Raw genomic sequence first — 140,698 nt, forward strand, 5'->3', positions numbered from 1 at the left:
AGAGGTTGGGAGTGTTCACTCCATAGGGGTTTTGTGAAAATTCAGTTCTTGTTGGTATGAGCTTGGTGCCCATCATGTTAAGGCCAACCTCATATTTCCTTGGCAATTCAATTCCCTTGGAAACTCAAGCCTTTTTATCTATATGCTTCCGGTGACATATGCCAGGAGAAAAGAGCTTGGTTGTGACTCCTGGCAGATGCAACTGGAAGCACTAAGCTCTTTTCTAGACCAAGTTCTCAGTATGTTTGCTTTCTTTCCTCAGACGATCCTGCCTCTCTTTAATGGAGGCTATCTTGAGACCAAACGAAAATAGATTGCACTGGGAATGCTAATCCAGGTCATTGCTACAAAGCTGGGTCCCTTCGTTTGGCTTAACAATTGGCAGAGAAGTCTTAGCGGGCATCTCCTCTACTTCCACACCTCAAAAATAATTTTGAACTCTTTCTATTCAATTGGCTTTTTTAATTTTGTGAAGTTCCTAGTATCTGAACTTTCTCTATTCCCTTCCATCTCTGCTTGGAAACTGGTAAATTCTTTTTTGATACCTTGCTAAAAGTATGTGAAACAGCCAACTCATTTAACATTCTGGCTTTGTCCAACTGCTACCCCTAAAGCTATCAGCTTAGTGTGTGACAGAATGTAGCCTGAAATATATTCCCTACCTACTTGTCATGTTAATGGTAAACCGGTGCTATATATATTTTTAGTTTTTATGGCAATGCCTCACTTCAGGATATCAATTTCTGTATCAGAACTATAAGTGGTAAACAGTGCACAAGGATTGTGTCCAACTCCTGACAAAGACTCTCAACCAAATTTTAGACTCCCCTGAGCCCTCTTTTTGACTAGGCCTTATTTTTGAGTCCTGCCTTTGGCCTGCCTAATCCAGTTTTAGCAAGAATCCTACTCAGTTTCAGAGGCGATCCCTACCCTTGATCACCCTTCTTCTCTAAAACTACCCTTACTCTTCCATGCATTTGGATGCCTAGACATAAAAGCTCCAAATGTATTTTCAAATGCATTTTCTCCCCCATCAACCTGCCTCAATTGGCCTGTCAGATTAGGGATAATTTTTATTTCCTAAATTCCTCCCAGCTGGCACACTATGGAGATACATACGAACAATATACTTTATGTAGAAATGCCATTATGTTTTAATAAATCATTGATATAAAAAGATTTAAGTAGTTATCTTACTTTAGCCTTTGATATTTCATCTCTAAATCCTGCTAAAGTTAAAATATATGGCCATAATTGAAAACCAAAAACTGTTCACAGTACCTAGAGTGTAATATATTTATGTTTTAACTATTCTGCATAGTTTTCACTGAATATAAAACCACTTTTGAACTACAATTCTAAATTATTAAAGTACATTAAATTCATCACTAGTGTGGTTCATTTTAACATGTAAGCAGTTCCATCATGTGCCTTATCCAAATATGGACTGACACTTCAAAAAGACTACTAACTCTAGTAACACGATGCTTTCCTAGAGAAATGATCAACGAATCAAGGCTATCTGGAAAACAGTTAAGAAAAAGGAAGTTACTTTAGCCTAGTCAAGTTAAAAAGCTTCTAGAAAGGCCAACTAAAGTAAAGCAAAATACACTTGTTTTTCTCTTTTATTAGAGAAAAGGATAAAATTTAAGTCATTTTAAACAATAAAGTCAGAGTAAGGAGTAAAAGGAAAAAGCTTTTTGATTATTAAGAAAGATTCTATGCCTTTTCTACTGCATGGATCCAGCACAGGTTATTCATTAGAGTTTAAGTTTTGGTTAAACCTATCAGCCATGGTACATCCACAGAGTCATGTGTGCACAAGAATTAGCAATGACTTGGCAAAACTGGTTGCTCAAATTTTACCACTGCAAGCTCATGGAGTTTAACCAAATGTTAAAGTTAAAATGAATGTGCAACCAAGAAAAAGAAAAGCAGCTTTAATTAGTTTTCAGAAAAAGTGTTCACATACAAGACACTTGTCAGGCAAGAAGGTTTTCATTAAATTAAGAAAGAATTTTATCTCCTGAAGTAGTGGTTTACTTTCAGAAATATTCTCATCCAGAATTATACCATATGTCTAGTACATTTGGACATCTCAAACGCAAAGCAAGAGAGAGTCCTTGCAAGATGTGTTCAGTCAGTTAGTATTAGAGAAATACAAAGTATGGTTAACTACCACCAATTTATGAAAGTTCAGAACATAGCAATGGAGTAAAGCACTTATTTGCATTTTCAATTCACTCTTTGAAATAGGGAGTGAATAGTATTACTATGTTTCACTTCCTTTAGTAAAAGCAGAAGCTGGAAACCTTTTTTCCTCATAGGTAAGTTCTAAATGTACCTACTGGGGAGGATGTTGCCTGGGAACTTAATTTGAGGCTTGCCCAAGGATGGAGTGTGTATGTCTGTAAAGGGATCCAAAATCCTACCCAACTAAAGTTCTTTAGATACTTAGTATTCAAGTAGTTCTGTGGTCTCAAAGATTTATGTCACTTTCCAAAGGGTCTAAACTTTTGTTACCCAAACATAAAAAGTTCATAAATAAAATATTATAAATGGAACAACATAGCTCCATTACAATGTAGTCCAGTGACTTTTGGTAACTGCTTTAAAAAGAGGAGAAACTATTAGGAGAAATTATAATAATTTCTCCTATCTACTTTAGAGGTAGCTTTGAAGCCAGATAAGAAAGCAGACTTAAAATAGATTTGAATTTGTCAGGAAAAAGCAAGATAAAAATACAAAAAAGCATGATGAATTGACATCAGGCATTAGAATCTATTAATGATAAAATAATTTAAAGCCTCCTCAATAATAATCTATCTGTTAAGCAGGGTATAATTTAAAGAAGAAAAAATATTTAAATTTCATTTTCAAGAGCAACGACATGTAAGCAAATTTTGTGAATGGAGTAAACCACTCTGGCATAAAACAACTATAAAGGCTTGAAAAAAATCTGTACACCATTTTGTTTTGATAAACCTATTATTATGTCTTTGTATTCAAACGTAAGATATCCAGTGATTCTATGAATGATACTTGGACATTTCTGTTTTGTTGACCTGTCAACAAAACACCTCTTTAAAGGAATCTATAATTGAAGTGAAAAACTGACCATAACCATAATTTGACATCAACTAGGTAAATGTGGGTCACATACAACACTTTCAATTGTTGATAGAATCAAACAACCATACAGAAACTTTATTGTATTTAGCTCTGTAAAACAGAACACACTCTCATTTTTATTATAGAACTACCAGTTATATTGTAATAGAGCCATTTAAGTGGAAATTCCAATAACTGATTTTTCCAATAGCAGTGAAGCTGCTACATATTATTTTGCTCTGTACAAACCAAAACTATCTCCGAACTACTAAAACTGTAACTTCTAATGATATTAATCTCTTAAATCTGATATGTAACATGCCACTTTTATTTTAAATTCAAAGACCAGGTAACTTCAAAGTTACTTTTTTTTTTCCCTGAAAAGAAAGACTAAAATAAACATCTGAAAGAATAACGTTGCTAGATATTAGAAACAGATGCAAGTTGATTCAAGTTCAGTTCTGGCACGCTGACTTTAGAATGCCAAATATCTCTCTCAGGAATTAAAAATACTTGACTACAGGTTAGTCCTTTCGTACCCTCCTTTTGCGTACTGACTTTACGGGCCCATCTCCAGATCCTGTGCTCTCATCTGCTTCTTTCATCTAGGAAGAAGAATCATGAAGATGTTTATTTTAGGATAACATGTAACTAGGAGATAGTAGTAAATAATATATTTCTTTTTTTTTTTTTTTGAGACAGAGTCTCACTCTGTTGCCCAGGCTAGAGTGAGTGCCGTGGCGTCAGCCTAGCTCACAGCAACCTCAAACTCCTGAGCTCAAGCGATCCTCCTGTCTCAGCCTCCCGAGTAGCTGGGACTACAGGCATGCGCCACCATGCCCGGCTAATTTTTTCTATATATATTTTTAGCTGTCCATATAATTTCTTTCTATTTTTAGTAGAGATGGGGTCTCGCTCTTGTTCAGGCTGGTCTCGAACTCCTGAGCTCAAACGATCCGCCCACCTCGGCCTCCCAGAGTGCTAGGATTACAGGCGTGAGCCACCGCGCCCGGCCAATAATATATTTCTTATTCTCTAAAATACATGTTCTATCAATCGTTATGATGAAGGTATTATATGGTATAAAAAATAAAAGTTATTATTTCTCAAGGTTGTAATATACAAAAATTGACTTACTTTAGCTCACTGACGAATATACATAAGACTAAAAGACTGGAAGATGGAATTGGATATTTTTAAAGGTACACAAAATGTTTTGTGAAGCAAAATATATGTAAACAGAATACATATATTCAAGTAAATGACTACAAGTAATTAAGTCACAGGTGAAACAATGACTATTTAAAAGTGTGCTCTGTCAGAAATTATCTTCACTCAGCTCTTCCTAAATATGGATATTCACACTAGATAATGATCCCCCAAAGGCTCTTTAAAAACTCATGGGCGTTAAGACCAGTAACCAGGTATGTGTACTGAATAAACTTTAGGAAACATTTTAAATAATAGCAAATTTATTTGGAAGATTTCTTCAAATAGATAAAATAGAAAATTTATTTCATCACCTGCAATAGGCCAGGCAGAACTCTACTTTTATACCCTAAGCAGTTAGAATGTGACGTGTTAGGACGGTGATTCTATGGGGTAAGATGATAGAGCTCGTAAAGGGCTAGAGAAACAGAGAACACAGATTTTTGATTTATGCTGAGAAAGAAAAAAAAAAAAAGTAAGGCTCTGGCTCTAAATTATACTCTCGATTATTTATGATTCCATAAAATTGACTAGTAAAAGGCATTGTGGAAAGTTCTATTTTTATATCAGGATTCATAGAGTGGCAGACATACTCAGTTAATAAGTAGGGGGAAAAACCTAATTCAGTAAAGATTTGAAAAAAACACCAGATTAGGCAGATAGTACTCAACTACCCAATGAATGAAATATTTCAAAATGTGACAGTATAATATTGAGACAATAAGAATGTTTTTACATCAGCTATTAAAAAAACTGCAATAATGACTACTACCTTTTAAATATTGATATATCCATCTATTTTACTTTTCAATAGAATATTTTAATGATAAAGTCATAATTTTTTATGGATGCAGTTCTATCTTTATGTTTTGTAAATGACAGGCTTACTCTATACTATTTTATTAGGCATTAAGACAATATAAATTATAGTATTTTCTTGCCTTCTTTATGGATACATTTTAAAAACAATACAGAAGCTCTTATGAAAGCTGAGAGACATATGGCTAAAATTCCTTTACAACCAGATTGCTTTTATTGAAATGACTTTTTATGGATAACAATTATACATAGAAATTAGTTTAATTTTCTGTTAAAGTGTGGCTTACCTCATCCTCTGATCCTGACTTATTTGATTTATTACCTTCTTCTTGCCCTTCTATAATTTCGATTTCTTCTTCACTCTTTTCCTCAGGTTCACCTTCCTCTTCTAAAATACAGATTTTATTAAAGGCAAATCCTCAATGAATTAAATTTTGCTACTGAAATCTATTAAATATAATAAGGGGATTTATTTAAATTCTAATATTTAAAAGAAATTTCTTCCATTCAAAATTAAAAAAAAATTAATTATAAATGCTCATTTCCTCATGTTTTATAATAAATCATATTTGAGTTAAAGGACAAATTTAAATTCTTAAGTATTCAGTCTGTATGTAATACGAAAAAACGAAAAATTATTATATCATCTTTCCTATGTTCATGTTTTGGGAATACTTCCCTTAATTTTTGGTGATCTTTTATTTTCAATATGCTATTTATTTGTGCTTGTTCTCTGTGGCCACCGTCATGCGTTTTTTTCAGTTACTGACTCTCCTTTGTATTCCACTTAGCCAAACCTCCAACTTTGTCACTCTCATTACCAAAAGAAACCGTGTCCTAGGAGCTATATAAATGCTCCTACCCCACCAAGTATGGGGGTTGGGGAGAGGGAAGTTAAAAAATCATCAACTCTACCTCTTCCTGCATATTTCCACATCCATAATGTGAGACGACATGGATATGTGAAAGTACCTTCTCTAAGAAGGCCCTTCCGATACTTAAATATTCCAATGAAAGCTATATATAAATACCCTCTAAATAAGGTTGATCAAGACATCAATATACTAAGCACTATGAAGTTACAAAAATAAGGCTCTGAGAACTTACAACCTAAATAATTTGTTTTAGATACCCTGATATACACATACATGTGTGTGTGCACACATACATATGTATATATGTAAATATACATGTGTGTACAGATACCCTCAAAAATATATATGTGCACGCACATGCATTAAGTCAAGTGTTTCATCAACTACTTTAAAAATAGTGCTTCGAGACACAGTTTAAGTTGTAAAGGGCTCAATCTGGAATTTGGCTTGGGATGCCTGGCAAATCAATAGTTTTATTTCTACCTCAGTGTGTGTAAGGAGGTCTCAGTGGAGAGCCACCAAAAAGTGGCTTTAGTTCTAACACCTTCAAGAGTTTAATATAGGTAGGAAAGGGATATAGGTGCAGCAATCCTTTCAGGAAATTAATCAGATTTGTTATTCTATATGATAACTATCTGCTAAACAACAGTCATTGGAAGACTTGGTGTTGATTTTGTTGCTGCCATCACCTGCCTTATATCTGGTACTCGTCTACACAGGCCATGATATGCACCTTCCATCTCATGCTCTACATTCTCAGAGGCAAGAAAAGTCTGCAAAAGGCTATCACAAATGGGCTTCAGAACTGTGAGGCTCTGAAGCAACTGAACACTATTTAAATCTCTTTTTTCCTAGAAAACAAAAACTATAAACAGGGTGGCTGCCCAGAGGCTGTGACTCCTCTTTGCCATAGTCCTATATTCCTGGGCATTCAGATGTACAAATTTGATAATAAGCAAGTACAATAGCTACTTATTTTGAGATAATATACTGTTTTATGAACTTTACCCAGGGTCCCCATTATAAATCACTGTCACCATTTTACCTTTTTCAAGAATTTCACCATCACTTTGTTTTTTTTCCTCTTCTGTGTCTATTGGTTTCTCCAGAGCTGCTTTCTCTTCCTTCACTTCTTGTTCTAGTGCTCCCTTTGTTTGTGGTTTACATATGTCAGTTTTTTTATACTCTGTGTCTTCATATTTTTTCTGTGACAGTTTAACATAAGCTATTTTTACTAAAAGAAAGGCACTATTTTTTTTAAAAAGTTTTTTTTTTTTTGAAATAATTGATAACAGTGAACTATCAGTAAAAAATTATAGGAAATTTAGATTGTTACTTTTAAGAATCACTTGCTCAATTCATAGGAAAAAAAGTTGAAGGAAATTGATTTTCTTTACCTTTACTTTTCTTGGCCAACAAAATGAAGTAATTAATGCTATTGGCAGCCCTGCTATCACAAGATAAGCCAACCAAAGCCATGGGCGTCCTTGAGCAGCTGCCATTAACTGTTTAAATACACCAGGCTACAGAAGAGATAAGCAGAGAAATGTAAATTTTATGAACCTTTATTGGGAAAGACAGTCTACAAAAAACATATTTTACCCAGGCATTTTATATTAAGATGTGATGAACTTATAAGCAAAAAAAATGTTTCATTTTCCCACCTATACTTTCTAAAGTTTAATTATTTGCATGCATCACTGAATGAGACTTTGTAGTAGAAGGTATGACATTACAAAAGTGGAAACTTCTAATCTACTAGCAAGAATGACAATTTTCTTTTTTGGCAAATCTCAGGCTAGAACTACTTTTCATGGATGTATTATCTGGTTCACTTAGAAGTATGCAACTCTCTGATAATTCATTCTGTACTTTTAAAAAAACTTATTAAAATCATACTTAAGAATTGTGTTTTTTCTTTTTTATATAAACAAATTTTACATTTTACCCTCAGTAAAGAAGTTGTTTCTATTAAAATAAAATTTAAAACCATCAAATGTTTTAGTTAAAAGAGGTTCAAAATGAGAATCGCTCTTTATCTACTCTTGATGGTTTTTGCTAGTATCCAAAGAAACCAAATGTAAAGTATGAATTTTTTTAAAACAACTGATTTTAAAGATATATTCTCTAAGATGCATTGTGTTGAAATATTTAGCTTAATTTTTTTCTAAGCAGTGTTAAGATTTGGGGGAAAAAACTGGAACATAATTTAATAATGTTAAATTTAAAAATTCTTTGCACTCCTCTAAGTGAAAAGTAGTTAAAATAAACAAAAAATAATATTTAGGTTAATGTTACCACTTAGGCCTTGAATTGGCAATGTGACAAAGATATTAAATAGTCTTATTTCTAGAAACAGAATATAAGCATTATATCCTATTAAAGTTGTTATAATTTAATGAATAAAATGAGAACTTAAATATACATATAGTTCATTACATATGTTATAATGAAGTTGTATCATAATGTAATATAGCTAAATATCCTGTCTACATAAACTTGTTTAAAGTACATTTCCCTGGTATTCAGTAATTACTATACACTTATTTACCTTTAAAGGGGCCATATGTATAACCTATAACCAAGACCAGGTCTCAATACTCCTATACATAGTTATATCACTACCACTGTTGGTCAATACCATACCTCATTAGCACTTGCTACCATTATTTTCCATCTCCAACCATCTGCAGCCCAGCGATCTGCTACTTCTTTTTCTGAACAGATAATAAAATTATCGAAGTAGATATCAGAGGTCATAGACCAAAGCTCTAAACCCAGAGCACGAAAAGAAGTCAGAAGAAATGGATGATCATCTTCAAAGTAATCTGGATTAGGAATTTTTCGAGGACTCCAGATTCCCTGGAAGAAAAAATAATTGAAGACATTTTCAAATAAAATAATTTCATTATAAATGCTGTTCAAGAAGTAGTTGCTGTTGAATGAAATTAGCAATATTAACTGGAGAAAAAGAAAACTTTAACTGATATTAATTCATTAGTAATACACTGGAAATAAAATCTTTCCTCTTATTCTATATATGATATTGCCCATAAGTAATACTGACGTTAAACTCTGCAAAAAAGGCAATGTGAAAATAGAAAACACACAGAAACCTGAGTAAATAAATTTCACAAGTGATACTATTTTAGACAAGTTTTTTAGATTTAATAAAAAGTTATTCAAAGCAAGATATTAAAGTTGCCCAAATCAGAAAGATCATTGTATAGTAAAAATGGGTCACTCCACTTAATATATACACATGATAGGCAGCTTTAATTAATCATAGTTAAACCTCAGAACAACTATTAAACATAAGGGTTCCATTAGATCTTAAATGATTAAACTGTCAATCAAATCAAATAAATTCAACAATATGATCACTCACTGACTCACTCCACTATCACATATATCTAATTCTGTGCCAGGCACTATGCCAGATGATGAAGACAGACATGGGTTCTGTATTACGGAGTTTAAAGTCGAATGAAGGGGAGAGATATTAAACAAAAAAATTTACCACAATAAACATTTTGTGTTAAATACTATGAATGAAAACTACAGTGAGTAATTACAATATGTAACTTCAGATAGAAGATCTTAGAAAATATCAGTGAATAATTACAAAGATAAAACTAGAGGGTTAAATAGATAACATAGGGACTTTTAATATAAAAAGCTAGGAACACTCAAAAGATTGATATTAGAATAAATTCTCTATTTTAGTAATACTAAAAAATGAGCACATTTACTGAGTACAGGCATAATTACTAAAATGTACAATGTAAGTCTGCGTGATCAGAATTCATTTCTTATATTTATTTCTAAAATAGAACTTTGTTCCACAGTGAGCATCAACTGATTACTAGGGAAGAATACAGTCTGAAGTGATTTATCTTCAGTTTTTAATTTCATTCCCCTGGAAAATTAAATAAAGAATGCATTACTTTTTAAATATAAATTAGTTGGGATCTATTTTCTTTGACTTCTTAAGATTATAAACTTCTAAAACTTAACACTTAAACTTCTAAAAGTTAACATTATTGATATTATAATATATACATAACAGACAATATCACATTCTTTAACTTTATACTAAGGAATTGGAACAAGCAGTTATTACCTGGTAGTTAGGATTATCAATCATTGGAGGTCTCCATACTCCTTTGTATTTTGGGTTGTCTATCATGGGAGGTTTCCACTCACCACACCCAATCTTACATGCTGGATTAGTAATACGAGGTGCCTCCCATTCTCCATCCATGTCCTCATTCCTTAGGATAGTAGAACAAAACAAATATAGTAACCTTAAGTCTTAGGTCAATCATATAAGCTGTAGCAAAAACACAAGTAAGAAACTCTGGAAATTGACATTTGAAGATGAACAATGCTTACCAGTCATCAGGTTTTACAGCGTTAGGATCTGGGATAAATTTTGGTTCATCATCAAGCCAGCCATCAGGTTTAACAACACTCAAATCTTCTATTTCGGCAGGTTCATTTTCATCCCTGCAAACACACCACTTTATGTTATCACTAATTACTAATTCAAAAAGTTTAAAAATGCATGTTACACAATTTAGAAGGGACCATAAAATTATTTCCTCCTTTTCTGTTTCTGTGCCTACTACCTCCCCACATTGCCCATCTACCTAAATCTTGTGCCAACTTGCCCATTTTTTGTATATATTCCCTGCTTGCTCTATGCAGACATGCATATGTGTGTGTGTGTGTGTGTGTGTGTGTATATATATATATATATATATACACACATATATATATATTTTTTTTTGAGACAGAGTCTCGCTCTGTTGCCTAGGCTAGAGTGAGTGCCGTGGCGTCAGCCTAGCTCACAGCAACCTCAAACCCCTGGGCTCAAGCGATCCTACTGCTTCAGCCTCCCGAGCAGCTGGGACTACAGGCATGTGCCACCATGCCCGGCTAATTTTTTCTATATATACATTTTAGTTGGCCAGATAATTTCTTTCTGTTTTTAGTAGACTCGCTCTTGCTCAGGCTGGTCTCGAACTCCTGACCTCGAGCGATCCACCCACCTCAGCCTCCCAGAGTGCTAGGATTACAGGCGTGAGCCACCGCGCCAGGCCTATATTCTTTTTTAACACAAATGATGTGTTCTATACATAGTATGTTAGACCTTGCCATTTAAAAACTCAGTCGACTCATCAATAATTATGTATTGGATGCCTACTATTTGTCAAGACTGTTCTAAGGACTCCATATACATGCGTATATATTTGCTTCATCCTTAATAGTTGCACAGTTTTCTACTTTTGAATCTACCATAATTTATTTAGCGTATCTCTTTCTGATGGACATGTAGTGTTCTAAAATTTTACTATTACAAAAAATGCTATAATAAATATCCTACAATATATGCCATTTTTTGCCAGTGAAGATATATTTGTGAGAGTATGTACATTTTAAATTTTGATCATATCTTCCAAATTATTCTATGTAAAGGCTATACTCCATTTCCCTTTCTGCAAGCACCATATAACAATACCTATTTTCTCCTATCCTTGCCAACAGTGTTACCAAGCTTTTAAATTTCTACCCATCTGATAGGTGAAAAATGGTATCTCACCATACTTTTAATGTATGTTCAACAGCGTAACTAATATATTAAAAACATTTTTCCTAGCTCATTATCTTATATTAAGAAATTGGCCCTCTATCAGTGATATGAACTGAAAATAATGTTTCCAATTTCTTGTGGGGTTTTGCCATATAAAACTCAATTATTTTCATACAGTTGAATTTATTGTTTTTAATGATTCTTGGATTTTACGTCATATTTGGAAAGATCTTCCCAATTCCAATATAATTTTTTTTAAAGCTTTCCTTTTTATTTTAAAAATTAACACTCAGAAAATAAATTCTAAACTTCAATAAACAGAATTACTAATATAATTTTCATCGTTATAGAAAAGTAGAAGTTTTAAATAAGAGGCTACTTCGTGATTTTCCAAACAAAACTTGAGTTACAAAATAAGCTGTAATAATCAACTCTATAAATGTACAGACTTGTACGTGGCTGATATTAATGTTACCTTGAGTCTCTAAGTGCTTAGAGTAACCAGAGGTTAGAATTTAGTGATGCATTTCTTTTAGCACCTTATAAAACAAATTCTAACACATTTCAACAATCAGAATGAGGCTCTTACATGCGGTCTCTCTCATTTAAGGGCAAACTACTTTACGGGTAAACAAACAGGATGCAATATTAGAAAGCCTACACAGAAGTATGTAGTCCTACCGTTTCTGATAGTAGGAACATATGCATGAAAGTGATACACTGATAGTGACTTTTTATTAATTTTTTTAAAACCCACATGCTCTTCCTACCTTGTACAGGTTACTTCCCTACTATACTATTTGCCTGAAGGCAAAGACATTTTCACTACTAGTACCTCTCTTGATCTATAAGAGAGTTAATACTTTTGGTTTTCCAGGAACAACATTCTATGTTCTGAATAGGTAGTAACCCCAATGTTTACAAACAAATAAGAACTTAAAGAAATAGACAACTTCCAAAATAAAGCACAGGGAGAAAACCCAGTTTAAAATTAATGAACAGATCCTTCAGTAATTTATGAGATAATCCAAAGCAGTCTAACACACAGTTAAGTGGAGTTCCCAAAAAAAGAGATAGCAAGGAACATATAAATATTTGAAGAAATAATGGCCAAATACTATCCAAATTTGATACAAACTAAAACTCCACATTCCAAGAATCTCAAAGAACCCAAAATAAGGTAAACATAAGAAAACCACATCAAGGCACAGCGAAATCAAACTGGCGAAAACTGGTCATGATGAAACAAATCTTAAAACCAAACCAAGTGACATATTAGTTAGAAGAGAACAAAGATGAGAATAACAACTGACTTCTCATTAGAAACAATGCAAGCCCCAACACAGGGAAACCACCAAAATTTTCATCAACATGTGAATGGTTAAACACATTAAGATACATCCCTATGAAGGAATACTACTCAGCAATAAAACAAAACTGACTACTGATATACATGAAACAACACAGATGAATCTCAAAAGCATTATTCTAATAATAATGAAAGGAACCAGATACAAAAGCTACATATACTATATAATTCCATTTTATATGACATTATGGAAAAGGAAAAACTATAAGGACAGAAATCAGATCAGTGGTTGCCAGGGGTTAAGGTTTGTAAAGAGGGAATTGATTGATTACAAAAGAATAGGAGACACCTTTTTGGGGTGATGGAAATATTTTATATCGTGAGTGTGGTGATGGTTGCATCATTGAATATGTTCATCAAAGCACACAGAACTGTATCTCTAAAATGAATTTAACTGTATGAAAATTATACCTCAATAAATATGACAGGAAAAATGCAATTAGAACTCAGCAAATATAAAAAGGATAATATTTGCTAACCAAGTGGACTGCAAGGTGAGTTCAACATTAGAAAATCACCCAGTAAAATTCAACATACTAAGAAAACAAAGGAGAAAACCCACAGGGCCACAGATGTGCAAAAATTATTTTACAAAATGCAATGCTCAATCATGGAAAAAAATTTCTTAGTAAACTAAGAGCAGAACTTTAAAATTATTCTTACTTACTTATATTCATACCCTTGTGTGTTCCCCTCCCAATTGTACCAGGATTGGTTTATGTAACAAGTACAATATAGCTCAAGTGATGGCGTGTTACCTCTAAGATTAGGTTATAAAAGACACTGCAATTTCTGCGATTGCTCTCTTTCTCCTCCTCTTGGGAGAAGCCATTTGTCATATCATGAGAAGACCTAAAGAAAGGCCCAGGTGGGAAGTAACTGAAACTTCTTGACAACAGCCACTTGAGGAGGTTTGGAAGTGGATCCTCTAGCCAGTATCAGATATTCAGATGACTGCGGCTCTGGCCACTGGCAGCTCGAATGCGACCTCATGAGAGGACCCGAGCCATAATCATTCAGCTAAGCTACTCCCAGGTTCCCAAATCTCAGAAACCAGGTGAGATAATAAATGTTTGCTGTCCTCAGCTGCTAAATTGTTGGGTAATTTGTAAATTAACAAAAACAATAATTAACATGGTGGGTTAAATACAAAAAGACAGACAACCATAATTAAGGGTTACCCAATTAGCTGGAAAAAAAAAAGTTCTTGGGACTAAAGGAAACAAGATCTTGATGGAGAACTTAGAAAATATATTTGAAGGACAAAGAATACCTTGGTAAATGGAGAGAGATACAGATGTCTCTCCCCTCTGAACTCAAGCTATGGAAACTCAGAACTAAATATATTTCTTTTAAGGAAAATATTCATAATTCTGTGGAGCGGAGACAATACAAATAGCTGGTGAAAACTTTGTGGTTAAGCACACTGGTTGGTATGAGTGAATCCTATATAGTTCTGTAAGATATTGAGAATATGGCTATTTTAAGGCTAAGTAATCATTAACTGAAAAAGACTGCAACTATATAAAATATTCACACACATACTATAAAGATCAAACTAGGAATTAAAATTAAAGTGTTGGTATTTTAGATTTATGAAATGTTCCCCATAGCATTGAAGGCATAAAAAGCAAACATACACTGAAAATGTAACAAAATTAAAATATTAATTAAAATAGAATGAAAAGGCAGGGAAGTACAAAATTCATTTTAGAAAGTATTTCACCCTGAATACTCAAAATAAGTAGTCCTGCTATTTAAAAGACTAAGCTTCATTGGTTATAAACTTCACTTATGTCTTGTTACTTAAATATGCCAAGTAATGCTTTGCTACTGAATTCTTTGCTTACCAATCCTCTGGTTTGACGGCAGAAGAATCAGGGATTTTTGCTCGTTCATCCCACTCATCAGGTTTTCTATCATCGGGATCATCAATTTCTTTGGGAGGATTGATAGGAGGAACCACATCATCTAGCAGGTTGCCTTTGTTTACAACTATTTGATCAATCAATACCTCAAATGTGTCATCTGGATTCATTACTAAAGACCAATTTAAATATATTATAGTTATTTTAATAGACATATTAAAAATAATCTTCTAAATAATGAAACCACCCTAAACTTCATGGGTAACATTTTCTCCCATTCTCCCGACCAGAAAGAGGAATAACCAATGCATGAAATCAAAACATGTTGAAATCACTAGATATATTTTCTAAAATGAAGATAAAATTTTGTTTTAAACTGTGTTTTTAATAATAAAATGCTCCATTACTTCTCAAATTAAAAATACCCAATAGCTAGCTCTATTTGGGACTCCTGACCAGTCAGCTTCACTCTTTTACAGTTACAGAATAGAACCCAATCTTCTTCAGCATTTTTAATTTTTTTTGAAACAATCTCAAACTTAAGGAGTTGCAAGTACACTACAAAAAACTTAAATTTTTTCGTGAACCAGTTAAGAGTAAGTTACTGACCTCATACACATCACCCCTCAATGTTTTAATGTCTATTTCCTACAAACAAGGACATTCTTCTACATAACCCTAATCCACCCACCAAAATCAGGAAATTAACACTGACACATTATCATTTCATAGAAATCTGTGAAGGTTCATTGGCATTTCAAATTCAGTGACTCATATACTGTTGTGTTAAATATCTTAAGGGTGGTTTTAAAATATTCAAGCTTATACTTACCTGCATGTTTATTTCAAGGTAAACTCTAGCATTCTAAAACTTGCCAAGCCAAAAATGTCACAAAGGGACTCCCTTATCCTTTGTAATGACAAAATAAAAGATATCTCCTCCTTCTGTCAATATTAAATCTTTGGGAAGAATGACAGATGAAAACAGCTGCCTAACATTTGCTTTCAATAAGTGAAAGAAGTTAAGAGCTGTCAACAAATGTCAGGATCATCTTGACTTCAGTAGTGAAGTGGGCTACCACTTTCTGAAGAAATAGCTCTGAAGTCATAACAATCTTCAGAAGTTTCAGTCACAACGATGTTAAATTATTCATACCAAAATCGAATAGTGCAATTTATACACAAACTCAAATAATGCAAACCCAGACTCAATATCTTTTCCCTTCTTTTTTCCTCACTATTTACTCTTCCCTTACAGCTGACGTTATAAATTACATTACTAAAATGAAGGGAAAAAGTGAAAATTGAAGTAAAGCTAAGAGTAATATCTTAAATGCGAAAAAGTACTAAATTCTTCCTAATTCAAAAACAGGGAAAAATCTTGAAAAGAATTCTAATTTTGCAACTGAAATAAACTTTTAAAAACTACCATTAAAACAAAAAAGCATATGAGAAAGAGGCATATGTGGAAAAAAAAATCTGTTCAAAATCTTTGGCCAAAAAAATTTTCATTTAAGAAAACTGTATTAAATATTTTAAATGAATCTACAATAAAAGGTATTGGATTATATACAGTTTGTAAAGGTACTCCTAAGGTTCTTAAAACAACTACAGAATAATATTATAAAATTGTAATAGTATTACAGAAAGATTTTTCTTTTAAGAAAAAATTCAATAATCCTAGCACAAGGATCAAAGTTTTTGTGTATAGTAGTAAGAAAAGAGTATTTAAAAGTCAGACTTGAATTTCAATTCCAGCCCTACCTGTTGCCTTTGTTTCCAAGGGCAGGTGACTTAACAAAGGCAAAATAGACAGACCACTGTGCATGTTGCACGATGGTTCCAAACATGGTGCCTACCACAGAGGATGGGAGATGTCAAGTGATTAATGAAAATTAATCCTTTTTCCCCAGTCTTTTCCTATCTGCCTGCATAATTTGCCTAGAGGCCATCTTCATGTGCCTACAATTTGAATCTTGCTTTCTTTTCCCATTTTAAAATTGTACACATTTTCCCCCTGTTGCTAAACATTTTCATTATTACCATCTTAGTATTATACAGAAAACTCCTATCTGTAACATTTAGGTTGCTTCAAATTTTCAGTATAGCTTCACACATAAGTCACTTTCTTTCTTCTGGATTATTTCTTTTGGATAAATTTCTGAAACTGGAATTGTGGTTTCAGAGGACATAAACCTCTTAATGGCTTTTGATATATCTTACCAAATGCCTTTTGACCAGGTCTGTACAAAGTCAAATTAAATTAATTTGTTCTGTTCTAGTTTTACTTTCTCATTATCTCTAGTTTACCTAGTGTTCCCCCAAATGTCCAGTATCATTTTCCAGTTATTTCAGAAAAAGATGTATGATACCATATCTGACATTCAAGATAAAATGGGCATTGCCTTAGCAGACAAAATGAATGTTTCTGTAGCTTCAGCCTTTGGTAAGGAAATCAAAATACCTTAATCTTGAATGGAGTTGAGACTTGAGAAAGGAAGCTGATAGAGCCATTTCAAAATGTCCTATTAGGTTCTGACGTGCTGTGATTTTAAGTGATGATGAGCAGACCAAAGCTCTATAACCACAGGTACTTGGGAATGCGAGAAACGACCCTTTATGATGTCCCTCAGTCTACCCCATATCTATTCAAATGCCCATTTACTTAAGTATATTAACATATGGTTGTTCAGTGCTTTTCCTTTCAAAGTATGTGCCAGAACCACCACCAGAATCATCACAACTGCCTACAGCAGAAAGTCTAAGCTTTTTAGCCTGGCATTAAGGACCTCTTCCTCTTTATTCTCTGGTTTTCTATTTTTATAGCACCGCTGTCACAGTGCCTTACATGTCCTTTCCCCCACTGTCTTCCACATTCTATCTGCAGTCAAGACAAGTTCAAATATAATTTTCACTAGATTTGCTCCAGGTCTCCAAGCTGGAAGTATTAATAATAATTAATAACATTGCTTTTGAACTCTTAACTGTACGCCACATCTCCATCTCTCATATGTCACCTTATTTTCCACCTGTGCTATAACTATGCACGTCCTATCTTCCTGAAAAGATAAGCTCCTTAAGGAGAGGATGTGTATTTGTTTTCTTCTAAAGCACTTGCCATGAATATATAGGTAGTCAGCAAACATTTTTGAATGAATGAATGAATGAATTAAAAGGATATACCAAGGGTGTAAAGATGAGTCTTCCTGTCTGTAAAGAACGTTTTAAGGTCTACATCTGGAGGTTTGGCATGTTTCTCTTCATAAACTCCAGTTATGGGATGTTTATGTCTGAAGATAAAATGAAGTTTATACTCTTCTCCACATTTATCTGGTCCAAACATAATGGTATAAGATGTTTTATCATAAAAGTTTTCCTTCAAAGAGAGATGAGTGTTGGGATTAGCCCAGAATTACAGTGTATTTAATGAATTTCTCTATTTTATCCAATGGGCAGAGTTTACAAAACTATATTAAATGCTAATTCAGAGAACTATTCAACACAAGTGACAATAAAGGATATGGGAAAATGACCAATTTTACCCCAAAACAGATTTTAAAAAACACATACTACTTCCTTCCAAAAGATGTAAGAGAGAAGCTAAAACCATCCTAGCAGCATCATAATAAGCTTTACTTACTTTATGTAATCTGTATTAATATTTTATTGAGAGAATTAAGCTCTAATTAAAGGAAAGTGTATTTATGACCTTAAGACTAAAATGATTATCCATTACTATTATTCAAGAAGACACCAGAAAATGACTTTTTGAGCATGAGATGAAAAGAAATTCAGACACAGAAACAGACACAAAGACAAGCTCCCTGTTTTACGACTAGTAACTTCTCCTTATTTGACATGGCACAGTGGTTAAGAGCATGAGGTCTACAGTCAGTTGCTGGGCGTCAAACCCTACCACTGCCACTTCAGCTAGCTGTATGGGAGTAATTTTTTAACCTCTCTGCCCTTCCACTTCATCACCTCAGAAGTATGGAGATGATAACAGTACCTACCTTATGAGGGTTGTCTGAAGATTAACTGAGTTAATCAGATAAAATTAAGTCATATTACTTACAGAAATACTTGGCATTAGATTTTTTGTTGTCCTACCTTCAAGTGACCTCTAAAACACAATATTTACTACAGTGGCCTCTCTTCGCATGATGCTAATAATGAGTAGTATGCGGAAAAAGCTTTAATCCACATTTCATAGCCTAGGCACAGCCATGCAGTCTGAGAAATACCTCACTGATGTCTCATTCATCTAATTTCTGTTATACACAGAGACTCTGAAACAGCCTCCTGTAGGAGAATGTTATAAGAAATGTCCCCAACCTTCAAGTTGTCCTAATACAACCTCTTAGAATTACAAAGCTGCTTCATCATAAAAAGTTTTTAAAATCAGTCATTTTCTGTGGGTTGCCAATACCTGAACTGGCCCATGTCTTTTATCTGGCTTTTTGGCCATTTCATTTTACTGCTTTGCTCTGTTATCTTACTCCTCTGAACAAATTTAAGATTCTTATTCTGTAAAGAAAATAACTCTAAGCTGATATTTCAAGGGCATTTCTAAGCACCATGTGATTTTTTTATTTAACATGGTAAACCTTTTATGTTACTAAAGATCACAAAAGTGAAGCTTTCAAGTAACACAGCTTTATATGAAACTTGAAGGCAAATTGTAAAAACTACATAAACTCATGTTGGAAAAAGACATTTAAAGTTCTTTTTCAATTTCAGTTGAAAATGAAATTTTCAGTTTTATCAATTATGTTTTAAGAACACTTATTCACTTTAATAAGGTTTTCTTAAATATTAAAATATCATACCAGAATCAAATCATCAGTGTCTGCTAGAAGCTTAATGTATGCACCTCCACAATCAATACCATCTTGAAAATTTACTTCATATCTAAATGAAGGGAAAAAGAACCATACTGCTGATAAATAAAAATTTCTAATTGCTCTTTAAAATCTAATGTATTATTCTCAATTCATTTAAACATAAATGCTTTACATTACCAGAAAGCTCATACAAAGCATATCTACAATCTATAAGAAATAAGCAGAAATGCTTTTCTATTGCTACAAGACACATCATTAAAACAGTAAAAGTAGAATGATTATAATTAACTATAGAAACACCAATTTGTTTAAATACTTTTTCCATCACAACTGATAAATTAAGAATAAGATACTTTTACTAAAACTGTAACAGCAAATTTCAAATTCTGATAAGGTAGGCACTATACATATTTATAAACTAAAAAAAAAAAAAAAAAAAAAAGCCAGAAGAACAGACTTCTAAGAAACTGCTAATGATCTTAAGTATCAAGAGTTCACCACTAATTTGTCTTTTAGTTCAACTATACCTCATTCATGTTAAATAAGTTGTACATTCAATTAAATAGCTGCAGCAAAGATTTCATAATCTCAATAAATAACCTCGAGTATTTCAGACCTAAACAGCCAGGAGATATTGGAAATTTTAGCTGTTTAGTGTAACAGCTAAAAGTGTGAACATGAAAGTCTTCTCATGGATTTACAACACAGTTTAATTCTCAGTGAAATTTTTTGGTTTTTGTTTTCTTAAAGGAAAAAAGGACAATGAGGTGCAGACCTATTATACAGCATTTAGTAGAGATTTTTAGTAAATTGATGAATTATATGTGACAAAAATCAATGAGGAAATGGCTGTCACAGTGAAAAACAGTAAAAACCAAAAAGGTTACAATCGCATTAAATAAATTAAAACCAAAAGAGATGAAAACTAGAGAAGTAACTGGAAATAGTGATCATTTTAATAAAGGACAATAGTTTTAAATGTTTCTGAAGAAACTTTAGTAACAAGAAGATCAAAAATAGTATCATACAAAATTTTAACAGTTTGAACCCAATTAGTATATATATTTTGTATTAAAAAAACCAAAGAAACAGTAAAATTACTTAATGATTATCTTTGACTTCCAAAACTGTGGGTGATTTTTCCCCTGTACTTTCTGCTATGCTTTATTTCTCAAGCTATCCACGATAGTGGTTACAAGCATGCATTTTTGAAGTCCAAAAGACCTAAGATTTACTCTTGATTTTGCCACTTACTCCAGTGACACCTTGGGTAAGGGCAAGTTATTTAAGCTCTAATTATCTATTTAGTCATCTGCAATATGGGGACATGGTCCATACCTACACCTCAAAGGATTGTTATGATGATTAAAAGATATCACACACAATATTGGGCAAATAAATGCTCAAAAATACTGGCTTCTGTTTTGGTCAGAGGAAAGGTATTCTTTTGTTCTTTTTCATTTTTTGAATAAAGGAAGGTTTGTTTTCCTCAAAGCTTTATCTTTATTTAAGTAAAAGCTGACAATTTTTTTTTCATGGAACTTATGTCTTTGAAGACTATGCAGTAGAAGACATGGTGTATGATGTGCCTTAAGGTCACTATTTTTAGGAAAAAATAAAACAAAAGAGATACTGCTTTATTATAGGTTATCTAAGGACAAAGGATTCTGTGATAGAGAATGAGGAAGAACAATTTTGCAAACTGGCTCTGTAACTGTGACCATAGCTTTGTTGTCCTGCTCTGTCTGGACTCAAATCACTTTGTCCATTTCTTATACTATAAATTTTCAGATTTTTCAAATCATTAACTTGTACCTAATATAAATAATTTACAATGAATGAGAGGATCATCCAAATGTTTATCTTATAGCTTGACTGCCGCTAACTTCGAATTTACAGGAAAACTGAGGACATATGCAGAGTATATGTTAACCTTAATTTCGTTAGAGTATCATTTCCCAAACTGTTCCAGAAATAGTAATTATTGTTGGGGGTGGGAATAAACTTATGTGGTCAAACATGTTTGGGAAATACAATATTAAAGCTGCACATAGGTGTTTATATGTAGAATCTCTCAAAGTCTTTGATGGGCTAATATGGTTTCCATCTCTTAAATCTTATCTATCCAATCTTCATTTCCAAACTGTATATGATCACATAATACATATTAACAATGTACACAATTTCTAAAAAGCAGTTTCAAAGTTATGTCATAAATCCATTTTATTAATATAAAACCTCTTCATTTTATTCAGCTCATTTCATTTTACCAATATTAAGAGAAGACAAACATTCACTCTCCTTCTTTGAATTGAAAGACTGCTATTCGATTCTTGGTTCTCCTTTTTATTTTTCAGGATAATCATTTCACAATTTATTTAGTAATTTTCTTAGACTTATTTTCTAATCTTTTAATCTTGCAAGCTATCATTTGCTTAGTTGCTCAGAAATGACTCATATTGAAAATACTAAATTTGATACATTTTACTCTGGAGAAGTTAAATTTTATATTATTTTCCTTTGCCCTTTCATTTAAGCCACAAAGGGTCAAAATAGACAGTGATACTATATTCACCTAAATTTCCAGATAAGATTACCTTCAAACTCTCAAGTAAAAACAAGTCCCAAATAATAATACCAAACTCAAATATTAATCCCAATAAATTCCTAAGAAATATTTTAAATTTGTTTAAATGGTCATATGCCCTTTAACATTATTTAGTATTTTAAATTCATTAAAACGACTTAATGTAGACCGAGCCAAAGCATTACAACTGAAATATTAAGCCAATTACATGAAATGCCATAGTTTCAAAAATCTCCAAAATACAAGATAATGTTTTAGTTACACCACAAAGGAATATGTTTAACATGTTAACAAAAACATGAAGGGATTCTCGAGTGATATAATTTACAGTAATATTTCTGTGTGCTGTACAGTAATGATGTTTCTGAGGACAGCCAAAGTTTCTGATATAAGGTGAAAAGTAACATTTACACATTTTCTTTTCTTTCTTTGTAATTGTAATTTTAAAGGTTTTGTAATTGTGTCCACATAGATTTATTCTGGTTTTATGGTAGTACAGGGAAAATAAACTTCAGTAATTGATCGCTGATTTTATGACTCTACATATGCAAGCAACACCACTAGTTTACGTCAGTGTTGGGGGAGGAAAGAATATCAGTGAAAACATGTGATCTTGAAAAGTGTTCCATGCTTGAAAGACACTGGTATATGTATACTAATACATTTCCTTTTAAAGTAAATGTGCTGCTTTCAAATGTTATTACTAGTTTAATGGCAGTATTTATGGTTCTATTCTGAATATACTGAGTTTGCTATCTTGAGAGCAAGTAATTTTAAGAATAAAATAAAAATGATTTTACTGTGCATTATATATACTATGGTGGCAGAATTGTATATGTTGCAGTGTATATTATGTTATATAATTTTTATCATCAACCTGTTTTTCACTGAAAATAAGGGTGTGTTTGTATGTATAAGTGCATTTGTATATTTAACTAAGTGAAGCTAAAAAGGAAAATCTGCATTTTTATACTCATTATCAAAATACAAGCCATATTCAAAAGCCAAAACTAATGCAAAATTCGGAAAAAGTATTTGAAAAAATAATAAAACTTACTGAACTATCAAAGGTTTATCAGCAAAAATAAAGGGTTTTGCTAATACAGCAGATATTGCATGATGCTTTGCTCTAGATTTTAATACCAGTCCTCTGTCCCCAGGTATCCGGTTTTCTTTCAACTCTTCTATTTCCCATCTTCCTAAAAAAATAAAGCAAAGCAAATTAAACTAAAACAGAAAACACTTGTTAAGAATTAGTTATCAGCAGTTGTGAACAATAATTTTTTTTCCATGAAGGCTGATTTGGGAAAAATTAAAATTTCAAATCAGGAAATATCTGCAACTATATGCATGCCTGCACTTTTTCTTTTATTTTCCTTTCAGAGAATGCCTTCATTTTCTTAACTAACATTATGAAAACTAATAAATAGCAAACACTATAGTTTCTGATTAAGGCACTGTTAAAGACAAATTTGGTTTTCTGTGAAAGACTTTTTAATCAACAGAATTATAAAGTGTGGTTTGTCTCATAGAATCTATCAACAGTTTTTAAAATGAGATATTTACCATTGCATGTGAGACAAAGAACATCCTTAACACAAAATGAGCAGTCTGTTTTAGTGTATTTATTTTGAAATGCATGGTATTCATCAGCTGCATTTCAATGCAGCATAAATACACTGCATAAATACACTATGCCCATGCATAACTGCTGCATTCTTACTTGTAGCAGTTATGGTAAGGATTTAAATTTTATTGTGAAAACTGTACTGGCAATTCACACACAGTCTTCCCAGGCTATGCCAATCAGCTCTCAGAAATTTTGGCCAGGAAAGACGCAAAGCATTGGATAAGCAGCAAGGTATAATGTGGCAAAGCCGAGTTAGGCCCTTTTTGGACAGCAATTTCCCATGTTTAATATCACGATGCTCCTGAAATTAGACAACGGGCCACATATAATGCAAAGCTATATAGGCCACCTGTAGCTCAAAAGTTGTGTGTTAGACTTTACTCTATTTAGAATAGAAAAATAAACTTATATTAATTTGTATAAAATATTCTACTTTTGAAAATTAAAGGTATTGCCTATTCCAAGAAATTTCCATTCAGCAAAAACTGGCTATTTTTTAGTATTAACTCAAAATATTTATTAATGGGTACTTTTGAATCACTAATGCTCTTTTATTACTTTTTTCTTTCTTAAAGAAAAAATGCAAGAACCAAAACAGTCTTATGAATCAAAGAGGGGTGATTTTTGGTCTATAATTATAAACACTTTATTATTAGACTTTAAAAAATGTGGGATTTTTCAAGTTTCCAGGTTTCATTCCTTTTTTCCCTCTAATTTGATCATACTCTACTTTTTTAAAAAGATGAATTTGTTTGGCTCTCACATTGATGATTAATTATATTACTACTACTAACCTGTGGTTTGCTCTCCTCCACAAAAGGTCTTATTTTAACAAATAACAACATTACCTTTTGGATTTTCAAGGTATTGATGAAACTATATTGCTTTCCTTGCAATCATGTACATACATTTATCAGCTATGAAAAAGGAATCATCTAGCACTTTAATTTTGGAAAACTTGTAACAAGGTAATTATCCCTCAATGACAAGAAGTTTTTTCCAACTTCAAACAAAAAATAACTTTCTATTATCCAGATCATTTACTCAAATTCTGGACAATACTAAGAGACATATATATATATATATATATTCTGCTATAAATAAAATTTCAAATAGAATTTACATGGTTTTGTAAGATACTCTAAAAGTTGGTCACTTAAAGAATTGGTATTTATAATGTACTATCTATACTTTTATTAATAACAATGTGAAAAATTTAAATAATTCTTCCCCAAATGCAAATCCATAAATAAATCTTTCCCAGCACATAATGTTTTATACAGATTTGCTGACTCCTGAAAAACCTGTATTGAGTTTTACTCAGGTGGTACTTAACAGAGGCTGGGAATAACTACGCTTGCAAATAAATATATATGCTTGCAAATAAATCTGACATTGGTCTCAACTTAACCACTATGGATACAACACTGCTAATATCAATACCCAAAACACCATTTTCAGAACCTAAATTTTTAAGAGTTCATATTTTTCAAAGTTGCTTTTAAGAAATAGCAAGAGTCAGCCAGAAACCACTAATCTAAATCTGCTAGAAATTTTATTTTGTAGCAGTCCTTAATTTTTTAATAAAGTAAAATGTCAAAATCACAAAAAGTTAAGAATACCTAGAAAATAATGTCACTCATAGTTCCAGTAGCTCATCTACATATTTCAGTGGTGTCGGGTGATCGTGTGGTATTTACAAGCACTCTGCACTTGCACACCCAGAACCTCTCTATATATTTGTTGAAATGAAGAAAATTACTTACTTGAATATCTGACATTTAATAAGACAACAGACCAAACTTGGGTGCTAAGATGTTTAATTTTGCTTGCTTATTTTTAAATTTAAGTTGGAGGGAAAAACTCATTTAAATCTAAAAGCCATTTTTGTCTAGTAAAAAATAGAGACTTAAAACCTACCCTTAAGATAGACTATATCTTAATTTTATAAGAATCAATGAATTCTTTTAAAGTACAATCGTCAGGCAGGTGGAAGGGGGCGGGGGATGGGTATATTCACACCTAATGGGTGCAATGTGCACCATCTGGGGGATGGACATGCTTGAAGCTCTGACTTGGGCGGGGCAAAGGCAATATATGTAACCTAAACATTTGAACCCCCATAATATGCTGAAATAAAAAATAAAAAACTTAAAAAAAGATAAAATACAAATATAAAGCAAATACTGTGTCTTCCCAATGTTCTTGGGAAAAAAAAAAAACTCTACCTAAACATAGATATTTGAAGGTAAGCATTCTGTTTGATAATGTATATTTATGTGGATACATTTTAGGCAGCATTATATATTTCTGAAGACTCACTGCTTCTTTGGGGGAAATTATTCTTTTCTCTAAATGAATTTAGATTTAGAATTGAATTTAGATTTAGTACTGCTGGTTCTGTGCATATAGTAGTGTTCTTTTTAAGCATATAGAAACACAACAGACTTGCTGGGATGGAGAACACCTTTTGCAAAGGAAGACATGCAGGTGTGATATTTATCTTATACTAAAGCAGAAATTATGACAAGGAAGTAGACAGCTGACATCCAACATGCTGTTATCTGTTTTATTGTGATATAACTGACTGTTGGAGTCGAGTGCAAGGTAACATGCTTGATGAATAAGAGGTCCTTCAAGAAAGAGGAAATTCCCACTACCAGTGACCTTGAGTCTTGCTTCAGGATATAACAATTGAGGCAGCTAGTTTAAGACTAGAAGAAGGAAATTCTTTGGTCACACTCCAGGGAAGACAAGACCTTTGCATATAGGACATTTTTTTCTATAGCTAAGCCTGAAGATAATCCTATCAGAGACCCTATGATAATGGATGTAGGCCTGGGGATGTGAGCTCCAGGAGCAGCCACATATCTTGTAGTTCTCATTAGTTATCCTCCGTTTTGTACTTGCTAAGGAGAATCTTGCCATAATTGCAATTTGATCTAGGTGTGCCCACAAAACCTTAGAGAACAGCAGTAGTCTGGGAAGTACTGCTTCAGGGAATACAAGAAACAAACTGCAGTGGAGTGAAAATTCAACTGTTTAGAGTTATAAAACTGGATGGCGGCTTACGAGTGGAATTTCCAGAAATATTGAAGGGGTTTTCCAGATAAGGAAGGGTAAGACAAGAGACAGAACACTTCACTGTGAAGCAGAATGGGGGGCCTCCAGCCAACACAATTTAACAGAAATATAATTTCAAAAGCTAGTAAACTCTCAGTCAAACTGGTTATATCTAATATTTAAATAAATATTTTACCATCATATATAGAAATTTCCACATCTATATCATCTTTCTTTGCTTTTGATAAGACCCACCTGTAAATAAAGTTGAAAACATACATGTCATTAACAATAAAACTAACAATTTATGGATACAATGCATATTAGAAACACAACAAAAGATTACCTAACACAGTCACTTTCATCCAAAAATAAATTAATACTTAGAGGCTAAATAAGGATGCTTATAAATAATACTGCAAGGCTAGAGTTAAACCAAATTTGGAATCTGTAATTTACTAGCTGTATGATCACACTTAAGGCATACTGAGCCTCAGTTTCTTCACCTGTGAAAGGGAGATAAATATAGTACTCACCTACCTACTCAGGACAATGTCTGACACATAATAATCATATTAAAATTAACTTTTATTGTTTTTACCATTATTTAGAATGGAACAGTAACTCAAATTTGTACATATGAGATTGTTAATATCTGTTCTAGAGAATGAAGAAATGTTCTACGTGTTCTCTTTAATTCAGAATTTGCACATTTTCTTTGTATAAATGAATAACTATTCAAATTAACATTTCTATCAATAGCAAAAATGGTTTATATCGTCAAATAAAGTACTTTAAAATTTTTTGTAGATCTCTAATAGAGGTAATTTTCATAGGCTAAAACCCATTGACTTCAAAAAAGCTAATCAAATCAAAGAAAACATGCTCATGAATGAATACTCACCCAGCCAACCTTCCACTATCAAAGGTTTCTGCAAAATATACCTCTCCTACTGGTTTTGGTGTCGTATATTTAATCTAGAAAATAGATTTTTAAAAATCTGAAGTTATTCATCTGAAATAATCTCCCCAGTGAAGAACCTAGTACACAATGCACATACAGGTAATATAGATATAAGGTGACAAATTCAAATAGGATATAAAACTTTGTATCCTAGTAACGATAAGACACAAGAAATACCATGATGACAAAAATACTGTAGGTGCAAACAGAGGGTACACAGACCCCTCCTAACATAGCAGTAATGGCAGGAAGTAACTAGAGATGATCTCATGACACATTTCTCTTGGTCTTAAAAGGACTCTGACAAGTGACAATATTTGGAGATAAAAATCATTAGAAGCAAAAGAAACAGCACAATGAAAAGCATGTAAGATGAAAAGCTTAATAAGCATACAGGTTAGTTTAAAATTAACTCTTAAATTTCACTGTTGGGTGACTAAGAGATAATGACATTTTCAGAGATTGGAAACCCAGGGAAGAAAAAGATTCAATGGAGACAGCACTGCAAGGCAATTGTCAGCAAAGCATTGTTTCACGTGCTTTTTAAGTGATAGCTGCTAGGGTGATGACAATGACGATGGTGGCAGTGGTGCCAGTATAATACAGTGGCTCTTGTAATTCTGTTAATACCTCTATGAGAGAAGTACCATTTTGGCACCCATTTTATGTATGATGAAACTGTGTGAGAGGAAAAGTAACCTTCCCCCTGCCACACAGTTAGATACCTGTAGGACTTACACCTGACCCCAGACTGTCTGACTCCAAAGCTCATGCACTCTGCAACACTACAGAACTTACCAACAAAATAATTTAAAAGACTAAAGATAAATTACTGATGATAAATGAATAAAATTTTGCCTAAAGTAATAGATCAATCTGGGTTCTTTGTGATGCAACCTTTTGTGATTTTATCTGCATGATGAGTTATGAGATTTCTTCTCTCAGCCTTTAGGGAAAAGGATGCTGAAACACCTTTTCTATTATCACCGTCCCTACTCTGTCCTGATAGTACAACATTTCCTAAGAGAAGAAAGTCAGCAATTAAACAAAATTCCACGTAATTACACACAGGGTCAAGATTCAGCTACCAAATTGCCAATCTTCTATGAAGTTTACCGAATTATAACTTTACTATTTTCTGTATCTGTGTAGATTGACAAAATGTGCAATGGTGTCACAAGAGGCTTCCCTCTGTTAGACCACCCTTAAAATCAGTTTATTTTGCCCTTTATTTATACTTTACCATATCTAGATTACTTAAGCTATAAAATTAGTCAATTAGTGGTAGGTGTCTGTCAATTTCTTTGAAATATTAGCCTCCAAAGACCCTTGTAGTAGCTGTATCTAAGTCAGTCATTAGTACTTGGAGTACTTACTTTCTGTAGACCATAGAAATAGGTTTTAAAAGAAATGTCCTTGCAGAGCTTAAAATTTAACAGGGAACCAGAATAATCACTTTAAACAGCGAAACAACACATATTTGCAAATAAAAAACTCTTAATAAAAGGAAATGAAGCAAAGAAGTCTGTAACAAACATATATTATTCCCTTGGCCCTTCAAACAGTAATTGGCACAATATAATTAATGCTTTAATGCTTTCTTACCATCGAAAATATTTCTGATTATCATAATATTAGATACGAATATTCCTCAATGCAAAAGCTCTTACGGATTATCAAGATGTCTAAAAATCTCTGTAAAGTTTCCTGGATTCCTGTTAGTCACTACCTCAAAACACACATCTTGACAATGCTGAGACAGAAATATGGGTCAGCTTTACTAAATGCCTACCTCATCATCACTTCTCTTTCTAATTCATCCTCCTTGTTAGCATTTTCTTTGCCAAGAAATAAAGACACATTCTTTACTTCTTAAAGAACTGCAAATTATACTACCTTTTATTTTAGTTGAAAAGGTCTGGCACTGTCAGAAATATGACTAAAAACCTTACTCTTAACTAAAGTACTTAGTCGTCTTTAACCAGTGATGAATTCCTCTTTTGATAGTAAAAACCATTCCCATATTTATTTGTTACTAAAACTGTGCTAAGAGCCATGCACAAATTTCTGTAGTACATGGACACTCTAAAAAAAAAAAAGCATTTTTTCTATCTATTTATAAAATTAAGACTATTAGAACTGAAAGCAATCTTAAGAGGTAAGTCACTCTATGTATTCTGGAAAGGAATAATTTGTAACTCATTTCTCAATAACCTTACCTCTGAGGAAAGTTCACCATTAACATCAATCTCTTCTGAATTTTCATCAAAGTCTTCCATCTCAACACCATCGTCCACAAATTCTGCATTAATTGAGATGAACAGAAGACCCAAACACAGCGAAAAGCCTTGGAAATGCATATTGATTATCTGTAAAATTAAAAGTAAAAATAAAACAAGGTTTTGAAAAATAAGTGTTAAGTACACATAGGAAGAAATAATTTGTCTTTAATACCTTCTTTATTCTAGGATGGCTTTTAAAACAAACCATTAATCAAATTACTTAAATTATACCTTAAACAAGTGAAAATACAAACTTAAATCTCTTAGGAAACATTTCTCTACAGCTGCAGGCCTTTCCTCAAAAACAAAGGGCCAATGGCACAAAATCTTAAAGATACAGACAAAAGTAATTATTAAATTCAAATAATATGTAGACATACCCCTTTAAAAGAAAGAGAAAATATCATGACTCTTAAATGTTCACTTAAATTATTTTTATCAAATGTACTTAAGGGGAAACATACAACTGGAAATTTTATAACCATAAAACCAAAATACATTTATATATAAACAAAAAAACTAAATTAAAAGAATTTTATCACAAATTTAATGTGATAGTGTTTTGCTAAAGTCAAACCACAGCCAAAAGAGCAAACAAATATAGGGCTTATTGCAATCAGGTTAACTGCTATGGAGAAAATACTTTTGCATTTATCATTCCTGTAATTCTGTGACTACAGAATTATCTAACCATTTCTCAAATGTTGCAAAACTTCTGTTCTTTATAGCATTAAGTGAGATGAATGTTAGAAGCCAAACACAATTCATATGCCTCTTAGCAGCATACGATTTACATAATTGTATCCTCGTGTACTCCATTAGCATATAAAAAACTCAGATTTTATTTGTTGGTGCCAATGGACCTTTAAACACCAACTAAATGTGGACACTGCAAAGGTGCGGCAGTCCTTGATTGTAAGGTGTTCAGTCATCCAGCTAATCCAGAATATAGTACCTTTAAAAAAATTACCATCAACATGAAATTTTTTTTTTAAAAAGTGAATTCTTAGAAAGAACTCTCAGACCATTCAAAACATATCTACATATCTATGTGAATCTGCTTAAGAAACATTAGATTCACAATAAGATAGCACTCTACTCTCTAATAATCAAAGAGAGACAATAACAAGTGTTGGGAGGATATGGGGAAACTGGCACCCTTACACATTGCTAGGAGTATGGGACTGTAAAATAACACAATAGCTTTGGAAAACATTGTGGCAGCTCTTCAAAATGTTAAAAAACAGAATCACCATATGACCCAGAAATTCCACTCTAGGTGTATGTTCAAGAGAAACTAAAACAGATGTCCACACAAAAATTCATACACAAATATTGAAATAAACATTTTTCCTAATAGCCCCAAAGGGGAAACAACTCAATTGACTTTCCACTGATGAATGGATAAACAGAATACAGAATATCCACACAATGAAATTTCAACAATAAAAAGGAATGGAGTTCTAAAATACATGCTACAAAATGTATGAACCTCAAAAACATTATGCTGAGTGAAAAGAAGCCAGTCACAAAAAAAATCCACATATTGTCTGATCCCACTTAAAAGAAACAGGCAAATCCACAGAATTGGAAAACAGATTAGAGATTGCCTAGGGAAGGGAGGGAGAAATAATTGGTACAAGGATTCTTTTTGGGGTGATAAAAATGTTCTAGTATTGGAATATGGTTAGTGGTTGAACAACGTGTAAATACACTAAAATCTAACGAATGAAACCGTACCTGAATGTGTGGGCCAGTTAACTTTGATTCTTTCTAAAAGTCACTGGCTGCAAACCTAAAGTTTACTCTGAAAATGAATTTTTTTAAAAAAACTCAACATCAAACTACCATAATATGAGCATCCTATGCTGAAGTGTGTTAATGCCACCATCTTCAGGGACAAAGACAACACAGAAAATGATGCACACTGTCATTTGTTAGGAGAATTTGATCTCTCCAAATCATAAGAGGTATAACTGGGATAGGAAGTAAATGTAAAGAGATCTATTTGATGCAGTAACAATAAACAGGTTTATTTTCTTAATTAACAGAAGTTAGTACACTTGCAAATTGCTTATTGTTAACCCTAAAGCCTCATTGTTCTAAAAGTCTAAGAGCCTTCCATGAGTTATATAATGTAGTATATGGTATTTTGCTTGACTTGCTATCAATAATCTTTGAGCAAAATAGAAATGCATAAAATAATAATGGCAGTAATAATGAGCATTAATATCACTTTAGGCCCATAACCTCTTTCAAAATGAATGCACACTTTAGGTTCCTAACAATTTGTTGAAATAGATAAATTCTAAGTGCTCTGTTTGAGCTCTGGTGTATTGGGCTGCCAACGAAACCAAGTAAACAGTGCTCTTTCTGGAACTCTGCTCTTAATTCAACCAGAGAAGCCCAATTTTATTTATTTTCTATATTATAGTTCTTCTTAACTTTTCTTTAGAAAGAGCTCCCAATGCTTCAGAAAAAAGTTCAGAAAATCCTTTATCTTGCAAATTTGTTTCTTCTATAAAGTTCTATAATTATAATCTTAAATTTACATAAAGGAATTAGCTAATTTAATCTTTGCAGACCAGACATGAATAGTACAGGTATCATAATTCCCAATATACAAAGGGGAAACAGAAAGATTTTAAACTTGGTCAAAGTGACATGATTGGAAATGTGAAAAACAAAATTAGAATGCTCAAGTTTTCTTAGTATACCATGCTACCTTTTATTTTTATCTTACCCCACTGTATTAATCTATGCTTATTGATAAAAAGCAATGAAAAAAACCCCACACAAATGGTAACAAAATACATTTTCAAACCTCTAGGAAATTTCCGAAATTTAGATTATCATTAGTGTTAAGTTATGAAGATACTTAAGAAGTGAAATATTTAAAAATGAACTGCAATTGGTCACGAACAATTCTGTACACAACGTAGTTCCACAGGATAATAATCACCATTAAGAAAATGATATAGTCCAAGGCTGTTTATTTTATTTTTTGAGACAGGGTCTCACTTGTCAACATGGCTAGAATACAGTGGCATCATCATAGCTCACTACAACCTCGAAGTCCTGGGCTCAAGTGATCCTCCTGTCTCAGCCTCCAGAGTAGCTGGGACTACAGACATGTGCCACCACATCTGGCTAATTTTTCTGTTTTTTGTAGAGACAAGGTCTTGCTCTTGCTCAGGCTGGTCTTGAACTCCTGGTCTCAAGCAATTCTCCCACCTCAGCCTCCCAAAGTGTTAGGATTACAGGCATGAGCCACCATACCTGGCTAATATATATATATTTTTAAATCAGAAACACAGACCTAATACTTTATGCTTAATTTTGTAGTATCCTCTCATTATTCAGTGATGTACCAACTGACAATTAAGAATTAAATTATGAAGTTCACAGTATAGAAGTCTATCACACAATGTTGTGGTATAAATAAATCTACTGAGCTGCCAGTCATATAAAAGCATAGCACACACAATTGTGCACAGCATACAATACTTGATAATGATAATAAATGACTACGTTACTGGTTTATATATTTACTATGCTATACTTTTTATCATTATATTAGAGTGTATTCTTTCTCTTAGTTCAAAAAAAAAAAAGAAAGAAAGAAAGAAAGAAAGGCAAACTATAAAATAGCCCAGGCAGTTCTTTCAAGAGGTATTCCAGAAGAAGGCGTTGTCACTACAGGACATGAAAGCTCCCCATGCATGTTATTGCCCCTGAAGACCTTCCAGCAGGACAAGATGTGGAGGTGGAAGACAGTAATATTGATAATCCTGACCCTGTGGAGGCCTGGGTTAATATGTGTGTGTCTTAGTTATTAACAAAAAGTTCAAATAAGTAAAAAATAAAAAAATTTAAAAATACAAAAAAGCAAATGGAATAAGATATAAAGAAAATATTTTTGTATAGTATTACAATGTGTTTGTCTTAAGCTAAGCGTTACTAGAGAAGAGTTAAAAAGTTTTAAAAAATTAAAAAGTTTATAAAGTAAAAACATTACAGTAAGCTAAAGTTAATTCATCATTGAAGAAAAATATTTTTTATAAATTTAGTGTAGCCTAAGTGTACACTGTTTATAAAGTCAACAGTAGTGCACAGTAATGTCTTAGGCCTTCCATTCATTAACTCACCCAGAGCAACTTCCAGTCCTGCAAGCTCCATTCATGGTATTAATGAGTGCCCTATACAGTGCACCATTTTTTATCTTTTATATTGCATTTTTACTGTATCTTTTATATGTTTAGGTAAACAAATACTTCCCATTGTGTTACAATTAAATACAGTATTCAGTACAGTAACATGCTGTACAGGTTTATAGCCTAGAAAGCAGTATGCTAAGTGATGCATGACTGTATTCTCCATCTATGAAGAAACATCTCTTATTATAAGTTTCTTCAGTCTTACTATAGACATGCTGCATTTTCACAACTCTCACCATAATTTAATAGAAAAGATAGTAAACAGAAAAATTAGGTTAAAATTTTTTGTTATCACATCATCCAAATAATACTGGACAATTTTCCATCAAAATTAGAGGGTACTCTTGAAATTATCTGGCTATGCAGCATGTACAAAATTCACTTCGAAGGATGAGACCGGAGGCAGGTAATGATCGCCTCTTTAAAGAGCAGCCTTCTTCTAAAGAAGCTACAAGACTTGATTCAAAATGCTGCTACCTTCATAGAATCAACTAGCATGATTCAGAATAAACTAATTTATTGATTTCTTGATGGCTAATGTTTCACCCAAGAAATCCTGGGAGATCAGCCAGTAAATAATAAAACTCATCATTCACTAATTCATTAAAAAATATTTATGATTGTCAGTTATGTGCCAGGCATTATGTTACACACTACTCTGCAGTAATTAGCAAAAATGTATGTGACCTCTGATCTCAAAGAGCTTATAGTCCAGGATAGAAAGGAGATAATAAACATTCTGAAAAAAAAAAAAAAAAAAGAGAGAGAGAAAGGAGATAATAAACAACCTAGGCATAATATGTAAACTATAATAAGTGACAGAAAAGTAAAGAAGTTGTGACAGTTGGTAATTGGGGAACTGAATTTACATAGTTGGGGAGGGGTCAGGAAAAGCCTCTTTGAGGAGGTAATAATACTTAAACAGAGATGCAAAGGACAGGAAGGATTGACTTTCCTAAGCCAAGGACAAAGGAAGCAGCATATGATAATGGAACCAAACAGGGAAGACTGGAAGAATATGAAATGCTATTTTTGAGTACATACTGTTTCAAGCATGTTAATTCCAATCTTTACAGCACTCTGTGGTGAAGGTATTAGTATTGAATTGTATACATAAAGAAAGTCAGTCTCCGGGAAGATGAGTAATTTAGCCAGGGCTACACATGGCTACTAAATAGAAAAGGCAAGACTCAAAGTTAGGTCTAGCTTCAAGCTCTATATTCATTTCAGTATGGCCCTAAGGTTAGAAGATTAAATTATGCAATCCTCACTAAATGGCATTAAAGTTCTAAGCCTAAAAAAATGTAGTTCAGTGTTATTTTCTTGTTATATCCCATCCTTTAGACATACATGCAATTTTTTGTTTTATATTTTAAAAGCCATATTTTGATGTGTATCTACATAATATTTTATGCACATATCCTTAGTTGGTTAAATGGCTTTTTCTCCCCAGCAAAGACTTTAAAGCAGCTTAAAGAATACATCCAAATACTAACAATTTTATGGTATTATATATTTTCATAGCACTCTAAAATTTTACAAAGTATGCTCATATAAATTTCAGGATATTTAAGATACACTTGCATTTCTTACTTAAAAAGTACAAGGATAAATAGTAAAATTTACTACTGGAACTATATATCACATGCTAGATAATATGTATGTTTCCAGGTATCTCCTTTCCTTGACAAAGTTTCTGGAAGACTGTCTCCATTAACTGTTAGTACTTCCAATTTCCTATGATAGGCTGAATAATGGTCCTCAAAGATGTCCACACTTGGATCCTGTGAATGTTACCTTCTATAGCAAAAGGGGCTTTGCAGATGACATTAAGGTTGCTAATAAACTGACTTTAAAATAGGGAAAATATCCTGGATTACCCAGGTGGGCCCAATGTAATTATAGGTGCCCTTAAAAATGGAAGAGGAAGTCACAGAGAGATAGGCAGAAGACATTTCAAGGGTGAGAGGGACTCCAGCCGCCATCCTACCTTGAAGATGGAGGAAAGGGGCCAAGAGCCGAGGAATGGGGGTGGCCTCTAGAGCTAAAAACAGCCCTCGGCAGACAGTCAGTAAGGAAACAGGGACCTCAGTCTTACTACCACAGGTACTGAAATTCTGTCGCCCACCTGAATAAGCAAGGAAGCAGATTCTCCCCAGAGCTTCTAGTAAAGAGCGCTGCCCTGCCAATGCCTTGACTTTGGCTTGATGAGACCTGTGTCAGACTTCTGACCTATACAACTGTGAGAAAATAAATTTTGTGTTGTTTTAAGCTGCTAAATTTTTTGTAAGTTATGGCAGCAACAAAAAACTAACATTCTTCCTATTCTCCTTGTTTCTTGGAAACTTTGAAACTGTTCCTATTAACCAAGTCTTAGCTGATAAATGCAATAGCTTTTTCAGTTCTTCTATGGCCCGTTGCTCCTTCTGACATGCTGCATCTGCCTCCTTCTGGGAACCTTTTCTTCTGTGGTTTCTGTGATACCAGTCCTGATTCTCTTCCTTTTCTCTGCTTCCTTCATGGGCACTTTCTCTAATCTCCTGTAAATATTAGTGTTCCTTAGGGATCTGTTCCCAGGTTCTCTTCTTGTATTATATATAGCCTTGGCTTCTACATATAAAATCTAAGGATTGCCAAACCTTATTCACAGCTCAAAGGACACGTTTTAGTATCAGATCATTATTCATCTTCAAAGATTTCCCAAAGCCTCTAGTAATGTGAACTTGTTCTTTCCTCTAAAATCTGCTTCTCTATGTCCTTAAATCTCTTCTCCTGTTAACGAGATCTCTAGTCAACCGAATCAGTCGGCTACAGTACTTTGCCATCATCTTAAGACTATGTTCTCGTTATGTCATTGTTAACTAAATCCATGTGGGTATTTCTAGAATGTCTCTATTACCATGTCACAGTCTAATTAAGGAACCTACCCTTTCTGAAAAGGATTGGTAAACTGCCACTTTGCCTCTTTACTTGCATTCTTACCAATCTCCAAATCTATCCTTTGCCTTCTCACTAGCATGATCTTTCTTAAAAAAAAAAAAAAAGTCTTACTACCTGTCTATAAAAATGCTCAATAGTTCTCTGTAGTTCTCAGTATAAACTCTGCCCTAAGACTCATTTATTTCACTCTCAACCCTCACATATTTAACACATGCATACTTCTGTATACACTATTTCTTGTAACTGAGATGACTTTCTGCTGTTATTCAGTTTTATTGAGTGACTAATGAGTTAGTAAATACTGGTATGCCTTAGGAGTGGTGTTTGAAATCACCTTCTAAAGTTTTAGTTGTCATGTGGCTTCGGGAACTCAACTATAGAATGATATAATAGAAAGTACACTGAACTCAGCACCATCACACCAAGTTTCTAGTTCCATTATTAAAAAGGCCAGTGATTAACACAACTCTGCACCTGTTTGGTCACTTGTGAACATGAACCAGATAAAATGTCTATAAAAGTTGACAATTCTAGTTTCTAATTAAGAACACTAAAAGTAGGTACTAAAAACAAGTAGTAAAGATAATATATAGCACTGTTCAATTTCTAGAGAGAGCCTGTAATACTTACATCATTTACACACAATAATTACCCTTACCAATGTAAACTAAAAATAAAATCTTAAGCCCCCAACCAAATGAACAGCCCCCCTCTTGGCCAAGGAACCCCAGAGACACCTTAAAAACTGAGTTCCTGGCCACGATGAGATGGAAGGTCTGCAATGCCCTTTTGCAGTTTAGACACAAGTGAACAGCATTAATGTTAAAATAGATCATAAGACTGACAGAATGGACTCTTTGTGGCAATAAAACACCAAATTACAACAAGACCTAAGGCCATGTCAGCCCAGAGTTAAGTCACCCACCTCTACACAGAAAGAATACATTATATTCTAATTGCCTAGCTAAGGTCTTATGATTCACAGATTACATCTGTCCCTGAGTAAAGAATCTTATTGAGTCCCTAAAATTGTATGAATTCCTGTTTTTGTACTGATTAATACATAACCTACTCACATTGAGGACACTGACTTGTTTCTGAATTAAGTTTTACTGATTGTCCTGCACATAAAACATTTTAGCCTGTACGTTGTCATCTGCAGCCAATGATTATAACTTCTGTATTGCACCCCCCAACGAAAAAGGACAACTCTGATATAAGAAGAACCACTCCCTTTTCCTAGACTTTCTTATAAAAGTAGTCTAACCTGTAACAGACTTTGGAAAACGCCCAGCCTTTTTGGTGTGACTTTCTGGGCTGTGGTCACTCATCATGTCTCAGAATAAACCTCTTTAAAATAATTTACAGAGTTTGGTTTTTCCATTATCAACTAGATAAATAAGACAAAGAATAGAGAACATCTTGTTCTAAGGATTTGGGGATAAGATCTAAATGTGCTTGGAAGATCAATCAGATGTGAAGGCAAAACTATAAACTGAAAAGAGGTCAAATTTAGAATTACCAAAAGGAGAGCTACCTAGAGTGATGTAAAAATTTTAAAGTAAACAAAACCATAAGATTGGGTTTTAGGTGCTTTTATGCACTAAAAAGTTTCAACATAAACTAACCCTCTTCTGACTTGAGGCTTCTTCCCAGGGCCATGTTATTTACCTTCTCTCTCCTCCTGAGTTTTGTGGCCATTTGCTTTTAACTCCCAAGCAAATGCCTCCTTCTTGGTGCTTGGGCAGATGCTATAAATAAAATCAGCTAAAGTGTCTGATTGATAGTAAACAGGCTTCAGGTGATAATGAGTCTCTAGTAATTAGGGCCTCATGGGATTCAACCCAACCTTTTCGGTCCCTCCCCGGCGGCGCACACAGAGAGTATCTAGGGAGTGGCCAGGAGTCACCGGCCACTGCCACTGTGAGCGCCGGGTCACTTCTCCTTTACAGAGGTGAGGACTGAGTAAGCTGAGCCTATTTTGGTTTGGTTTGCGTTCTGGGGAGGGGTAGTCAGCGGAGTGAGCAGCGCCAGGATGCGCCCGGGCCCCCTCCACGTCCCTCGGGGACGCGCACCGGGCTCGAGCGTGGAACGGGGCTGAAATGGCAACCGCTGGAATAACGGACTCGGCTCCCGGCGGCTCCCCAAGCCTTCGGAGAGAGGCCGGGCTGGGCAGGGCACCTGCCCTTCGCGCCCGTCGCAGCCCCAGCGCAGCAGGTGGACACAGCAGCTCCGGAGGACCCAGCTGGCCTGAGTTGGCAGCAGCCCCCGCCGTCCTGCGCTGGCCTCCGTACCCAGGAGGCGGGCAGAGCCCACCCAAGACCTTTGCTCGTTGCACTCCCATCGCCAAACTCAACATCCACCCCCTCACCGGGCCCCGATCTGTTCAGCCTTTCCAAAGGCTGCAGAAGAAAGGGGTGCGGCCGCGAGAGTCCCCCACCCCGAGGGAAGCAGGCACGACTCGGATTCTTCACCCCAGCCCGAGCGCAGTGAGCCGCGGGAAGGTGGCCTGCTGATCACGCACCTGTCTTGCGGGCCTGTTTTAGGCAGTGGCAGCTCAGATGATCGAATCGCTGCCACTTGGTCCCGTCGTCTCCCCAGACCAATCCCGCCCGCGGCCGCGCAGCAGCGACTGCTAACCGCGCATGCGCATGCGGCCGCGGGCGGGGAGGAGGCGGCTGCCCGAGGCGCGTGAGGCGCGCACCGGCCCGGGGGCTCAACGGCCGCGGAGGGGCGCCCCGCCCCGGGCCGGCGCCTCGTGCCCGCGGGTCGCAGACGGCCGGGCTCCCGGGTTAGCCGAGGAGGGATTCCTCCTTGTTAGTCCAAAGACTTTTTCCTCTTGAGCGCCTGCCCTCTGTGCAGAGCGGTTCGTCCTCCTACTGCACAATACCTGGGTCCTGAATTTGATGTAAATCATGTTTTTGAACAGAATCCAGTTATAGGTGCAGTAAGGTTAGTGTTCCAAGCTTTCTCTAGTTCTGCATGTTAAGAGATGAGCAGTCATTGTGGTTAACATGGAGCCTTCCTATTTCGTGTGTGTATGATAAATATACATATGTTAAATGTTAACGTAGTAAATACAGTATATATAAAACAATACAGTCTTTTTCTTTCTTGCAATACTTGTGATAAGAATTGCCCGCATTGATTGTGCTCACCGTGCTCTAAGTGTTTTACAGGCATTTCCTCACAACCCAGGTGAGGAAACTGATAACTTGCTCGAATGTACACAACTAGTAAATAATGGAAACCAGATTTAAATCAGACCTGTTTCTCTCAGAGCCTGTAGTTTCAACCAACACATTAAAATAAAAATACAATATTAACATAGTACTGAATCACAAGCTTCTTTGCTCTATAGATATTGGATCATGCCGCTTTTACTTCTGATATAGTAAGCATGACTTTGAATTTTGTGTAATCATGATTTAAATTTTATTGGAAGAATAGCATTTAATTGATCTGTTAGTCTAAAACCCCTGTTGAAGAGCCTCAGATTAAAGGATTGATGGCATTCCATGCACAATATGTGATTATTGCCTAGGGGTCAAGGTCATTGAACATTTTTTCATATTTCTTCACTAATAAGGCCACCATATCTAGACTTTTGATGCTGTCACTTCCTGGAGAGTGTTTGGATAGTGATAAATTTAGTTGTTAAAAAGACATTTTATTTGAGGTACTTTGTAACAACATATTCCCTTTAATTTCTTTCTTCCATCTTTCCAGCTTCTATTATTCAACATAATTCTGTGGCCCATAACAACTACACTTGATTTATTAGAGAAGGATTTGTGAAGGATCCAAAGTTTGCAGTGAGGAAGCTGAAAACTAAAAATGTAAAACTAGATATTTTTTGGTAAGATTTAGTATTATCTTCTTGGTCATACAGTGCTCAAAACGTTGAGAACATTTTTGACTCTTACCTTTGGCTGCTACATTCACTGTCTCCATTAAAGTTTGTCTCCATAAAATCACCTAAAAGAGCTCACCCCACCCCTCAGTCTCTGTGCCATTTCTCTAGTTGAGATTCTTGCTGCTTTGAAAACTGTTGCCAGGAGTTGCCTAACTGCTCCCACCTGCACTTTGTGTAGTCTGTTGCTTTATTTCTCAACTCAGTCAAAAGCTTCCAATGACCCTTCATTACCTACAGAATCAAATCTAATTCTTAACCCTGGAAGTCAAGGCCTTAACCTACAGCTCCACAATTATGTGCCACTTAGTGAAAGGGTGACTGAATATTTATAATTTTGTTTATTATACATTTAAATTTATATATTTATAATTTATATTTATAATTTTGTTTAACAGGCAACTACGGCATGACAATAATGTAAGAGAAGAAAAAATAATCTGAAAATAAGACCAGTGGTATGGCTTTCTGAGAATGATGTGGTATTTAGAAATACAAAGGGAAAAGTCCTGGAAGGTAATGCTGAATGATAGAGTTGTGAAGTGTTCTGACTTATCAGAGTTGAAGACAGATTTAGGGAGAGCCTGAGATGACCTAATCAAGCTGGAGGGACCAGGGTAATCAGAAAGCTAGAAAAACACTAAAAGCAAGAACCATTCATGCTAGTTGATGGAACAGAGTGATGCCCTGTTGGGAGCCCATTTTGTAATCAAAATAATGGCTGTTTTATTAATGGCCCACTAAGTGCAAGTTGCTACATATAATTGATCCACAGCTTTTATCCTTATTTTACTTATGAGGATAGGCCCTGATAAGTTATGTAACTTGCTCAAGCTCACTCAGGACTTAAAGTGTAGAATGAGAATACAAAGCCTGTGCTCTTTCTACAACACTTTGCCATTGAAAAATAGCAGAGTGTAGGAAATTCCTCTAATTCCAAGATTTATAAAGCTATGAGGAATGAGGTTTTCACCCAAATACAATGAGTGAACTCAGAGCCTAGACAATTCAAACACTTAAAAATATTTTTATACTTTCATATATTTAGAAATGTATTTCTTAAAAAACAGTGCAGAAAATAGAGAAAAGGAACTGAGCACTCAGTTTTCTAGTGGATTTTTATTTTCAAGATGTATAATTTTATCTTTGGCAAAAAATTTTTAACTATTTCTTTCTTATATTTATGCTTATTTTCTGAGGTGGTTTTCCTTATTCCTTTGACACAAATACCAAACAATAATAAATAAAAGTACTAATAATAGTCATTATTGTTTTGCTCCTTGGTTTATCCAGAATTCTTCTGGTTAATGTATATGGTTAGCAGAATGAATTTTTATCTTGTATCTCAAGATAAAATCCCCAGGAAACACTACTTGATTTCAGGATTTATACAAGTATGGTTATCAAAAGAGTATGGTATTGGCATCAAGATAGACTAATAAATGAATGAACAGAATAGATTCTAGATATAGACCCACATGTGTATGTACTCTGGTTTCAACACCAAAACTCACGTTGAAATTTGATCACCAGTGGGGCAGTGTTGGGAAGTATGACATACTAATAGATATTTAAGTCATGAGGACTCCACTCTTGTGCGGAGCTTCGTGCCATTCTTGCTGCTAGCGAGACTGGATTAGCTCTTGTGAGAATGGATTAGATCCCATGAAAGTGAATTGTTATAAAGCCAGGATGCCTCTCAGGTTTTCCCTGTTTGCATGTGTCTGCTTCCCCTTTGACTTCTGCCATGTTTTGACCTATCACTGAAGCTGTTACGGTCTGAGTTTCACACCGAAAAATCAGTAATCTGCCATTCTGCTTCTGTAAAACCTGCTTGCTCCTGCTTGCTACCCTCAACACAAATTCCTAAGTGACTACAACACCCATGTTCTGTGTAAAACAATTACATCCCCCACGTTTTGCGTGAACAAGATATGGCCCAGAGCCCAAACTGCCCAGATCCTGTTACACCAAAGATAAGAAAATGATATAATGCTCACTCAAGGCTTTTTGTATACATGCTTGCTCAATCTTAGTAATTGTCCACCCACAAACTTACAGTATAAAAACTTTCTGTTTCAAAGGCTCACTGCTGCTCTCTGTGCCGCCTTTGGGCGGTGCAGAGGGTAGTCGCTGGCCAGCTAATACAGACTCCTGATTTGGCTCAATTTGGTCTTTAGGTGGTCATTTCTTGCATCTCAGACCATAACAAAGCTATCACAAGGAGGCACCAGGACCAGGTGATTGCCCAGGGAAATTCAATTAAACTTTTAAGAACCAACAGTCCTAATATTTCTGAACCAAGAAATAAATGTCTTATTATTGTTCACAATAAATAAAGTAATATTAGAATAACAGCAAGAAGAAAAATAGTAGGAGATTTTAATAGATGCCCAAAAGTGATGGATCAAGCAGACAAAAATTAGTAAGGAGTTAAAAGATTTGCACAACCAAATTTAAAAGAATGTAAGAGCATCCTGTACCCCATAAATAGGAATACTTTTAAAAGACATTTTTAAAGCATAAAACGAACATTTGTAAAAAGAAACGAAACCACATATTTCAAAAGGAGTGTACAGTGTTCTTTTCAAAGTCATATGGAACACAAGGATTCACAACAATTCTCAAATTTTATCATGTACACATAAAGATCTATAACAACAAGGCAATTAAGTTAGAACTTAACAATAAAGATGGAAAAAAACCCAATATATCTGAAAAAAACCAAACATGCTCCCAAATAATCCATGGGTTAAGAAGGCAATAATAATAGAAACTGTGAAATCTTTAGAACTGTCAGAATATGTACATATCAAGTTGTTTAATAATTAGCTTAAATGGCACTTGGGGTAAGTTTACAGTTTTAAATGGATTTGTTAAAAGACAAAAAGATACTGTGGCACTGCCAGATCCAGGCTTGCTTAAATATGTTTTCTATTTCTTTAGAAGTCGTAAAAAAATAAATAAGAGCATATACCAATTCACTCAGAACTTGTCTGTGACAATGGCACATTTCTGAACTTACAACTCTTTACTGAGATTATGTGATGGCCATAATAAAAGTCAATAAAATATGGTCATACTATCTAAGTCAATAAAATATGGTTCTTAATGTTAAAAATACTTCCCTGCTTTTACTATTTTTAAGTTAAATTGTGATAGGGTACAAACATCATAAATGTTTTGTTACTTCTTGACCTAAGAGGTCATTTAATACTTTCAAGTCTACTAGTTTGTTCACTGTTCACTTCTCTTGTAGATAATTATGTATTTTCGTTATTATAATTTCTGAAAAAACATGCCATTAGAAATCAAAGTTATCTGAGGTTCCAGGTATTACAGAGTTTCTTCTTGTTAGGCTTATTATCTTCATATTTTCTGAAATAAAAATAAAAAATCTGTAACATCTAGAAATAACATGTTATTAATTCCTAAAGATATAATTATTTTCATGACAAATTCTTAATAATTTTCTTTCCTTATTGTGTCTTCTTTGACACCACTACCTCTTATAAACAACTTTACACTGGCAAAAGATACGATTCATATGATGTATTAGACAATGCCAAATTTTATCCTGTCATAGTATTAAAATTATTGAAAGTAGATTTCCATCTGTGGGATTCCAGTGAAATCTGTACAGTCAGATTATCAAACTGTTATAGGTAATGTACAAATATTTTAAAACATTCATTTTATTTGATTTTCATACTTTATAGATATAGAAAAGATTTATGGCAACTTAAAGTGAAATCGCATACAATAATCCTTTAATAATAATATATGAAAGAAAGGCAGAGATTAAATATAAACTGAGGACTGAAGAAATTCTATGGTGAATATAAGATAATATGGATACTACATTTCATATGAAATTAGTTTTGAATTTCTTGGTAGTCAAAGGGGAAAAAAAAAAACCCACAATGGACCAAAAGAATCATGACAGTTCTTTGGGAAGGAATATCTTTTTCTAGCCTCAAGTTCTAAAAGAAAATTGTCACATGTATTTTTAAATAAAAGAGAAACATGGAACTTTAAATAACAGTCATACAGTATATCATCCTTTTAATAAAAGTTAAGGGCGTAACCTTAAACAGTAATTCAGTTAAAGTATTTTAATGGGAAGTATTCTTCTACTCCCTCTCCCTCTATCACCTCCACCAGGCTTGTCAAATTTAGTAATAACTACTACAACAACAAAACAAATGAGACGTACACACACAAAAACTCATCATTTAACTGAAACTCAAAGTTAAATGGGCATCCTGTATTTTATGTGGCAACCCGACTTCCAATACATTTAAGCACTTGGCTCTGTGTCCAGTAAACTGCAATGAAAGGAAAATGACTTTTCATGTAGGATGGAGAATTAGCAAATACACTATTTTCTTGCTTATCAACTAATAGAAAAATTTTAAGTATTTTATTTGAATTTTCAGAAATTATCCATTTGTGAATAAGAAAATATTGTAGTTGTTTCTAAAAGAAATTTTTTACATTTATTATAGATAAAGAGTATGAAATGGTAAAGAACTTTTAAGTTGAAGATCTAAAGAAATTTCAAAAAAATTCAAAACTAAGAAAGTTCATCACTAAAAAGACATTATATTTTTTGTTTTATTAAATTATTATTTTGGAACTATAAGCTAGATAAACAGATAAATGAAACTATTTTTCTGTTCAATAAAACTATAGAAAATCTATCTTACATTAAAAAAGTTTTATAAGTATAATATTAAAATTTAACTGGGTAAGGAATAAATTTTACATAAAAGTTTTTTGGAAAGACTTAAAAGGAATGAATTTTAGGGTAAACAGCAACAAGTTGAACATACGTAGACTATAAGGATTTAAAATAATATAAAATTAACAAATATATGATAATTTTCTATATATTTATATTAATTTTTATACTTACCACTTTATTATTGAAGGCTTAATTGTTAAAAATAAGATGTAGCTGATTTAGAAAGTTGAGAAATAGTCTAATCCTTGTTATGACATTTTTTCTGACAAACGATTCTGGTAATTTTTAAAGAAACCGTTAGAAATATGAAACTCCTAGTAATAGATATCCTGTTAGAAATTTTAAAAATAATTTAAATATAATTACATTTGACATATTATTAAATCATTCTTTTCTGTTTATTTTACATTGCACAAAGTATAAAAAGGAAAAAAGCCAAGATTATAGGATCAAAATATGAAGGATTATATGTACATTCTACTTAAAGTGTCATAAATTTACAAAGGTGAGATTAAAATATCTGGCAAATATAATTGAAGAAAAGAATCCCATGATAATAGCACCAAAAATTGAATAGCACAGACCAATTTCTTTCTGCATCATCTGCAGCTGAGTTTTATGTATTCTGATGGTGTGATTTTTTGCATAAAAATTCATTAGAGTTACATTTTCATTATTCTAGGCACTTCTTTGTCTTGTTTGATACACACTTTTTTACTTGCATTCTACCTTGCTTGATAGCCAATAGCTAACATTTACTGAGTTCACATTATGTTCTAGGCACTGTTCCAATGACTGCAGTACAATATATAAAGGAGAAAAGCAGAAAGGGGGCAGGTTATGAATGATGGAGGGATGTATATGTGCACTTCTTATTCAGTTGACAGAGGATTAAAGCAACCATTTCCTTTATCATGTGAAGATATGAGGGGTATAGATATCAATAGTATTTCAAAGGTAGAAGAAAACTTAATGATTGTTTAATTAAAACTCTTCGAAGATTTTAATAGATGAAGAAAACACAGAGGACTATTAGGGCTTGCCCAACGTCATGTATATGTGCCCTGGGTGCTTTGACTCTGAATTCTTTGTTTCTTCTACTCTACCAAGGCATGAAGTCAATTATCAATTATACTGTTTCTTAAAATGATGCAAAATTTAATGACTAAAAATCAAACAATGCTGAACTTTTCTTCATCTGGCAAAACAAATAGTGGTCTGAAATAACAATTTTGAGACCTTTAAATTAAATAATAAAGTATTTTATGTTTGAAATATTCTTGTATAATTTTCAATTTTTGACTAACATAGTAAATTTTATTATAATTTTCAAAAAATTTCTAGTCTTATTATTTGAATTGCACAGCTAGCTAGAAGCAGTAAAGCAAAGAAGTTTATGTAGGCCAGATTTTTATCACCATGATAGATAACTTGGGTCTTTAAAAAATGCTCAATTTATAAACATTCTTAACAACATGTAGTTCTGTCATAAGATGAATTGTGTTTAAACAGCTGTATTTTACAGTTTGTTTCATGTCATCACTCTTTTTCTAAATAGTATTTTATATGTTTTGAAACATTGTATATTACTGAAGTTACATGTCAAAATCTTACTTTGTAATGTTGTTCTTTTCCAGGAAACGATGAATGTGTACCCACATGCTGGAAAAGAGATGGTTTATACTGAATACGAATTTGTTTTCGTCGTCCTTTATAGTTCATCTGGAGAAAAAGAAAAATAGCATTCTTCTATAAAAATCTAAATATTCCTTTGTACTGAATTTACTGATGGCAGAATTTTTATTATATTAGTTTTTACGAGGATTGTATATTAGCATTAAAAAGTTCGAACATTTAATTCTTAGCTTTTTCTTCATATGGATAATAGAGCAAAGGAGTTGGGGTAAAAAAGGGTTTTAGTGAAAGCATGTATTTTCATGAACTCTGTCTCAGAAAACCAGGTTACTGTTGTACGAACTATAACTTTTCTTTGCTTTCTTTTTATTTTATTTATTTATTTATTTTTTTGAGACAGAGTCTCACTCTGTTGCCCAGGCTAGAGTGAGTGCCATGGCGTCAGCCTAGCTCACAGCAACCTCAAACTCCTGAGCTCAAGCGATCCTCCTGTCTCAGCCTCCCGAGTAGCTGGGACTACAGGCATGCACCACCATGCCCGGCTAATTTTTTCTATATGTATTTTTAGTTGTCCATATAATTTCTATTTTTTTTTAATAGAGACGGGGTCTCGCTTTTGCTCAGGCTGGTCTCGAACTCCTGACCTTGAGCGATCCACCCGCCTCGGCCTCCCAGAGTGCTAGGATTACAGGCGTGAGCCACCGCGCCCGGCCTTTGCTTTCTTTTTAATTCTAATAACTTAAATGAAATTTTTAGTGTTTTTCTGCCTATCCATTTCTATCAGACTACATTATTCTGTCTTTTGCTTCCCACATTCATTAATTAATTCCGTATTGAATTGCATCCTCCTCAATTTCTTCTTAAATAGTAAAATGTATATGATTAAAGCAAAGAGCCAATTTATATTTAATAGAAAAGAATTTGGATAATCTTAAAAATAAAAATAAGAAAGATGATGTGGTACCACTCCCACTAAAATCAAACATTTGAACATTTGAAATGATGATGATTGCTATCTGAGAATTATTTTATATATTTTATACAAAGTCAGAAAAATAAATCTCAAATTTACATACATAATACTTTTTAAATAGCAGGCTTATATTTAGATGCATTTCCTACTGACATGTAGGAAAATATTATATTAAAAATATTTTATTACAGAATTTTTTTTATGAGACAGGGTCTTGCTTTGTCACCCAGGTTGGAGTACAGTGGCCTGATCATAGCCACTGCAACCTCGAATTCCTGGCCTCAAGTGATCCTCCTGCCACAGCCTCCCAAAGTGTTGGGATCACAGGCATGAGCCACTGTGCCTGGCCAAGGATCATTTTTATAACTGTAAAGTAATTTAATGATCTAGAGTTAATTTAACTTGAAACTAAATTAGCATCAGATAAAATTGTTTGAGTAGTTAAAATTTAGCAAATAACATAATGGTTTCCCCAAAATACCCCCCAAATAACCTGTTGATAACGCAAAGCTGAGTTCATTGCTTATTACAGTAAAGGAAATAACTACTTTTATGGAGCCTTGGTAGTGACTGTTCAACTCTTTTGTCCCTTTTTTAATTGGGTTATTCACTTGTTAGGTTTTGAGAGTTCTATACATATACTGAATACAAGTCCTTTGTTGGGTATGGAATTTACAAATATTTTCTCCTAGTCTGTAGTGTCTTATTGTCCTTTTAACAGTATCTGTTGCAACACAAAACTTTTAAAATTTGATGGAAGTCCACTTTATCAACTTTTAAAAATGAATCATGCTTTTAGTGTCATTTTTAGGAACTCTTCACCTAACTATAGGTCCAGAACATTTTTTCCTATATGTTTCCAAGAGTTTTATAGTTTGCATTTGGATAGATGATTTATTTTGAAATAATGTTTGTATAAGGTGTGAGGTTTAGGTTGAGGATCTCTTTGAGAGAGAGAGATATCCAATTGATCTAATAAATATCTGTTGAAAAGACTGTTCTTTCTCCATTGAATTGCGTATGCACTTCTCTGTCAAATCAGCTGTATTTTGTAGGCCTATTTCTAGATTGTCTATTCTGTTCCATGGGTCTATATATTTACCCCTTTGCCTATAAAGTCTTGTCCTGATTACTGTAGCTTTATAGTAAGTTTTAAATTGAGTAGTGTGATGCCCCAAACTTTATCATTCTTCTTTTTCAGAATTATTCAAGCTAATCTAGGTCCTTTTGTCTTTGCTTAAAAATTTTAGAATCACTTGTCTATACCAAAAAATCCCTGCTGGGATTTTGATTGTAATTGTGTTAAATCCATAGACCAATTTTGGGAGCATTCATGTCTTTACTACATTTATCCTACCAATTTATGATTATGGTAGGGCTCTCTATTCCTTTCGTCAGCATTTTGAAGTGTTTAGCATATAGATAATGTACATATTTTGTTAGATTTATATACACAAATATTTAAATATTTTATATAGAATGCCCACTTTCACCACTCCTATTCAACATAGTACTGGAAGTCCTAGCCAGAGCAAGAAGGCAAGAAAAAGAAATAAAGACATCCAAATTGGAAGCGAAGAAGTCAAACTGTCCCTCTTTGCTGATGATATGACCTTATATCTAGAAAAACCGGAAGACCCCACCAAACATTTTTAGATTTGAAAAGTGAATTCAGTAAAGTTTCAGGTTACAAAATCAACATGGAAAAAAATCAGTAGCATTTCTATACACTAATAATGATCTAGCCAATAAAGAAACCCCATTTACAATTGTTACAAAAATGATAAAACACCTAGGAATAAATTTAACTGAAGAAGTGAAAGATTTCTGTAAGCAAAACTACAAAACACTGTTGAAATTTAAGATGACACAATCAAAGACAAAGACATCCCATGTTCATGGATTGAAAAGAATCAATATCATTAAAATGACCAAATTTCCTAAAGCAGTCAATGGATTCAATACAATCTCTGTTAAAACACCAATGTCATTCTTTACAGAATCAGAAAAATCAATCCTAAAATTAATATGGAACCAAAAAAGGGCCCAGATAGCCAGAGCAATTCTGAGCAAAAAGAACAAAGCTGGAGGCATCACATTACCTGACTTCAAAATATATTACAAGGCATAGTAACCAAAACAGCATGGTATTGTCTCACCTATGTTTCACCATGTTTAGGGATGGGAAATCTGTGGAGGACTTGGGGCCAAATGTGGTCTCCTGGGTTCTTGAATGCAGCCTTTTGACTGAATCTGAATTTTACAGAACAAATCTTTTTAATAAAGGGATTTGTTTTGTGAAGTTTGAGGATCTGGAGGGACACATGTGGCCTTGAGGCTGCAGGTTCCCCACCTAACTAGACAAATGGGACTTAATTAAACCAAAAAGCTCTGCACAGCAAAAGAAACAGTCGACATAATTAAGAGAAGACATGTTGAATGGGAGAAAATATTGACAAACTATTCCTCTGGCAGGGTACTAATATCCAGAATTTATAAGGAACTCAAACAACTCAACAGGATAAAAAGAAATGATCCCATTTAAAAGTGGGTAAAGGACATAAATACACATTTCTCAAAAGAAGACATACAACAGCCAAAAGGTATATGAAAAAGTACTCAATATCATTAATCATCAGAGAAATGCAAATCAAAATCACAATGGGATATCATCTTACCTCAGTCAGAATGGCTATCATTAAAAAAAATACAAAATAATAGAGATTGGTGAGGATGCCAGAGAAAAGGGAACTCTTATACAATGTAGGTAGAAATGTAAACTAGTACAGACACTATGGAAAACAACATGGAGATTTCTCAAAAAACTAAAAATAGAGCTACCATTAGATCCAGCAATCTCACTACCAGGTATCTAATGAAAGGAAAAGAAATCAATATATCAAAGAAATATGTTCACTCACATGTTATTGGCAGCAATATTCACAATAGCAAAGATATGGAATCAATGTAAGTGTCCATCAACTGATGAATGGATAAAAAATGTGGTACATGTATACCATGGGATACTATTTGGCCATAAAAAATGAAATCATGTCATTTGCAGCAACATGGATGGAACTGGAGGTCATTATTTTAAGTGAAGTAAGCCAGGCACAAAAGGACAAATATCACATGCTCTGAGTTATATGTGGTAGCTAAAAAATTGGATCAGATGATGTAGATAGCAGAAAGAGAGAATGGAGACTGTGAAGGGTGAGTGGATGAGAAGGGAGGACGAAGAGAAGTGGGTTAAAGGGTACAAACACACAGAAAAAAAGGAATAAATTCAATGTTTGATAACAGAGTAGGGTAACTACAGTTAAACAAAAAATTATTGTACTTTGGAGATGGGCATCTTAAATATCCTGACATGATCACTACACATTATATACATGTAACAAAATTATACATGTACCCCATAAATTTGTATAAATAAACAAACAAACGAAAAGACTCTGTTAGATGTCTACACTTTTAGGATTGTTTTGTCCTCTTGGTGAATTGATCCTTTAATCCACTAGTACATAATATCTTTCTTGATCCCTGGTCTTTTTAATTTTTCGCTATAAAGTCTACTTTGATATTAATGTAGCACCTACTACAAATTTCCTTTGATTAGTGCTTGGTATACCTTTTTCCATCTATTACTTTAACCTATCCTGTATCATTATATCTGAACTGAGTATAGACTTCAATAGCTGCATCATTAAAAAAATACACTCTGATGATCTCTCTTAATTGGTGTATTTTGACCATTTATATTTAATATAAATATAGGCATGTTTGGATTTATGTCTGCCATTTTTTTTCCTGTTTGTTCACTCTGGTTTTTGTTCCTCTGTTTCCACTTTTCACTGCATTTTTTTTATATCTCATTACTTCATTTAATAGGTAGAAATGTCAGTAAAAATTTAAAATATTGGAAGTTTGAAAAAATGATGCATTCATCAGATTTGGTTCAATAAACACATTTTAGGTAATTACATTAGATAGAGAGCATTTGTCTAAAATATTTGGTATTCCTAAGGAAATGCTTACAAGAGGTTCTCCTGGGTAACACATCTTTACCTGAAACATGTCTTCCAAGAGCCAGTCTATGGGTTTCTCTTTGTAAAACATTAAAAAAAAACGTACAAAGTCAGGTAAGTCCTCAGATCTAAACAGCTTTCCTGTGAAGAAAAAGCAAGTAAATGCAGGTAACTCACATATAGCTGTCCATTCCATTAACATGGGAAAAGAGGAAAAATATTAAAATTTGAATATATCCTATTCCTTAGCAAAATAAAGTTTAAAGCACTAATGAAGTTGGAGAATGATAAAGTAAAACACATCTGTTTAAGTATTAAGGATTACTACTTCTGAAGGAAAAAGAGTATAAGCAGGTTTAGAATAGCCAATACTCTCAGGAAATCAATTTTGATAACTAATGAGGATCTATTGTTTAAATCAAGTGAAAGATAAGTAAATAAAATGGAACATATGGGAGCTGTAATCTCTTGCTTAATTTTGCACAAACTGTTATTTATTTACTTGACTTTTGAAGCACTTTATCAATCTACATTTTCACTTTTAGTACTTAATTTTTATTAAGCATTATTTAAATATTTGGGCATTGTTCCATCAAAAGGTTATTTTTCTTTTATATTTATGTTTCTTAAAGATTTGCTATATTTTCAAGTATAATTCTGTTAGGTCCAATGATTTTTTTTCTAACATACTGCATCTTTAATTTTAAAATGAAGTTGAAGGGGTAAGATTTAGGGAAATGTTCACTTCTATGTAAGTAATGTGAAATACATCTAACCATTTAATAAGCATGATAGTAGGACATAAGGATGCTTTATTATTCACTAGGACTTGAGTCTATATGGGTCAAATCACATGTATAACTGTATTTAAATTTCTGGCACCCATTTATCTAGTAACCAAAGCAAGTGATTCAATGAAAATAGTTAATTCAATTCCTAATCTTCTGTCAGCATGCTGTAAAAGCTCGTATTTTTAATAAATAATGAATAACATATTGTTATATGATAACAAAAAGCAAAGCCTTTGTAAATTTAAGCTTAAGTAAGACTTTGGCATCTCATAAATAGTCTTCCTTGTTCACTGTGCTCCTGTGCTGATCAGAATGTAAACATTCTCTATGCTTCTCATACTTGACTTTGCTGAGAAAGATAAATTCTTTGAGAATTTTAAATACTCAGAGTAACAAGATTATATTTGCTCTCCAAGCTCCGCATTGGTATTACTGTAACTGATCATTTTTCTTCTTGTTTTAACCAAGGCTGAGCAAAAAGCCTTTTGGCCCTTATAATTTTACAGAAAATTTGGAAAATAAAAGTGATCATGTAAGTTTATAAAGAACAGATAGACCTCACTGGCAATCAGAGAAATGCTTTACACTTCTCAGAATGGCACTCTCCCTCTCTTTCTTCTCTCTCTCTTTCTCTCTATATATATGTTAAAACCAAATGTTGTCAAACATGGGGAAGCGTACACTCTTATGCACTGTTTATGAGAGCATAAACTGTACAGCCAGTCTGCACAGCAATTGGCAGTACTTAAACACCCAGTGGTCTGTGTCCTCAGTGACCCACTCTAGGGGACATATATGTCACTTTATCTTTTTGTGGTAGCAAAAATTAAAAGCAATCAAGGTCTACCACTCAGGGAATAGATAAGTAAATGACTTATGCAGTGCTTATGCAGCAGCAAAAAACAATAAACTAAATCAACATAAAGCAACAAGTTGAGAGTTTAAAAATCTAGGTTTGAAGACAAAAATTTAAGGAACAGGAATAGTTTTATCATATTACCATTTAGGTGAATTTTTTTTTTTTTTTTTGAGACAGAGTGTCGCTTTGTTGCCCTGGCTAGAGTGAATGCCGTGGCGTCAGCCTAGCTCACAGCAACCTCAAACTCTTGGGCTTAAGCAATCCTACTGCCTCAGCCTCCCGAGTAGCTGGGACTACAGGCATGCACCACCATGCCCGGCTAATTTTTTCTATATATATTTTAGTTGGCCAGATAATTTCTTTCTATTTTTAGTAGAGACGGGGTCTTGCTCTTGCTCAGGCTGGTCTCGAACTCCTGACCTTGAGCGATCCACCCGCCTCGGCCTCCCAAAGTGCTAGGATTACAGGCGTGAGCCACCGCGCCCGGCCCATTTAGGTGAATTTAAAACAGATAAACAGGAGAAACACCAAATATTTTCCATGGCTATATGTATATTTATATGCATATTTTGAACATATTAGAATGAAAACCTATTGGGGGGTGGGAGAAAGTGGGGTAGATTTAGACAATAGATCCTTATTAGCTATCAAAATTGATTTCCTGAGATTATTGGCTATTCTAAACCTGCTTATATTCTTTTTCCTTCAGAAATAGTAATCCTTAATACTTAAGCAGATACGATATTTTACTTTATCATCCTCCAACTTCATTGGTGCTTTAAACTTTACTTATTTCTAAGGAATAGGACATATTTAAATTTTAGTATTTTTTCTTCTTTTCCCATGTTAATGGAATGGACAATTATATAGTTATTCTTTTTAATTTAATATATTGTACATAATGTATAGACTAAATAAAAGAATAATATATGAGAGCATTCTGTATGAATCAATAATATCATGCACCATGAAATGAGGAGTGTGATAATTCAATTGGAAACCTTGGGGCTCAAAAGAAAGAAAAAAAAAAGAGAAAAAAAGGATAGACATGAGGAAAGAAAAATGGAAGGAAGAAAAAAGAAAGCCTATGGAAGAATGGTAAAAAAAAAAAAAAAAAATCACATTATGGGCGTAGTTGTAGGAACTTTTCTGTGGTGGCTATAATTCATATCATATTTTTATATATTTTTAAGAATGTCAGCATTGGTTTACTGGAAATTTCAGGGACTTTAGAGTACTGAGTTAGAATCCTTTTCTTTGCAACTATAATTCTCTGAGTTTCAGTATTTTTCTTTATAGAGGAAAATACATCTTAGTCATTAGCTAATGTGTGCCAGACTCACAGCAAGCATTTAATAAGTGGTGGCTCTTTTATGTTTCTGTAACTTATGCGCATATATGTCAATCTGCTCGCTTATATTGTCTACCCAGAAAAAAAATTTAGTTTAAAAGATACATTATCTAAAATTCAGATACTTGAATCTGATTTCACTACTATATAATACTGTCTTTATAAAAATCATGCCATTCCTTTCCATTTTGTAGCAAACTCTTTGATAAACTCTTAAAAACTTTTAGGATTATTGTGTGGGAAAAAGTTTGATCCAACTAAATAGATATATTGCTTACCTATGAATCCAAGTACTGAAAACTCAATATAAAACCAATTATTTGAAGTGATATTATGTACAAAATCTGTTATTTTAGTAAGGTACATCTTTTTAGCTATGATATCATCTTCCAGCTGGAAAAAAAAAAAAAGCCCAAAAAGGCATTAGTACATTCAGTGCTTCCATTGACTAAGTTATATTACCTTGAAAATAAAAAATACTTATAGTAGAATACACTGTAGAAAATGTTTTTATGAGGTAATAATCTTATTTATGTATTTTTAGATTTTTTATTTGTATTTTTTATTTTTTTTTGTCACCCAGGTTGGAGTGCAGTGGTGCGATCATAGCCCACTGCAAGCTCAAATTCCTGGGCTCAAATGATCCTCCTGTGTCAGCCTCCCGAGTAGCTGGGAATACAGGCGTACACCACCATTCCTGGCTAAGTTTTTCATTTTTTGTAGACACAAGGTCTCACTATGTTGCCCAGGGTGCTCTTGAACCCCTGGCCTCAAGTGATCTTCCCACCTCAGCCTCCCAAAATGCTGGGATTATAGGCATGATCCACCATGTCCAGCCAATAGTTTTATTTTTTGTTCAATCTACTAAGAGTATATATAGGTAGTCAATTTTTGTGTTTTGATTCTGAGATTAACCAGACCAGAGATTGTCCCTTTCCTAAATACTAATCTGTAACATTCAATCTGAATCCTTTTTGAAAAACTCTTTTTGTCTGAATCCACTTTTATCCTCACAAATACTTCAGTTTCTAGTTTAAGACTGTCTTTGTCCAATCAGGCCATTAAAACAAAATACCATAGACTGGATGGTTTTATAAATAACAAACATTTATTTCTCACAGTTCCAGAGACTAAGAAGTGCAAGATCAAGGCATATTTGTGTCTGCTGAGGGTTCATTCCTCAAAGACAGCACATTCTCCCCATGTCCTCACATGGTGGAAGGGACTAGCTAGCTCTCTGAGGTCCCAAACATGAGTCCTCATGATCTAATTACCTCCCAAAGGCCCTAACTCCAAATACCACCACCTCAGGGGTGAGGATTTCAACTTATTAATTTTGGGAGGAACATAAACATTCAGACCATAGCAAAGACTAACCAGGTTAGTGCCTGAGATGATAGGTGCCATGTTCTATCTCCAGATATCGTGGTTGACAAAGTAGTTCTTGGCAAAGAGAAGACAAAAGGGAACATGGTGCTGTTATTCACACCTACCTGGGTAGAGCTAGCCTGAAAAACCCCTCCATGAGAGAGGGGGATGATGGAAGTGAGAATTTTCTTTTTGATTTAATATATATTATGCATAATGTACAGATTAAGAGGACCTCCTAAATGATTCAGAAAAATGTGGGAGTCCTCAGGCACATTACTAGGGCACAGAATAGAATTGCTTTTCAAATTGGAAACAGTACATTGGCTGGTCCTCACTGGGAATAGTTACATTGCCACTAACTAGAAATCAAAAGGGATATTTTTTCTTCCAATAAAAGAGAAGATCTTGCTTTAGGCCTTTAGCTTTCTCTCCACTCTCCAAAGATATTCTGCAAATTCTTCTTACAAGTGCACATTGCCTATGTTGTGAGGTGCACACTTACTATTGGGAAGCATAACATTATTACTTAACAATATGCAGAAATTTAGGGGACACAAGCTATGTATAATTTATTTATTTTTACAAATACAGTAAGGCATTGCAGAACTGTGTTGCTCATGGGGGTGAGGCAATGTACAGTAGCAATAATAAACATATAAAATGTCTGATATAAAATGCTCAAAATACATTTGCTTAATCTAATAAAATTGTGGGAAGAGAAATATAGGCAGTATAATTTCTAACTTTATACTAACTTGAGATTTTCTTTTCAGCTTGCTTCAGGTAACCATAATTTCCTCTGTAATTGTGAACTGAGCAAGAAGATTAATATATAATTAATTTTAAGGTTTTTTGGGCAACTTAATATAATGAATATTTTCTGAGTACAAAGTAAAGTAGAAAACACAGTAAGTAAGGAAGAAATTAAAGGAGGGAGGAAGAAAATAATGCTTTCGATTTAAATTATACCAAGTTATTACCTGTAAATAATACCTGGCCTTGGGTTGGGCATACAGCATCAAAATGCAAAAATCCAATACTTGTTTGACTTGCCAACTAAAGATAAATAATAAGATCTGTTAATATTTGTCATTGTTATTTAATTTTATTTATAAGCACACTTCAGGAATTAAAACACAAACATTTTTACAGTTTAGTAACTGAGTACTACCTACATGAAATAAAACTGAATATAATTCCACTAAAAAGTTACATTAAAAAGTTTCCTATCTTCCTGTGTCATTTAAAGAAATCATATATATTCATTCATCAAATATATATTGAGCACTACCATGGACCAGGCACTGAGATGCATTAGACAACAAAACAAATATCCTCTCCTTATAAAGATACATTAGTCATTCTCTAAAATGTAAGATTTATGACTATCACTATGTCTTTGATGTCTGCAGTTTCCTGAATCATTTATTTTATACAAGTAAAGTGCTGTTGTAATATTTGCGTAAGAGCTAAGACCCCTGTAACAACCTGGGCATTTTAGCCTGGGTGATTCTAAAATGCACCCACAAAGATATTTCTAGATAAGCTGAGGGCAGTGCCACATGTATTATAGATAATATATTGTGGTTTCTATTGTTAAAAAAAAAAAAAAAAAGTTTCCTATCTTTATTCAATGGATAGCGTCAGCCATTGCTAAACTAGGACAAGCATAATCTATTTATTTTATATATTGGTTAATTAAATTTTGATCTAGGTAATAAAGTTATTAATAATAGTCTTTCTGATCTTAGGTCTTGTTCAAATGAAAGTATAAACAAACTTTATTCTAATTTAATATGAACCTAAATACTAGCCCAGGTCCTAAAGATACAAAGGTAGTTCTTGCCCTTCTGGGTCTCATAACCTAGGATGAAAAGACCAAAAAAATTAATAAAATTAGAACAATTAGATGAGTGCTATGTGAAGATATCAACAATGATGACTATTTTGCAATAAAATGGAGAGGGTGGAGAGAAAGAGCTCAGGCATGCTATGAAGATGAACAGTATTACAAAGGCGTGAAAAGTGTGACAGAGTATGCCACTTAGTTTTAGGGCACAGAGAGCTGATGGAAAAGAAGCTGATGATGGCAAGGTTGGCAGAGACCAGATCATGAAGGATCTTTTATGACATGTGGAAAACTTTAGACGTGATCTCATATGAAAAAAAAATTTTCTGGTGATAGTACTGAGAATGGATTGAAGGAAAGGCTAGGCTAGGCTAGGATGAGAGAAAGCAAATAGATCTGTAAGTCTCAGGTTACAAAATCAACGTACACAAATCAGTAGCATTCCTATATGCCAACAACAGTCAAACTGAGAACCAGATCAAAGACTCAATACCCTTCACAATAGCAACAAAGAAAATAAAATACCTAGGAATATATTTAGCTAAGGAGGTGAAAGACCTCTACAGAGAGAATTACAAAACACTGAAAAAGGAAATAGCAGAGGACATAAACAGGTGGAAAACCATACCATGCTCATGGGTCAGCAGAATCAACATTGTTAAAATGTCTTTACTACCCAAAGTGAGCTACAGATTCAATTCAATGCCTATAAAAATACCAACATCATTTCTCACAGATCTAGAAAAAATAATTTGATACTTCGTATGGAACCAGAGAAGATCCTGTATAGCAAAAGCAATCTTAAGCAAAAAGAACAAATTGGGAAGCATCAATTTACCAGACTTCAAGCTATGCTACAAGGCTATAGTAACTAAAACACATGGTACTGACACAAGAACAGAGACACAGACCAATGGAACAGAACTGAGAATCCAGATATAAAACCATCCTCATATAGCCATCTAATCTTTGACAAAGCAGACAAAAACATACACTGGAGAAAAGAAACCTTATTTAATAAATGGTGTTGGGAAAATTGAAGTCACATGTAGAAGACTGAAACAGGACCCGCACCTCTCACATCTCACAAAAATCAACTCATGGTGGATAACAGACTTAAACCTAAGGCATGAAACTATAAGAGTTCTAGAAGAAAATGTTGGAAAAACTCTTATAGATATTGGCCTAGGCAAAGAATTTATGAAGAAGACTCCAAGGGCAATCACAGCAACAACAAAAATAAATAAATGGGACATATCACATTAAAAAGCTTCTGCACAGCCAAGGAAACAAACTATCACAAGAGCAAACAGATAACCTACAGAATGGGAGAAAATATTTGCATACTACAAATCCAATAAAGGGATGATAACTAGAATCTATATAGAACTCAGGAAACTCTGCAAGAAAAAAATCAAACAACCCCATTAAAAAGTGGGCAAAGCACATGAACAGAAACTTTTCAAAAGAAGACAAACTAATGGCCAACAAACATATGAAAAAATGCTCAACATCTCCAATCATAAGGGAAGTGCAAATCAAACCCACAATGAGATATTACTTAATTCCAGTGAGAATGGCTTTTATCAGAAAGTCCCAAAACAATAAATTTGGTGTGGACGCAGAGAGATGGGAACACTCATACACTGCTGGTGGGACTGCAAACTAGTACAACCTCTGTGGAAAGTAATATGGAGATACCTCAAAGAGCTACTAGTAGATCTACCATTTGATCCAGCAATCCCATTTCTGGGCATTTACCCAAAGGAAAAAAAGACATTCTGTAAAACAGACATTTGCACTAGAATGTTTATAGCAGCACAATTCACAATTGCAAATATGTGGAAACAACCCAAGTGCCCATCGGTACATAAGTGGATTAATAAAATGCAGTATATGTATACCATGGAGTTCTACTTAGCCACAAAAAACAATGGTGATCCAGCACCTCTTGTATTATCCTGGACAGAGCTGGAGCCCATTCTACTAAGTGAAGTATCACAAGAATGGAAAAACAAGCACCACATATACTCACCATCAAGTTGGTATTAATTGATCAACACTTACATGCACATATGGTAGTGACATTCATCGGGGGTTGGGCAGGTGGGAGGAGGGAGGAGAGGATGAGAATACACCCACCTAATGGGTGTGGTGTACATCATCTGGGGGATGGACACGCTTGAAACTCTGACTTGGGTGGGGCAAGGGCAATATATGTAACCTAAACATTTGTACCCCCACAATATGCTGAAATAAAAAGAAATTTTGAGGGACCAAAGTATTATATTTCCTGCAATATCACATTTATTACCAAAAAATTATACTCCTTTATATGTGTATGCAGCTTTTCTCAAGATTCTTTCATAAGTATATTTTACTCTCATAAGTCTTCCAAATATGGACTGTAGATTTTATTACACAAGCTAGAAAGTTGGGGAATCTAAGGGGAAAAAGAGCTAAATTACCTGCTTAGGATGATCAGCAAACAAAAGAGCTGGGACTAGAATCCTGGTGCCATGATTTATAACCCCAGGCTCCACCTCCCCCCACCTTATTATACCTTTGCTAATTATTGTCTATAAACGTGAACATGGATAATCAGTGGTGTGCTGATAAATGTTTAACAACAGACTTGGGGGTGGAGGGATGGAGATCCCTGATTTGTAGCTTTTGCCCATTTCCATGGTGTAAATACTCCTGCTATGGCTCATGCTTACCAACTCGATGTCACTAAACACAGAGTTGGGAAGTGATCCACTTACTCACTTCTTGCGAACCAGTAGGAGATGGCTGGACACACCACTGTGTTTGAAATAGTATATATTAGATGCTGATTCCAAAATTTTATTAAGTAAAGTTATTTTTTAAGAATACTATTTCCTAATATGTCATACCTCTGTTTCTTTTGTGAGTCCTCAGTTGATTGTTTGGCATTTAACATATTTGCATAAAAAAAGGCAGGTATTGAAATGACCTCTAAGGAACCAGACTTCACTTGCCTTTTGAATCTATAAATAGAAGTAAATGGAGGCTTATAACTGAATATTTAATTTACCAAAATAACAAATACTTAAATATAATTTTCTTATGCATGTCCACATATTTAATTTGAATTATTTCACATGTTGATACATGATATAATGTCAACCTCATAAAATTAATATATTTTAGCCGAAGTATTTCTTTCATAAATTAATGACATATGAAAAAATTAAAATATACAATATAAATTTATTTCCTCTTATAAAAATTATAGATACTTTGAATTGTTTTTTAAGTTTACAATCAGACGTGTACTCTGACATTCAAGATAATGGAACCCAGCCGGGCGCGGTGGCTCACGCCTGTAATCCTAGCACTCTGGGAGGCCGAGGTGGGCGGACTGTTTGAGCTCAGGAGTTCGAGACCAGCCTGAGCATGAGCGAGACCCCATCTCTACTAAAAATAGAAAGAAATTATATGGACAGCTAAAAATATATATATAGAAAAAAATTAGCCGGGCATGGTGGTGCATGCCTATAGTCCCAGCTACTCGGGAGGCTGAGACAGGAGGATTGCTTGAGCTCAGGAGTTTGAGGTTGCTGTGAGCTAGGCTGACGCCACGGCACTCACTCTAGCCTGGGCAACAGAGTGAGACTCTGTCTCAAAAAAAAAAAAAAAAAAAAAGATAATGGAACCAATGGGTTATGATAATAAAGGACCTACAAAAAGGCAAGAATGTTAGATCATCTTTTAAATGCATAATTTTGAATTTAAAGAGTCCTGCTGAATGGCAACATGGCTCCTGAAATGAGACTACCACAGCATGCCAGGGTTAAGTTTTGTCTTCTAGACAATTTCATCCAAAGTCCAAAAGCACCAAAGGTTCAATTACAAATAATTTCTACCATGATGATATAATTGGCATCCTTTTAGGGGACTCTTGACAAATCAGTTAAAAAGAAGGCAGAGATTTAGAAATGATTCCTGTATCTATTATTGCATAGTTGCAAGCCTTTTGAAGATCGCTCAAAAAATTATAGTATGTGGTTATTCAGTTATTTGTGTATTTCATTTGCATCATCATCACTGTCTAACTTTCAGTAGTACTGAGATTGCTCATAGGTGCAGGTGGGCTAACTTGATCCCTTCCTGCTGATTGCTTATTTGCTCCTGTTTGCTCTCAGCCCACCTTATCACACTCCTGTTCTGCCTGGTGCATGCTAGAGGGTTCTCTCCCTAGCTAGCTACCAGTTGGCTTCTGCCGGTGGGAAGCAGTAACTGACAAGAGACTGGAAGGCAGTGGAAGGCATTTTTCTTCCTTTTAATCCCTGGTGAGTTCCCCAGCAGCAGCAGGCTGGAGCAGCATGATGTGGGCACTGGCAGGAGTGACCGAGGTAAGCCAGCTCCAGCAGAGACAGCCACCCAGCACCTGCTGGAACAGTTCCAACAGTGCAGCGGCAGGAGCAGCCAACATCTCATCTCTTGGTTTGGTCCCCCTCTCCTTTTATGCCTCTCCTGTCTCCTTTCTTCCTTTTGTCCTCTCAGCCCTTTTAAACTTGTTTCGACCAAGTCTTTGTGTGAACTTCTCTCTTTTCCCTCTATTTGAACTACCAAGAGTTTTGCTGTTTGGACACTGACTGGCACCCCTGCCCTGGGAAGTTCCCCATCGACCTGTCACGTGATGACACACCTCAAGTGGTGATTTTCTAATTCCTTTCATTTTACAGTTATTAGCTGGAATTCTTTTGCCTAGAATAACTTTGCCTCATCCACTAGAGGTCTTTGGTAAGGAAAAACAAAACAAAGCAAAACACTTTGCTGGCTAAACCAAACATATCTGTTAGCCAGATTCTGCTTGAAGGCCATAATTGCAACTCTAGTCTATAGCATAAAGTGCACAGTCCTTAGCATGGGACATAAACCCCTTCGTGATCTCATCATGGTCCACCTGTCTCCTGCCAATCCTTCCTCCCTCACCCCAAACATCCATGTTCCAAAATTTATATTTTCAAAACTCTGGCATGCTTCCTCTTGGCCTCTCTGTCTTCCCAAGCAATTCTACGCCAGGCATGATCTTTCTCCTCCTGTCTGTGAAGAATGTCTACCTATACCTTTACACCCTGCTCAATTATTGCCTTCTCAAGAAAGTTCTTTTTGATAGCTGCAGGTAAAGTTAAATACTTCCCCCTCTATATGTTCTCACATGGCCCTACCCATACTGCTGAGATAATGCTAGCCTCCTTGCTATGATTTGGTTTTTTACAGGTTGTATGGCCCACTTGAACATGAGGATTTGAAAGGTTGGGTCCATTCCACGGCACTTCGCTTGATGAAATAACTTCGTAATAGTTTATCCGTATGTGCTTTGGCTGCTTGCAGCTGAAGGAAATTGTAAGCAGAAGTGGTGAAGTAACTTCATAAAGAATACAAGAATGCTTTAAAAACAATTTAGTAGGTTTCTCTCAGAGGCCAGAGAGTTCATGGAGAACAGGTATTTTAACAATTATAGCATGAAAAATATGAATTCTAATAGATAACCTGCAAAGTTGGGGAAAATCATAAGCTGTACTTAATCACAGCTTAGAAAGAACTACATGTTTTTTCTGCAAAGCTACGCTCATTAAAAAGAATATGATCACTAAGAAAATAATAATACAATTGGACAGAAAAAAATAGGATAGAAAAATGAAAGAATAGCTAATTTTAAAATTTATCAGACAGTACTTACTTTTTTTTAATCATGCTAACAACAGATTGTAAATAATCTTCATTATTCTAAAAAGGAGAAAAAGAATTTTACTAAAACTAAGCATGCCTCATGGTTTTATCAATACATTTTTGCCACATATAAGTCTAATTTATGTGTTCAGTGTCATTATGCATTGATAATTCCTGGTATTTTCACTTTCTATAAGAGGAATTTAAAATATCTATGTGTTTAAAAAATATGACTTAACTATAAAAAATATTCATTCATCTCCCCTTCCCACAGTATAAAATATTACTATCCATTATTTACACTTAAAAATTAGTATACAAAATCTATGTATCCAAAAATGTTTTGCTCTGAAAATGGTCATCCAGGGATGGCTTATTTCAAAGAACTACTCTTTTTAAAAAAGTACTCTCCATTTAATAGTGTTATACGACAATAAGCTTACTTCAAAATGACACCATATTTTTCCAGACAGTATTACTCAATTTGATTTCCAATTTTTTTCTGTCAATAAACTTTGTGAACCTGCTCTTGATTGAACAGTGTGCTAGATTAAATGACAGACTCATTTGTAAAAAGCTTTTGATGATTTTTTTTTTTTTAAATAACTGATGGTATTTATAAGATGCAGCCTCAGGGCCCATAAGCATTTCCAATATAAAATTCTGAAACAGTAGAACAAAGACAGTTCTGTTCTCAAATCTAAGTACTCTTAAGGGCAACTCTGAATGTATATACTCAGGTTATTTGTTTAAAAAGAGCTGACATGATGTAGATAAATCTGTCATAGTACTTGAGATTCTTAACCAAACGTTGAATCACCGGCTGTTTGTCACACACTGAAACATACCATATTTTAAACACAGGACTAAAGTTATACTCCTTAAGAATTCTATATTCCATTTTTATATATTCCCCTCAGTATTTTTATTATTAGTCTAAACATTTTAGGCAGATATATATTGTCCCAACAGCAGAGAAATAAAGATTATAATATGGAAAATAAGAAAATCTAACAAAAGATTTTGGAGATTATGTGCATGCTTTCTTTTAATATTAAGAAATTAAACTGGGATAGAACATTTAATCCTTAATTTCTATTTTTCCTAATAGTTCTTCTATTGCTTGTTTTGTTTAGAGTTTTTTCTACATTCAAATACATCTTTATTATAGAAAATTCAAGCAATAAAAAAAGAATAAAGAAAGGATAACAAATATTCCTCTAATTACCAGCATTCATAGATAGCCATTATTTACATTTCGGAGACCATCATTCTAAGTTTGCTCATTCTCTTTTTATCTTTCTACATTTCATCTGTCTGTATATCTTTTTCCCCTTCCTTCCCTTCCTTCCTTCTTATTTTACATAGATAACATTATGTTAAACATAATGTTTTACAACTTGTTTACTCAACGTGATATGAACATCACTTTGTATCAGTGAGTACAGGTATTTATTCCTCTTCCAGTGCCTACAGAGTATCGCCTTGTAGAGACACATAGCAAAGTATTTAATTAGCCTCTTGTTGATAGATATTTTGTTTCCAATATTATACTTTCATAAATCCACAGTGCACTGAAAATCCTTGAAATAATTATTTATTGAATGCTTACTCTGTGCCATGCATCATTCTAAGTACTTTCAATATATTAGCTAACTTCATCTGCAAATGACCCTATGACATAGGCAATATTACCATCACAATTTTAAGGAAAGTGAGGTATAGAGAAGTTAAGTAAGTTGTTCAAGTTCACAAGTCACAAGTGGAGAAGCTGGCATTTTAACCTTGGTAACCAGATCCAGAGTCTGTATTCTCAACTACCAAACTATGCTGTCATATTTTTATTGTTTTTAAGCACTTGTCTGATTGTCTCCTGAAGGATAAGTTCCCAGAATTTGGATTTCTGAGACAAAGGATATATACATTTTAAACTTGACACGTTGCCAAATTTCTCTCCCAAAGGTCTTATGGTGTTAATATTCACACAGTATTTTGTAGTTTTAAGTGGTGTTATGAGCAGAACAGATGTCTTTAGAGCCATTAGAAAGACCGAGATTTGAATTTGCTCTATGAATTACTGGACAAGTTACTTCCTTTAAGCTCTAGTTTCTACATCTGTAAATCAGGATAGTAATACCTACTTTACAGGATATAATTCAGTTAATAAATAATGTCCATAAAAATCATCCTCGATCCTTTGGGTATAAGAAGGAGTCCCTCAATTAATGGTAGTTATTGTTACTTCATATAAATTATCTCTTGATTATCTCTTGATAACCTTTTATTGGGCTGGGTAAATTTTATTACTATAGCATCCATTATAATGGGTTTTCTTTGTGTGTGTAATTTCTGTACCGTAGCGTAGGCAGGGATTGTGTATTAAATGCAATTCAAATTAAATAATCTTAAATGCCCCACATTAAACCATTATGTTTTTAGATTTACATAGTTAATTACTTCTCAGTGGTATCAAACAAGTATTAAATATTATCTGCTATCCAAAACAGGTATCTATGGATTGCTTTTTTAAATTTAAGAAAAAGTTTTCAAAATGGTTCAGTGATTACCACTGAGGAAGGGAATTTGGAGACCATAGGGTCAGAGTAAGGGGAGCTCCTTATTTTTCATACATACATCTGAAATAGAGACAATCACCACAGAGTCCTTTTCTTCTGCAGGTGTCATCCTGGAGACAACAGAGGTCAGCGTTTGCTTCAGGTAAGTATAATTTCCTCTGTTGGTGGTGGGAATACCCAGTGCAAAAGAAACTGCAGACATGGGAGTATGACATCATCATTTCAAACCACAGAGAAAAAAGATAACTTAGCATTAATTTGATGCTTATTTCTATGTTTGGGTTAGTCTTATGGGCATAAAAAGCATGTTTGAAACTGTAGTACAAAGATAATTTCAAACTATGTTAATTTTTATCACCTATATAATTTTCTGCTTGAAGAAATTCCACTTTGCAGTGGATTGTTAGTAAATGCATTAAATAGACTCCAAATAATAATTAAAAATAAAAGCAATTAAAAATAAATAAATAAATAAATTTTGGTGTAGTGAAAATAAAACTAACCACTTTCCACTTATAAGAGCTTTCATCTAACTGGGTACAAAATGTCACACATTGGCCAATTCTCTACTCTTCTTCCTAAAAACACACTGGAGCCCAAAGCAAGAAAAATACTATGAAATATTTTCATCTATGAAAAATATATGAAGTAATTCTAAATGATTTATGGAATGAATCCATGCCCCTAAGTGGATTTTTATTGCCCAACAATGACTGGAACACTGGGGAGAATAGGTCCCATTTTATCCTAGATAGATACTAAGATTTTATTAAGGAAGTCTGTCCAAACTCAATCTTGCCTGTACCAGTGCCTGGCTGTATGAGCTTAGGCAAGATGCACAGCCTCTCCAGCCTCAATTTCCTCACCTTGAAGATGGGGATAAGGACTTTCAAAATGGCTAAATGAGGAACTCGGAAAATCCTCTTCCTAAGATGTAGTAAAAAACCAGAAAAGATTGTCAAAACAATCATTTCAGAACCCTGGTATACAACAAACTGAGAAGTATTTATTTAAGAAAAACTATTGAACTTTGGTAACAGTAGGAATCAGTATTTCCCTGATTGCTATTGAGTTTGAACATGTTTTCATATGTTTACTAGCCTTTGGATATTATTTTCTTTTATGAAATCTCTGTTTAAGCTCTTGCCCATTTCTCTATTGAATTGCCTGCATTTTTCTTATTGATACTCTTTATATATTCTGAACATGAGCCCTTTGTCATTTATATGTGTTACACATATCATCTCCCTCTCTGGGTTTCCTTTTCAGTGCTTTGCCCCTCAATGAATAGAAATTATTAATTTTAATGTAGTACAATTTATCAATCATTTCCTTTATAGTTCATGCTTTTCGAGTCCTGTTGAGAAATGTTTGCTTATCTTCAGTTCTAAAAGGTATTCTCCTGAGTTATCTTCTAGATAGCTTATGGTCTGTAATTCATTGTTATAGATGGTGTCAGGAAAGAATCAAGTTTCAAGCTGAGGGATCCACTATAAATGCAATTCCTAGAATGGCTTTCCATGCCTTAGGTTGAAGAATGAATTTATAAGAGTTTACAAGCGAAAAGCTACCAAAGGGGCCTCACAAGAAGGATAAATATATGCATATTGATAAATACATGCAAATATACGCATCATGGATGGAGATCAGGAAATATTTGGGGAATTAGAAAATTATTTAGGATTTAACACAGCTCTGATCACTGGGTGATCACTCCCCCACATAACGAGTTCTATTGCTCCTCCCAATAACCACCATCTCTCTCCCTCCTTCCTTTCACTCTATAGATTGGGCTTCTGCTTATAGCTGCTAATGCTTATCCAAGGCTATGTTTATTCTTGGTATCTAATTTCTTATAGTTTCTGTGTATTTTTTTCTGTGTCTTTGAACTCCTCCTCCTTTTACAAACTATAGCTTTTGTCTAGCATGCACTCTCTCATACTCACATTCACACACATGTATATGCATGTATGTGTACATATTTAAATATGCAACATTTCTCCTAAGAGGAAATCTCCTGCAGTTAAAGTGTTTTACAAGTGTGAATTCAAAAATTTCCTTAATCTCTCTTTTTTCTCAGATATAAAATAGAGATGACAAAAATAGGCCCTACTGCACCGGGTTACAATGATTAAATGAGATAACGAAAGAAAATATAGAACTAGGTAGAACACAGTAAGAATTCAATGGATGTTATACAATGTCATCTGGCATCCCACCCAACACAACAGGCTTGGGTAATATGTCAGAGACATGTGATACACAACACTACATATTCCCAAAGAACTGCCTGGAGCAGAGGTCAGCAAACTTTTTTGTAAAGGGTCAAATAGTAAATATTTTTGGTTCCTGGGCAACCCCGCCTCTGCGGCAACTACTCAACTCTGCCATTGCAGCAAAAAAGCAGACACAGACAGTAGGTATTAATACATGAATAAGCATGGCTGTGTTCCAACAAAATTGTATGTAAAAACAGGCCATGGGCCTGGCCTACAGCAACTCACTGGAGTGAATGAGGCTTATGGAAATAGCAGGTATCCTGAGACTTGGCCTAACATCCCTGCTTCAAACTCCAGAGCTTTTTCTTATCTTGTACACCTAGTGAACTTAAACTCATTCGTGGAGGTTTAGCTTAAACATCACCTTTTCTACAAAGATTTGCTGGACTTGGTCCCCAGAAAGATGGGAAAATAAGAAGATAACCCGGAAAGAATAGATTTATCAAAACCAAAGAGAGTGCCAAGCACTTAGTAGATGCTTAATGTATATTTGACTTATATTGACTTGTTTTCAAAGCATTTGTATTAAAATTGAATTTGAATTCAAGTCACCAAATATTTATAGAACTATTATTTTCTGCCGGACAATAATATACTGACTTCTGGTAACCCAAATTAATGCCAGATAGGCTGGTAGTCTACATACCAATCTGACCATGCTATTAATGGATTATATCTTAAAACTTAAAAGTGTGTCCCCAAAGATCAAAATATCTATATTTAATTTTCTAATTCTAAGTTTTCTTACCACCTGTTTTCCCTTTGCCTATAACTACATCAGGATAAATTCTGCCTTCTTTCCTTAGATGAGGAATAAAGAACTTTAAGTCTTCAAATGTGTCAGGCACTGCTTCATTTTTACTCAATGTACTCACTTTCTTCTCAACTGAAAGAGAGGAAAAAATAGTGCTTCTGAGTTTATGACTATAGGAATTTTTCTCCTTCCAGAGTAATTTTTCTTAAATTGAGATTAGTAAATTAATTCACAGACAAACTTAGTATTCAACATATAAGATAAATACTCTTAAATTATCAAAATCACAATGCTACAAAATATAGCTCAAATATTATTGATTCATATTTATTTTAAAAGTAATATTTAATTTAAGCCTAGCTGGCCGGGCGCGGTGGCTCACGCCTGTAATCCTAGCACTCTGGGAGGCCGAGGCGGGTGGATCGCTCGAGGTCAGGAGTTCGAGATCAGCCTGAGCAAGAGTGAGACCCCGTCTCTACTAAAAATAGAAAGAAATTATATGGACAACTAAAATATATATATACAAAAAATTAGCCGGGCATGGTGGCGCATGTCTGTAGTCCCAGCTACTCGGGAGGCTGAGGCAGTAGGATCGCTTAAGCCCAGGAGTTTGAGGTTGCTGTGAGCTAGGCTGACGCCACGGCACTCACTATAGCCCGGGCAACAGAGTGAGACTCTGTCTCAAAAAAAAAAAAAAAAAAAAAAAAATTTAAGCCTAGCACTACGAGCTGCACAACCAGAGGACAATAGAACTGCCAGTTCCAAATGAAGGAAGTATAACTGAAGCATGCTATCATCGGTTTCCTCTACCACTTTGATTAATGTTGCTTCATTAAATTTTGTATATTTATAACTTTGTTTTATAGTCCTTTAACATTTAATGACCACATTTATACCATTCATTAGAATTTGCCTCTACAATTTTGAAAAAGAAAAAAAAAGTTGGAGGACTCACACTACCCAGTTTTAATTCATAATACATGACATAGTAATCAAGGTGGTGTGGTATTATATAAAATATAGATGCATAGACCAATGGAACAGACAATAGAATGCAGAAATAAATTCACACAAATACGGCTGATTGATTTGCAAAGTGCAAAGGCAACGGAATGAAGAAAAGACAGTTGACAAATGGTGCTGGAACACATGGACATCCATGTGAAAAAAACTGAAACTTGACCTGTACCTCACACTGTTTATAAAAAATTAACTGAAAAGTTTCATAGACATAATGTAAAACATAAAACTATGACATTTTTAAAAAACATAAATGAAAACCTTCATGACTTTGAGTTAGGTAAAGAGGTCTTAACTACAATATGACAATACATCAAACAACACATAAAAGAAAAATTGATAAATTGGACATCATCAAAAATTAAGAATGTTTGTCTCCTGAAGAATCCCATAAAGAGAATGAAAAGACAAACCACAGACTGGAGCGAAATATTTCCAAATCATGTATCCATCTGATATATACCCAGGATGATATATAGAACTATCAAAACTCAACAAGACGACAAACCACTTGATTACACAACAGGAAAAAGATTTGAACAGACCTTTCATCAAAGAAGATACCTGGATGGCAAATCAGCACATAAAATGTTCAACATCATTAGTCACGAGGGAAATGCAACTTAAAACTATGAGATATCATGACGTTAGAATGGCTGTAATAAACTAGAGTGACCGGAACTCTCTGCATTGCTGCAGGGAATGGATAATGGTACAGCTACTCGGGAAAGCAGTTTGGCAGTTTCTTATAAAATTAAACATATACTTACCATATCCTCTATCTATTTTACTTCTATATATTAATCCTAAAATAATGAAAACTTCTCTTCATACAAAAAACATGTACACGAATGTTTATAGCAACATTTATCTGTAATCCTGAAAACAACCCAAATGTCCCTCAATTGGTCAGAGGATAAAAAAACTGCATCCCTTGTACATCCATACAGTGGAATACTACTCAGCAATAAAAAGGAAATAACCAACTGGTCATACAACAACTTGGATGAATCTATGCTAAGTAATAGGAGCCAGTCTCAAAGGGTTGCACGCTGCCTGATTCCATTTACATGGCATTCTGGAAAAGGCAAAACCATAGGAACAGAGAACTGCTCAGTGGTTGCCAGGGGTTATGAGTAGCAGAGGGATTTGAGTACAAAAGGAAGCACAAGGCAGGACTTTTTCTTCCGGAGAAATGAGGAGCCACTGAAGGTTTATATACAGAACAGTGTAGCCTTTATTTTGGATACAGCAATAAATTGGTGCAGATGAGACTGGAGAGAAGAGAGAAAAACTAGGAGTATGTTACCAGCCATTCCAATGAGGAATGAAGGTGACCTGACTAGTGTAGTAGAGACTGTGATGGAAAATGTGGGCAGATTTGTGAGATATATAGGATGATGAATCAACAAGGTTGCATATTGACTGCCATGGAAGTATGTGAGAGAGAGAAAGAGGGAGAGGGAGATGTCAGGTGTGATGCTCAGGTTTCAGGCTGTGTCTGCTGGATGGATCATGGATGGTGCTGCAAGTCACACACACAGAAAACACAGGAAGACCACAGGAAGATGAGGGGAAGTCTAGCAGGGATGTTTCTTACCTGATTTTTGCATGTCTCACAATAAAAGAACCAGTACTGATTTAGCTATGTTTCTAGGGAGGAAATTCTTCCAAATCAGATAGGCATTGAATCTAAATGCCCAAAATCAAAATGTAAAACAAACAAACCACTATACACAAAGACAAAAGCAACACAAACCTAAGTTTACTGATAAATTTTCTCTCTGTGTAATTTCATACTTTATTTGTTTCAGGGCTTTCATCAGCTCTTGGCTATTTCTTTCAGTTTTGCTTTTTAGAAGTAGTATAGTATCTTCAAACTCCAATATATGGTTTCTACAATTAATAAACTGATTATCTGCAAAGGAAAACATATATGTTAATACATGTAGCAATGGAATCACACAATTTTCTATAAGAGATAATAAAAATGTGGGAACGCTGTGTCCTCTCATGGTGAAAGGCAGAAGGGCAAGCCAGCCAAACTCTGCATAAAGCCTCTTTTGTAAGGGCCTTAATCCCATTCATGAGGGAGGAGCCCTCGTAATGCTTAAAGGGTCACCTCTTAATACTGGCCCATTGACAACACCTGAATTTTGACGGGGACACGTTCAACCACGGCATAGGTGATGAAGTTAAAAAACAAAATAACCTTTGTAAGAGCTTTGGTTTTAACTTTAAGCAAAACAGGGAGTTGAGGAAATATTATAAGCACACAGTCACATAATCTGATTTACATTTTAACAGGATCATTTTAGCTGCTGTGAGAAAAACAGACTGTAGGGGAAACAAAGACTGGGGTCTTGCTCTGTCACCCAGGCTGGAGACTGTAGTGGTGTCATCATAGCTCACTGCAGTCTCTACACCTGGGATCAAGCAATCCCCCCACCTCACCCTCCCAAGTAGCTAGGACTACAGGTAGGCACCACCACATCTGGTTAATTTTTAAAATTTTTTTGTAGAGATGGGGTCTTGCTATGTTGCTCAGGCTGGTTTCAAACTTCTGGCCTCAAGCAATCCTTCCTCCTAGGCCTCACTAAGCACTAGGATTACAGGCATGAGCCACTATGCCCAGCTGATAATGGAACTTTTGAAAGCTGTCTTCTTACTGCTTCTATTTCTCCATGAAATAGGAAGCCTAGTAATCCGCTGAGAGTGACAGAAGCGGTATTGGAGGCTTGAAAAGAAAGAAATGTGAAATAATATTCTAGGAAAGTAGGAGGATGGATGGGACAAAGAAATGTAAGATGATTTTGAAGAAGCCTTAAGTTCCCATTTGAGGTCACTGGTCACGAATCTGAAGAGAGACCATCACTGTGACAGTTTATTTTACTCCAGTCATATTCAGTCATCAGCATACAGGCACAGAATGAAAGAACTGGATTTCACCAAGATTGTGATTTAGCCAGGGGCAGGTATTACTGAGAGAAAATCAAAGGAGTTAAGAGTATGTGCCAGGGACTTATAAAGAGAGAGGAGTGTATATCCGTTCAGAGACACAAAGAACTCTGCAGCCCTTCCTGAGCCCTATAAATGGAAGAGTGAAGGCTGGGGTTGGGGGTCTTACTCCGAGCCTTGAGTTCCCTGGAACTCCCTCTTGCCACCTGATGACAAAGGCATGGGGGTGGAATCAGGGAGTTCTCACTCTGCACATGGAGCTCCCTACAGAATTAGCTACAGTCTTGGGAGTCAAGTCATTTTAGCTAATGCGTTATTGTCCCAAACAAAATACTAGATAGACAGCCTGAGGTGTTTGCCATGGTCGGGGATATAAGGGATAGCCCAAAGAAGTCAGGAGTACACATGAGGGGTGAGGGTGTATGTGTGAGGGAGACAGAGAGAGAGAGAGAGAAAGTGTGTGTGTAGGCACACAGGTTGAGGCAAGTGGAGGTGAGGCAGAGAGGGTGTTCCTGAGAAATAGCACTGTAGCAACAACTGGTTTTCCAGCTGTCTTTAATAAGCCAGCTAGATCCCAGTTATGGAGACTTAGCATGGCTTATAGCACTAAAGTAGAGTGGAAAACCACAGGAGATGGATGGACAAGCAATTAGAAGGAAAGACCATTGTAATCCAATAATTTTACACACAGACAAGTTATTCATGTGCATTATTCATAAGTGAAAGCAATAGAAAACAGTCTCATAAATGTAAAGGGTATTTATATGCACTATTCTTGAAGAAAATGAACTAAAAAATGTTTTCTAAATAACTGAGTGGGAATTCAACATAAATTAAGAATAGGAAACTATGGTATGAAATTATTAGAGGTACACACAAAACCCATTAAATATAGTGACCAAAATGCAAACAATTATTGTGAAAATAGTTATACAATGGAATATAAAACCAAAAACATTTTTACAATAAGATGTACACAGTAAGCTGGGCATGGTGGTGCATGCCTGTAATCCCAGCTACTTGAAAGGCTGAGGTAGGTGGATAGCTTGAGCCCAGGAGTTTGAGGCCAGCCTGGGGAACATAGCAAGATTCTGCTTCTTAAAAAAGAAAAAGATGTACACGGTAAAAAAAATTATATATATTATGTAAATGCACAAACCTTAGATCTATAATTCTATGTTAAAATAGCAAAGACCAGAAAGTAGAGGAAGAAAAGGGTAGGTGAAGAGGTGGAAATAAAAATATTTAATTATTAGATTTAAATAGGAAGAGCTCGATATCATATTTTTGTTATTGTCTAGTCATTAATAGTTATAGAAATAGGCCAGGTGCTGTGGCTCGAGCCTGTAATCTTAGAACTTTGGGAGGCTGAGGTGGGAGGATTGCTTGAGGCCAGCCAGGAGTTCAAGACCAGCCTGAGCAACATAGCAAGACTTCATTGCTACAAAAAAAAAACCCAGAAAAATTAGCCAGGCAAGGTGGCACACACCTGTATTCCCAGTTACTTGGGAGGCTGGGGCAGGGAGATTGTATGAGCCCTGGAGTTTGAGGCTGTGGTGAGCTATGATAATACCACTGTACTCTAGCCTGGGTGACAGAGAGAGACCCTGTTTCCAAATAGGTGTGTGTGTGTGTGTGTGTGGGTGTGTGTGTGTGTGTGTGTATGTGTGTGTGTGTGTGTGTGTTTTAACAGAAATACAGGTTCTCATTTGTAGTAAGTGGTGATTACTGGCCACATATTCTTCTCCCCAGGAGCTCTTCACAGTTCCCTGACTTCCACAAGACAGGCTGCACAATGGGGCAAGGCAAAGCAGAGTCCTCCAGGAAACTCAACGGGATAGAGATTCAGTAAGAGGTCTTTAAGGATCACACAAAAAAAAAAGAGTACTAGAGAGATAGAGGGGTAGCTTGTTCTCATGAGGTTGTCTTTATGCCTTCTCCAGGCAGTTTCTGCAGTAAGACAGGACTTGGAAGATACTCCTACTTACTTAAGCCTCTACCGCTAGAAGGCTCTAGCAGACATTCATGTTTAGCCCCTAATGCTCATTTTCCATTTTATAGCAGTAGAATTTTCAGCAGGGTACATGGCGACCCAACAAAAGACTATGTTTATCAGAGTCTCTTGGCTTTGATTGAGCCATGTGATTATGTTGTATCCAATGCAATGTGAGGAGAAGTTGTTGTATGCACCTTTTAGACCCAGCACCTAAAGGAAATGGGCATATCTTTCTCTTCCTCTTTTTATCCATCCCTCTGGTGGAACACAGACACAAGTGACCCATCCTGTATCATGTAGGTGAAGACAATGCCCTAGAAATGAAGAACAACAAGTTGGAAGGAACCCAAAGCCTCTTATGGGGTGAGGAAGGAGAATCTCCCCATCAGTCTGCTATCTCATTTAAACCACTGTTGCTTTGTGTACTTGTTCACATTAACACACCTGAACTTGCATTGTAACTGATACAGAGAACTAAGACATGGCCCAGAGGAAATGAGGGCATAAGGCAACTTACCTTGGTGCTTTGTTAAAATATTCAGACATCTCATTAGAAAAGCAATACATAGGTTATAAATTTATAAAAGAGAAAAGTCAATTGTAATCCTACCACTTAAAGATAACCACTATTAATGTTTTAATGTTTTGCTTTATATGGTTCTATACTTTAACCTACTTTTTTCTCACTTTATTATATAAATGTCAGATATAATAATTCAGGGAAAAAAGTATTAAGTTAGATAAAATGACTCATTTTATACCAAAAAGATATAATCTATGATGAAAACAAAATAATTCTTTATGTTAGATAGTCAAATATCAGAATATATAATGAAAACTATTAATATTAGAGATATAAGAATATGGAAAAATTGTATTTCAGTTTAGCAGGGAAAGAATAGAAATTGGCTAAGGGTTTGGGTGGAATACAGCTTAGAAGATAATAAATTCCAGATGGATGTTTTTAAAAATTAAGGTAAAATATAAAACCATAAAAGTAATGATGATATATTTGGGTTGAAACCTAATATTTTTTCATTCATCTGTCTTCTATAAAGAAGAGTACACAAGTGGATAGCTGGAAGCAAAAATTGGATAATGCCTTTCCCCTGCTCAAAAACCTCTAAAGATTTCTCATCACACTTAGAAAAATAACCAAGTCCTTACCATGGCCCACAAAGCGCTGCATGATGGGTCCTTGGGTTCCTCTCCAGCCTCATTTCCTACCCTTCCTACTCACTCTGAGGGAGCCCAGCTCCAGCCACACTGGCCTCCCTGCTGTTCCTCACACGAACAAACACTCTCCCACCTTAGGGCTTTGGCTTCTGTAGTGTTCTCAGCACCCAATGTTCATCCCCATATCCTGTGGTGGTTAGAGCTCCCTAATTTCATTCCACTTTCCGCTAATACGATCCTGCCTCAGAGAAGCCTACCCTGCCATGAAATGTAAAATAGCACACTCCTTTTCTTCGCTATCCTTTTTATGAAATCACTTATCACTACTTGACTTTATATTATGTATTTACTGTTTTTATGTCTCTCTCCAGAGCTCTCTAGAATGCAAGCTTGAGAGGAGCAAGAACTCTGGGGTTTTTTTACTACTAAATTCCAAATGCCTGAAACAGTGACGGGTATATAGTTCCTACCAAAATATATGCTGACAAACTAATTAAATGAACTTGTCATTATAGGAACTGATTTTAGTGATTGTAAATTGAATCATGCTTTAATCAAAAGAACTGCAACTAACCAAATAAACCTTGAATATTCATGTAGTAGTTACTATTTGAAGATGCTTACAAACTTTAGAAGACGTTGTTTAACAAGCATAAACCCATGTTATTAGGGTTTCCCGGGTAATATTCTCTTTGCAAAATAGATCATGTGTTCCAAGTTGATATATCATGAATGATGCAACATACCTGGGTTTCCACATTGCAGGTCAGTCCCTGAGGGATCAATTTGGTAAACATGAAAAGAAAGAGTTTTCTCTAGAGGGGGCAGTATTTACAGAAACAACCACAAGGAAATGTTAAATGTTAAAGGACATAACCTCTAATCTTCGATCTGCTAGTTCTCTGGTAATTCACGTATCAATATTCTATTTAAATATTTATATCACTTGCATACTCACTCAGGTATTTAGTGAGGAAGAAATGTTATAAAAGGACTTTGCGAAGGTTTGAAATATACAATAATTAGATGCTTTGAGTCAATGTAGCAAAATGATAAAAACAAACATCAGTCCATGTGTGCAACGGGCCAATGTGACTTCTGCCCATAAGAAAAGGTTCCAACTGAGATCCTAAGTGCCACTGATCCTTGCTTCTCACAGCAGGATGCCAAGGCACTATGCTCCAGTAGAAATAAAATGCAAGCCACATCTGTAATTTTAAATTTTCTAGTAGCCACATTTTAAAAGGTAAAAAGAAACTGGTGAAAGTCATTTAAAAATATTATTGAAATATTTAAATAAATGTTTAATAGTATTTTATTTACTCTGAAATATCCAAAATTTTATTTCAGCATAAAAATAATCAATGGAATATTTTACCCTTTTTTGTATTAAATATTATAAAATGTGCATTTATTCTACACTTATAGCACATCTCAATTCAGATGCTAAATTTAATAACTATAGTGAAATATAGTCCTACCAAAACAGTAAAGTTTTGCTTAATGAAGAAATATTTTGCACCACTTCAGTTATTAAATATAAATTTAAACTACTTAAAATAAAATGAAATTAAAAATTTAGTTCCTCAGTTGCACTAACTGCATGCATTTCAAGTGCTTGATAGCCTCCGAGCTAGGGGCTACCATGTTAGATAGCTGTGAGTTTGTTAGAAATGCAGTATCGAGGGGTGGGGAACCTGCAGCCTTAAGGACACATGTGGCCCTTCAGATCCCCAAGTGTGGCTCCTCCGCTGAATCCAGACTTCACAGAACAAATCCCTTTACTCTGTAAAATTTGGATTCAGTCAAAAGGCTGCACTCAAGGATCTGGAAGGCCACATGTTGATTTCCACTTGAATGGTATGCACATTAAAATTTGAGAAGCATCCATTGATACTACCATAGTTCAGGCTTTATCGCCTTTAGCTGCACTATTATAATTGTCTCTTAAGTGGTTTTTTACCTCAAATCCCCAATTAGTTTTCTGGAACATTGCTCAAAGACTATAAATGGTTTCCTGAATGCTTACTGAATAAAGTCCAAACTACTTGCCTTGGTCTACAAGGTCCTATACAACATGGCCATGAACATGTCTTGACCTGACTTATTTCATTCACTGATCAGCTCCAGTAACGAGAAGCATGCTGAGATATTCATTCTTCCTTCCACTGAACACTTACCATGTGCTAAGTAATAGGTAAACGAACATGGATAAAATCAGGTTCCTGCTCTAAATTAACTGATAATTAGGCTACAAGGGATAGGGGAAAGAAGCATATATTTAAACTAATTATAATATGGAATTATCTTCAAAGTGCAACAGGCAAAGGGAGGCAGGAATGATTAATTCTTAAGGACTGACAAGTGGGAAGGAGGTGAGGAAGGTTTCAGAGAAGAGGGAAGATTCGAGAACTTAGAGAATGGATGGAATTTTGCCAAACAGCAAAAAGCAGGGAAGGGCATTACAGACTAACAAAACAAATCACAGATGCAGAGAGTATGAAATGGTACCGTGTATCTTGGGAAAAGTACGTAATTCACTCAGGGACTTAAAAAAAAGTGCAAAAAGCATGGTGTAAAGCATTGGCAGGTCGCTTTGTGTTTATTATCCACTTACTTGTACCCAGTGTGGTCCCAAAGAAAGAATATCTGAGGCAGTTAGTAGGAGATGAAGCTAAAAACATAAAATACATTTTGGATTACTCCCCTTTACACATGCTTTGCAGAATCAAACCACACTACATATCAAGCCCTTTAAATTCCCTAAGAGTGGGCCCTCTCTGTGTTAGGTTTTATTGTGAAATGTATCAGACATTACAAAAAGCATATAAAACAGTTTAAAGGATAACATCCATGAACCTACCACTAACTACCTTAGCCTTAGATATCCCATTTGTTTCCTTCCCAGATCAAATTCCTTTTCCTCCCTACCCCCAGATAATCAGAATCCTGAATTTTGTATTAATCATTCATTGCTTCCCTTTACAGTTTCTCCACTTTTGCAAGCTGATGTACACTTGGTTTTACACACTAATAAATAAAACAAGCATGTGCATTCTTCTGTACTTGCTTCTTTTGCTCAGTTTATGCTTTTGAGATTCATCTATATTAATGAGTTGAGCTGTAGTTCATTCATTTTTATGGCTGTAAAATGTTCCTCTGTACTAAATATACTGCAACATATTTATCTCTTCTTTTGTTGGTGAACAATTGTAAGAAATGACACCAAGAATATTCTGGTACGTGTCTCCTAGTGAACATGTTCAAGAGTTTCTCTACGACATATCTGTTGGTAGGGATGTTATTTAAAATATTTAATGACCTGTATGGCCTGGGTGCTGATCAATGAGAACAGAAGTTGGCCATAAACCACTGGTAAGGCTATATGCCAATTTCAACCCTGACTAGTAGTGGAATTGCGAAGACACAGGAGAAAGGCATGTTTCATAACAGAAGCAAATGAATGTAGTATACCCTTCAAGGGAAGTTTATGTGAATTCCTAAAGTTGCATATCCTCACCAAATGTTCTAAAATAAATAAAACATGGATAATGTTCTTTATAGAAAGTGAAGAAGAGGGAAAGGGCATAAAATGATTAAAGATTAGTAGAAATGCTATAAATCAGAAAAATTATACATTCATAATCTTTGAAAAGAGTAGGATAGAATGTAGATATATTGTGTACATGATGACAAAATTTGGTATTAACTAGAGGACTAAAACTTGAAGCCACTTTCAAAACTGGACCTTAACACTACTACCAAGATGACTTGTGGGCACCCAAGTCATCAATATGCTCAATAAGAAAAAGGAAAATTTACCCTAAAACAAACTAAGGGCACTCTTGGAAGGCTGAGTTCGTGATTTATAGGTTTTGTGTTTCAAATTCAAAAATTGAACTGTATGACTGCTAGAAAGTACACTATGGACAACTAGGGTTGAAAGATAAAATACAGGATACCTAGTTAGATGTGAATTTCAGATAGACAAGAAATAAATTTTTAAAGTAATTATGTCCCATGCAATTTTTTATGCTAAAAAGTCATTATCTGAAATTCAAATTAAAGTGGGCAACCTTTATTTTTGTTTGTTAAATTGGCACTCCTATGGACCACTATGAATGAAAACCTTGACGTGTTTCAGAGTGTAAGGCAAGCCACAGGGTCCATTGGAGGAAGTTCAGGCGCTCGACCAGTGCTCTAAATGGTCAGTTATGTCTCTCTCCATCATCCCACCCCTTTTGAGGAAAAGTAAAAAATACTTGAGGGAGCTTTGAAGTGTGCCCCCGAAATAAAACCTAGACCACGAATGGATGTTGGCTGGGTAACAGTAGTTACTGAAGTCAGACAAACACACGTTTCTGCAAAGAGGGAAGACCAGGGCGGGGGGATGAAGGGCACAGATGGGGCCCTTGAACCTTTTCAGGACAAAGGCGCCGCGGGGGCCGCGCGGGCCAGACCAGTTGGCACGTGACACGGCCGCCTCAGAGGAGACCCGGGCGCCCGTTACAGGGTAACTGCCGAGCAGGACAGGGTGTGGGGCATCCGCAGGCCACCGCCACGGGTACCCTAATATGATAGCAGGCGACCACCAGGTTTCCGCATCGCCCCCCTACTGTACTCTCCGACCCCCCGACCCCGCCACTCCTGTATTCCTGGAGCCCCGAAGGCAGGAAAGGAGGCAGAAGTCACCCGCCGCTTACTGGTTTGAGTCAACCTGAAGATGCAGAAGCAGGAGAAGCTGAAGAGCACGGCGACGACTAAGGCGATCAGCAAATTCACGCGCTTGGTCCTCATGGCGCTGGCTGGGCGGCCGGCGGCGGGCGGCGGGCGGCGCCCGTGACGCAGAGGCTGCGCCCGTGGAGCCCGCGCCCCTGCACGCGCGCCCCTGCGCCCCCTGTCCACGGCGTCGCTTGCGTCCCTCGCACACCTGCCGTGGCAGCTCCCTTGCCACAGACCTTCTGCACCCTTCACTTCCTGTCCTACGGTCTGGTGCATACTATGGGAATGCGCTCCACTGCTTGGCACTTGGTGCTCAGTAACTGTTAGTTTATTTTCCTGTAGCAGTTTACTAATTATACTTTTACCTCAGGCTAGAGAACACTAAGAGAAAAACATCAGTAGGATGAGACTGTGTTTGGGCTCTTTGATCCGTCATTTTCTATTTGGGTTCTTCACTCTGATCTCTCCTCTTATTTATAGGGACTCACTGGCAGTGTCTTGTTATAAGCCTTCTACTTCAAACCAGCCCTGCACTACAGGCTGGGCTACTTTCTGACAGCTTGAGAGGGGAGAAAGATTTGAACACATGCCAGCCTGAGGATGTCATTATAAGCCTGTGTTTTCTCATGTGCTAATGGCCAGGTCCCAAAAGAGGAAGCCGGGAGAAATAAATACCTCAACTTTATTGTCCTTCGTTCATTCCTTCCATCTGTTGTTGATGCTTGCCATTGGCTAAGCCATACTGGCAGCCAAAAGGCAAGGAAGTGCAGCTTGATGTACTAGATCATACAAACCTGCCTCCTTGGGTATGGAACAGGTTGGAGAAAGATGTAGAGTAGATGGGGGTGGGAGAAGGAAGCTATTCAGCATAAAGAGATATTTCCAAAATCAGTATTTCATTGTCCTCTTACTTGAGGTACAGGTTCACATTTTCAGCTGTTTTCACAGCCCTTCTGCTTGGATGTCCCGCATCAGAGTCAAGATGTCTAAACTTCTCACCAAGCTAGCTGTCTTCCCAGCACCCCTTGATTTTATCAATGGCAGCATAGTTCTTCTTATGATCAGTTTGACTTGCTTTCATTACATCCCATCATTTATAAGATCTTTATAGTCCTTCTTTGAAGTGTCTCATTGTCAGACTTGCATTTCTGTTGCTGTTACCCAGATTGTCACAATGATATTGAGACTCATCTCACTGTCTGTAGGATCTACCCTCTGCAATCTACGCTTCATTCCAAAACCAGATACTCTTCGTAGTTCACCCCTGTCAGCTGTCACTCTTGTTTGAGCAGCTCCACTCCTCCTGAATGAGAAAGATCCGACTCCGTCAGGCATGTCACTGCTTTCTCATTATCTCCCAATGCTTCCTTACTTGCCTCTTGGACCTACCAGACTCTCTTTTTTTTATTCTACGCCGAACATGTCATGTTCACTTCTCTCTTTCTGTGTCTTTTCTCTTGATGTCTACACTTTGCTCACAATGTTCAGCATCCTCTCTGACCATTCAAATCTTTTCCATATCACAAGGTCTCATGTTTTATCTGTTTCATGAACCAAAACCTGACTACAAGAGACCACTCTGATTTTCTCTTCTCTGAACTCCTTTAGTATGTAGGGTCCCTACCTTTCATTTTGATACATATCCCTACGCCCTTGGGCATAGGAGCCTCCAAAATGATCCTGAATTACACTTATAGTTAAGGAAGAAACACATTCAAAGCAGATTGAATTATTGGCCTAAGAAATGTGCTTACACATGTTAGCCTCACTGGTTAAGGAGGTCTGGGGAAGGATATCTGTGCATAGATGGCTGGGAGTCCTTTGCAGTGTGCGATAGACAAGCCTTGGCGAGAAAAGACCTGGCTGTGGGCAGAAGCTGGACAGCTTGTTTCTGCAAGGGAGCATGGGAAACAGAGGAGGAAATTCAGCTGCTTAAGAACTGATCCCCCCAACAAATTTTCAATTAGGAGGAATAAGTTCTAGGAATCTTTTGCATAGTATGGTGACTATAGTTAATAATAATATATTGTAGATTTCAAAATTGCTAAAAGAGTGGATTGTAAATGTTCTAACCACAAAGAAATGATAAGTATGTAAGATGATAGATATGTTAATTAGCCTGATTTGATCATTCCACAATGTGTACATTATCGAAAATTCACATTGTACTCCATACATACATACAATTACTATTGTCAGTTTTAAAAAGAGAACTAATCTCCCCAAATAAACAAATTATTGAAACAAGCCTGCATACATAAACCTTGTGAATAGGGTCAATGCAAACAATGAGAACCAAATAAAATTTTGGTAGGTTTAACTGTCTTGATAGTTTACAAGGCCACTACTGTATATGTAAAGAAAAACCTCGATGTAAATAGATCTAATTGGACAAATTCATGTGCCTGAAAGAAAGAAAATTCTGGGATTATTTCCACTGGTAAGATGAGGAAAAGTAATTTAATAATCAAGAACTTCTAGTTATTAAATCTTTATAAATTGAGCTCTAATCATTTCTGAGTATCAGTAGATTTTAACTGGTATCAGAGGGAGAAAACCAGGAGACCTAATGGAAGAACAGCTAGTGTTTGAATTTATCCACATAGTCCATCTCTGTTGGAAAACCCAAAGAGACCATGATGCTAAGCACAGAAGAATGATTAATTTACTCAAACCACTGAGGCTTTATCTGACAAACTCCTTGAATGCTGAGACACTTTGTAACTGCATCAATACTTTTAGATCCAAAGGGAGAAAAGGCAAAATTACTGCTTTTTAAAAATTTCTGTACATTTTGGCATTTTAACATAAGCTATATGTCATTATAATTCAAATCTTTATAACTAATCCAAGTCACAAGTCCAAATCATGTTTTCTTCATATTCGATGTTTATTTGCTTCATAACTTTGATTTACACATATTAGCAACTAATTAGTTAATACCAGCTCCAGGAACAGACTCCTAAATTTCCATGGCTTAATAGAATAGAGGTTTTTCCTTGCTCAAGTAATGTCTAATACCAGAGTTTCCAATTGATTGGCAGCTTTCCACATGATCAGTAAGAGGACCAGGTGCCTCAGTTATGTGGCTTCCCTCTCCTCCAGCAATTTGGAATTCTCTCCATTCCACTAGAGGATTGGGGAAAAGCATCCTATTGGTGAGAACTAGATGCAAAACAACTGGGAATTACGGCGCCTGGCTTGGCAGCTGCTTCCCATTCCTGCCATGGAAGATCACCGACCTTCAGTGGTTAGCTATCCTTCTCTGCCAGGGCAATGGAACTGAAATCAAAGGCTTCATGGAGGCAGTGGCGTTTCAGCTGAGTCCTGAATACTTTTAATAGGTAGGAATATGAGTGTGCATGAAGTACAGTCCATGTTTGAGCATAAAGAAGAAGCTGAAGCCAAGAGCCAGCAGGTGAATATTTGTATTCCCAGCACCTCATCCTGTGACTGGCACAGAGTAGATGATCAATAAATATCATGTGTCCTGAATCATAGACAAACCATTGACTGAGTAACAGGTTTTTGGTTTTTTTGTTTTTTGTTTTTTGTTTTAAAAAAAGAAGAAGAAGAAGAAATACTATGTTAAATGTAAACATTGATTAGAAGACACATTCTGATTTCAAAAACATTAAAATGTGAGAGCAAAGTGTTTTTTCTGAATTTTGAAACCCAGAAAAATAAGCATAGCCCATAAATCACAACCCAAACAACAGTACCCAATATGTCACCATTCAGGCCGGGGTTCAGGGATCCTGTGTCACAGTTTTTCTCCAGATTGCCCAGAACAAAGTTTTCAGGCTGGATATGTAAATCGGCTTCGACCCAATTTGGGAGGAGAACAGTCTGAGGGTTTATTCCATCATCAACCATGATATGACTTTACATCTGAGAGTCATAGCTATAAGTATTATTCTCTCACCCGAGACACTCTAGGGGGTTCAAATGGATAGTACTTTCTTCAGTGTCATCATTCATTTGTTTTCCTGTTTTCCTTCTTTTAATATTTCACCTCTTTTCCATTCATCGCCTGTCAGAACATAGATCTGGTCTCCCAGGCAGAGGCCTCTGGGTCAGTCATACTGTCAACCCACAAAGAAGGCAGCAGTAGGAAACTTGCCAGGGCCTTCCCTTTTGTCCATCCTCAGGAGGAAGTGGTAGGGTTGCCTAGGTCATGTACAATAGAGCTATATCCCCATGACATTGGGTGAGTGGGGGAATGAGTGGGCTATGATCAATCCTAGTTTGGCCATGTGATATGAACTCACACATAGGGGTTTCTGGAAAAATATGTACATATATAATATGTTCAAAGGAACAGAAGGTGTGTCTTGGGCAGCAATTTTGCCTTCCACTAGATCACCCAAATGCAATATTGATCCCTTAAACAGGATCCAATAAAATAAGTTTGTACAGTGGGAAAGAGCGAGAGAAAGTTCTCTTAGAGCACCATCCTCTACCTCTTCATTCCTCCCTCCAGCACCCAAAAACCTTTGAAACTGTTTTCCCTTTACTACCCCTCATATTTGGACAAAACACATATCACCTAATTGAGCCAGCCAGCCCTTCATGTCCTCATACTGTATTTTCAGTAATAAATGTTTCAGTGACCTGTTCTAGTGTCAGTCTGACAACTACTCCATAGGTGAAATACAATCTGTTCCACATCGTGCTGGGATTCTTTTTGGTGAAGGGGCTACTTCCACACATTGGCCACATCAAATATATTCTTTGGTCCAGTAAAATGTATGATAGGAAACCAAATTGTTACATACTTCATTGTTCCAAGTCCTTGATAGTGTCTATGGCTTTGGCTTTAGCCCAAGATGAAATAAACATTAAACTTATGTGGATTCTCTGAGGGCTACATATATAATAGTGATCCTATATAGTTCACTGGCCCATATGCTCAGGCTTATGTGCTCAGGAAATTTTTTTTTTGAATGGCAACTTTAAATAGGTACTTTTTAGGTTAGCATTCATCTGTCTCTTACCCCATTAGTGGCTTAGGTAAGGGACAAGTGGAACATATCATTATTCTACCCATGATTGCATGGCTTTGGCACCACCATGCCTACTTAAATTACCCAGATGGCAAGGCCCTCAGCTTAGCATTTTAATTCACCTTTCAAACCAACTTAATTCTTACCGTTGGCATCTATTTGACCCACTGTCATCCTCCCTTGGGAATCGCATAAGGCCTTCCAGAATTGCATCTCCTGCACTGGGGATATTCTTAATGTTAACTGGTCAAGATTCTCAGATTCCTGACCACATAGCTAGACCATTGGTTACTGTTTATAACTCTGTAAATATCCAAACATTGCCCTGAAGTAAAGAACTAAGTTCTTCCTCCACTGTCATGTACACTGCTTTCAACTCAGCCCATCCCATGAACTTACCTTTAACTGGGTTTTTCTGTTTGTAAGGCAAACAGTAACAGACTTTTATGTTGGCATTCCCACTCTACAGGAACTCTCATGAATAAACCAAAAAAACTTGTTCTATTTTAGTGGAAAGAGAGTCACAAGGTTTAGATCATTTAGCAACAGAAGGGGACTGCTAATTAGTCCTAAAGCAAAGATGCTACCTGCTCGCGTATGTGTTGTAACTTCCCCAGAGAGACCTCTCATGACATGAATTCTTTTGAGAATTTTGTTGCGCAGTTCCTCTTTATTACAACCTCTTTCTGATATCACCTGTGATATGATAGGTAGTTCAGATCTCAACATAATTTCATGCTCTTAAATTGTGGGCACTGTTTTCACTATAGCCCAGCAGTATGCTGGCAAACTGGCTCTCTAGCGCCCTCATCAGGAACTTTTTGAGTCCAAAAATCTGAGTCATCGCCACAAGGTGGCAGCATTACATTTAAGTCAAAGCCTCTAATTTGCATGCATTGTATTCTAGTGTCAGAAATTTCTAAAATCGTGTGTGAATGTGCTAGAATCCTATGGTCCCAGTAGCATACTTGGGCCACTGCCAATTATATATTTTTTATCGTTTATCAAATAGCCCCTCAAAGTGTGTCTCCTTTTTATTGGCAGGGTCCTGGAGGGAGAGTAATTTATTTACTGTTTGTAGAATACATCCCCAAAGTTATTTTTAGAAATTTCACTGATTGGCCTAGGTTCTGAATCTCAGCCAGATTTATTAACCATTCTGTTAGTCGTGTGTGCCACTACAGATCTCAAATCTGAGTTTCTCCCTCCAAGGGGGAAATCATCACAGTAGCATCAATATAATGAATTAACTCAATTTTGATGATGATCATGTCTAAATCTAATCTTAGGAATTTGTGGCAATGAGTTGGAGCAGTTGGGATATCTTGGGGAAGGGCCATAAAGACATATTACATTCCTTCTCATGTACAAGCAAACTGTGCTTGACTTCTCTGAGTGAGAACAAAAAGATTGCCTTAGCCTAATGTATCACAAGAAAACAGTCGTATTTAGCTTGCTGGACATCTTGTACAGCTTATACAATGTGTGGTGCAACAGACACTTGTTTAAATCACAGAAACTACCTTGTTTAAATCATGATAGTTAAGTTACCACCAAAGCCTTCTCTTTTTCTCCTGGGCCACATAGGATTAATAGAAAGCATTAGTGGAGATTAGCACTTTGGCTTCCCTTGTTTCTTAATGAAAGATGAGCTTTCCTGTGTCCTTCCAGAATCTGACATTGCCTGATATTTACTATAAGGAAGGGTTTTTGTAAGTCTCGGGGCTTCCATTTTGCATGCCTAATTAAAATTAAGTGAAAGGCAGACTTCTCTTTTAAAGACATTTTGGCTTTAAGCTGGTAATGACAAGGGCCTTCATCATATCCATTCTAATTGTGTATTCAGGTAAAAACCAAAACTGAATATATATTTTTTTCTTTCTTATTTCTCCATCTGCAGCTTTGTAGTGATGCTGGTGCTATCTACTGTAACATCTATATATTCTCTAAACTTCAATTTTCAATTTTCTTATTATTGCCTTTTGATTCCCCTGCTGGTATTATGGTACATTTTACACCATCATTATGGTACGTTCAATAATCCCAAAAAAGTTCTCCACTATTTTCTGCCACTCAACATGAACTATATTATACAACCTTGGAGGTCAAATGAGGATTTCTTCTCCCTCAAGCTATTCATCCTTTTTTCCTTACAACCTAAAAAATGAATTAAAATCATTGTCCTGTGCTAAACTCATTTTATTTTCCTATTTTCTTTCAGCATCGTTGGTTTTAAACTCATCCAGCCCAGGGTAAGTGGAACAGATCTGATAGGGGAACTAAGGAGAGGTGGTTGCAGGAGCTAAAGTAAGCATCCCTGCTCTCAACTGCTCTTAGTGAGCTACTAAATCCTTTGTAGGGATCCTGTAAATTTTCTTCTCCCTTTCCCCTCCCCCTGCCTTCTTTAAAACAATCATATAAATCATTGCTACCCAATTCAACGTTTATTTTCCTTGTTCTGGTTACTGTCCTCACTCCGGCCCATTAGCTTTCTTCCGAATAGCTTTAACCTTCTTTTCACTGATAAAGCCCATTACTAGCAGTGGTGAGAACAAACTTGCCTTGGCATTCTGTGTATTCCCGTGTTCTCTCATTAAAAGAATCATATGGGAAACTCATGCATGAGGGACTCCCCATAATCACAGCATCTATCATAGTTTGGGGCAGAGGCATGTTATTTACGGAAGCACAACACTAGTCATCATAAAACCAATCAGGATTGCCATTGCCTTTACTATTTTTAATGTTTGCAGAGAGATAACCCATTTAACCATTAACAAAATAAGCATAAAGGTTTCCTTCTCAGTATAAATTTGTCGCATTTCAGACTTCACACACTCCAAAGGTGCATCGATAATTAGAATAATTTGGGTCCTCTGTGGATCAAATACTGAACACAGCAGCAAGCTGTTCATTAGTAGTTATCTCAGACAACTCTTTCCATTAATCGATCAGTTTCTAAAATCAATAGTCCCATGGTTGTTTAGTCTGAGAATCCAAGAAAGCAGAGATTCCTCAGTACCACTCAAAAATATAACCAAACTCCATTCCACTGTAGCCTTTGGTTTCCATGTAGGTGTATCTGATAAGGCCAGGTAGAAGCACATTGGTTAGCTGAGAGACCTAGAGACCTAGGTCCTACCTTCTCCATGAAGACATAATCCTAATCTTGGGATCTAACCACCATTTAGCTAGCCATATGGAAGAGGAAAACCAAAGAGAATAAGACAGAAAAAGAGATGGCCAGTCTTTCCTGAGGAACTGAATTGGTTTACTATATCTACCAGTTACATGCAAATGAATTAGTGGTAAAGAAAAAAGGCAATTGATACATATAGGCTATTTTAATGTACAGTGACCTTGCCTCCAATAAATGCAGTTTAACCAATTTCTCAAGTTCTGACAAAACAGATTAGCATTCTCTTCTCATGGGGAAAATCATGGATAGAAGCAGGCCAACAGGCAGCATGGACACAAGGAGGAGAGTGTTTCTCTCTGCACTGCCTACAGTCAATATAGAGCTTTGAAAAGGCAAAAAGATTAATACAGAATTATCTTACTTTCTATCATATAAAAGCCTTGTGTAATAATGGAGAGACTCCTGAAATGGAACTTAGTTTCTAAGTCTTAATCTGCCAAATTGGCTGTGCACTTTGCCTTTCTGAATCTTTAGTCTACAATTTAAAAAATTAAATTGGATGATTTCTAAGTTCCCTTCAAGATTTAAGATTCTATGATTTTATTATTATAGCATATATCTGGACTTCATTACCAAGTTCATTGTTGGTTGCACCTACTGAGGAGGAACAATGACTTATGCACCCTGCACATGTCTAGTATTGTACAACTAGTCCATTTAAAAAAAATGCTGGTTGAGATGTGGGAAAGTGTGTATTGCTTGCTTCAATTCGTGTTAACAAGGAGATGGTGGGAATATACATATATACACTTGCATAGAATATTTCTGAAAGTATAAACAAGAAACTAACACTTTTTGCTTCTGAGCAATGGGACTGAGGGACCAGGAGTCTTTGGTGGGTTGGGGGAAGTAATTTTTTAATGTCAGTTGTCCTTTATACTTCTATTCTCTGCCCTACTCTTTCTCCTCCAGCCACACTGGCTTTTTTGCTGTTCCTCCAACAGTTCCAATATGCTCCCAAGTGCCTTTGCACTTGCCATTCTGGCGTCTGGAATACTTTTCCTCCAGATACTCTGATGGTATACTCTCTTCCTTCATTCAATGAGGCTCAAATGTCACCTCATTACTAGGGCTTCCTTAACTACACGTTACGTAATGACCTCCCCCCTCCACACTCCCTAATACCCTTAACATTTAGCACCACCTGACATACTAAATATTTGCCTGTTCAGCGTATAACTCCTTTTTGAAACGCTGCTTGGTGCATGACAAGCAATCAGCAAATACTTGTTGAATTAATAAATGTACTGTTGTAGGTTTTTTAGAAATCATGTACAAAAATTACTTTTTCAATAAAAGTTAAAGAATAAATACTGGATGAATTAACTGTTAGAAGTTTATTAATAGGATAAAGTCCAAACTTCTTTTCTCAACATATAAGGCTCTCCTAATCTGCCACGTCCTAGCCATGGGCAAGTAAATCGACCTAAATTTCTTTTTCTCTTCCATAAAGTGGGGCTATTAATAACTACTTCGCAGAATTAAGATTCAATGTAGGAGAAAACGTTTATTGTAACCTTTGCGCTATAAACGTTACTAAAAGCACACAGTTTCTGCCATGGTCGAAGTCTACGAGTAGTATACGGTGCCAAGTTGTGCAAACGACCTGAGATTTATGAAAAGTCTCCAGAGCCGCGCTAGGAGTCTCCACGGTTGCGCTGGGCGTGCTTCCGTGCCGCCGTTGCCAGGGAAACCGTCCTGGCGTTCCTAGAATGGGAGCCCGCGCCGGGGCAACACAGCTGGACCTCCTTTCAGCGTTAGCAATAGGTGGAGCGCGGGCCAATCGGAAGAAGCCAGAGGGGCGGGGGCGCGGGCGGGCAGTGTCCGGGGAAGGCGGTCCCGCGGCCTCGCTCCCTGACTTCCGGGTCGCGGTGCTTGCAGGGAGGGCTCCGCGAGTAGCGTCGTTTCCGTTGCCGGCTTTTTGCAGTTGGGGAAACCGAGGCAGCGCCTGCTCCCCCTAGTTCTTCCGCTCCTGTCAGGTGGATGCTGTTTCTTTTCCTCTCGCCCTGCGCTGCTTCGGTGCGGCTGCGCTGAGAGTGCTCGGGCTGCGCGAGCCCCGCGGTGTTCCGCGGGGAATCTGCGGGGCGCCTGGGGCGGCCGGGCTTTGTGCAAGCCTTTCACTCCCACTCGCAGGCAGCGCGCGAGGGGGGCTTGGTGCAGCGACTCCCCGAGGTCTGGGGTGCTCAGACGCCGCGAGGCTTGCGTTCTCTCCGCTTGGCAATTCTGTTTCTTTTGTCCTGATGAGCGCGGATTAGGCGGATTCATTTTAAAGATCCAGATCAGCCCAGCTGTGTTATATGCACTGTTTCTGCACTGACCTGCGGTGATTTCGAATTTGACAGCCCCTCAGGCCCAAGTCCAGAGATGACGTGTCTGTGGGAATGTTTAAGGCAGAAAGGATGAGCATTTTTGTTTAAGTATCTTCCCCTCACTTGCATCTCCCTCTCCCCTTCATTAAGAAGCTGATGATTTTTCTTATGACCTAAGATCCAGTTTACTGAGTGTGTAGTGTTTTTTTTTTTTTTAAACTCCTATTGCATTTCTACCCTTCACCTATTGAACGGAAAATCACGAGTTAGCTAGAGTGTGACATACTCCGTGTTAACTTGTATACTACAATTTGTAAGCCTTATGTAGTGTTTTTATTTGCTGGCATCACCTTACTGGAACAGCTGTAACGACTTATCCACAAGGGTTAAAAAGAGCTTATTCCTAAAAAAAACAAATCTGATGTTTGGTGTATTTTAATTGTTGCTTTGTTGGGGTCCTCTTGTTCTTGAACTGTAGAGCCCCAGTTTTCAAAGAATGAGAAATTAGAATAGGAAACTAAGATAACGAAATACAACTATTTTTAGCAAAAAAGTGCAGACCATTCTATTATTCTTTCAGGCCATTAAATAGCTTGACTAAGTAAGTTACGATTTTACAGTTTTTAAAAAAGTGATAAATTGACCATTTGGCCAGCCATCAGTTAATCTAAATGGTATGTATTATACCTGTTATTGTTTTTGTAGATGCCTAAACACTATCACAAAACAGACAATGGAATAATAGATTTTAATGTCATTTGAGATTTGATCAGATGGATAAACTGATGTTTTTAAGTTTAAAATTCAATTTAAAGTCACTAAGCTTGTCTTATATATTTCCTCTTCCAGGAAAAATGTTTATTTCTTTGTGGGAGTTCTTCTATGGGCACTTTTTTCGATTTTGGATGAAATGGCTCTTACGACAGATGACTGGAAAGTGTGAATTGCAGCGAATTTTTGATACCTATGTAGGTGCACAGAGGACACACAGGATAGGTAATGTAATTCACAAAAGAAAAATTGGCAACTAATACAAATTTAACTCTGAATATTTTTTCTCAATAGTCACAGTGACAGATGTACTCCTTGTGTATCCTGATTAAGTCATTTAAACTGAGTCTCACTTTGAATCCTTCCAGCTCTAAAATTGTATGACTTTATGGAAAAAGAAAGTGATTATTTGATTCTTTATGTGTGTGAAGGATTATCTTCTCTGGCTCCTTAAATTTATCAGTTGTTCCTTAGAGTATAGTTGGAACTTGTTTTCTAGGGAAAAATTTCTATATTTATATAAACCCGTTGAAATTTTCACTCAAAGGGATGGGAAGAATAATTGATCTAGATCCATTTTTATACTTAGCATCCTTCGTCGTCTTTCAATTTCTTATTTAATTGCTTTATGGAAGGACAGTAATTAGCCAATGGTCCCTAGGAAAGATTATTAGACTCAAAATCCTCATTGTTCAATACTGTAGCCAGTAGCCAAATATATTGAGCACTTGAAATGTTGCTAGTGTGAATTGAAATGTGCTATAAGTGTGTGATTACACTGGATTTCAAAGGCTATAAGAAAAAAGAGTGTAAAAATGTCTCATTGTTTATATCCATTGTGTATAGAAATGATAATATTTTGGATATGTTGGGTTTAAATGTATTAAAATTAATTTTATCTGTTTCTTTTTACTCTAATGTGGCTATAGACGATTTTAAAGTACACATGTGGCTCACATTTTGGCTTGTATTATATTTCTGTTGAACAGTGCTGCTCTGTTACCCTCTAAAATACATCAGTTTTTCAATGCTTAATTGAAAATATTGCTCTAGATTAGAACAGAGATGAATAAGAAATGTGGTGTGAAGTCACTTCTTTTCAGAGAGGGTAGGGAAGGCCAGGCAACTGCTGTAGCTCGTGCTCACTGTGTTAAATAGAAACTAGTGAATTAACCAGATCTCCTTTTGTGTTGATCAAGTGTGCTTCTACTAAGAAACCAACCCCTGTAAGTTTGGGGGAGTGGGGTGTTGGCAATTGGAACAAGTATCCAAGACAACATTGGAAGAATGACAGACAGAAGCTGCCTCACGGCAGCTGAATGATTAAGTTTAATTACTTTCCTAGTTTTCTTACAACTCTGTGGCCAACTTAAATTATTGCCTGCCTTTTTGATTTGCCCCTTTGTACTCAGAACAAAGTACATCTTGATAAGAATCTCTGCAGGCTGTATGAGTTGGTGTTTTAAAGTGTAGGAGAAGAACATATGTTAAGGCTTTGTGGCAAAAGCATTTTTCTTGAATTTTTCAAATTGCTGAGAAAAAGGAGACTATTAGTAAATGTATCAGAAAAAATGTTAAACTAGACCAAGAAAAATGTTCTTGTGGTTCTTGAAACAGAAACCAAGAATGGAAAAGCTATTTTGCTGTTTGTCTGTTTAAAGGATAGTTAGCCAAATAATCTAAAGTCTTTGCTCCTTTGTTTTATAATTCAGTTGCTATCACATCAAATCTAAACATTTACTCAGTAAGGCTAACAAATGAAGAAAATGTAGAGAACACTCTCACAGTAGTCTTAAAATGAGTTTGAGGGGCCTGGGCTGTTCTGAGGCAGGCGCAAATGAATTTGAGGTGGTTGGTAGACACTTTAGGGGTCTACACGGAAACAGATGACCCCAGGTAATGAGGTTGGCATCACCTCCTTTGGCTTGTTTTTTTGTTATTATTTTGGAGTATTACAGGGATACAAACACTTTGGTTACATAAATTGCCTTTGCACGATGCAAGTCAGAGCTTCAAGCATGCCCATCCCCGAAACAGTGCCCACCACTCCCATTAAGTGTGAATTTACCCATCCCCCCTCCCTCCTCCTCCCCTACTTCCCACTTGCCCAACACCCGATGAATGTTACTTCCCATAAGTGCACATTAGTGTTGATCAATTAATACCAATTTAATGGTGAGTACATGTGGTGTTTGTTTTTCCATTCTTGTGATACTTCACTTAGAAGAACAGGCTCCAGCTCCATCGAGGGTAATACAATAGATAGTTCACCATTTTTTTATGACTGAGTAGTAATCTATGGTATACATATACCACATTTTATTAATCCACTCACGTATTGAAGGCATTTGGGTTGTTTCCACATCTTTGCAATTGTAAATTGTGATGCTATAAACATTCTAGTGCAGATGTCTTTTTTATAGAATGTCTTTGTTTCCTTTGGGTAAATACCCAGTAGTGGGATTGCTGGATCAAATGGTACTTCTACTTTTAGTTCTTTGAGGTATCTCCATACTACTTTCCATAGAGGAGGTACTAGTTTTCAGTCCCACCAGCAGTGTATGAGTGTTCCTATTGCTCTGCATCCATGCCAGCATTTGTTTGGGGACTTTGATAAAAGCCATTCTCACTGGAGTTAAGTGATACCTCACTGTGGTTTTGATTTGCATTTTCCTGATGATGAGAGATGTTGAGCATTTTTTTTATGTTTCTTGGCCATTTATCTTCTTTTGAAAAGTTTCTGTTCATGTCCTTTGCCCACTTTTTAGTGAGGTGTTTGATTTTTTTCTTGCCAGTTTTCCTGAGTTCCATATAGATTCTAGTTATCTACCCTTTATCGGATGTTTAGCATCCAAATATTTTCCCCCATTCTGTAGGTTGTTTATTTGCTCTAATGATAGTTTCCTTGGCTGTGTAGAAGCTTTTTAATTTGATCAGGTTCCATTTATTTATTTTTGTTGTTGCTGTGATTGCTTTCAGGGTCTTCATAAATTCTTTGCTAGGATGATGTCTGTAAGAGTTTTTCCAACATTTTTTTTCTAGAATTCCTATGGTTTCATGCATTAGGTTTAAGTTTGTTATCCATTGTGAGTTGATTTTTGTGAGAGGTGAGAGGTGCAGATACTGTTTCAGTCTTCTACATGTGGCTATCCAATTTTCCCAGCACCATTTATAGAATAGGGATTCTTTCCCCCAGTGTATGTTTTTGTCCGCTTTGTCAAACATCATTTTTCACAGATCTAGAAAAAATAATTCTATGCTTCATATGGAACTAGAGAAGACCCCGTATAACCAAAGCAATCTTAAGCAAAAACAACAAATTGGGAGATATCAATTTACCAGACTTCAAGCTATACCACAAAGCTATAGTAACCAAAACAGCATGGTACTGGCACAAGAACAGAGACATAGACCAATGTAACAGGACTGAGAAGCCAGATGTAAAACCGTCCTCATATAGCCATGTGATCTTTGACTTCTTTGGCTTGTTGTGTTGTGCTTGGTTGAGGTCTTTGGAATCATATCTACTCCATACTGTAAGATTAAACTTCGAAATGTTTGCTGTGTTATTCATGTAGAAATTATATCTCCTGTTACTGTTAAACTAATTTACTACTAGTTTGATATTTTTGCTATTTATTTATGAAGTAATTCACAAATAGCATGTAAATGATAACATTTTTTTTTATTCCAGAAAATTCCTTGACATACTCCAAGAATAAGGTAGGATCATATTAATGTGATAATTCTAGAAAATTTAACTTGGACATACTTTTCCTTTAAAGGAATGTTTCAATTTTAGAATTATTTTTAGTGTCCTACTAGAAGAGTTTTGGCTATAAAGAGCATTGAGTGAAATTTTTCCCCTGTAGAAGTACTATTCTGTTTTCAAAACATTTTCTCTGGGGGTGATTTTCATGCACAAAGAAGGTATTTGAATCATTAGTCCTGAGTGTTCTGAAGTTTTACTTATTTATTTTGCCTTCGGAGTTGATTGCTTTGGGGAAAGCCAGATCTTAGGGTGAAAGCCTTCTCTTAGACTGTGTCTTCAGGATAGATTATGAGAGAGAAAAACAAGTAACTTTGCATAGTTAGAGAAAATCCTGGGTCACGTTCCTTTTGAGCCAAAATGAGTCATAATTCATGCTGTATATTAGTGAGCTTTTGCTCACACTATTGTAACACACTATTAAAAAATCTCAGGGGCATAAAACAATATGTTATTTCTTGCTTATGTGTCTGTGGGTCAGCTGGAAATGTTCTTCCTCAAGCTGGTGCCAAGTTCAGGTCTATTCCATTTGTCTCATCTGGGATCCAGGTTTGTGGGGATTAGGGGGTAGTGGGTAGCTGCTGAATGTTCTCACAGTGGATAACTGAAGGCCCAACCACACAGACATATTTTAAGTCTGTGTTTGTCCTATTTATCAGCATCCCATTGATTAAAACAAGTTAAGTGGCCCAGCCTAAGTCAAGGGGTGGAGAAACTTGTTATACCCACCATAAGGCCATGGTAGGCAGGTGGGTATATAATTCAATTACAGGGAAGTGAAAAAATTGGGACCAATAATTCAGACTACCACATACTGTTACTTGCCTCTAGTATTTCACAGTTTGTTCTATATGTAGATTATATGGTATAGCAAAGATAGAATATGGGTCATCTAATCTAGACAATTATTTGAAATAGACCACAACCAACATTAAACAACAAGGAATAGAATAGAAAATATTTAGAAATCATTGGGCACAATAAGGTTAAATATTGTTTTAGGAAATTTTTATTTTGGTTATGTATGTTTGTGTACAACTCTATGTATTTTAGATATCCACATGGATGTTTGTACTTGGTCATGATGTAAAATGTGGATCAAGGTCAAAAAATGTTGACTTGTTACTGGATAGTGATATTGATATGTTACTGATTAATGCCAGAAACGAATCGGACCTAATTGAGCATTGCAAGTGTATCTGTTAGGTCCTAGAGCAGTGGTCCCAAGCTTTTTGGCACTAGGGACCGATTTCATAGAGGACAGTTTTTCCACGGATGGAGATGGGGGGCATGGGGGAATGGATAGTTTCAAGATGATTCAAGCACATTGCATTTATTGTGCAGTCAAACCTCTCTGCTAGTGATACTCTGTATTTGTAGCCACTCTCTGGCGCTAGCATCATCGCCTCAGCTCCATCTTAGATCATCAGGCATTAGATTCTCATAAGGAGCGCACACCCTAGATCCTTCCTATATCCTTCGCATGCGCAGTTTACAGTAGGGTTCATGCTCCTATGAGAATGTAATGCTGAGAATCTCATGCTGCTGCTGATCTGACAGGAGGCGGAGCTTATGTGGTGATGCAAGCGATGGGGAGTGGCTGTAAATACAGATGCAGCTTTGCTAGCTTGCTCACCTCCTGCTGTGTGGCCTGGTTCCTAACAGGCCACAGAGCCACAGACCATACCAGTTCTGGCCAGGGGGTTGGGGACTGCAGTCCTAGAGTGACCTATAAAATAGGGGTTTACTGACTTAATTACACTCTTTTCTTATGAACAGTCTATTCAAGAATAACTCATCCATAATGAATATTGGAGGGAGAAGTCCAGAGCTCTCCTCTTTTGTTCAGAAGTATTAGAGAGTAATTAATACATTGTTTTAAAATGAGGATGCAAGGGTCCAGAAAGGTGACAAGTTCTGGTTCTAAAAACTTATTTGTATCTTATCCACCCATATAGTTCTTTTAATTGAAACTTGGGATGCAGTTTCCCAAAGTAACAATATCATAAATTGTAGCAGATGTACTTGGAAAAGTATTATATTTTAAATATATTACAAGAGTAGTTCTTGAGCATGCATCAGAATCTCCAGGAGGCTTGTGAAAACACAGATTACTGTGCCCCACCTCCAGAATTTCTGATTTGGTTCTGATTGCATTTCTGACATTTTCCCAGCTGCTTTGCTGTTCCTGCTGGTCAGGGACGGTACTTTGAGGATCATTGTATTAGTATGCTTTTGGGGGACTGTTAATCATAACTGCTGTAACTTTGTTTCAATAGGTAAGGGCATGTACATTTTCCAAACTGACCTTAAACAAGTTGTGCTTTGAGATGTCGTAAGTTTGGAACTATTTGGGTGCTGAACCCTCTAGAATGAATTGTCTCATGAAACATGTTTTTTCTTTTGTCCTTGAAATTGTAAAGGGAATAAAACCATAACTAAGTTCTTTACATAATACCCTCAGTCCCAGCCTCTCTCCCTAGTTCTTCAGGAGTATATCCCTTCAAATGCTTTGACATCTCTCTTCTTAGAAGTTTACCAGCATTATCACTGCTGTTCACTAAAACTCCATCTGGCCCTCTTCATTGCTCTCTGATTTCACCTATTACTACTCTTGCTGTCATCAGCATTGTTCTACCTGTTATTTTTCAAACCCATCAGCATGCTCTTGCCTTAGGGCCTTTGTGCTGGTTCTTCTTTTGAAGCAGAAAATGCTTCCTCCAGTTAAAAGCTTAGCTCACTTCCTCATTTTCAGGCATTTATTCAGTTATGACATTCTATAGGACACTTTGCCTGAGCACTCTCTACTTAAAATTGCACTCCTCTCCCTATCCTCTTTCCTTAGTAGTTTCACCATGGCGTGGACCACCATCTAACATACTACATATTTTACTTAGGTATTTTTCCATTCCCTCCTGCCAAATAGAAAAAAGGGTAGTGTTTCTTTTGTTCACTGACATTTCTCTAGCATTTCCATCAATGCCCGGAATGTGATAAGGACTCTAAATATTTATTGAGTGAATGAATAAATAAATGAGAAATATGAAAGGATAAAGAGTAGTAAGTGAAAATTTCTTTTTCTCAAAATAGTCTGTGGCATTTCTTTCATTTATTATTTCACTGAAGAGGTTCTGGAACTGGAAACTCAGTATTATTTATATCAATGTAACTATTATTATTATAATTGATTGTAACAGTTTTGGTCACAGAATTTATTAATGGAATTTTATGTGTGCCAAAATTTTGCCAAACTTAAGTGGAACAGTGGATAAGATGTTACTTTTAAGAACTCTAGTGCCTCTCTTAGATCATTCAAGGACTTGAATGATTACCATATGTTCAGCATTCCACCACGTTCTTTGGGATACACAAAAGAAGTAAAGGCTGATATTGAATATAACCATAAATAGGAGTTTAGAGAAGGAAGAGGTAAATATGGACTAGAGTATTTGGGGACTTTTGGGTTTATTTTGCATTTTAATATCTACTTCGTAAAGTTGATTAAATGCCTCAAAACTTCTTTTTCATCTCTAAGGGATTTTTCTCATTCAGCTTTCTTTCATTTAAATAGGTATTACAGAGGGCAACACGTGTTGTTGAGAGTGAAGTGGACAAATGTGTAGAAGATATAATGAAGGAAAAGAATATTAACCCTGAGAAGGATTCCAGGTGTGCTGTTTTTACATTATTCTCTTTTTTGTTACGCATTTATAGCCTGTGAAATGTAGAGATCACACACAGTTGTAACACTTCAGAGCTGAATGCTTTGTGGAGATCATCTGATTCAACCTTCTCACCTCACTAGATGAGCAATCAAAGCCCAGAGAGGTGAGTGACAGAGGCAGGACTGGAACCTGTATCTCTGGGTTCCCAGTACTGTAGTAAGGCCAGGGTGCCATCTGCCTTCTTCAAGGTAACTTAACATTACTTTCCCAAGGTTAAATAACTTTGGCTACTCTTTTTTGTCCTTCAAAATCAGGTTCCTTATATCCTCCTCCAGGAAGGTCTTCTCTGGCTCTTCCATCTGAGTTAGCTGCCTTGCTTTGGGCTCTCACAGAGCTGTCACACCATTTTTAACCTGTTGTACTATAGTCAGTGATTAACACTTGTCCTTTCCCCAATAAATTCTAAGTTCCATAAGAGGAGAGACTTGCTCCATTTTTGTGTTCCTAGCACTAGCATATTGGCATAGTGTTTAGCCTTTTTTCCTTCATTCAGCATTTCCTATATAAATATAGAGGAGCTAACAATTTATTTCAGCTGAGACAGGGAAGAGTCTAGGAGGGAACTATGAGAATAGTTCCAGAAAAGAGGTGACATTTGAGCTAGACCTTGATGAATGGGTAAAGGAATGGTGCCAGCAAGGTACAGTGACAGAAGTAGTTGTGTTTCTGGGAATGACAAGGAGTCCTTTGTGGCTGGAGCATTGAATACAAGCAGAGCTGTGGTTGGAGAAGAGAGTGGAGTGCTAGACTGATGTATTGCAGAGTCTTGCATACCATACTGAGGGATTTAGATGTTATCCTTTGATATTTAAGCAAACAAGCCACATTATCAGGTATGTATTTTAGGAAGATCTAGGGTGCATTTGGGGATGTAGGAGGCTGGTAGAGGGAGTAAAGAACAGTTAGGAAACTCTTGAGTCATTCTGGCAAGAAATGACAGAGCCATAAATATAGCAGGGGAAATAGTGATATGAAGATTGCTTTGAGGGACATTTCAGTACTCCCGTAATATTCTGAAATAAAAACAAACAGAATAAGGGCTTGGGGACTGTTTTTGACTACTTTTGACTATTGTTGATGGAGAGAGGTGGGTCCAAATTCAGAGTTGTCTAGCTTGGAGACCTAATGATTAGTGATGTCATAAATATATTTAGAGACTTGCTTAAGAGCATGTTTCTTCAGGGAAGTTAAGCTGTTGTATTTAGGAGAACTGAGATAACCTATTATGGAATATTTGTTTTATACACACTTGGAAAATTAGGTCTATTGGTGATATTTGGCAATAAAGATTTAAGAATATATGGGATTAGAGAAAACGTGAAAAGAAGAAGAGGACAAATCCTTAGAATTGCAAAGTTTGCCATTCCTCCCATGTCTTGCCCTTTTTCTAGGTTCTATATCCTATGTAATATTTTGTTCTGTGTTTAAGGAGGCTCTTGGTACATCTTATATTAAACTGAAAGCCAAAGAAATGCTTTCTAAATAGACACATGAACCATAAGCTATGGAAAGCATTACTTTATTGCAATAAGAAGGTATGATTTTAAAAAATAATTTTATCGTTTTCAGTTTTAAAATCTGCATGAGGACATGCTTACTGCAGATAACTGGTTATAAACAGCTCTATTTGGATGTAGAAAGTGTGAGGAAAAGACCATATGATTCTGATAATCTGCAACATGAAGAGCTTCTCCTGAAGGTGAATTTTTGTTTTCTTTATTTGGAGTTGTTGAACTCTAGAAAAATAAATCAGGCTTAAGCTGAGTAAGGTCTGTGTGCAAATTCTAGAAGCTTATATATAAAGCCATCCAGTTTCTTTGCCCCTTAGAGAAATTTATTATATTGAATTTCATTGATATGGAAATATTTTTAATTATTTTTATATAATTTCTGATAAGCATTATTAAAATATATTGAAATAAATATTTTAATGCTAATCTAAAATAAATTATACATTTATAAGGGGAGATCTTTTCAGTCAAGAAGTATATGTCTGCAAGCTTTAGATTTTCCTGCTACTTTAGACATTTTTTTCAGCTGCTCTCAAATTGTTAACGTGGACATCCCTTTTCAGATTATTATGTCAGATCTTTTGGGATTTATGGATATTAATGCCACAATAGATTTAAACATTAAGAAAGTAAAAATTTAGAATTAGAATTTTCCTATTTCTTATTTCTGAAGTATAAATGCATAAGACCAATGAGGTGCCAAAATTAAAAAATATTAGACCTAGGGTGAACTTTATAGATCATCTAGTACTGTAGAAAGAAACATTGATGATATCTAAGTAACGGTAAGAGATGCAAGTTTTAAAACAATAAACCTTTTTTTTAGGAAAAGTATAAAATATACACTTCACCTAATTGTAAAATTAAAATAAAACTTGGTATAGTTAAACGAGGATAATAAAAATACATATCTCAAAGGGCTGTTGCGTGGATTGAATTTTTATACTTAGAATGTTTAAAATAGTGCCTGGCACTCACTGAGGATTAACTGCTATTTCAATCCTCCTCCTTACCATTTTTCTCTGAATTTCAGACTCTTGCTACACAATACCTTCCCTTTTTGAAGGGCTAAGGTACAAATCTTAGCATTCTGGTCAAGGGAATTTTTACCATGGTGATCCACTGTGAAATTCAGTTCTAGAGGTGGAGAGCTAGTTGCTGGCAGTGACTAACCCAGCCACCACCAAAGAGCTATGTAATTCGTGTTGCTTTAAGTATAGTCCAAAGATCACCTTCACTAGAGTTAACTAGTGTTATGTATGTATTATAGATTCCAAAGCTCCACCTTACTCTTATGAAAATAGACTCTCCAGGGGTAGAACCCAGAAATTTGGTGTTATGCATATTAAATTTTGAGTATTAGTAGTTTTACACTGTGGCTCTCACCACATCACCAAGGCCTTATTGTTGACATACTCAGACTCCTTGCTGAATTCATGGGGAGATGCTACTGTGAAAAAATCACATGTATTGGTAATAAAAGTAGGAACCAGGTGAAACCTAATCTAATGATTGGATTTGCTTCAGAGCCAGAGTTGACCCTGTAAAGCGAGGTCACAGGTCTTCACATTTTATTTTAGGTAACAGGATACTCCTTTCGTTATGAGTTCTTTACTCAACAATGCCTGAAATGGTAGTGAAATGGAAAAAAAATGCAAGTATTTCTGTTTTGCAAATTTTCACAATCTCTTTTTAATCAACTTCTGTAAGTCTCTTTTATTTGATGACTTGTGGTGTTCAATTTAGAAAATGACTAAATTTTCTTAACTTTGTTTTGCATTGATTAGTTTGTTGGTATCTGATATTTGATAGCTGTTCTTAAATCCTCATTCTTAAAGATCTTTATTTTAAAACCAGTCATATTATTTTTTTCTTTTAAAACTGAAAATTTGTAAAATAATGATTATATAGGTTGTAATACAGTATCATTTCTGCACAATCTCCTCCCTCAGGCCTGTTTTCCTTTTTCTGATTAAGGACTAATCTCCTACCCTAATAATAGAGCCTGTTTAAGTATACAGTGCTTGAAGCAAGGGCCAAGTGCCTGAAATACTGTGTTCTTCTCAAGCAGTTTACCACTTCTGGTATATATATGTTAATTAGTAAATAAAAACATCTCATTGTTTTAGATTTCTGTGTATTATTTGTTACCTTTTCCAAATCTATGCTTTATATCAATCTCGCTCTTGCTCAGGCTGGTTTCAAACCCCTGGCTTCGAGCAATCTCAGCTTCCCAAAGTGCTAGGATTAGAGGCATGAGCCACCTAGCCGGGCCTATACCAATCTTTTTAATTGGAATAAATATGCTACATTTTGGGGGAAAATGGAAAAGTTTTCTAACATATTTTTAAAAATTAGTCTTTGTTGAACCTGTGTTTTGTCTATAAAAGTTGTTTCATTGAAAGCATTCAGTTACTAGTTATACAAGCTATGAAAAGGAAAATGTCTTGGTAAATTAAGAACATCACTATTATTTGTAATATGGAAGCTTGTTTGTACAGCTTTGGAATCTTCTAATGCCAACGAAAAAGTTGAAGGCTAGAATCTCCAAGCAGTGGGCTGACATTGGTTTCCAGGGTGATGATCCCAAAACAGACTTCAGAGGCATGGGCATACTAGGATTAATCAATCTTGTGTAAGTGCAAATAAACTTTCTTTTCTTCTCTAAATGAAATTACATGGAATCTCCAATCTAGTTAAATTCTAATAAGAATTGATCTAGCTGTTTCAGACTACCTCTGAATTTTAATAGCTTCAGTGCAAGAAGTATTTGCTAATGTGCTGGCAACTATATGAAGACATTGGGAATACACCTGTGTGTGTGATGTCTTTACTTACCAATGCTTTCCTCTTTTTTTGTCTTTCTGACCTCCAGTCTAATACCTCTTAAAGAATTATGTACACTCTTTCTTACTGTTTTTATCCTCTTCTTCTCTCTGGGCTCTCTGATCCCGTTTTGGGAAATGTAAACAGGTAAGATGATAAAGTCTCTTCACATGTATTCTTCACCACCTGTGACAACTGATCTGAACCCCTGACCTTTCATGTAGGCTACTATGTGGACTCTGTCTCCTTTATCTTCTTTAATACTTACGAGTAGGTACATGTATGAAATCCCAAACTGTGTAACTCAAGTAATAATTGATAGCCTGGAAGATTAATTTCCTCCTATAAGGATATGCAAATGTACAGATTCTAGTCTATGAACTGTGATTTACAGACTATAAAATGTCTGGAATAGGAAGCCTAACCATTAAAGTTTAGATAATTCTTACTGTGAAAAAATTAATCCTGAAATTAAGCTTAATTAGGTTAATATTGAGAAAAAGCAGGTCAATATGGATAAGGCTATTTTGGGGAAGATAGAAGACATTATGGTAGGGTTTCAATAGGTACAATTTTTTCTAGTTACAAAAGTATTTAATTTTCTGTAATACCTAAATATATAAGCATTAAAGTTTCTTATAATAATTCTACTTCCCAGAGATAAACAACACTGTAATCTTAAAAAAATATTAATTACAAAAAATAATTTCTCGGTGCTGGCCAGAAGGGAATTGAATTTAGCTTAAAGTTTAAATAATTTAATAGGATTTGATTCCAGGCTGTCGTTAAAGATTCTGATAGACCTTTATATGACTTACAGATAATTTCACTCTATTTAAGGCCAGTATCAACTGATTTGAAAAATGGCCAGGATTCACATATATTAGTAACTATTTGATGGCTGTAATAGTGTTTATTGTTTTGTGTATAGAGCTATGATACTTCAGGACCAAGTATATAGTCAAGGAACAGGCAAGCTGTTAAAAATACCCCTATGTAATTTATTTTTTAAAATTTCTTGGCCTTTGTCTGTAATCTCTTGAGATATTTTCTTGCTTTGAAGTATAGCTGGTAGTTTGATAAGTAATGAGACTTTGGGTAAATGAATGCTGAGGCAGGTATAGAAGAAAGAATGTTTTACAGGGAATGAATTCAAGAGAGACTGAAGAAATCTGAATAAGTGAACGAATAGAAACAGCAAAGTAGAAGAATGTGCAAGTTAAGGTCAAAAATGTATGTAGGAAGGGAGGGAAGGAGTAGGAAGGAAGGAGAAGGAAAAAAGGAAGGAAGGAACTCAATGCAGATTATTGTAAAGAATAGTTTTCCTTATTGCACAGATTTTTTTTTTTTACCATTAGATACTGTTAAGATAGGGGTTAACTAAGTAAATTCAGCAAGGAAATTAAAAGTTGCTCTGTATTACCGAGTGAATATTTTAAGAATAGTTTGACTGTTAAAATGTAACACTGAATTATATTAGAAGTAGTATGTACAAAAATCAAATATAAATATAAATAGTCTATTAAGGGCATTTTAGAACCAATCCAGAGATAAAGTAGAAAAATTTGAGTGCTTTAAGAAAGCATTGCACTAAGCAGGACTATTTTTACTATTTTGAGTATCCCCTTTGAGGATCTGATGAAAACTGTGTATATTCTCTCTCCAGAAAATGTATACACAGAAAAATTTGCACATAATTTAAGGTGGTTCATAGATCCCCTTTCATTCATAAATGATCCTTCATTCATGGATTTCTAAGTTAACAGCCCCTGATGTGATGGATTGAGAATTAGAGCCAATGAAGAAAAAATGCAAGTGTATAGTATTATTCTATAGAAGAAAAAATAGAAGGGGAAGAGTTAGCTTTATGAAAATTTCAATGATTGTGTTCTCTAAATAAACCATAGAAATTTGTTTTTTATTTTACTTATCCTTACATCAACATCCACCTAGTCATCGTGTGTGTGTGTGTGTGTGTGTGTGTGTGTGTATGTACCTATACCAGTGCATTTTGAGGTGATCCAAAGGTCGAACAGATTTGGTCCCTTAACAACTCAAGGAATTTGTGTTAATATAGGCCAAAGGGATGTATGTGCCTACAAATAGACATTTAAATACATTTCTCCTATACCTGCTAATACTTCTGTTTTATGGCCGTTATTTTAGTTATACCACTGATCAAGGAGGTTTTCTTGGTGCAAAAGAAAGATATTGGCTTTGATTGCACCAAAAATAGCATTAAACAATACAGACATAAGTTGTAGTAGAAGGAATAAGCCTAGGTGAAAGGAAGAGTGTCCTAACAGGCACATGTTGACTATTTTATAGAAATAAAACTAAAACAAGTAAGCAAAAAGAACTCTACATAGAGTTTTTTTTTTTTTAATTAATAATTAGGTAGGCAATCTCTTTTTAGATAATCTATTTGTTAAAATACTGTACAGTTTTACCAGGGGCTCATGTGGTATACTAGATAGGCCCAATAGCTTGGGATTGAATTTTGATTCAGAACCATTTGTGAATCACTGAAGTGATTTGAGATCAAAATGGAGATGATTGTGGCAGTACCAGGACTATTATTTTGAAAGTGGCTTTTTGAATTGGTTCTGGATATCTTAAATTTGAGTAATGTGTGTTCATTTCACTATTTTTCTTAAACTTTTTTAGGTATTTCAGTGAAAATTACACCAGTGAAGCTCATAAGATTCTTTCCCGTTCAAATCATCCAAAACTAGGGTAAGCTGGATATATTAAACTGTAATCTCTTGAATTTAAGGTGATTAGGTGATTAGATAAATTTGAAGGTATTTCTTAAGACGAGATTATTTAATTAATAAGGACTTGATAAAGGATATTATATTACATATGTTATTTTAAAGGAAAAATGTTATCATAAACCAGTTTTGTATGTATTTCAATATATTTTTTAACCACAAGATACAGTTTATAAAATGAAGGTAAGGACATTTATAAAATTTTTTTGAGAAATAGATCTGAAAATAGGAATAGGAAATAGCTTTGAAATAGGAATCAGAAAATGGGAAGTAGCTTTGAAAATTGTAAGATGAAATGCAAATTGAGGTCATATTATTAGCTTTATCATTATTTTATTTTTATATTCTCATGATATCTAATCTTTCGAAAAACATAGTAACAATGTTAGATCATAAAAATAAATACCCTGATAATAGAGAAGAAAATAACATTATCCAGTGTATATTTTAGAAATCATTGAGATTTGGTGTATATAGTTCTCCCCCTTCTTTATTTTTTTAAGAATTCTAGTTTTAGGTATCATATGAACATAGCTTTATTTTTATTTCTTAGATTATATCTGGAAAATCAATGGCCTATAAAAAAGAACTTCTGGATCCATTCTGGTTTATTTTTCTTACTATGTAGAGATTTTTATAAAATTCATACTATGTTAGAAATGAAACAATGTCACTTTTTACTAATTCCTAACATAATTTTAAATTTATTTTATGAGCAATTTGGCTAGCTGGTATAACTGGTAATGTTTCTGACATAGGTATTCTTATGCAATAGTTGGAATCAATCTTACAGAGATGGCTTATAGCTTACTGAAGAGTGAAGCTTTAAAGTTTCATCTCTACAACTTGGTTCCTGGTATACCAACAATGGAACACTTTCATCAGTTTTATTGTGAGTATTAAAGTGAGTTAAAACTAAATCTAAGAGAACTCTTAAACCATTTGGAAGGTATAATATATATCTTAATCTGTTAATAATACCTCTATGAAGTATATAATTTATGTTTATCATTTTATTATTTAAGATCTTTGAAAAACAGGAAAATAGTGGCAGATGGGTCCCCAAGAGTATTTTGTACTTCAGTTTTTAAATTTGCTGATAAATTTAATGAGAGTTTTTCACATGCAGGCAAATTTAGGATTTAGTTTTTCTGTGGGCATTCATTTCCCAGTAAACTACAAAATGAATATTCCTTGGTTAATGACTGCTGTTGAGTCAAGCAATTTACTGTATTTAAATAAATACAGGAGGGTGGTAGATAGGAAAGCTGTACAAAATGACCTCTGTCCTGTATTTTTTCCCGAAAACCGTAACTTGAGGATTTTGGAGTACTGTGCCCATCCTGTAGGGGTGAGGGAAAGCTTGCCCTTTCCCTGGAAAGCTCACTGAAAGATCAACTCACAATTAAGGCAGATTAATATGAGAAAGTTTTATTTACCAACACCATGCACATGGGGAGAATCACATAGTGATTACCCCGTATCCTAGTGAAGTTCAGGTATTTTTATACAAGTACAAGTAATTCTGTTTAGGGTGACAAATGGTGCTAGGGAGGACAAATGGATGTAGGAGACAGATTGACTTGTAAATGATTCTCTTTGCAAATTAGACTGAGAGACAGATATTATGTTTAAAATAATATGGGCCCAGTCTACTTGCATACTTGATCTTCTTTCCTGGAATATATTGGGATAACAGGGAGAGGAAGGGAAGTCAATTGCTCCTTTTGATCTTTTAATCAGGCCAATCCAGCTTATTCAGATAAAGGGGAAACCCCTTCCAATGCTTTCTGATCTCCAATGGCCTTTAATTCAAAATATTCTTTACACCAAAGAATCATCTTTTGGGGTGAATTTTCCTGAGCTCCTTCACTCCCTTCTTAAAAAGCCTTTTAGGAGGGGCAATGAGATTCTGATGAAAACAGAAGTCCAGTTTATAACACAGTAGAGACTGCTTACAAACTATGTGATTTGGGCACATCATTTAACCTCTCTGCACCTGTTTCTTCCTCAGTAAAATGGAAATAATGACATAGTTCTTGCATCATAGGGTTGCTGTGAGAGTAAATGAGTGCACAATGAGCACAATAGAAGTATTATAAAAAATAATTAAATACATTTGATTGAATATAAAATAGGATTTAGGGTCTTTTTTTCTAATTTACATTTTGTTTTGTTTTTTAACGGCTTTATTATGGTATAACTGATATACAATAAACTACCCTATTGAAAAGTGTACAGCTTGGTAAATTTTAACATATATAGGCCCATCTCGGTGGCTCACGCCTGTAATCCTAACACTCTGGGAGGCTGGGGTGGGAGGATAGCTTGAGCTTATAAGTTTGAGACCAGCCTGAGCAAGAGCAAGACCCCGTCTCTAAAAAAAAAACGAAAAATAAAAATAACATATATATACAGTCATCAAACCATCTCTGTGATCTAAATGATGAATACACCCACCACGCCCAAAAGTTTCCTTATGCTCCTGTGTAGTCCATGCCTCTTACTCCTCCCCCACCATCCCTGGGCAGCCACAGATCTTTTTGTCACTATAGATGAGTTTGCATTTATTTCTAGGATTGTGTTTAAGAGGAATCATGCAGTATATACTGTTTTTTGTCTGGTTTCTTTCTGAATAATTTGTTATTAATACTTTGTATTAATAACTTGTATTAATACTTTTTAATGAAAACTTAAAAAATTTTTAATTTAAAACAAAATTTTTAAATTGGCTAATTATTTCTTTTTGTTGCTGAGTAGTAGTCTATCATATGCTACATGTTGTTTACCCATTCACTTACTGATAGACATTTGGATGTAGAGTGGTTTTAAATTCACATTTAAGTTCATATATATGTATGTGTGTGTGTATAAACTAAACCATGTTTAGTTTCTTGAAATACTTTTAACATTTTGGGGGTTAATTTGGCTACTGTAATTGAAAAACAAAAATATTAGCCTATTTAGTGTGCTCATTTTCTTTTGAAAAGATGCTGATAGTCCATTGAAAAAACTAGAATAACTCAGAAATCAAATGGAAAATAGCTTTCCTGTACTTTATCCTTGTCCAACATTTTCTCATTACTTTCATTTTTGTGCTTTAGGGGTTTCTGGGGATAACTTTTTTCCCTATGCTCAAGGTATCTTTTGAAACGACTACGTCTCTCAAGTTTGAGGGGTTTTATTGGTTTTTGAGACAAATGATAAATGTACACTAAATATTTTATTGAAATTATTTTGAACATGCAAAAATATTTCTTATGAATTTCCTCAGGTTTCTAATAATTTTAAGGTTATTTTTTATTATTCTATCCTAATATGGAATTTAAAGGATGGTTGTATACTTTATAAAAATGAGATGGTTTGAGTGTGATTTCCCTATTGAGGACTATGTGCTTTGTTTTTCTCTAACTGCAGGTTATCTTGTCTATGAATTTGACAAGTTTTGGTTTGAAGAAGAACCAGAAAGCATTATGTATTTCAATTTATATAGAGAGAAGTTTCACGAAAAGATTAAAGGACTCTTACTGGATTGTAATGTAGCACTTACTTTAAAAATATAAATCATCCATTGTATCTTCTATTTCTACCACATTTTGCACACACAACAGAATTTATATGTTGTAATAGAAATTATCTGATCAATTACACTCTTATATATATAATTTCCTACAAAAATATTTCAGAAATTCTATTTAAGAAAGCTAGTGGACAATCAGTGTATGTTTACAATTATTTATACACTGTTCTCCAAAGGTACCTTATCCTTCCAAAGATCCCCTCTGTAGAGTCACGTGAACAGTTTAGAACTTGGGACTTACCCCATTAAGTGTAAAAATATAAATCAGGTATTTGTATTAAATTGGTTGGTTAAAATGTGTAAAAAATCAGTTTTAATTGTTATGTGTTGTAGCTATCATGTTGATATCTTTTTCAAAGCTCTGGCTGTTTTTAATTTTCTTTGTCTTATTTTTATTTCTAGGTTAATTAACAGCAAGAGTAGTTCTTTATGGTTTTCTTTGCATCTCAATCACATGTCATAATGTAGCTTCATTAGTAGCAACAAAAGCTACTAGAGTAGATATGTCAGAGAGGATGGAGAATCATGGCCTCCTTTTTGGTTTCTCTGATTATTGAGCATAATAGATAATGGGAGAATGAGAATATTGGTGACTAGCTTTTTTATTTTTAAATTACACACTTTAAAATATCAGTGTTATTTTAAGGCATTTTCTAATCTTCAGTATCCACTAACTGAAGACTTACAGCTTTTCTAAGTTGTAGAAAAGAACCTTAGTGCTTGGGGTAAAGGCCTTTATGAGGTGGCTTTGCCTATGTGTGTTTATGAAAAGAGATGTAATTGTGAAGAAAATCTTGATCATGTTCAAAAGACAGTTTCTATTTCAATAAAGCTGTCTTTGAGATTTAAGAAAGAAGAAAACTTAAAGGGTTTTAAAAATCTCAGTTAAAACTTCATTGATTTATTTGACTTACTATTAACTCTTCTCTTTGCTTGGCTTCATGGTGTTTCTAGATAATGGCATATAGACTTTATGTTAAGTCTGTGGGATACTAAAATAGCTTGAGGAGGATGACTGCGTATTTTGTATAGCTTTATTCTCCTAAAATCTCAGGAGGGCAGCAAGTTTTGTCAGGGATTATATAGTGATGAGATTCTAATGGAAATGGTTTCTTGGTGTGTTTTAGACATTTGTACTCATAACAAAACTAAAAAAATTTGAAGATAGGAAAGTTCATCTGATTACTAAATTTTCCTTAAATCTTATGGAAACCAACCTGTTACAGACATAATTTCATCTAAAACATGATATTTAGCACATCCTTTAATGTGGTATGTATCAAGTGTTTAGGGACCGGCTTGTATGTGATGGAGCAAGACTTGGTATTTGCTCATGTCAGTTGCCAAACCTTTCTCTTCAAACTTGTGCAAGTGAAGAGTGGTAAGAAATATCCAATTGGAAAATAACAGATGCAGTGTTGTATAGCACATACATTAAAAGTTCATGCATTAAAATTATTTTCTCAGTAAGATAAAACTATTTTTAAAATTTGGTTCACTTTATTATAATAGTGGCAATTTAGCTTTTCAGTATTATAGGAATTTAAAAATCAGCTTCTTATAGGGGACTTCTCGATCTTGGGAATATCTTCACTTAATTTTTAAAAATGTTTTCATGCTTTATGATCCAGCTAGAGTTTTATGATGTGTAGCAAAATCCTGACGAGAATCAGGTGTTAACTGTTAAAGTTCATTGTATCAAGGTGTTAACTACTACATGGAAAGCAAGTCTGTTAGTCTTTTAATGTTTGTATTGAAAATACTTATCTTTATATTTTGATCTTTCAACAGCTGAGATCTTGGACTGATTTAAACCTTTGTCAGTATACTTAATAAAAGAATGCTTGAGTATGGAAGGGAAAAATTTTAATGTAACTAAGTTTTTCCCCTTCTAAGGAGAAAAAAAACTATAATGATGCTAAGAAAATGTCATTATAAAGTTTGCTCAATAATATGTTCTTTAAATCCACCTCTGTTTGTACATTACCAATATATCATTGTTTTTGCGTAAAATGATCAATAACTATTTCAGATAGTTACATAGAACATTGATCCAAAAGCCACCAATAAATCCTAAGGTTTGATAGTCTGGAAGTCAAGCAAAATGTTACCGCTGTCAATTGTAAATTAGAATGTAATATGAGCCTTCCGACTTACATGTGATAGTGATATACATGAAAAGAAAAATATGATAATTGCGTCTACCTTCCTAATTTCCCTTACTTTCAACATATGTATGTAAGGATTTTATGTAGTTTTAAAATCCATATTTAGAATCCTACCTGCTTCTGTAATAATTAGTAAAATGCCAAAGTAGTGATAGAATATTGTAGCATTGAAGTAGCAGGAAAATTATGTTAGTTTTAGCATTAAAAAAATGAATCAATGTTGAAATGAATTTTTTATGTGCCCAATTGAAGAGAGTGTACCAGTGACAATAGTAACCTAAAAATTTAACAGTTACAGTGTAGTTCTGAAAGACAATCTTTAAAGAAATTGAGAAATCAGGGGGCATCAGTGAACCTATACCAACCTCTCTTTGTATATAAATGCGGTGATAGAGCTAGATAAAAAAATCAGTGTCGTACTGGTACCATTTACAGTTTAGAAAACAGAATCTTTTTCTTAAAAATGCCCATACTGATGTTTTTTCCTAGGTTAAGAGCTACTTGTGTTTGTATGTATTTTTTAAGTGAAAATATATGTACTCTTCGTTTTTATTCTAGTGTTCATAATTGTTCATGCACTGTTTCTCCCCTTTGAGAACGATCAGCGAAATGGAACTTGCTCAAAGATTTGCTCAAAGGAGAAACACCACACAGGTGTGAAAAGTGTATGCTCATTGGCAGAACAGAAAAGGTTACACATTATCATGGCACAGAAGAGAGGATGTTTGATTTGAAGGGCAGTAATATTTGTTATCCTTCTTGAAATAATAATTGGGGACCAGCAGCTATTTTCTCAGGATATATGCTCTACCCCACTTCCTTTTGGACAAGAGTGGGGAGGCCTAATTTCCATTTTCATTTTATGAACCTCTGGACACAGCAATTTTTAAATGAAGATTAATGGAATTGTTAAAAATCTGAGAGGAATCATGACTTGAGTTTTGTTTTGTTTTTTTCCTGTCTTCAGCTTTTGATGAAAAAAATTTAAATGTAGTGCAGGTAAGACTCGACTACTGTTACAGGACAATTCTATGGTTTTGTTAAAGTATTCAAAAAATATTTAAACAGTAGCTTTCTCTGGGGGGAAAAAGTACCAGTTGGACACTTAAAGGAATTGATTTTTGTCTACTTTGGATAAAGCAGTTGACTTATGTAAAAGCAATATGTGAAATGTCATTTTGTTTGGAATGTTAAGTGAGCAAATAAAAAACATGTTGACATTGTTGTAAGCCTTTCTATTGATAGTTTTCTCTTCCCATATTCCTCTTCCTTTATTTATGTCATATGTGTCCATGAAATATCTTTCTTATTTAATCATGTTACTGAAGGTAAATCAGAATACACAAAAAAATTTTTTTATTTTTGTGAATTTTTAATGCTAATTACCTACTTGTAATGTTGAATGCGAATAACTGGTTGTGAGACCAAAAATTTGCTTCATTTTTTTTAAAAAGCCACCATCACCCTCAGTTTTTACAAAGAATAGGAATAATTCATACTACATTGCACTATTTTTTCCTTAACTTTACATAAAAGTTCTATTATCATAAATGTATCTATTTACATACTAATACATTAGTTTGTTTTTTTTTTTACAGCTGCATAGCATTCCACTGTGTATCTTGTTTGAAATAAAAATACTACATATAGAACTGGTTAGATAAGGCTGCAGCAGTACTTGCTAAAGTTAGTACTAAGTGTAGCTTTAAATGTGTATATTAGAAAATAGAAAGGCTGAAAATTAAAGAGAAAGCATCCATCTTAAGGAGTTTGATGAAGAACAAAATAAACAAGAGAAAGCAAATAATGCCAAGAATGAAATATGAGACATCACTATAGATCCTACAGATATTGAAAAGATTCTAAGAATAATTTTTTCAAAAATTTGAAAATTTAGATGAAATATAATTTCTACAAAAATAATAACTTACAAGAATTGTACAAGAAAAAATATGAAAACAAAAGTACTAGAGCTGTTAAACTGAATCAGCAATTATAACCCTTTCCACCAGAAAATCCATAGTTCTATAAGGCTTGCACCAGTGAGTTAAATAACACATTTAAGGTAAAATAATGTCAGTTTTCAGACACTCTTGCAAAAAATTGAGTGTAGACTCTGCAATTCATGAGTCTATCATAGTCTTAGTGATTAAAACTCAACAAGGACAGTATGAAAAAGAAAAATCAGTGTCGTTGTACATGCAATAATGCTAAACAAAATACTAGCATACTGAATCTAAAAACAGTAAATTTAATAAATAATGACCTTATAGACATATATTGTTTTAATATGTGGTAAATTATGGCTCAGTTCCCTCAATGCCCGGAGTAAAACTAATAGAATTTGCCACATTCATATGATCTTAAATGCAGAAAAAGCATTTGATAAAAATTCAACATCCTTTCATGTTAAACATTTAGCAAATGAGAAATAGTAATTACCTTAATTTTACAAAATGCATCTTTATAAAATAACAAATATACTTAATGATAAGACATTGGGATCAAAGTAAGAAAGAATTTACTCCTATCACCGCTGTATCAGTCAGCTATTGCTACAACAGAAGATGCATAACAACCAACCACATAAAAATATCAGTGGCATACACAAAGCATTTACTTCTCCCACATCAGTAGGCTAGCTAAGCAGCTCTGCTAATCTTAGCTGGATTCAGCCAGCCTTAAGTCTAGGCCAGGAGTTTATGACCCATTTTGGTCAGCTCCGTGAGGCTCTAATTTATCTGGAACCAATGGGCTACCCAAGGCGTGCTCTTTTCGTGGTAATGGCAGATGCACAAGAAAAAGCCCAATTGCTCTAACCTATTTCAAACCTTTGCTCATGTCCACTAACATTTCATTAGTCATGACAAGTCACATGGTCAAGCCCAACATCAATGGAGCAGAGAAATGCACTCATTGAGAAGGGGAGAGGAATGAATATTTTCTGAATAACTGCAAATTGACAAAGCACATCTATTCAACATTGTGCTAGAGATCCTAGCTAGTGCAGTAAGATGGATGGAAACTAAAATTACTGTGCACAAGTGATATGAATATGAACATAGGAAATCGAAACAAATTGGTATATAAATTATAATAAAAGTGTGGTAAAGTTGCAAATAAAATCAATGTAAAAAAAGTAAATTACAGCTCTATATCCCAGAAAAAGACAATGAGAAAATAAAATTGTAAAAATTCATAACAGCATTTAAAAATAGAACCCAGGAATAAATATAACAAAAGAAATGTCACATTACTATGGAGAAGACCACAATGCTATTGAAATATATTTTGTAAAACTATCAATAGAGATATATACCATATTCTTGGATTAGGAAACTATTTTCACATTGATCTTAAAGATTTAATCCAATCTATAGATTCAAAGTAGTAGTTATTTTCTTACTCATAATCTGTACCTAGAGGATAATGATCTTCATCAAAATGATCCATAGGTCTCCAGAGTTTCCTTAGATGAGCAGCTACTCAGGGCGTAGTGATTATAGTGCATAGTGATTACACTCATGGCAGGTGATTACATCACCAGTGGGAAAGCTGTCTATCCAAGTACGTTTAAATTCTCTACTCATGACCCTTCTGCTTATACCATTGGCTAAAGCAAGTTATGTAGCCAAACCCAAAGAGAAGTAATGGGGAAGTATGGTCCACTTCGAGGTGGAGGGAAGATGTGAATATTATTGAACAATAATCCAATTTGTCAAATCTAGTAAGGAAATTTTATCCTAGGAAGATACCTTACAGAAATGGGTGATTATGTATACCAGGATATATGTTGTTGTAGGCTAGATAATAGTCCGCAAAGATGACCAATTCCTAAGCTCCAGAACCTGTGAATATGTTACCTTACATGGTAAAAGTGATTTGGTAGATCAAGGATTTGGGGATGGGGAGATTAACCTGGATTATCTGGGGTAGCCCAATGTAATTACAAGTGTCTTTTAAAGAGGTGGGCAGAGGGAACTCTGACTACAAGAGAAGGCAACGTGATGAAATCAGCAGAGATTGTAATGATGTGGCTAGAAGCCAAGGAATCCAGAATTCTCTAGAAGCTAAAAGATAGAATAGAATTCTCCCTGGAACCTGTGGAGGAACATGGCCCTGTGAACTCATTTTAGATTTCTGATCTCCAAAACCATAATGTAATAATTTTATATTGTTTTAAATCACCTAGTTTGTGGTAATTCTTTACAGTGGCAATATGAAACTAATATACATGTCATAAAAATATTCATGTCAGTACTGCAACAGCTAAAGCCAGAAACAATTCAAATGTCCATCAAACATAGATAAATTGTATGTACGTACAATAGAATACTGTATAGAACCAAACATTTATGAACTAGAGCTGTATGAAACAACCTGGATGAATTGTAAATATATAGTATTATCAAAAGATGCCACACATTACAAAAAGCATACTGGATGATTCCATTTATATAAAGTTCAAAAGTAGACAAACTAGCCATATAATTTAGGGATGCATACTTAAATAGTGAATCTATATAAAACACACAAAAAGATTACTATGATACTGGTTTTTGAAACACACACACACACACACACACACACACACACAGGGCATTTACCATGAAAGCGAAGTTACGCTAGTTGTGAGTGGTGGTCCTAGGGGTGGAGGTGGTTCTGGGTGCCTGCAGTCTTCTGTTTCTTGAGCTTCACTGTGAATACCTGTTGGTTCACTTTGCAATAATACACTAAAATGTTCATTTGCTTTATGTACTTTTCTGTATATGTGTTATATTCCACAATAAAAATGTTTCCATTTTAACAAATGAAGACGGAAGCAAGCATGATTTCTAAGCAGGAAATTTGCAGACTTTACATCTTACCTTGTTTCAGGTAATGGATCACCTTGTTAAACAACAAGGTATTGGACTGTGATTATTGCCATTTGTTTTGCATAAAAAAGAAAAATCAGTGCATGGTGATTCTAAGGCCTACTGTAGGGGTTTTTGCCGGGGCTGTGTTCCCTGTCAGATGACATCACTGAGATGATTATCAGGACATTCAGTAAATCCCTGGGTACATTCTGATACCAGGTCGATTTCCTTGTATTTCTTTCTGTATGGGGCAGGGCCTATGCTTGTTTTATTTGCCACTGTATGCACAGTGTATAGCACATAGCAGGCCCCCAGATATTTTCTGATGACTGATTTTCTGTGTACCAGGAATTGGCTAACTTGCTCCCTCATTTGCTGCTGCCCTTTGCCTGACCAGAGTCCCGGCAAAGAATTGATGTTATATGTTTTTTTCCTTATTCTTGAAGAATAAGGAAACATGTTACTGTACGGTTGTGGTTTGTCTTAGTTTGCAATCCTTCGAATCAAACTTCGAGGAAAGGATTTGCAATTCATATGGGAGATGATCCCAGGCAAATTGGTAAGGGAGTAGGGCATTGAGATAGGGAATTGAAGTCAGCCCATGAACGGTTTTTTAGGAAGAAAAATACTACTGTGTGTAACTGGAGTGTGCTGCCTCAATGGTATTCCCCGTGAGGGTTGAGGGAACTGAGATATGTATACACCAACTGCTATCCAACATTGATGTGGGCCTGTGCTCGGGGCTGTGATATTTTTCCAGCTCTTCTAGCATGCCATGCACAGGTGGGGAAAGCTGGCTCTGGTGGCCAGAAGACCCTAAAAAAGGCAGGTGTTGGCATGATAATGGGAAGTCAGGCCAGCAAGCACTAAAGGGGTAAGAGCACAACAGTATGTGTGGACACTGGAGACATCTGCTCCAGGAGGCTTTTATAGGTAACAGATGGGGACGATAAGCATGGAGAGAAGGGGGAAACCGCAGCAGTAAATGTAACATGGAGCAGATTAAAACAGAAATAGAGTGATGCCCGACAGCCTGGAGGCTTCCTGGTCCTTCTGCTGCCAGTCCTTGTTTTTGTCTTAAAACAAGGCTGCGCCTTGTCTTATACTTTTTTGAATTTCTGGCTCAGTCTTTCCCTATGTCTTCTGCACATAGTTTGTAGCCATGAAAAAGGTTATTGCAGATACTAATGATGAATTTGAATTTGGCTTTGCTGGAAAGATGCCATGAAGAGTCCTTTTCATCTCAGTAGGAATCTCAGACCTATTCCTCTGTCTTCCCCCAAGCTCTAAAATTCTATGAGAGTAGGACAGACACCAGGACAATCATGCCCAAATGAATATAGTTGTTAGGGATGTCATAAAATATGGGCTCTACAAATTAAAAATCTCTACTAATAATATTGAGAGTAAGTTTATGCCTATGATTCTAAAGACCTTCACTTACTATTGGACTATTTTGGGTTCTAGGTAAACTTCCACTTTTACATCCAGGTACAGGTCCCAAAAGATAAACTTTAAGAGGCATTAGCAATACTTTATTGACTATATTAACTGACAACTCTGCTTAAGAAATAAAAGGAAACAGTAATGTTTTCTTTGATAACTTCATTTTTTAAGTATTTATAAATATAAACTGCATTTCACCCAGTTTTTCTTTTCCATTGGTTGGACTTATAATTAAAACATGTTAAATTTCTTCATACTCAATCATACAATTCCAATCCAAAAATGGCCAATCAAATGCAGTAACTTATCTGGGCTCTACATTTGACAGGATATATACTGAGTGTTTTGCTTCTCCCTCCTTAAGACACTGAGAAAAAAGTTATATGAAACAGGTATTAGTTTTCCTCTTTTTTAATATAAAAAAGTCCCAAACTCCCCGCTGAATTCCTTTATCTTTCTAGGTTGAAATAAAGTGAATAGGATTTTGGTTTTTTATTTTTTTAATTGTAGGATCCAGTCAGCAAAGATTCCAACTGGTGTGTTCCATCTTTTCCTTGAAGTGGATTATGTAGCACAGTCCACGGTCTGCCTCGACTTCATCAATTCTCGTTTCAGTTGCTCAAAGCACACAAACATAATGACGTTCCAGGATCCGAGACGCAAGAAGGAAGGTACAAATCTAGAAAAGTGCATGTCAGCATTCTATTAGTTTGTTTGAAATTCTTAAAGCTATTATAGAACAGACAGTTTATGCTTCTCATGTTGCCATTCCTCAAATGAAGTTGCTTAAAAGTACCTATTCTTCATCTTTCTCTCCTCTGCCCAAAATGAGGTTTCCTCTAGATGTTCCATACTACTTGAAAACAACAAAACCAGGTGATCACATCTATACAAATCCATAAACATCCTTCACTCCCACCAAACCAAAGCATGTCTTTTTTCTGACATGGGCTTTTTCGAAAAACTCTTTTCTTCTTTTTTGACAGGAGGGGAAATTTTGATTTTGTTTTGCTTTACAGAATGGGAGGTAGGAAACTATTAAAAGAGAAAGTAAGAGAAGAAAGCAAAGAAGTGATGGCTAAGTGGACCATATTCCAGAATCCAGAAATCAGTGCTGTCTCAATCTTGGCAATTCTTGTCCTTCGAGAAACTGTCAAGTGTTTTAATCGTTTTTGTTTTGTTTTGTTTTTGGTTATTTTTAAGAATTCTGCCAAACTGTGCAGACCAAATGATTGATTTTGAATGCCTATTTACAGCAATGAAATGTTCCAGGAGAAAAAGATGTCATCAGTTAAATCTGCCTTGGATAGATTTTTTTTTTTTTAACCTGGCCTATAAATTCAAATTAAAGGATTTTTTTTCACCGGGTCTCTTAACATGTTTCTCTTGAATCCCAGATGTGTGGGGGGGTTTATTGGAAAAAAATATAAATAACATAAAATTTACCATTTTAACCATTTTTAAATGTACATTTCAGTAGCATTAAGTACATTCTCATTGTGCATAACCATCATCACCATCCATCTGCAGAAGGTTTTTTGCCACCCTAAGTAGAAACTCTGTACCTATTAAACAATAACTGCCAATTTCCCCCTACTCCCAGCCCCCAGCAACTTCTATTCTACTTTGTGTCCTTATGAATTTGACTATTCTAGGTACCTCATTTAAGTAGAATCATACAGTATGTGTCCTGTTGTATATGGCTTATTTTATTTAGCATAACGTTTCGAGGTTCATCCATGTTGTAGTATGTCTCTCCCAAAAGGTTTTTAAATTTGAAAAAAATAAAATTATTGTTATATGGTTAATGGTTTAATAACTGGTATGTCCATTTTAAGTTAATTTTGCAATGCATTTCATTTCTAATAATGCATCATAAATGCAGATTATGGTGAATTGGAACTTTTTATATAATGTGTGTAGTGCATTCATGCTTATTTTATAAGGACTGAGGCATTGTCTTACAATTGTAAAGGGTTATAGAATTTTATTATTTAACCACTAGTGTAATTCTTGTTGAATATATCCACAAATTAGTTCATACTATATTTTCTTAGGAAGGTGGTTTCCAATATAATATAATATTGCCTTATGGGAAAATGTGCACTATTACATAATACTAGTGTTTAGGTGAATGTAATAATTACCCAAACTACGTAATTTTCTGAATCACTTTTCCAGATTGGTGGCAATGATTTTCCCTAGTTTTGCTTTAATATAGTTTAAAAAATTGAGTCCATCAAATTTAAATAGTGAAAAAATAATATCTTGTTTTTTCATAGCTCTCTAGTATGCATTCCCTCTGCTTTTAGTTCTTCTGCCCAGAGAAAGTAAAATACTGTTTATGTTTCCAACAGTTCTGAAATCATAGAACTTCCAATGGAAAGGGCACTGATTTCCAATGAGCCTTTGATCAAGGTTGGGAAAATTTTAATATCACAGCTTTTTATTTTCTGACACAGTGAAATTGGTGAATTTGGGGCCAGGAAGAGTCAACACTAGTACACTGCATGTACCAAGACTGGTAAGCTAAACGTCAATTGTTTAGATGAGGCAGTGTCCCAAAGCACACAGACACCCTGAACACGTTATCGATACAGAAGATCATATCTTACCCTTTGAAAAAAGCTGTTGGTCCTTCCTTAGTGAACATTGTCACTGCACAGTTGGGCACACTTTTGTACTGTCCTGGTGGAGAATTAACAAATCTGGTTTTCACCACATCCACTGGGGAGGACAGAAGTGTTGTGCAAAATCCAGCGATAAGAGCTGACACCAAGTGGCAGGGGACGTCATCTAAAATGGATCAATGAAACAGGTCGACATTAGACTTTTGGGGGCTTGTAGTTTTAGGTATCTGTCAGATCCTTGTAAACCTGTGGATAACAGGAGGTCAATGGGGATGTCTTATAAATAAATGATATATAATAAGAAAGGTTATACTTGTACTAGAAAAAGATGGCAAGTGGTAAATGGCATAGTGGATTGTAAACACTTTAGGAAAATAACCTGTCATTTTTCTTCATGACATTAGGGCCTGGCATGATTCCTAATATATGGGCATCTAATAATTTTTATTGAATAAAAGTCATCGTACAAGGAAATTTTAATGTCTCTAGAAACTGTTGGAATATTATTTTTAAGAACCTATCCTATGGTACTATTTTTTGGATGAAACCACTGATAATCTCCTTATATAACTAGCTCTATTGAATATAGCACAGGGTGGACCTTAACTTCCCGAATTCTGCTACATAAAGAATAAAATTCTAATAAAAGTCCCACATATTAGTATTATATTAAATGAGAATGATGTTGACATAAGAATGATGTTCCCTGTTATTTTTTATTGCAGCAAAACAGCAACAAAATTTTTTGTTGCAAAAAACTTCTGTTGCAGCAGAACATCTTCAACTTAAGGTTTGGGTCTTTTTCTGCATTTCAGAAAGTCGTGCATACGTAATGTTTTAAATTACTTAATTTTTTAAAAAGAGAAAATTATTAAAGTTTGAGTCTAATTTGGCTGCAGAAACTCCAAGATGAAATTACAAAGGTGAAGAACTATGTGTTCTATAAAATAGGAAGTTACCTGCTAGTACTTTGTTTTTCACAAGGGCCTCCTTCATTAGGTCATATGTTACTAGCTCTGTACAATTAATGATGACATTTCTCATCAGATTGGGAGTAGTCCCTGGAAAAAAAAAAGAAAAGGTTTACTAGCTCTATTTTATGATAAGGTGCCAGTTGGATATATGTGTTTTGATGATTATAAAATCTACCTCAAAGTTAGTTACCTTTCCAAAGACCCGTCAAGCCTTCCGTTGTTGCTATAATTCTGTAAGCATTGTAAGTCCCAGTGTAGCGAGGTTTGAGGCCATGCAGATGGCTCTGCGCTTGAAGTCTGACCTTCACGACCTCTGTGGGCTGCCCAATGAACACTGCCACTCCTCCAGTTGTTAAGCCAGCTGAGATCTTGCTTCCTAGGCTTGTTGCTATCCAGAGAGAAGAAGGTATGTATCAACAAAAAATTCAAGACCCAGAATGCATCCGCATCTTTTTAATTTTAGTGGTTTGTATTGTTGTATTCTTAAATCTTTTCTATTTCCCAAATGCTTGTCCATGGCTTGATCATATGCCAACTCAGAGTTGGGCTAGAAAACTTCAAGTGTGTGAAATTTTCAAAAAATGAAGATTTTCCAGGAAAAAGAAAATACAATGCCTATTTAAACAGTGGCTTTGTTCTTTCCTGTATTCAGCTTAGTTCTTCCTATATCAGGCTCTCTTTTTCAGTATTTCCCAGCTGCGAGCAGACACCAGTCACCAATGCTGCTTGGTCTTCCTCCCATGAAGGATAATGTTAATTATTGGATTTATCAGTCTTAGGAAAAGCCCAGTGGACAAGTTGCCCCAATATGGAACATCAAGTAGTGTTAGGTCACAACTATGAAGGGGACAAAAATAAGAAGAAAGAAGCTAAGAAAGTACTTTTTGTCTTGAAATGTTGAAAAAATTAGCTTATGTTAACACCAGACAGATATCATTTAATACAAATAGTCCTGAAGCCCAATATTTATTCCTATAATCAAGTATAAAGTTATGGTTCAATAACATTTACCCAGCAAGGACCTTCTCAGTCTCGCTAATTCTGTTTCCTAATCTGTCAAATAGGGATAATAATATCTACCTCATAGAGTTGTTGTGTGGATTGAAATAATATCGATAAAGCACTTAAAATACCATCTGGCACAAAGAAAATACGTAAAAATGGCAGTATTTTTTTTCGTTATTATTATGATTGTGCTCTTTTCTCATTATTCTCGGCTGGGAGTTGAGCATGTAATAGATAGCCATCTTTTAATTAGCAATATCGTATGATTACTGTTGCCTTCACTTTTGGCCCAAATTTGTAATTTATCTTGAAACACTGATCCACTCATCCTATCCTCCAATCTCCAGCCCTCTATTACCCTTTTCATTTCCCAGTCCAGCTCCTTGGCAGAGAGGCTATGTTCTTTTTTTCTTCTTCTTCTTCTTTAAGAACTAAAATAAATGTATTTGCAAGATATATTCTTTGTCTTTACCTCTCACAGCCCATTTCCTCCTCAATCCTTTACAAGCTGGCTCATCCTTTCCCCCCCAGCTGAAGATGCTCTTGCTAGGAAGCCAGTGAACCCCAATTTGTTAGGTCCCATGAGCACTTTTCAGCCCTCTCCACACCAGATCTCTCTGCTCTGTTTGACCCTGTTGATCATCCCTCCTGGGACTTCCTGGAATCTGGCCCAGACCTTTCTCCTAAACTCACGTACCTCCCAGACATTACCTGTTGACCTGTCCTAAAGTGAACTTCTTACCTCCCCCCAGTACAGTTTCTATATTCTCTCCCTCAATAAGTGGTATCTTTAGCCAGAAACTTGGAAGTTGTCTTATATTTCTACCTTTCCCTTATACCTCACTTCCGGTTGTTCACCAAGTTCACTGGATCATACTTCCTAAACCTTTCTGATTGACCTCTTTTCTACTTCCCTACTGCCAATGCTTTAGGGTGTACGCTGATCATTTCTCACTTTTTAACTTACCCCTTGTTCCTATAATTAAATATTCCTATCCTCTTTCTATATATGCTCTATACTGCTGTCCAAATGATCTTTTGAGAATATAAATTGTTTATGCCACTCCCCTGCTGGACATTTTTACAATGACTTCCCGCCACTGCAAGGATAAAATCCAAACTCCTTAGCATTGTATGCCAGGCCTTTTGTAATCTGGCTCCTTACTGCCTTCCTTTTTCCTATAGCCTAGTGACATCCTAGCCATCATAATGACATAGCACAATACATTACTTTTTCTATGTTTAGATACACAAATAACTACCATTGTGTTCCAGCTGCCTACGGTATTCAGTACCATAACACACTGTACAGGTTTGTAGCCCGGGAGCAATAGGCTATAGCGTATAGCCTGGGTGTGCAGTAGGCTGTACCACGTAGGTTTATGTAAGTGCACTCTATGGTGTCCACACAATGGACAATGACCCATTCGCCTGGCAACCCATTTCTCAGAACGTATCCCCATCATTAAAAAAGCATGACTGTACTTATAACACAGCATGTGTCTATTAACTTCTTCTGCCCACATACCCCATGCTCTTAGCTGTAGCTCTGCCTAGAGACACATCTGTCATCTGTGCATCTAACACAGTTACCGGCACTTGGCAGTTCAGTCAAGCTTACTAAGTGAACTGAATAGGCATAACATGGAACACTGCCTAAGGTACCCCGCAACCATTAGAGCAGTCAGTCTGTGAGGAAAGTCACCTGTCTGCGCGGCTTTACACACTTTGTGTTTCTTCTCTTGCTACATCTATAAATATGACAATACACTATTGATCTAGAAACATCCAGACTTTATCTTCACTTTCAAAGTACTTGTGTGGGTAAATCTAACTTATATATTTGTATAAACAATATTTACAAATTACCCCACAAAGTTATAGCATTCAAAGGTTACTCACAGCAGAAATGATGAACTCTACTGACGTAGTCACTTAATAAAATCATTTTACCATCAGCACATCTCTGGCTCATCTGCTCCACAGGAAAGTGCCTCTGATATTTACCAGCTGTGAGATTTTGTGCCTGTTACTTAACTTCTTTGATATGCAGCTAACACTTTCTACTCACAGCATTCTTGTGTAATTTGAATGAGGTACAGAATCTCATGCAAAATGGAGGGGACAGTAGAGTAGGGGTTGGGAACCTAGGTTCAGAGGCCAGACTGCCTGGTTTTGAACTCTGGCTCTGCCCCTAAACAGCTGTGTGACCTTGGGCAAGTTCTGCAACTGCTCTGTGCTCAGTTTCCCCATTTGACGCAGGATAGTAATACTAGGACCTTTCCAGTTATGATGTATCTGAAGCAGTTAGAACAGGGCCTCGTACATAGTAAGCGCTCAAAGAAATGCTAGCTAGACTGACAGGGACGCTCAGAGTACGCTGACACTCGGGGAATATTGGTTTTCTTCTTCCCCTAAACAAACTGACTACAAAATAAGTCCACTTTTTTTTTTTTTTTTTTTTTTTTGAGACAGAGTCTCACTTTGTTGCCCGGGCTAGAGTGAGTGCCGTGGCGTCAGCCTAGCTCACAGCAACCTCAAACTCCTGGGCTTAAGCGATCCTACTGCCTCAGCCTCCCGAGTAGCTGGGACTATAGGCATGTGCCACCATGCCCGGCTAATTTTTTGTGTATATATATTTTAGTTGTCCATATAATTTCTTTCTATTTTTAGTAGAGACGGGGTCTCACTCTTGTTCAGGCTGGTCTTGAACTCCTGACCTCGAGCGATCCACCCGCCTCGGCCTCCCAGAGTGCTAGGATTACAGGCGTGAGCCACCGCGCCCGGCCAAGTCCACTTTTTTGTGTCTGGTCTTTCCTAGCACCAGAGACCTTACGAGGAACCTCTCAAAATAAGTCTTTTCCTGTCCTTTCAACTCTCCACACAAAGTCTGGCTTTCTTTTCTTCAAACAAAAGGGTTTCAAATTTTGTTGCATGCCAAAATTATCAGGGGAGCTTGTGAAATCACAGATTTTCTAGTCCCCAACGTGAGGATTCAGATTCAGGGGACCGTGGTAGTCCTCATTTGGACTTCTGACAATCTCCATAGGTGTTTCTGATATACTTTGCTGTTTGGGGAACTTTGACTTAAACATTATTTTGTAGCCCATCCCCAATCTCCAGATGGAGACCCAAATTAGGCTCAAAACTTACATGACTGACTGGGGGGTTTTTACAAGTATAAACCTGCATCTAAAGAATTGATTTTGCACACTTTTTTTTTTTTTTATGAACGAGGAGCTAATATTTGGGGAAGGGGTAGAGTTCAAATATTGGTTTTTTGTTTTTTTTTTCCCCTTGCCAATTTGCTATAAAGACCACTGCCCTGTGTGTTATATTTTTTGTACAGAGCTGAGCTCAGGGCTTTTCTGCCCTTCCAGAAACACGCATTGCTTACTTTCCTTCCCCGCAGCGAAGAACTCCTGGACCGTATCGTAGAGGCCAATCCTCAGAGAGGCGAAGCTGATCTGTCTCTGAAGGCCGGCAGGCAGCCCACTGTAGAGTTTCACTGGCCCTTCTGTTTTTGCCAGAGTGGCCATCGTTCCCAAGACGCCTTTATACCTAATGGCACTGGAGGTCTGGCATTCGCCTTGGACCTGGAAATGAGAAAGGTGCGGGTAGGAGGGAAGGGAAAATTGAGTAGTGGGGGCCTCTCTGGTGAGAAAAAAACAAGGCTGGCACCCGGCTGTCCTCTATGGAGAAATCTTTGCCAAGATTTTTCCACTGTGTCCTGTTCTCAGCTTCCCTTCTCAGCAACATCTTCCCCATGCCCCGTGTTTCTATACGTGTATGTGTTAGATGTTTTTGTTTCTATATAAAGGGGCTGCAATGCACATTTGAACATCCCCCCTTTCCTCTCCGGAACTCCTAAACCAGTAGGATGGGACGCTGCCCCCGCAGAAGGAAAGAAGAAAAGGAGAAAGCACCCGATTTGTAAACTCAGGAGAGGCTGATATTCTTAGCTCTTAGAACACTCAGAGCACCCTAACCGCGGAGAATTCGTTAATAGTCACGGTCAACCCATCATCCACGGCCCTTCTGGTTCTTCAGTTAATTTCGGAAAAAGTTCCATTTTCCCATCCGAAATCACCCGCCCTGGGTTAAGGCCAAACCGTTTTTTAAGGTGGCCACCTGCCCCACCTAACTGAGAACGGGTGTTTAAACCAAAGCAGAGAGTCAAAGGACACACACAACAGATGTCCCCTCTCTGCCCTGAGGCCCCTCGCCACCCCTGTCCTGCTCGCTACCTGTAGCCGGACTTTGGCTGTGTCCAGCGGGAAGGTGATCACATCGGCCACGCAGGCCGCCACCCCCGCCGAGAAGATCTTCACCCCCATGGTCGGGTGCACGTCGGAGGCTGTCGGGCCCACCATCCTCACGGGAGGGCCAGGCGAGGCGCCGGTGCAGAGGGAGCCTGCTCCAGCCCCAAGGTGGAAGTTCCTGTCCCTCCTTCTTCACGCCCGTCCCGCCCGGCAGCAAACCTGCTCTCTCTGACTTCTGGGACTGCCGCGGGGGCGGCGGAGCGCGGGAATCGGGCAGGGTCCCCCAGCGTCGCCTCGTCTCACCCCGGTGTCTGAGGACACGCTGCGCCCCTGCCCTTTGCGGTGACTTTTGTAGCCGGCCGCTCCGGGAGGAGCCAAGCGAGGTCGCAGAACATGGGTCGTGGGACCTGGCAGAGGCCTGTCCTGGAGCGCCAGGTCCCTCCCACCCCATCCTCGCTCAGCGCCTGGGGAGCCGCCCTGCACCCCGAGAGCCCTCGCCCAGCACCGTGCTCCCTGCACCCGGCGCTCAGCACCCCAGGGGGTGGGGCGCACCGCAGCGGTAGTCACCAGCGCCCCGCACGCGTGGCACCTCTGTCACCCTTGCCTGCTCACCCTCGGCTGGGGCGGGGAACAGGTGGGGGCCCCAGGAAACAAGCGCGATGGCCGCACTCAGTGATCCCGGTAAAAGGTCCAGTGGGCGCTCTTCCATTCCGCCCGCTCCCTAGCACCTTGCAGGCACCTTGCAGCTTTCTCTGCTTCCCTTTCCTCTCTCTCCTTTTAACTTCTCATCCTCCCGATTCCTTTCCAACCACCAAATTCAGACCTGGAAAAAACCGAGAACACGCTGAACTTTTAAAAGAAATGAAATGTTTTGTTGGATCACTTTTTGAAGGAAGATGTCAAATGAGACAATAGACATATAGAAGCAAATATTAATAGTAAATTGCTAAAGTACTATACAAAAGGTATAGTTTTGCACCTTTTAATTACATTTCTTAGGGGGTGCGGTGGAAAGGACAGGGCAGGTCGCTGGGCTTCGGTTCCGCTCTGCAGCTAAGGAACTCTGCGACCCTGGGAAAGTCACCTTTATTCCAGCTTCCTTTGCAGCAGTGTAAAATGTGGTTCCAGACCCATCCCAGCTGCCCACAGATAACCCAGCTACCCTACTGCTAATCTATACGGATAAATTAAACACTGTTAACATATGTTTTTTGTGTGTGGGGGGAGGAGCTTTTCCTACTTCTTTGTGCAAATATTTGAGTGTTCATTCTTTTGAAAACTTTAAAAAAAAATGTCTTTTTAGAAAGTCATGGGAAATCATAGGAAACAAGAGAAAGAAAGAGGGGAAGGTCAGGCCCCAGCTGCCAGAATCTCTCAGAAAAGCCAAAGATCCTGTGGATATTACCATATTATCTGCACTCAACTGTCTTGGGCCCTTGGTACCAACATTGAACTAAGCCCAAATAAAAAATCAGTGGGAGCCAGAGTCACCTCCTCCAGGAGCAGAGGAAATAAGACATGAAGCTCCTAAGGAATAATTTTCAAATCCTCTATAAGTAAAGGCTGTGTGCACTGTACAAGAAGTCAGTCCCAAGGAGCTTTGGAGGGAGGTCAGGCTTTCCAGGCTTGCAGGAGGAAGATGATGTTGACTGTAGGGTGGTCTCTGCATAATAGGAGAAGGAGGAGTCAGTGGGGTTACTCTTTTGCAAACACTTGTTGAAACAAAGAGCAATCGAGGCCAGTAGATGGCATGCATAAAGGCAAAGATGTTGGGGAAAGCAAGGTGCATATATAGGAGTGAATTTCTGTTGGGAACTGGATAACAAGGAGCAAAGAGACAGGTAGGGCAAGAAGTTGGTAAGAGATGAGGCTGGAGAAGCCAAATGAGGAGCAAACCCTGAAAATCTATTCTGAGTGTGGATTCAAGGAATCACCTGCATAGTGCTTTGCAGACTAAAGTGCTCTCACATAATGTCACATTTAATCTGATAGACAATACAGCTTTATAAATGATTAGATGTGGAATCAAAGATGACTCTAAGTTTAAGAACATGGGTAGCAAGCTCAGTGATGGCACCGACTGATCGTATGAGGCAGTTGGTAAGGGGAGGTGATTTTGGAGGTAAGAAGATGAAAGTAACTTTTAAAGTCCTGCAACTATTTGAAGACAGTAGTGTTGATATTTAAATAAAGAGCTACCTTAGGAAGCTGCATACATGCTAAGAGAGAGAAATCGGCGCTGGGAAGTATCCAGGTGTCAGCAATATGGACGTGATGAAGGGGCACACTTTACATGGAGTGAGTCCAAGGGGAGTAGGAAAGGGGTCAAGGGCCAGACCACACAGGGGGACCCAGAGTAATGGTCTGGGAGGAACGGCCTTGCCAAAGGTAGATTTAGGACAAGAAACAATACAGTAGCACCCAGTCATAGAGCCTGGCATTTAAGAAAAGGATTAAAGAAGTGTTGGGTCTTAACCAGTGTCCAGTTTAGAAGAAATGTCAAGAGGACAAAGAAAAGCCTATTGAATTTGGCTCTCATAGTACTGGTGATCTTAGAGCTGAAACTATGGTGGAGTTTTAAGTTGTGAGGCTGACGGCTAAGCAGAGGTTGAGCGTGCCCAGTGTAGTATAACTAAAATGTATAAGAGGGGGCATTATTCCCTGCTAACTCTAGTGAACCTCTGCTATCAACTGGTTAATCCCCAGCCCTCACCCCAGCTCCACTCATGAATCTCTCTTGATGATTCTTATCTGTAGAAGTTTTAAAACATAACTGCAAATCCATGACATTGCTCTTATCAAAAGTGAGGGTCCACGTGCCTTCCCCTTGCATCCGGGCAGAGTTGTGAACGCTTTGACCAATAGAATAAGAACTGATGCTATGTGGCTTCTGAGACTGGATCATAAAGGTCCGTGTACCTTCTGACTTATTCACTACAACACTTGCTCTTGGAGCCCTGGGCCACTAAGTAAGACATCAAACTCCTCTGAGGCTGTCCTATGGAGAAGTCCCACATAGGCACACTCATCCGTCCCCACCAACGCACCAGACATTACAGTACAGCTGTCTTGGAGCCTCTAGATAAGCCCACCTGCCTGCTGAATACAACGAAGTAATCTCCATCAGTGTCAGCAGAACAGAAGAATCACTCAGCTGAGTTCTGCCCAAGTTCCTAACCCATAAAATTATGAGATATAATAGAATGGTTGTTGCTTTAAGGTAGCAAAAGATAACTGGAACACCACCTTTACTTGTGTGAGAAGTTGGGAGTGGTGTGCAGTCTCTCTTTGCCCCATCCTCCAACACTACCTTCATGATGAGGCCTTGGATGCAGTGGGTGGGCAGAGAGTTTTGGGATTTGGGCTCTAAAAAGAAGTCATAATACATTTGTGAGGAAGAAGCAGGGTAAATCAAAAGTTGTCTTTGTTTCCGTAAGGCACATGTTTGCATGTTTTAAAGGCAAAGTATGACAAACTAGAGGAGAGGGAGAGCAGAGAGCTATTAGAAGGGAAGAAAATGTGAAAAATATATCTGTTAGAAAATAAGAAAGGTTGCAGGCCAAAACAGGTGAGGGAAGGTAGGGAGAGAGGACCTGTGACAGGACAAGGGAGGAAAGGGGACTGACTGATTTGAGACTTTGGGAAGAATGACAGCAGGAGCTTCTGGGATATTAACATTGGGCTAGACATAGACAGTGAGGAAACTTCTCCAGGAGACAGTATCAGTCTAGCTGAAAGGTGACTGACCCCAGGGATGTGCCAAGCACAGTGCTGGCTACCAAGACTCAAAGAAGCAGAAGTCAGAAGCCTCTCACAAGGGGACCCTGAGAGGCCAAAGAAATTCAAGATTCTGAAAATGGTTCTGGATTCCAAGGAGCGCTGACCGCACCACTTCTGAGAGGTTCTGAGAAGTGGGGGAAAGTTTGCCTCAGGTTGGAGAGAGCAGTAGGGGAGAGGGTGGTGTCCCCAAAGGGTCAGATTTCTGCTCTTCTGGCACAAAGGAAGGGTAAAGAATAGGTCAGTGTGCGCAAGGGCAACTGACCTTTTATGACGTGGCTACGGAATGGCAGCAAGTCCCTAATGTACTAAATTCCTGTATGCTCTTTTACAACCTAGAACACCATTAACAGATGCACTTGCTCAAACTGGGGTCAATCGGGAATCACTGAACAAACTGTTTTCATATTAAATAAAAAAGCATGATAATGCTTTGCGTTTGAATAGTGTTCTACACTTTCCCATAATTCTCTCAGTAGCCACCGGTGGGAAATATCATGCTGTAGTTGTATAGATAAATGTTCAAATGACAGAAGACACAATTTATAAAATAAGAAATACAAACCTTAAAAATAGGAAGGGGAATATATTTAATATCATTAATAAAGAAATGTGTATCTTTTACCTCATGAAATAAAACCTTGTTACTACCAAAATTATATTACTGTAACATTTATATATAATACTCTTTTTTTCTTTTTAAGAGAGACAGGGTCTCTATCCCCCAGGCTGGAGTGCAGTGGCACCATCATAGCTCACTGCAGCCTCGAACTTCTGGTCTCAAGCGATCCTCCTGCCTTGGCCTCCCAAAGTGCTGAGATTACAGGCATGAGCCACTGTGCCCAGCCCATATAATACATTTTAAATTTAATACTAATGATGGAATTATAAGCTGGCACAATTCTTTTGGAAGACAATTTGTCAGTATACATTGAGCCAAGAAAATGTCTATATCCTTAAACTGGCACAATTCTTTTGGAAGACAATTTGTCAGTATACATTGAGCCAAGAAAATGTCTATATCCTTTGATCCAGTAATTCCACCTCTGGATTTCTACCCTAAAATGATCAACTAAAATATGAAAGAGTCATACATAGGCTGATGATTATTACAGCTTAATATTTATAACAGTAAATTATAATAAGCTGGGAGTACCCACCCAGCTTGGGACCTGGATGTGCATATCTGGGATTGTCTGCAGAGCTGTACATATTAGTGGTGCGTTGGTGTCTACTGTTAGGAATTAATATACAAGTGAGAAAGGAGACTGCCCTTAGGAATAGGGAAAAAGCAGGGAGAGGACAGGATTAGGTTTTCTTGGTTTAGCCCAGCCCAAAGAAGGAAAGACTAGCAAGCTCTGTGTCAAGGAGAAAATATTCCATTTCTAGTCTGATTAAGGAGGTATAGCATTGTCATTAAGAGAACAAGAGACCCATGTTCAAATTCTCTCTACGACACTGACTGCATAAGCATGGCCAAATTATTTAACTTCTCTGAACCTCAAATTCTTTACTTTTATGATAAACATTCCTGCATCATGAGGTTATTCTTTTTGTTGTTGTTTGTTTGTTTGAGGTGTTAATATGTTTTACTGGAGCAAATTTTCAGCAAAAGGTGGCTTTCATTTACAGAATTTAATGTGTGTGTGGACTGGCCAATCCACTTGGACCCAAGTAAGGATAACCATTAAGCTTGTTTAGGTATTTTGTTATTTTCAGTTTGTATACAAAAAAAATTTATTTGCTTCACATTCATAAAAATCCCAATATCATAAATGACAAATAAACCCTCTTTTACCCATCCCTTAATTAAATATACAAACAGCTTCAGAAACATAAAGTTTAAATTGGCTTCATCTTGAAGTATAATCCAATGAGACTGAAAACTAAACATTTCAGGTCTTGTACCAAATGGTAAAACACTCGAAGGCCTTCAGGATCCTTTGACTGATATACATCAATAAGAGAACCTGTTTTTGATGTGGTAAAAGAAATGTGCTCATCTCCAGTTAAATTTCCAGCTCCTGTGGGCCAATCCTGTCCGGGGGAGGCCACAAAGCATCATCTTCTTTTGTAATTTCACTGTCACCAATAATTCTCTTTAGTTCTTCCATTACACTCGGGTGTGCCGAACCTTCTTTTCTGATCATGACATCATTTTTGTAATTACTGTTGTTGGCATATCTAAGCTTTCTGTCCGGCCGAAACTCGAGCTCTAGAAACTTGTGTCCAAACTTGCCCTTGTGCCCTACACAGTAGCACAGGTAGAAATCGCTAGCCATAGCCATTTTTGTCCCCAGGAAGCCCGCTGAAATCCCCCATGAGGCTATTCTGATTAATCGATTACTCTTTATGCCAAACACCTGATGTACATAATCCTTATAACTCGAAAGATTTACCCATTTCATGCATTTAACAAACACTTATGTAGCATTGAACAAGTACCAGACACTGTACTAAGCACTTTGCAAAATTTAACATATTTAGTTCTCGTTGCAGCACTCTGCATGAAGCATATATGGCATATATGAGGCATATACTATTGCTATCCTCACTTCAGGGCTGAGGAAACGCAGAGGCTCAGAGGAGTTAAGTAACTTCTTCTAGGTCATTTAACCAGTAAGTAGTACACTTAGGATCTTCCTGATGCCTTGAACTTAACTACGATGTGATACCCCGTCTGCCTTTCTAATATATTTGTGGCATGATACTTTCCTATGATTTGAAGATGCATAATGGCTAGGAATCCTCACATATTTTTTAATAAGTCATATCAAAAGTTAAAAATCACATGCAATATATATCCTTTACTTGGTTTGTATATATTACTAAGGGACTTACAAAGCCAACAATAAGCATTATACCTTAAGTTTAAAAAGCACTTTTTGGCCAGGCCTGGTGGCTCACGCTGTAATCCTAGCACTCTGGGAGGCCAAGGCGGGAGGATCACTTGAGCTCAGGAGTTCAAGACCAGCCTGAGCAAGAGTGAGACCCCGTCTCTACTACGGCATCATGGCGCACACCTGTAGTCCCTGCTATTCGGGAGTCTGAGGCAGGAGGATCACATGACCCCGGGAGTTTGAGGTTGCTGTGAGCTAGGCTGACGCCATGGCACTCTACTCAGGGCAACAGAGTGAGATTCTGTCTCTAAATAAATAAATAAATAAAAAGCACTTTTTTTCATCTTCCCTAGAACCTGGTGGAAGAAGTAGGGAAGGTGACATATGAGCTCTAGACAAATGAGATTTATAGGGATTGAGGCCCAGTGGAGGGACCAGAGAATGAAAGGGAAGAGATAACTTAGAGAACAGCATTACTGTCCTCAGATACTTAAAGGCTTATCCAGTGGACAGGGACAGATTTCTTCTGTAAACAAGTAAGGAAAAGAATTAGTGCCAAGGAGTAGAAACTACAGGTGGATGTATCTTAGATGAGTGTAAAAAATAGTCTAATAGTCAATGTGATCCAGAAATGGAATGTGATGTTATTTTGGATAATGAGTTCTCTATCACTGCAGGTATTAAATTTCAGGCAGTTTTGGAGCATCAGATTCATTGTCAGAACAACATAAATTTGAATATGCCATTTGCTATCCATGTGACCTCAGGCAAATTCTTTAATCTCTTTAAGCTTTGTTTTCCTGTCCTTAAAATGGGGACAATAATTATAATTATCATGATATTGTGAGGATTTAATTAAAGAACACTGGTGGGCTGGGTGCAGTGGGTCACGCCTGTAATCCTAGCACTCTGGGAGGCTGAAGCGGGCGGACTATTTGAGCTCAGGAGTTCGAGACCAGCCTGAGCAAGAGCGAGACCCCGTCTCTACTAAAAATAGAAAGAAATTATATGGACAGCTAAAAATATATATAGAAAAATTAGCCGGGCATGGTGGCACATGCCTGTAGTCCCAGCTACTCGGGAGGCTGAGGCAGGAGGATTGCTTAAGCCCAGGAGTTTGAGGTTGTTGTGAGCTTGACGCCACGGCACTCTAGCCTGGGCACCAGAGTGAGACTCTGTCTCAAAAAAAAAAAAAAAAAAAAACACTGGTAAAGATCATAACACAATAACTAGTGTGGCATCTGGAAAGGGCATAATAAATAATAGCTACAATTCCATTTTCTATTAGTGCAGCTTGGATGACCACTTTGCAGGTTGTTGCAGTGAACCAAAACATCGAACTAAGGGATTTACTAGTATTAAAAGACATGAAATGGCCCTTCGTGTCCTGAGTCTATGACTCTGTGGCCCACCTTGGGATGCAGTTATTATGTAAAGGATGAAGCTCTTTACAGAGAGCAACTGGGAGCCACATGAAGGTGAAATGGGGACATTGCAGCTGAGAATCGTCCTTGAGGTTCCTGGTGTGAGGTCACTGCTGGGCCCCTGTTCAGATGAGGACACAGTTGCCAGGTGAGAGGTCGCAGCCCAGTTGCAGGGCCCTCTCCTTCTATCATCCCTCCTCTGTCTAATCTACTGAACAAATGGAACGAGCAGAGTGGTGTGTCCTGCCTGGCAGCAAGGACTTGGTTAAAGGTGAAGGATTGCAGCCCTGGTGTGACTGGGAGACAGACCCCGGGGGAAGGAGCAAAGACGAACTGAGGTCACATCGGAAGCATTCTTTGGGATGTCTGTGGTTCTTTGTCTATTTCTAGCACTAAGTGGAAGACAGGGGACAAGCTCAGAGGCCTTCTCAGCCTGTGCCCTGCTTCTGTGAACACGCCCCTGCAGGTGCTGGTGTGGTCAGTTCTTGATCCTGAGTGTCTGGGAAAGGGGAAGCTCCCACACTAGGAAAAAGAAGAATTTTACGTCATCTATAGCATGATGGAACAGGGCAAAATAAAGGAAAGAAACCACTACCTTTAACAGTTTTCACTTTGTTGTTTGAGCTATTATATGGTGAATAAAACGCATTATATGGTAAGCAGGCAATGGGGAACCCCACAAAGGGAATTCAGTGTCTCCCACATCCAAGCTGCCCAGGGTGCCGGGTCTGAAGGACAAGCACGGGGAAGAACACCCAGGGATAAACACTCACCATAATGTGCACAGTATTTGTGTGGTTAAAATTCCACAAAAGCTCTTTTTTTACATTTATTTGTGTGGTCAGTATGATTATTTGGAAACACGTATGCGACTGATTTTAGAATGTCTGTATCCCACAGACAAGAGAATAAAGCTTCCTTTCTATTTATTTCCCATGCTCTGTTGAATGACCTTGGCTCACTCTCCAGGAGACTTTCTTTGCCTGGCTGAATTCCATCATGAAGTAGATCACCTGGAGTTGAGTTTACCTTAGGAGCTGTCCTTTGCCATTATGTTCCACCCCGTGTTTCTGGGTCTTTGCTCTTTGAGGTATACCCTCTTTGTTAAGATATTTTGCTAAAAACGTAACTTGTGTAGTATCTCTTGGTAGGGCATGAGGGGAATCAGCCTTTAGGATACCTATCTATTGGGCAGAGCTGTTCCAACATTCTTGGAGCAATTGTATTTTCTTTCTTTTTATTTATTTATTTATTTATTTATTTTGAGTCAGAGTCTCACTCTGTTGCCCAGGCTAGAGTGCCATGGCATCAGCCTAGCTCACAGCAACCTCAAACTCCTGGGCTCAAGCGATCCTCCTGCCTCAGCCTCCCGAGTAGCTGGGACTACAGTCATGTACCACCATGCCCAGCTAATTTTTCTATATATATTTTTAGCTGTCCATATAATTTCTTTCTATTTTTAGTAGAGGCAGGGTCTCACTCTTGCTCAGGCTGGTCTCGAACTTCTGAGCTCAAACAATCCGCCCGCCTCGGCCTCCCAGAGTGCTAGGATTACAGGCGTGAGCCACCGCGCCCAGCTGGAGCAATTGTATTTTCAATGAATGTCTAATTCCACTCATATTTATTGAGCACCCACTGCATATACTGTGCTAATGTCTTAGGAGATGGACACATTAATAGATGATTATGATACAATATGGTAAGTAGAGTGTTAAAGATGTGCCCAGGTGATTGGGATCAAAGAAGATGAGTGCCTGACCTTGATTGTGGGGATTTGAGAGGCTTCCTGAGGAAGGCACTGATGGAACCAAGTCCCGAAGAGTGAGTAGGAGTTACCCAGGCAAGGGTTAGGCACGTGGGAGTGGAGAGCAAGGTCACGCCAGGGAGATGAGATAGCACAGCCAAGACAGGAAGCCAACGAATAGCATAGTAAGTTTGGATGAATAAAAGCTCATTGGTATTCCGGGGCCAGAAAAGGCAAGGCAGGGGAAAACAAGAGATTAGACTTGAGCCTAAGGAGGCAAGGCAAATCCAGAGGCTTTGATCCTATTATCTCATAAGCAAAGAGGAGGCCTTAAACAGGGAAGTGACAAAGTTAATTTTATGTTTGTTTTAGAAAGACTCATGTGGTTTTAGGATGGAAGTCTTGAGGGCTGGGAGAAATAATCTGTTCCATGCCTCTCCCCTAGCTTTTGGTAGTTTGCTGGCAATCTTGGGAGTTCCTTGGCTTGTAGAAGCATCACCCCAATCTCTGCCTTCATCCTCCTATGGCATTGTCCCTGTGTGTATGTGTGTGTGTGTGTGTGTGTGTGTGTGTCCAAATTTCCCCTTTTTGTAAGGACACCAGTCATATTGGATTACGGTCCCCCAATGACCTCATCTTTATTTAATTAATTTAACCTGCAAAAACCCTGTTCCCAAATAAGGTCACATTCCAAGGTACTGGGAGTTATGACTTCGACCTAAGAATTTGGGAGGGGGGAGACAATTCAGTCCTTAACAGGTGCCAATGACGAGCTGCAGAGGCCTCTTTTCGCCACCCCATCTCCGCTCGGAGAAGCCCCCCGAGTGTCCCTATCCTGTTGTTCCAGGAGAGGAGCCTATTAGGTTTGGCGCTTTACTCTATACAGCTTTCAGCTGTGACAACATTGAAATGTACGGAGACAAAAGAGTAAGTGGCAAGAGAGCAGAAATAAAGCCATAATTAACCTAGAAATGCCATCTGGTGTTAGAAATACCTGCTGGAGAAGTCTGGACATGGAAAATAAAGCAGTGTAATATTATGTCTGTATGTATTTCAGCAGAACCTCTGAAATTTCACCAAAGGGGTGTGGACACTGTTTCCTGAGAACTGTTTTGTTCAGCACCAGGGCTATCAAAGAAATCAGCCTCTGCCTTACAGCTGCCTAGTGTTCTCGAGGTTAAACTTGGGAAAGTCTTCGGGAAAGGAGTGTAAAAGCAAAAACAACAACAACAGCAAAGCCACACCCTTCAGAATGCTATAGAATATTTTGCATTTCAATAGTATTCATCAACCTTTAACTTTTAGTAAACATATACGTTGTATTCTGTTTGCAAGTTTTGTATATTTATGTAGTGAGTTATTAAACAACTGTTCAGATTATGTCCTTTTTACATTAGTAAATTATTTGGTTTATTATCTAAATTTATCTAAACCCCACCAAGTTTCTATATATGCACGATAGATATTTCATTTTCTTACAGTAACTTTAATTTTTTTGAGATATCATTTGTTTTGGGAGATCCAGCTGTCTACCTACCGAATTCTGAAGTCATAGTTTTATTTTTGTCCACATCTTTCCTATCATTTGGTGCCTTTCATATGTGCAGCTTTTATAAGGAAAAGTGGTCACGGGGCAAACCATAGAGTACCCAGAGTTCTGGTCTTGAGCAGCAGTTGTTACCCGGGTACAGATGAATGGGGTAGTGATGGGAACGGCAGTGTGTGTGCAGTCTCTCGACCCCTGCTTGGCCACGTAAGAATAGGTCTTGGGCCTGAAACACTTGCTTACCAGGAGATAAAGAGCCCACACTGTATGCACCGGGCTTATTGCCTCATGTGGGAATATCTTTCCCTGTTTGAGACTCAATGTGTACTTCTTTGTTCTGCTTAAATGCGCGCATCAGTGGTCCTTAGGCACACCCTCAGCTTTTGGTATCTCGTACTCCAGTGGGGAGAGATCAGGTCCTTCCTCTGCTGCATGAGAGGGATGTTTGTAGCATTTGCCTTGCTTCAGCTGCCAGAAG

The 140,698-nt window shown here is 36.2% G+C and overlaps 4 protein-coding genes and 1 pseudogene across 4 annotated transcripts; 1 reads left to right on the forward strand and 4 right to left on the reverse strand.

Annotated features, from left to right (window-relative positions):
* Positions 1-3,555: 3,555 nt before the first annotated feature.
* CLGN (calmegin) lies at positions 3,556-30,295 on the reverse strand. The gene is made up of 14 exons (XM_069493295.1): positions 30,155-30,295; positions 27,876-27,949; positions 27,168-27,226; positions 23,336-23,477; positions 19,677-19,758; positions 18,031-18,223; positions 14,830-15,019; positions 10,410-10,523; positions 10,138-10,288; positions 8,661-8,876; positions 7,412-7,537; positions 7,060-7,219; positions 5,427-5,527; positions 3,556-3,716 (listed from the first exon to the last, which is right to left on the reverse strand). Exons 1-14 carry the CDS (start codon positions 30,293-30,295, stop codon positions 3,636-3,638), a joined length of 1,830 nt encoding a protein of 609 aa, XP_069349396.1. The 3' UTR covers positions 3,556-3,635.
* A 9,795-nt stretch (positions 30,296-40,090) lies between these two features.
* MGAT4D (MGAT4 family member D) lies at positions 40,091-82,150 on the reverse strand. Its single transcript, XM_069493253.1, has 11 exons — positions 82,057-82,150; positions 72,983-73,141; positions 70,198-70,335; positions 67,229-67,362; positions 64,605-64,651; positions 61,789-61,902; positions 58,023-58,098; positions 55,950-56,064; positions 52,681-52,811; positions 47,649-47,756; positions 40,091-40,264 (listed from the first exon to the last, which is right to left on the reverse strand). Exons 1-11 carry the CDS (start codon positions 82,148-82,150, stop codon positions 40,091-40,093), a joined length of 1,290 nt encoding a protein of 429 aa, XP_069349354.1.
* Positions 82,151-92,184: 10,034 nt separating this feature from the next.
* Positions 92,185-111,528, forward strand: ELMOD2 (ELMO domain containing 2). Its single transcript, XM_069493390.1, has 9 exons — positions 92,185-92,259; positions 93,439-93,585; positions 97,055-97,083; positions 100,701-100,798; positions 102,424-102,553; positions 104,867-105,000; positions 107,859-107,927; positions 108,724-108,857; positions 111,383-111,528. The coding sequence occupies exons 2-9, from the start codon at positions 93,444-93,446 to the stop codon at positions 111,526-111,528; spliced, it is 882 nt and encodes a 293-aa protein (XP_069349491.1). The 5' UTR covers positions 92,185-92,259; positions 93,439-93,443.
* An 8,557-nt stretch (positions 111,529-120,085) lies between these two features.
* Positions 120,086-129,000, reverse strand: UCP1 (uncoupling protein 1). Its single transcript, XM_069493407.1, has 6 exons — positions 128,875-129,000; positions 128,025-128,223; positions 123,813-124,010; positions 123,608-123,709; positions 122,634-122,814; positions 120,086-120,697 (listed from the first exon to the last, which is right to left on the reverse strand). Exons 1-6 carry the CDS (start codon positions 128,998-129,000, stop codon positions 120,583-120,585), a joined length of 921 nt encoding a protein of 306 aa, XP_069349508.1. The 3' UTR covers positions 120,086-120,582.
* A 5,508-nt stretch (positions 129,001-134,508) lies between these two features.
* LOC138398989 (protein mago nashi homolog 2 pseudogene) lies at positions 134,509-134,954 on the reverse strand (annotated as a pseudogene).
* Between the last annotated feature and the right edge of the window lie 5,744 nt (positions 134,955-140,698).

This window comes from Eulemur rufifrons, chromosome 18, assembly GCF_041146395.1.
Source record: "Eulemur rufifrons isolate Redbay chromosome 18, OSU_ERuf_1, whole genome shotgun sequence".
NCBI lineage: Eukaryota > Metazoa > Chordata > Mammalia > Primates > Lemuridae > Eulemur > Eulemur rufifrons.

Bases quoted from the DNA above. Each gene is read 5' to 3' on its own strand.
- CLGN (XM_069493295.1), bottom strand. From the start codon at position 30,295: ATGCATTTCCAAGGCTTTTCGCTGTGTTTGGGTCTTCTGTTCATCTCA. The intron at 27,950-30,154 runs GTAAGGTTATTG...TCTATTTTCTAG, and splicing joins ATGGTGAACTTTCCTCAGAG to ATTAAATATACGACACCAAA. The intron at 19,759-23,335 runs GTAAGTTTTATT...CCCTTCATTTAG, and splicing joins GATAAACCTTTGATAGTTCA to ATATGAAGTAAATTTTCAAG.
- MGAT4D (XM_069493253.1), bottom strand. From the start codon at position 82,150: ATGAGGACCAAGCGCGTGAATTTGCTGATCGCCTTAGTCGTCGCCGTG. The intron at 58,099-61,788 runs GTATGACATATT...ATTTATCTTTAG, and splicing joins GACTCACAAAAGAAACAGAG to TTGGCAAGTCAAACAAGTAT. The intron at 52,812-55,949 runs GTAAGCAATATA...TTTTCTTCACAG, and splicing joins TTCAGTACTTGGATTCATAG to GAAAGCTGTTTAGATCTGAG.
- ELMOD2 (XM_069493390.1), top strand. From the start codon at position 93,444: ATGTTTATTTCTTTGTGGGAGTTCTTCTATGGGCACTTTTTTCGATTT. The intron at 93,586-97,054 runs GTAATGTAATTC...TTTTTATTCCAG, and splicing joins ACAGAGGACACACAGGATAG to AAAATTCCTTGACATACTCC. The intron at 100,799-102,423 runs GTGTGCTGTTTT...TATCGTTTTCAG, and splicing joins AACCCTGAGAAGGATTCCAG to TTTTAAAATCTGCATGAGGA.
- UCP1 (XM_069493407.1), bottom strand. From the start codon at position 129,000: ATGGTGGGCCCGACAGCCTCCGACGTGCACCCGACCATGGGGGTGAAG. The intron at 123,710-123,812 runs GTAACTAACTTT...TTTTTTTTCCAG, and splicing joins CTTGACGGGTCTTTGGAAAG to GGACTACTCCCAATCTGATG. The intron at 122,815-123,607 runs GTAACTTCCTAT...GATCCATTTTAG, and splicing joins GAAAAACAAAGTACTAGCAG to ATGACGTCCCCTGCCACTTG.